This window comes from Hyperoodon ampullatus, assembly GCF_949752795.1.
Source record: "Hyperoodon ampullatus genome assembly, chromosome: 3".
Taxonomy (NCBI): domain Eukaryota; kingdom Metazoa; phylum Chordata; class Mammalia; order Artiodactyla; family Ziphiidae; genus Hyperoodon; species Hyperoodon ampullatus.
Window position 1 is genome coordinate 49,494,892 of NC_136916.1, and position 121,896 is coordinate 49,616,787.

Genomic DNA, 121,896 nt, shown 5'->3' on the forward strand with positions numbered 1-121,896 from the left:
GCTGTTACACCGTTTATAGATTCTTCCCCAGGAGGATAATAAAGGTAACAATATTAGGTTTTTTAAAAAATAAATTTATTTATTTATTTTTGGCTGCGTTGGGTCTTCTTTGCTGCACGCAGGCTTTCTTTAGTTTTGGCGAGTGGGGGGCTACTCTTCATTGTGGTGTGTGGGCTTCTCATTGCAGTGGCTTCTCTTGTTGCGGAGCATGGGCTCTAGGCGCGTGAGCTTCAGTAGTTGTGGCTCGCGGGGTTAGTTGCTCTGCAGCACGTGGGATCTGCCTGGACCAGGGATTGAACCCATGTCCCCTGCATTGGCAGGTGGATTCTTAACCATTGCACCACCAGGGAAGTCCCACAGTACTAGGTTTTACTAAGTAAAGATGGTTTAGTTAAGGAATTTCTAAAGTAATCACGAAGAGAGTAAAACAGTGTGACCACAATGAGATGCCACTTTACACCCACTAGGATGACTATAATAAAAAAGACAGACAATAACAAGTGTTGGCCAGGATATGGAGATATTGGAACCCTCATATTTTGCTAATAGGAATATAAAATTGTGCATCCACTATGGAAAACAGTTTGAGGAAAATGGTTCCTCAAAAAGCTAAGTGTGGGGCTTCCCTGGTGGTGCAGTGGTTGAGAGTCCACCTGCCGATGCAGGGGACACGGGTTCGTGCACCAGTCTGGGAGGATCCCACGTGCCGCGGAGCAGCTGGGCCCGTGAGCCATGGCCGCTAAGCCTGCGCATCCGGAGCCTGTGCTCCGCAACAGGAGAGACCACAAGAGTGAGAGGCCCGCGTACCGCAAAAAAAAAAAAAAAAAGCTAAGTGTGACGGTGTGACCCAACATTTCCACTCAGAAATCATACACACCAAAAAGAATAGAAAACAGGGACTCAGACAGAGACTTGTACATGAATGCTCATAACAGCGTTATTCACAGTAGCCAAAAGGTAGAAACAACCTGAGTGTCCCTCGAGAGATGAATGAATAAACAGTTTTAGAACTTCAGAAATCTTCTTCAGTTTGAGAGATTTCTTATTACTTCTTTCATAATTTCTTCTCTCCATATTCTTTGTTCTCACTTTCTGGAACTTCTACTGGATATTTTACCTCTAGGATTGGTCCTCTATAACTCTTACCTTTTCTCTCATATTCCTTTCCTTTTTTGTCTTACATCCTGGAAGATTTCTTGCTTTTGCCTTTCAAACTTTCTATTGAAGTTTAATTTCAGAAATCATCATTTTAATTTCCAAGCATTCTTTCTTGCTTTTTTCATAGTATCCTTTTTCTGTTATAAGGATGCAGTGTCACTTTTTAAAAATTTCTGAGGATATTAGTGGGGTTAAAATATTTTCCCCTTCCCTATGTTAAATTATCTCTATTCTCTGCAGTTTCTTTTAATGTTAGGTTGGTCCCTTTCACATTACAAGTTTTCCTCAAATACCTGGCATATCTTGGTTTTCAATAAATATTTTTAAATTATGTAGTATAAAAACTAAATGTTTTTAAATTGTGTAGTATAAGAACTAAATGTGTAAAAGGATGATGTCTACTGCCAGGCAGGTGTTGGCAAGTGGGACCTATTAGTATTCCAATTGAAGTATTTAGCGTGGGCTGTCACACCAGCTGTTCTAGATCTCCTCAGCTAGTTCAATCTGTTTGTTTTCTTTTCTTCTCCTTCTTCTTCTTCTTCTTTTTTTTTTCCAGAACTCCCTGCCCTTGTTTTTAGCCTAGAACTTCAAATCCTAGATGCTATACATTCTTTATATGGTGAAGAGAGGCGTGGAGAGGTTTGACCATGACACATACAGACTTACAATTAATCTCTTTTTAATTTCTAAATATTTTTCCTTGGCCTTCCTTGTCTTTGGCCTGAGTCTTTAGCCTCTGGTGTATTCTGCAAAGCGTATCAGCTTCCTAATTGGTACAGCCCCTCTGGTAGTATTTCATGGTGTAGCTTCTTCTTCACTCTGCCTCAGCAGTCACCTGTTCTCTATCTCATTTCTGTCTTCCAGATATTTGGTGGAATAACTTGCTTGCTTATGACCTGCTCCCACTTTCTTGTTGTTTTGGGTTTGTACCATTTTGATTCCTTTGTCGTTTGTCGGGTGATGTCGGGCATGATAAACACACGACCAGTCTGCTATTCTTCTACTAGAAGGAAATATTTAGTTGAATAATTTTTCAGAGGGTATTTTCTGTATGAAGATTCTCTAAAATGTACATCTTTGATGCTAGAACTTTAGATGTTCTGAAAATGAACTTAATGTTGAGGTGTTTAAATAATTTTGATTCAGTAGGTGGCACTCTTTCCTAGTTTAACTCAATCCTAAATTAGTGTTTGAAGGGTTCAGGGTAGAAACATTTTATTTATCCTTATAATCCAAATAAATACATTTTCAGAGTTTGGTTATCATCAACTTTGACCAATTTATATTTTCACAACTTAAAATTTTTGAGTTAAATTTCAAAGTAAAGATCTAAAACTAAAATCTCCAATCTTTCCAGATTTCTGCAACAGTAGTGTTGATAGTGACTTATGCTCTATCAAAAGTTAAAAATAATTAAAATCTTATCAGAAGTCCTGAGTACTAATGGCATTCAGATTCAAGTTGTTAAATATTTTTAAAATTTCCTCTTATTACATAGAGAGTTTCATTTCATTCTCTTTTCTTCTTCTATATCCTTCCTTTTGAATATTCCCCAAGTATATCAGTATTTTAAATGTACTGATATATTTGTACAATCTATAAACTAAACAAAGCTCAATCTCTGTTTACAATCCTATAATCCAAAATCATAGTCAAGATACATGTTAAGCAATTAAATAAATACTAATATAGTTTAGGGAAACATTTAGTGCTTTTGGAAAACTTTACATAATCTATAAATAACAAGCAAGTACATAGAAACATCTTAACTTCCTGTTCTGAATTTGCAAATAATTTACTGGTCTGTAAATCACGCTTGAAACGGTAATATTCACAGCGTTCACATAAATCTTATTAGGTCTGAAGCAAATCATGTAGAGCTTTAAGGGACTTTGGAGAGTATAAGACTAACTTTTTAATGATCTTAAACTTTTAAAGTTTTGTTTACTGCTTACAGAAGTGAACCCTTTAGAAATTATGATTTTTAAAAACATTAAAGGGGACTTCCCTGGTGGTCCAGTGGTAAAGAATCCACCTTCCAGTGCAGGGGACCCGGGTTTGATCCCTGGTGAGGGAACTAGGATCCCACATGCCGCGGGGCAACTAAGCCCATGCACCACAACTACGGAGCCTGAGTGCCTCAACTAGAGAGCCCGTGTGCTGCAAACTACAGGGCCCACACGCTCTGGAGCCCGTGCGCCACAACTGCAGAAGAGAAAACTGCATGCCACAACTAGAGAGAAGCCCTTATGCCGAAAGGAAAGATCCCGCGTGCCTCAGCAAATATCCTGCGTGCCGCAACGAAGACCCGATGCAGCCAAAAATAAAAATATAAATAAATCAATAAATAATAAATAAAAATTTTTTTAAAAATTGCAAAAACATTCTAAAAAGAGTTAAAACAACTTATTGTAAAAGTTAATTGGTAAGCCTGTGACCAATTTTGACAAAGTGTATGAAAATACTAGTAATTAACAGACTAAACTATTCTGAGAACAGTTGTCAATCAATCTGGAAACCTCAGTGTGATGCTAGGCTTACATAACCATAGGTGAATGGTGGCTGTCTCTTTTATTTTTCTACAGTTTTATTTTAAAAATATACTTTCACAGAACCACGTGGCCTCAAGCATGCCCAGAATTTGGCCAGATAGCCAGAAATATTTCAGGATACTGGAAGTTTCAAATGCTTGTCTACCAAATTTCAGGCATACTGTGTCTCCTTGTTAGTCCATAATTTGTTACTTCTGTTTTTCAAAAACTGAGCCACACGGATAGTATTAGTGCTTGACAATTCAAATATACCTTGAAGGTTACATCCCAAAGACAATCAGAGAAACTTTAAAAAATGATATATATTCATGAAAATTATCCTATCTTTTGATGTTATCATTCCACCAAAGAGCTCCTCAATTTTTCAAAATGATTTCATTGACTTCAAAGCAGTTTAGCAGTAGGAAATAAATGCTGTGCCTAATGACTCCTCACTTTCTGCTTCTGTTTTTCTGTCTCTGTCACTCTGTACGTATAATAAAGATTGTAATCTTCAAGCTAAACACAGTCTCTATTTGCAATCTTATAGTCTGAAATCAAATTATATATATAAAATTTTAATGAGGACCTACCTTGCCTCAACTAAATCAGCAGTGTTGTGGAATCTATAAAATTTTCCTTTTAGTTTCAAGTTCCAGTGATACCTTGGTACATCAATAAGAAAGTAAAATGTTGTGAATCACTAAGTGTTCTGACCAGTGCACTTCAGATCCTTTTAATTCTTCCCCAAACTTTTCATCTGAGGAAATATTTTAGTAAATATTTTCAACAAGTTCCCCAAATTCCCTCATTGCATCAAATCCCCAATCCTTGTTTCATTTTCTTCCAGAGCTCACAAAGCTGACCACATAAGCATACTCTCACTTGCAAAGGTTATAGAGTTACAGTATTTATGCAATGGTTGATGGGCATACAAGTCTTTCCCTATGACTTCGATAATTTGTAGAAAATTTCCTTTTTTCCCATTTATTGCAGGTGATCAATTAATACAGCTCAGTATTTCCATGTTTAGAACAAGCTCCTTAAATTCTTGTCTACCATATAGTTAGGCACTACTGGCCCACGTGTGCAGACTAATTTAGTAAACATTACTTTGCTGCAGTTCCCGGCAGGCAGAATTTGGTTTGGACTGTATGTTGAATAGCCCTGAGCTTTTCACAGTAAGTAAAATTAATTTTTGGAAGAGTTCAAATGATTTGATTAAGACTAAGAATTTCTGTTTTCTTAGTGCAGAATTAAGACTAGAACCCCAATCTTTTTTTCTTAATTTTTAAATTTTATTTATTTTTTTACATAGCAGGTTCTTATTAGTTATCCATTTTTTACATATTAGTTTTTATTGAAGTATAGTTGATTTGCAATATGTGTTAATTTCTGCTGTACAGAAAAGTGATTCAGTTATACATACATATATATATATACACACACTCTTTTTCATATTCTTTTCCTTTATGGTTTATCACAGGATATTGACTATAGTTCCCTGTGCTATACAGTAGGACCTTGTTATTTATCCATTCCATGTATAATAGTTTGCATCTGCTAATCCCAAACCCCCAAACCATCCCTCCCCCAACCCCGCACCCCCTTGGCAACCACAAGTCTATAGAACTGCAATCTTCTTATTCAGTAAGTTCAGTAAATATTTTTGAGTGATATTTTTCTACTAAAGAGAGAAGGACATTATATATATATATTTTTGATCTTAGATTTTGGAACAGACAGGTATGTATATAAATAATTATAATGCTTCTAATAGAAGTATATACAAAGATTGAAGAGAGTACAAAAGTCAGAGTAATTATTAGGCCTGTTGTGGGAGTGGGAGGAGAGAGGTATGGAAATGCTTCAAGGAGGAGGGCTTTGAGGAATAGATAAGCGTTTGCTAAGCAGATGAAGCAGGGGTGGCGGGGGGAAGGGGAGGGTATTTGCACAGAAGGAATAGCAGGTGCAAAGGCAGGAAGATTTTGGAAGTATACGTTTTCTAGAGAATTCAAGGAGTTTGAGAAGTCTGCTGAAGTCTAAGTGGGGGCAAGGAGTAGGATTGTACAAAGAGGTGGTGTGAAATGGCTCTGGAGAATCTCGATTTTGAAGAGCTTTATTTGCCAAGCTAAGGATTTTGGATTTTATCCTGAAGGTGATGGAGGATTACTGAAGAATTTTAACTTAGTGTCTCAGTTTCTGCCATACTCTGGTAGTGGTTGAAGGTGGATTTGGGAGTGGTAGGGTGATGCTCGTGGAGTAGAAACATAGACATCAGGAAACTATTGTGTGTAATTCAGATGAGAGATATCTCCTACCCCTATAATCTGCTATTATTCCCCTAAATACAGCCCGTGGCACCTGTCCTTTCAGTCTCACCCCTTTTCTGCTCTGGGCTTCCTGCCCTTGATTTGTTGCCCATCTACTGTCTGCCCTGCCATCATGTTAGTGACTATTCTGATTTTTTAAAATCTACCTCTTCTCATTACTCTCCACCAAGCCATTTCCAAACCTGATGTCTTAGTAGATGGCCTTACCTCACATTTCACAGAGATATCAAGGCCATTCAATGAGCAAGCCTGAGTTTGTTTGCCCCCTGAAGCTAACAAACTTAATTCATTTATACAATCACTTCCTCCTCCTCCCCACCTGCTTCAGTGAAAGGACTAGCCCTTCTCCTATCTAAGGCTAATTCTTCCATCTGACCTTTGAATCCCATTTCCTCTGCTTCCATTGAGCATTTCTTTATTTCCATGATCATTCACCTCTCTTTCTCAGCGGGCTCTGTTCCCGTCAATATACCAATAGGATTCAAGTCTCTGCCTTTTAAAAATTCCATATCCTGCTTGATATGTGTCTTTCTTTTTCCATTTACTACCAGTTTCATGACAAAGTACTGATCCTTGTATAACTACACTGTTCCGCCCTTTCTAAACCAGGACTTCTCAGTTGGAATATTATTGGCATTTTGAGTCGGATAATTCTTTGCTGGGGGGCGCTGTCCTGTGTAGGATATTTAGCAGCAGCCCTTGCTTCAAACTGCTAGATGCCAGTAGCATCTACCTAGTTGTAATAACCAGAAATATCTCCAGGCCCTGTCAAATAACCCCTGGGGGTCAAAATCAACCCCAATTGAGAACCTGTGTTCTAAAATGTAGACCAGTTGCCGAAACTGCTCCTACTTACAGATCTCCATACTGCCAAACATACCCTTCATTACTCACTTCATTAATGAAACTTTTTTCTCACTGGTCCTGTTTGTTACCTGTTTCTCCCTTTGTTCTGGCCCATCCATATCCTTCTGGGACTCCTTTTCATTCTTCAACTCTTAAAATACCAGACTTCCCCAGGTATCTGTCTCCTCTCATTTATGCTCTGTGTGACCTCATCAAAACTATTGTTTTGGCTATCACATATAAGTTAATGAGTCCAAATCTCTGTCTTCAGCCCAGACCTCTCTCCTAAGCTTCAGACACATATGTTGAACAGCTTAACTGGAATCTCCACTTTGGGTAAATGTTAGATATCTCAAACTCAACTTGCCCCAGAAAGAAGTAATACTTTCCTTTCTCTCAACCTGCTCCCTTATTCCATGCAATTGAAAGTCCCAAACCCTCAAAGTTGGGGTTTTCAAGCCTCTGTCTCTTTCCTGGATGGTGCCACCACCCAACCACTTACCATAAATCTGGAAGCCTCTGAGATTCTCCTCCTTCACCTCCTATAACCACTTATTTATTCAATCTTCTTATCGTCTGTATCTGTCCCTTGCTTCTTACTCCCACTTCTACTACCCTCATCACTTTTTACGTGCAATTGCAACTGATCTTTGCCCCTCTACTCTTGCCCTTCTCCAATCTATCCTCTACTCTGCTTATATAATGGTGTCTCTAACAGTCAAATCTGATTTTTATTCCTCTGATTGATTTCCTTTAATAGCTTCTCATAGTTTTAAATATAAAATAGTTCAAATTCCTTATCCTAGCAAAAACCTTACTTAATATATTTCTATCTACTTTGCTTCCCTCATCTTTTGATAGTTTCCTTGCATGACACATTCAGTCGATCCTAGTAAAGAATTTGCTTCATGCTGTTTCAACTAGAGGATTCTGTAGCTTAGCATGTGCTGATCTTTCTGCCTGCAATGCCCTCTCTATTTGCTTTATTTAATTGTCTTCATTCATGTTGCAAAATTTAAACATTAAATTTTGTTTTAATATTTGACTACATGTTTGACTACAGTGTTTCATCTTCTCTTGGTTTGACTACAGTGTTTCATCTTCGTGTTCTCAGAACATGAGTGTACCATCCTTTACTTTCCACATTACAGTCTAAATTGTGGGTTTGCTTTCTGGGTCTTGTAAAATACTTCAACTAAAGCAGTGGTTATGTACCTAGTACTCAAAATGTGCAGCACAATGTCTAGCACATAGTAAGTACTTGATAAATGAATAGTTCTAAATATACTAAAGACCTGGACTGGTGCAGGGTACAGAGAGGAGTGGGTCGATTTTTGTTATATGAGATATTTCATTGGCAGAATTGGAAGGACTTACTGACTAATTAGAGGTAGGGAGTGAGGAAGAGTCATCAAAGATGACCATTATGTTCCTAGTTAGATAACTTCGTCCTATTGATTGAGACAGGGAAGACTGAGATGGATGGGGTTTAAACACCGTATACATACATTCATTTATTTATTTTGGACACGATATGTTAGAAATGCCTGTGGCACATTAAAGTGGAAATGACATATACAGTAAACAGCCATATGGGTCTAGATCCCAGTCAATGCTGTCCAACAGAAGTATAATGTGAGTTGCAAATGTAATTTAAAATTTTCTGGTAGCCATATTTTAAAAAGTAAAAGAAATAGGTTAATTTAATTTTAATAGTATATTTTACTTAATCTTGGATTTGTTGACTGCACTATTAACATTTTGTGCCAGAGAATTCTTTGTTGTTTAGGGCTATCCTGTGAATTGTAGGATGTTTAGCAGCACCCCTGGCCTCTTGTTAGTAGTTGCCAATAGCTCCCTCCCCACACAAGTTGTGACAACCAAAAATGTCTCCAGATATTGTTAAATGTCTCAGGGGGAGAAGACAGTACCAAATCACCCCTGTTTGAGAACCATCGATTTAACCCAATATAGCCAAATTATTATTTCAACATGTAATCAATATTAAAAATTATTGAGATTTTAATAATTTTTTGTATTGTATCTTTGAAATTGGATGTATAGATTTCACGTACAGCACTTCTCAGTTTGTACTAGCCACATTTCAAGTGCTCAACAGCTACATGTGGCTAGTGTCTACCTTTCTGAGAGCATAGGTCAAGAGCTTTAGCGAAATGGTTCGGTCTGGAAATACATGGCTTTGAGAAGTCATAAGTTGATAACAGTTAAAACCATGGCAGTAGATAAGATAGTTGAGGAAGAATTTTTTATTTAGAGTGAGAAAATAGGAGGATTGAGGAAAAATCCTAGTCCAATGCTCTTCTGGTCTCCCCACACGATCTGCTACCCTTTCTTGTTTATTATCATTATCATTTAAAAATATTTTCTTCACTGAACAATATGGAGAACATGAACGAACAAAGGAAAGGGTATTGAGAAAGACAAGCTGATGACAAAGGGAGGGAATTAATGTTTATTGAACACGTAATTGGTAAGTAATGCTTGAAGCGTTATGTGAACTGTCTTAATCTCACAAGAACCCTTTGAGAGAAATGATGTTACCTCAGTTTATAGATGAGGAAACTGAGGTTTTTTTGTCTTTGTTTTAAATATGCTTTTATTTTTTTAAATTGAGGTATAATTGACATTTTCTTTCTTTCCTTTTCTCCCTCTCTCTCTCCCTTCCTCCTTCTCTCCCATCCTTCCTTCTGGAAACAGAGTTACAAAGCTCTAATCAATTAAACAGCTAGCTGTTAATTGGCATCACTGGGATTTTTTTTAATTTTTAGAATTCTTTTTCAAATTCTTTTCCCATTTAGATTACAGAATATTGGGCAAAGTTCCCTGTGCTATACAGTAGGTCCTTGTTGGTTATCTATTTTACACATAGCAGTGTGTACATGTCAATCCCAAACTCCCAGTCTATTCCCCCCCTTCCCCCGCTTAACCATAAATTCATTCTCTAAGTCTGGCATCACTGAGATTTGAAAGGAAGTTTGACTGATTCCAAAGCCTACATCCTTTCCCCCTACATCCTCCTAATGCACGTAATGAAGCATTTGCTATCTACTGATTTTTATAAAATAAGTAAGAAGGCGTATGTGATTGTACAGTTAGTTCCCAGGATACCTATCACCACTTTTGATCTGATTTCGGAAGCAAAGTCACCTTAACGGTGAGGTACCATGATCTCCATGTCATTGGCAAGTATGATTTCAGTATCATTTGCTGCGAAAGACACTAAACCACGATGTTTTTGTTACCTTAAGTACTGTCAATAATTCTGTGGTTAGTTGTAACTTTTAGTTATGAAAAAAATCAGCCAAGACGTAGTCAGCATTTTGTTTAAATACCGCATTTCACCAAGGAAAATAAAATAATGAGCTTTATGACATCGTTCGGTTACGCCAACAGACTGATCAAGCGAGTTCGAAGGGGAAGGCTCGGGGAAGAGGGGGCGGCACGGTGAGAAACGAGAATCTGAGCAAGCGCAGAAACAAACAGATGTTAATGGAGGCGAGAAGGCTACCGCTCTCTCACTTTGCGAACTGTCGTAAAGCCCCCAGTGTCGTGCTCGCTCGGTAGAGGAGGGATTGGTTAGGCGGCGGCGGCCGGAGAGCAGCAGCAGTGTCGGCGACGGTGGCGAGGTGATCGGTCTGCGCAGCATAGAAACTCCCGCAGCTTCGGGGAAGGAGTTCCCGTGGGACCAAATTAGGCATTCTGAACCCAAGCCGGGTCAGCTGGGCCGATCCAGGCGCTGCCGCTCGTACAGTTTTGGTGGCGGTGACAGACGCTGCTCTTGACTGTAGGGGCCTGTTAGGCCAACATTCGAGGCGCGGATCACTGGCTCTCGACGCATCCTGTTCCCCACTTACATCTCCTGTCTTCCTTCCTGGGCCAGTGATTCCCGGAGCCTGGGAAGAGGGTTGCTAATGATTAAGGTGAGGAGGGCGGGGGGAGGGGATCGATTGGAGGCCGCGCGTGCGCGCAACGGGGGAGGGGCCGGGCTGGAGGGGAGAAAGAGGAAGGGCTGCGGCCGCGGAAGGCTGGGGTCGGCGACCGGCCGGTTTTGCTGGCTCCGTAGTGACTTAGGGTTTGGGTCTCCGCAGAAGATTTAGTTGTGTTTGAGCAAAGCATTTGTCTACAGACACACCCACCCCCCTCAGTAAGGGTTGTGGGTGAAGGGATTTCTTTCCCTTTTTCGACTCTCCCTAGAGTCTTAGGATGGGGGCTGAGGACTGAGGCGTGGGAGTGCGATTTGACAATGGAGTGATGAAGGTAACCCGCACCCCGGGTGTTGGAGGGCGCTAAGTCAGCCCTCCCTGTTAGGGAGTTGCCTTCTTCTGTGATCAAGGAAACGTAGACCGCAGAACAGCTGAGATACAGACCCGTCAGATTTTGTATAGAGTTGGCTGGTTGGTCATTAAAAAAGAAGCTTGATATTTTTGTTACTGTTTTTAGAGAATTTATCAGAGTCAGTAACAATGTTGTAGTTGGAAATATTGTTTTGTGCTGCAGAAATAGAGGTTTGTCACCATAGTTCTTAAATAGGTTATAGTAGATCTCTACAGATAAGTTTTTAACGCACGTCTAAGTTTTAACGTTTAAAAAATACCAGGAAGTATAAGGTATTCATTTAATTTGTTCATGTTTGTAGTGTGGGGTGATTCCATTGTATTGCATGCTTTCCTGTTTCTTGGTTTATGTGCAGTATGAGTTTAGAACTCGCTGGGGTGGTAAAATGCCAGCTGACATAGACTTCATTTTATAGTTCATAAAGCTTTTTGAACCTGACTTAACCCAAACTTTATTTCATTTGGTGTTTTATGTTTAATTTTCTTGTTTTAGGGACCTCTTCAACCAAAAAGAACAAACTGGGGAAAAGATAAGCTAAGGTTCCATTTCCTTTCCCATTTTTGTTTTTTGTGTCATTGCTTTCAAATGTTAGTATGTGATTAAGGTATTACATAGAAGTTTTATAATACTGGTTTTACTTGGTTTTATTAGGGTGAAAAATCTACATTTTGATATTTCATTACTATATGTTTTTTAGTAAAAATTTTCATGTCAATGTGAACCAGGTTATTTTTTCATACAAAACAGTAGTGTTCGGTCGTGTTTGTGAGACAAAACAAGTAGGGTGAGAAAGAAACCCTTTCACTCTGAAAAGAATCTTAAATTGTTTCTTTTTTAAAGCCTTGAATTATTTTACTTTTGGCCATCTCTTGTCATTTAACCTTGGACAAATGACATCTCTCTCCTGTGCATTTGTTTGCCTCTACAATTCAGAGTAGTATTCTAAGAACTGGTGAAGGTATTTATGAATTGGTCTGAACAATATTGTAGGGAAACTAGGAAGATTAGAGTTTCTCCTTGTACATCAGGGAAGCTGTATCTTGTGTGTATGGATCCTTCTGTCACTTTTTCCCTTTTGTTTGGTGTCTCTTGGTCACTTGCATATTAGTTCTTTCACTAGAGTTGGTTTTTGATGAAAGATATAGTAAAAATAATTTCATTTTGGTGAAAAATGCATTGCAGTGGAGGTTATACCTTGACAGATTTCACTTCAGTACTCTATTTCTACAGATAATTGAAAAATAGCTATACTGATCTTTAAGATAAGAGGTCAGCAATTTACTCATCTAAAGCAAAGGAATAGTCAGCAGATATTCCTAAATAGTTATTTTCACTTTAAAATTTAAAATGTGGAATAAAAACCTCATTGAATCAAGCCAATTAAATTTTTAGATGCTTCTTGTATTATTTTGTCAAAGAGGGGTTTCTGTAACATGCTTTACTTAGAGCGTAATTATATGTGCCCTTGTTTTGACGTTTCCCCTGGTGGCTAGGATTTCAATAGGAAAAAAAAAAGTGACAGTACTAAAAATGATGGTAAAGTATGTTATAACTTGACATTAACATTCTATGGGTGACATTATTATACATAAAGAGTGTAGGGCTAGAGACAGGATATCTGGATTTTAAATCTAGCTTTGCTTGCTATTCATTAGATCTGTGACTTTGTGGATGACCATCCATCCGGGGCTTCAGATCTCTCTCAACTGTTAAATGAGAAGTGTGGGATAGGTAACTCTAGTTTTCTCTAGGTCCCAATTTTAATGGTTTGCATTTTTAGTTAGGTGTTTTTGGTATTAATCGTATTCATCATGATCCAGTCCCCAGAAAGAAATGCTATACTGAGAGTATTAATTCCTTCATGGTATGTATATATTAGAGACTGGGGGGAAAAACAAAACAAAACAAATGATTGAGCCATGTTTGTTGTTCTAGATAATGCTTCTGTCCCATTGTAGATATTACTCATGATTAGCTCTCATATGATACTAAAAAATGAAACTTTTACTCCTGGTAATGCTCTTTAAATCATCCTGAGTAATTTTTCTTTCAGAAACCCATAATCATTGTTCAGTGAATTTCCAGAAATGCATTTGAATGCCTTACACCTCTGTTCTTTCTTTGCTGCATCCCATAGTGTTTTGGTAACAGCTGGCCCAAGTTTCTGCAGGTACTCAATTTATACCATGACGTGAGCAGTGAGTGAGCTACAAATGTTTAAAAACAAATACTAAACTGACCTTACATTTTAGATAGAGGTACTGCATTACTGTTTAATCATTCTGTAAGTATTTATTGATTGTCTCATGTTCTTGGCATTATTCTTGGCCTTCAGTGAAGAAGGCACTCTGCCTTCATGCAGTGGATATTTTATTAGGGGAAACAATAAACAGAATAGCTTTATGTAAGTGCCATGAAGAAAATAGGGGCATGTAATGGAGAATGAATGAAAATGGGGCTCTACTGTGCATTGAGAGGTTAGAAAGGGCCTCTTTTTAGAGGTAATACTTGATTTGCGATCAGTGATTAAAAAGGGTCAGCCATAATGGCAATCTGGAGGAAGAGTGCTGCAGACAAAGCACAGTAAATACATTAGATTGGGTTTGATTCTGGAGAATCTACAATTGTGAATTAATTGTTTGGTTTGTCTGTTAGGCTTTTTCATAATTACTGATAGACAATTGTAAAAGGAAGGTTAAAAATATGTGTAGTAACCAAATGTAATGTGTTGACATTGTTTAAATCCTGACTCAAACCAACTGTAGAAAGTAATTTTTGAAGTACTTTGGAGGAAATTTGAATGTGGATAGGTATTAGATGATTTCAAGGAATTACTGTTAGTTCTGTGAGGGAAGCTAATGGCATTATGTTTATGTAAGAAAATGCCCATTTTTAGAGATGGAGACTGAAAAATGAGGAAGAGAAATTTGTTTGGTATTCGTTTAAAAATACTTCAGAGCAAAGAAAGGATAGGAGAGATGAGTTAGATGAAGCAAGTGTGGAATAATCCTGATAATTGTTGTGTTGGAGTGATAGGTATATGTGTAGTAATAATATTGTTCTCCTTTTGTGAGGTTTGAAAATGTTATTACTTTAAAATGCATTTAAAATAATTTATACCCTATTTAGATGTCTTCTCCTTTTTTTTCTCTTCCTCCCAGTTTTGATAAAATGTAGACTTTTGTTCCTCTTTCTAAACATTCATCGAGAGTCCCTCAGTGTGGACTGTGTTAACATGAAATCATAGATTTCTGTGTTTTCCTGAGGGTATACAGGATCAGCATCTTAGTGTTTATGTGGTTACTAAACAAATATTTTTCTTGGGACATCCCTGGCGGTCTGGTGGTTAAGACTCTGTGCTCCCAATGCAGGGGGCACAGGTTCAATCCCTGATTGGGGAACTAAGATCCTGCATGCTGCATGGTGTGGCCAAAAAAAAAATTGTTTTTTTCTTTTTCTAGAGAATTGAGAGTTTAGGAAGTTCTGTATGCAGCTGTGTGCCAGTCTGAGTCACTGTTGTATTCATTTCCCATATTCATATGTGCTATAGGGCATCAGAATAAATCACCTTTTTACTTTACCACCTTTTGACATCCCAGTTTGCCTTTATTTAAATTTTTTATTTTGAAATAATTTCAAACCTAAAGAATTTCAAACCTAAAGTTTAAAAAATGGTACTGAGAACTCTTCAATATCCTCTAGTCAGATTTACCAGTTTTTAAAATTTTGTTGCATTTGCTTTAATGCTCTTTTCTGAGTCACTTGAAAGTAAATTGAATGTATTATACCCAAGTCTCTAAATATTCACTGTGTATTGTATTCTTTTGCATTATCACAATACAGTTACCAGATTCAGGAAATCTAACATTGATAATACTATATTATCTAATCTATCTAATCTATAGCCCCTATTCCAGGTTTGTCAGTTTGTCCCAGTAATAGCATTTGTTCCTTTGTAGCATTTTCCCCATAGGACCCAGGCCAGGATTGCAAATTGCATTTAGTTGTCATATCTCTTCAGTCTCCTTTCATCGGGAACAGTGTCTTAGCCTTTCTCTTTCATTGTATTGACATTTTTGAAGAATACAGGCTATATATTTCATAGAGTATTCTCAATTTGGATTTGTCTGATGTTTCCTTGTAATTAGATTTAGGTTATGCATCCCCAGCGGGGGATTTTGTATCTTTCTCAGGGTATGATATTGAAGTACCTGTTATCAGTCTGCCCCTCATTGGTGATGTTAATTTTTAGTTACCTGGTCACGGTGTTGTCTGGTTTCTTCACAGGAATGTATAGTTATTATTTTTCCCCTCTCACCTAATAAGCAGTCTGTGGGGATAATTTTGAGATAGAGCATATATCCTGCTTCTAATCAGATCTGTATTTTCATCAAATTTCCCTCCTGGATTTAACATCCATTGATGATTCTTGCCTGTGCTGATGTTTATATTGATGGTTGCAAAATGGTTATTTTCTGACTCCGTTTCTTTGTGTCAATAGGCGTTCTGTTTTAAGGCAGAAGCATCCTTTTATCTATCTATTATCAATATGGACTTACATACTTCCTATCTTACTCAATGGGTTATACTCCATTACTGCCTTTATTTATTTTGATGATCAGATTGTCCCAGGTTTGTCCAGTGGGAGCCTTTCTACCCTGACTTCTATGTCTTTTTGACATACTCTCATAATTTTTTTGGAGTATTTCCTCTCTTTTTGCATGTCTCAGTCCTGGAATCAGCCATTCTCCAGGGAGCCCTGGGTCCTTACAGTGGGGAATCCAATTTGCTTTTGAGTTATCTATTTATATATAGAAATAATCTCTTCTTTTCTGGATAAGGACATCTTTTGAGAAACTAAATTTAAATTAGACTTTGATAGTGGGTTTGTATTTCTCTGAAGATTTTATTTATGAAGTAATTACATAAGATTTAGCAATTATATTTACCGTAAAGCAATTATTTTATTCTTTTCTTTTTCAAATACATGAGTTCTAATTTGATCTTAATCGTGATCAAATGAAATAGAAGAAAAAAGGGTTATTTTATTTTATGTTACCTTGTGTGTGTGTGTGTGTATGTATATGTGTGTGGGGAGGGTTTAACCACTTAACTGTTAAAAAATGACTTAAGGTTTATATACTTAACTGTTGTTGTTTTTTTAAATTTATTTTTTTATTTTTGGTTGCATTGGGTCTTCATTGTTGCGTGCGGGCTTTCTCTAGTTGCGGCGAACGGGGCGCTAATGTTCATTGCGGTGCGCGGGCTTCTCTTTGCGGTGGCTTCTCTTTGTTGTAGAGCACGGGCTCTAGGCGCACAGGCTCTAGGCGCGCGGGCTTCAGTACTTATGGCACTTGGGCTCCGTAGTTGTGGCTTGCGGGCTCTGGAGTGCAGGCTCAGTAGTTGTGGCTTGTGGGCTCTAGAGCGCAGGCTCAGTAGTTGTGGTGCACAGGCTTAGTTGCTCCTCAACTAAGTCCTCCCAGACCAGGGCTCAAACCCGTGTCCCCTGCATTGGCAGGCGATTCTTAACCACTGCGCCACCAGGGAAGTCCCTCCTTAACTGTTTTGTTTTTTTTTTGCGGTACTGTTTTGTTTTTTTTTTGCGGGCCTCTCACTGTTGTGGCCTTTCCCGTTGCAGAGCACAGGCTCCGGACGCGCAGGCTCAGCGGCCATGGCTCACGGGCCCAGCCGCTCCGCGGCATGTGGGATCTTCCCGGACCGGGGCATGAACCCGTGTTCCCTGCATCGGCAGGTGGACTCTCAACCACTGCGCCACCAGGGAAGCCCCCTTAACTGTTTTTAACTGAGTCATCAGACATTTTGCTTTGAGGAAATTGTTGCTTTTTAACTAGCTTTTTAAATGAAAATGTTTTTATTGTAATATAGAATGATATTTCATATAAGAGTGGGAACTCAAAGGCACATTATTCCAGGCAGTTATTGTAACATCTTGGTATATTTCACAGCCATTCTCTCACCTTTGCATTGGTATTTGCTTTATTTGTCTTTTAAACTTAACTTTTAAGTATTTTTCCTGGCAGTATTTTGAATGATTTTTATTTTTGAACCAATTGACATCTGTACATGGTTTAAAAGTTAGTTCCAAATGGCTTATAGTGAAAAAAACAGCAGTCCCCTCTGCTACCCCTCCTAATCTCCTAGTTCCACTTCCTAAGTGGGAACACTTTCAGCTCTTAAAAAATTTTTTTTCTTTTGGTATTTACCTTCATATTTCTAAATAATATGCTTATGTATCTACTTAGCCACTTTAGATGTCAGTTTACATTTTTTGTTTTTTAAATAATTATTTAATTTTTTAAGATAAAATACATATCAATACAAAGGATACTAAATTCACAGGGTACAAAGGGTATACAGGGAAAGATAAGTCTTCTTGCCATCCCTGTCTTCCTACCACCCAGTTCTTTTCCCTGGAGATATATTCCCTCTTCTTAGTTTATATGTATCTCCAGGGCAGTGGTTCTCTGTGGTCTGTGGAGTCTTGAGGGGGGGTCTTCAAATGTTTCAAGTTATCTGTTGGTTTGAAACTATTTCATAATAGTACTAACTTCGTCTTTGTTACATTTGCACTGTTGACATTTGCACTGATGGTGCAAACACAGTGATGGGTAAAACTACTGGCCCTGCAGTGCATATCAAGACAGTGGCAAAAATTGTACTAATAGTCATATTCTTCATCACTATACATTAACGGTTGGGGAAAAAATCCTGGTTTCATTTAAGAATATCCTCCATGAAGCAGTAAAACTTGTTAGTTTTATTAATCTTGATCCTTGAGTACATGTTTTTTTAATATTTCATGTGACAAAATGAGAAGAATGTTATACGACACTTCTGCTGCGTACCAAAGTATGATGTTTGTCTTGAAGAAAAATATTTGTGTGATTGAGTTGCGAGCCCAACTAGCAAACTAGTTGCTTTTTTCATGGAACACTATTTTTACTTGAAAGAATGACAAACTGTAGTTATTTAAACTTGGGTATTTGTACATATTTTCTCAAAAATAAATGAAGTGAGCCTGTCACTGCAGGGAAAACAACCAACAGAATTTATTGCCAGGATAAAATTAAGGCTTTCAAGCAGAAATTAGAATTTTGGAAAACATATCTGCCACTGTGATCTTGGCAACGTCTCAGGACCTTGCTGATGAAATTGTTGGTGATATTAACAAATGTGATTTTTTTATTTGCTGTGTTATAATGAAATGTGTCATTGTTTGGAAGATATTCATAACTCGGTGGACCAACTTTTTTCAAAAGATCAATGCATGATATTAACAGAATCATGCTGTGGGTATAAGGGCCTACTTAAGTGGAAGATAGATCAATAGTTTTTTTTTTTTTTTTTGATCAATAGATTTTAAATGAAATGGTCTGGAAAGTTTCATTGATATGGTTTCAGAGTCCTCCTTGCAACTAACCTTTACAGAATTACGCTTGTTAAGTTTTGGCTTAATATCAAAGAAGAATAATATCCACACTTAATCTGAAAAGGTTATTAAAAATATTCCTTCTTTTATCAACTACATATTGGTGTGAAGCTGGATTTTCATTTTAGATTGACTACAGAAGCAGATATAAGAAATCGGGTTTCTCTATTAAACAGATTTGCAAAAATGTACAGCAATGCCATTCTTACTAATTTTTTTGGAAAAATACATTCATAAATGTTACTTATTAGCATGGAGTGGATTTACCTTTGCTGATTTTAAATAAAAATTTTAAAACATTTACCAACTTTCCTTTATAATATTATTACCAGTACATACAACCCACATAATAAAAGCTCTTTGAGTTCCTCAATTATTTTTAAGAGTGAAAAGGGGTTCACAAGTCAAGAAGTTTAAAAACTGCTGCTACAGCTGGTTAATCCAGAGGGTTAAGCAGTTTTAAGCATTACCTTTTGACTGCTTATGGAAAAGGAGTTCACACTTCTGTCTTTACTGTTTCTCCCAATATAGTTGTATCACAATTTTAGATTATTTTATTTTATTTCTTTTGTTTTGCAAAAACATACTTCATATTTACTCTTTTATTATATAAATATCAGTTTAACCTTTTACTGTAAGAATATAAATGTTTTAAGAGAGGCTTTGTTATTCTTTATACAGATTCACAGTCAATTAATTGATAAAGGTCTCTGGGTTTCTTTAACTCCATGGTCTAGTATGTTGCATATTTTATTTATTTATTTATTTATTTTTTAAGGAAGTGAAAATATCTTTACTTGTAGGTAACGTGATTGTGTATGAGGAAAATCTGAAGGAATCTATAAACAAATCATTAGAATTAATTAGCAAATTTAGCAGGGTCGATACAATATATCCATATACTAGTAACCATTAAGCAATGAATTTTTTAAATGCCATTTATAATAGCATCAACAAATTGAATACTTAATGACAGATGTACATGACATCTGCACTGAAAACCACAAACCATGGCTGAGAGAAATTAAAGAGGGTCTAAATAAATGTGAAGATGAGTCACACTCATGGATTGAAGATTCAGTATTGCCAGTTCCCCTCACATTGATCTATAGATTCATTGCAAGTCCGTTTCAAACGCCACTGTAGTTTCTTGTCACAATGTCCGAACTGATGTTAAAATGGATAAAGCAGATCAAAGGATACAATGTTGCACATTTTAAATAACAATTCAGCATATATTTACTGAATGCCAACTATGTGTTCAACACAGTAGTGATGAAAATCAAAGTCTTGGCCTTAGTGGGAAAACAAGTAAATTTTACAGATGGTGATTATGGAAATAACTGGGCTGGAAAAAGAAGATGGGGGTAAGGTTAGCTTTTTAAGTATAAGGTGGTCAGGGATGGTCTCACGGATAAGGAAACATTTAAGCACAGACCCAAAAGAAGCAGGTAGGAGAGCCTTATGGATATCCTGGGGACAAGCATTCCGAGCAGATTGAATAGCAATAGTATGCTTGGCCGGCAGAGGAATAGCCAAGAAGCTGTTGCGGTTGGAGTGGAGTGGAGGAGAAAATGGTAGTCTCTTAGGACAAAGGTAGAAAGGGTTTATGTCCTTCATTTTTAGGAAATGTTCTTGTATTAGCTTTGATAACTACTTAGTCATTTTTTCCTCTGTTCTCTTTTTGGAATTGCTTGGAAGTCAGATGATTGGATTTTGTTGCTGTTTCATACTTGCTGTTAGTTCCTCTGTGTGTGTGTGTGTGCGCGTGCACATATTTTAAAAAAAATGCTTATTGTGTGCCATCTCCTTTTCTTCCCACTCCCCTTCTTTCTGTTCTTTGTACATGTTAGGCCTGTTCCTGCTACATGATCTTTCCTTACTGTTTCCCCCTGCTAGGAATGCTCTTCCTCCAGAACTTCGTGGCTTGGTTGATTGGTGGCTGGTTCCTTCTCGTGATCTGTGTCTTTAGTTTCTTAGTGAGGAGACTGTTGATGGTTAACCTTTACCATTTGTTTTATTTCCTTAAGAGCACATATTTCTAAAATTATCTTGATTGTTTATTTGTCTACTTGTGTCTTATTTGTTCTCATTTGCATGCAGTTTCCATGAGAGACTTTCTGTGTTCTGTTCACTGCTGATCCCAGTGTCTAGAATGGTGCCCAGCTTGTAATGGGCTCTCAATAAATATTTATTGAATGACCACAATACATAAATAAATGGTAGCTAATGTATTATCAGTGATATTGTATCTTCTAAAATGTTAATAAACTACTGTAAAATTCATTTCTGTTATCTGGGTGTTGTTTCCAGATCCTGATCTGATTTCAGATGCTTGGGATAGAAAAAGTTTGGATAACCTGACTTGTAATTATCCTGCTAGAACTGAATAGATCTTTTCTGAAACCTTCTTCCTAGACTTGCATTTACCCATTTTATTCCAGTGTGAGTGAATATTTTTCCTCATAGATAGCAGTTCTGGGTAGCAGTTCTAATGCCTCGACTTACTTTTCAGTCATCTTCCTTTATCTTGAACAAGTTTCAATTTAAAATATTTTCTTCTTTTCTCTCCTGTCATCCTCACTAACCCTCAGTTGCCTCTTTTTCAGTTGCCACTTTCTTCCCCAACAAGAAGTCACAGTTTACGTATATTGGAACCAAAATTCTGAAGATTGCCCAAAAAGTATATGAGTAAATGTTTGTAGGCTAGACATGTATAGGAATCCACATTAAGGTTAGGATTACTGTATTTATCTAGAATATGAAATTCTTGGAACAGGATAACATCTTAACTATCTTTTAAATTATCGCCTTGAGCAGTGACTGGTAGCAAAAAACTAAAAAAGGTTTATTGAGTAAAGTAGCTGACATTAGTATACTGGATAATAAGTCCTTGGTTTCCCCAAACCAGTACCCTGGGATTGTTTAATAGCTTGCTTTTTTGCTTTTTGCCACAAAGATTTTCACTTGCTGTCTGAATACACAGATTCAAGGAAGACAAAAATGTCATTTGGTCCAAATAACCTTGGAAATCCCTAAAGTTGCCCATAAAATATAAAATATAGATATACAGTCTCTGAAAGTCCAACACATCCTATTTTTCCTTCAGTGTTGGAACAAATCACGTTTCATTGTTAAACACTAGATGAAGTTGTAAGCTATGTTTGTGGTCCATGTTATGGGAAAAATAAATGGCTCTAAACATTAGAATCTGATAGCACAGCAAGATGCTCGTATCATGAGAGGCACATGGGAAGTAAGACCAACTAGAGAGTAGTAAAATATTACCTTTTTGTGTTCATTTTGGGCATACACTCATTGAGCAGAATAGCAGGCATAATCTATATGGTTTAAATTATTTTTTTCTTCATATAGTTGAATTTATATTAGTGTTCTCTCTATCTAGAGATGTTCCCCTATCCAGTTTTCAGCCTTTACCTTCAGTCATTAAAGTGTCAATAACTCTTCCTGGTTTTTCTCTTATGACTCTTTTTCTCATTCTTTAGAACATACTATTTAATTAATATTCTCCAGGTTACATATTTTGCCCTAGATCACATAGGTAGAGCAAAAACAACTTTTAGCTAAGTACACTTGGACTTCATTCAGGGAGAAATTGTTCCCTTGGACACTTTTGCTCAGCATATTAGCTCTTACATTCTCAAAGTAGCTGCCATCTTTTCTAATCTAGTTTTCTGTTTTATTTTTATTTTGTTACCCAAACCTTTGCTTTGGGGCTTTTAACAACTCAGGGTTTTGGTCTGATCTGCAAGAAGAATTTGAGGTTCTCTCGAATAAGACTAACTTGAGGTGGGTGTACCTACAGAACTGAAGGCCTGCCAAAAAAAAAAAAAAGAAAAATTCATTGGGGGCAGATTGTGGACTTTTTTGCCAAGGTGATTTCTAAAAGCTAGTTGACTATTTAGCTTTAAAAACAGTAATGAAAGCCAGTATGTGCATACATTATTTTGCTTAAAATTTATAACCTTTTGAGGTAAGTATTTCCATTTTTCAAATGAGGAAATTTAGGCACAGGTTGGTTAGTAACTTGATGAAGACCCACAGCAATGATGGAGTTGAAGGGATTTAAGTTCATTAGGTTTTGAGTCACATGAGAAAGGAATTCCAAAATTCAGGGGCTTAATCTGAATTTCTGTAATACCTTTAATGAAAACAGTAAGCTGTATTTTTATTTCCACTGGGCATGGCCTTTGTCAAAAGAGAGGGAAGGATGGTGTTATTTTATTTGGATGGTGTGATTAGGAGGGACTTAATTTTTCTGTGCTTTTTCTGTGTATTCTAGATTTTCTGTAGTGAAGATATTTTAAAAATCAATTGTATAATTTATAAAAAGTATAAGGCACACATTTTACTGTACAGTTCAGTGAGTTTTGGCAAATATATACATCCATGTAACCAACACCCCAATCAGGACATAAAACATTCCATCACCCTAGAAAGTTCTTTCTTCTTTGCAATAAGTCATCCCTATCTCCTGTCCCAGGCAACCACTGATCTGATTTTTGACATCATGGATTAGTTTTGTTTGTTCTAGAACCTCATATACATACAAATCATGTAATATTACTGTTTTGTGTCTGGCTTCTGCTCATCAAATATTTTCTGTCTAGCATTTTATTGTGAAAAATTTCAGACATATAAAAGTTGAAAGAATTGTACAGCAAGCACCCATTTCCCTATCACCTAGATTCTACAGTTACCAATTTGCTTTTTTGCTTTATCACACAACATTCCATCTATCCATTCCTCTAACCATTCATCAGTCAAGTTTATTGGTGTGTGTGGTGTTTTGTTTGGCTTTGTATTGCAAATTAAGTTGCAGACATCAGTGCATTTTACCCCTAAACAAATTCAGCTTCCATGTCATTAACTAGAGTTGAATACTTGTTTACAGTTCTTTGTTTTTGAAGTAAAATTACATACATACAATGAAATGCACAAATCTTATATAATGAATGCACAAATCTTCATATAAATGGAATCAGTATAGATAGATGTTTCATATCTGATTTCCTTCCCTTAGCAGGATGTTTTTGAGAGTCATCTGTAATGTTACTTGTATCAATAGTTCCTTCTTTGCTGTTGTTCTTGTTACTGTTTGGTATCCCATTGTACCTATATATCATAATTTGTTTATCTTTTCACTTGTTGGAGATTTGCTTTTCCCAGTTTTGGGTTCTTATGAGTAAAGCTCTGAACATTGACATACAAATCTTTTTGTATACCTGTATTTTCCAACCTAGGTGTGGAATTACTGGATCATAGGTTAGATGAATGTGTGACTTTACTAGCAGCTACTAAGAGTTGTATGTGGAGTTCCAGTTGTGCCACATCCTTAACATTTGGTGGTTTTGGTCTTTGTAGTCTTTTAGCCTTTTATTGGGTATACAGTTGTATCTCACTGTGGTTTTAGTTTGCATTTCCCTGATAACTGAAAATATTGAGCATTTTTTCATGTACTTACTGGCCATTTGTATAGGTTTAGAAAAATGTTAAAAATTATTTGCCTGTTTTTTGGGGGGTTGTCTTATTAAGATGTGAAAGTTTTACATATATTCTGGATTCAAATTGGGTGTGTATTTGTATATACATGTAAATTATATATATGTATATGTAATTTTCTCTGTCCTATGCTTGCTATCTTGCCTTTTTGTTTTCTTAATGGTATCTCTGAAGAATAGAAGGCTTTTATTTTTATAAAGTCTAGTTTATCAGTTAAAAAAAATGTTTATTCCTTTTTGTTTTCTATGAAATCTTTTCCCATGGTGTGGTCACATAAATTTTCTGTTCATTTCTTTTTGAAGCTTTTGGGTTTAAGTCTGTGATCTGTTTTGAGTTAATTTTTGTATCTGGTGTAAGGTAGGGGTTGAGATTTTTCCCAGACAGCTCACTAGTTGTTCCACCACCATTTGTTGAAAAGACTTACTCCTTCCCTATTATCTTGGCACTGTTGTTGAAAATCATTTGATGATATGTGTGAGGCTATTTCTGGACTTTCCAGTCTATCTGTATGCCAATAGTACCCTGTTTTGTTACAGTTGGGCTTTAATGTCATCTTGCTATTTGTTTTCTATTTGTCCCATTTATTCTCTGTTCCCTTTTCCCCCCTTCTCTTGTCCCCTTTAGTCTTGAGGTTTTTTTAGTTTTTGTGTTTTGTTTTTTTGCATTACATTTTACTTCCACTATGGACTTATTAGCTATACCTACTTGTTTTATTTTTTATCTTTGATGGTCTCTTTGGGTTTACACTATGCATATTTAACTTTTCACAGTCTGCCTTCTAGGAATAATAGACTATTTCATGTATAATGTAAGAAACACAACAGTCTATTCTTTGCTCCCCTTCTGTGCTTTGTGTTATTATTGTCATACATTTTACTTTTACATGTTAGTAGTTTTGGGAGGATTTCTTTGTTCAAATTTTGGGGTGGTGGCTAGAGAACAATCCTTGTGAAGGTGAGTGTCTTTATGAGGAAGATGCTGGTAGAACTCACTTTTTTCTATTCCACTTTCACAGAAGTGACCAGATGGTGATGATTTATGAAAATGTCTTTTAAATTTGATAAATTCAGACCAGAAAACTTAGATATTTGAGACTAAAAAAAAAGATGGTTATATCATATATTCTTTTTGTAGAACTAGACCAAAATTAGAACTTGGAGCATTTGTAACTGAATGTCTCTGAATATTACCCAGTTATTGACTTTAGGCAAATTATTCAGTGAAAAACATTAAAAAAATTCGTCCCCTATGTTTTTAATCTGTATATAAGGTAAACTTAGTTGTACTTTATATTAATTAAAGTTTTTGTTTTTAAATGATTTTGCTCATCTCATTCTAAGCTTTTATTTTCAGGTCTTGATTTTGTCATTCAGTTTATATGTAATCCTTTTTCAGCTTTGTGTCACTTGAGACTATGGTGAACATTCCATTTATGCCCTCATGTGAAATCATGGCTAAAAACAGATTTTGGAATGCACATTGTAGGCTAATTTTTAATTATACAGCTCATTTTATGTTGCTGATTATTTGTATATTCCAGACAAGTTTTGGGATTGCTCTTTATTCTGTTTTAACTTCTAAGTGTATTGTAGCTTACAATTCTTCTCTACCTATTGAAAAGTAATGAAGTTGAGACTGTGCTGCTTGATTAGAGTGGTAGGGAGCGAGCTTAGTGTTAAGGGTGGAAATGAAGGGAGAACGTAGGGCTTTAGTTCTTGTGAAGTAGATTCCTCTGTCTCATACTAAATTAAGACAAATTCTGGGGGAAGTCTTGTAATTCTTAGTCTATTCTTTCATATGCTGAAAAGTATCCCAAGAAGTCATCTTACTTTCTCTTTTTCTTCTTAACAGTAATTCTAGACAAATAGTTGTTTGAAGTGGAATGGCATATTTGAAGATTATATGTTGTCTCTCAGAAGATCATATGTTGTCTTTCAGATCACTGTTTTTTAAAATTTTGTAGGTGTACTTCATCATTAAATTTGTGGTTCATTCAGAGAACTTCTGCCATGGAAATAGGGTAATCAAGTCTCGTTTCTTCCCATTTCACTATTTTTCCTTTTATTCTTCCTGGAAAACCTTCCTTGGTACAGCTTCCCCTTCAGAATTGAATTAAGTTCTACTCCGGTTTGTTTCAGTGCATACCTCTTTCATGATACTGTATTTTAACTACCTACTGATAGGTTTCTCTACCTGCTGGTCTGTAACTTTTTAAGGACAGGTCTGTGTCTTATTCATCTTTGTATTTGCAATATTTGGGACAGTCTAGCACTTAGGAAATGTTCATTGCATGGTGTATTTGTTTGCTAGGGCTTCCATAACAAAATACCACATGCTGGGTGACTTAAACAACAAAAATCTATTTCGTCACAGTTCTGGAGACAAGAAGTCCAAGAACAAGTCGTGGGCAGGTTTGGTTTCTCCTGAGGCCTCTCTCGGTTTGCAGGTGGCTGCCTTCATGTTGCATCCTCACATGGTCTTTTCTCTGTGTCTCTCTGAGTGTCCACATTTCCTCTTTTTATAAAGGGCACCAGTCAGATTGGATTAGGGCCCACTCATATGACCTCATTTAACCTTAATTATTTCTTTGAAGGCCCTATATATAGTCACATTCTGAGGTACTGGGGGCTAAGGTTTCAACATACGAATTTTGAGGGGACACAGTTCAGTCCATAGCACATGAATTTTTTGATTTGGCATACATCCAGCTGAAGGGGATTTGTTATGGTCCAACACCAAACCAAGGTTGTCAAGGTTGGGACCAAAGATTTCCTAGTTTGTATAAGAACAAATGGCTTAATTCTAGTGTTTTGTCTTAATGTAGTTGTCGTACATAATTAATGATTAAGACGCTGTAGCCTTTAGTGCTTGGAAGTACTACTGCTACTAAGTTTTCTTTCCTTCACTCTTTATATCCAAAAAAGTGATAAAACACACTCACACATGCATTTGGGTACACGAATGCTTTGTGTACATATTGGCTGTTAATGCATGGTTGCTGAACATTTTAACCCAAGAAATACATTTTTTAAATTGAAGTACAGTTCATTTACAATGCTTTGTTAATTTCTGCTGTACAGCAAAGTGATTCAGTTGTACATATATATACATTCTTTTTTTAAATTCTTTTCCATTATGGTTTATCACAGGATATTGAATATAGTTCCCTATGCTATACAGTAGGACCTTGTTGTTTATCCATTCTATATATAATAGCTTACATCTGTTAACCCCAATCTCCCACTGCGTCCCGACCACACCCCCGCCCCTTGGTTACCACAAGTCTGTTCTCTATGCCTGTGAATCTGTTTCTGTTTCGTAGATACGTTCATTTGTTTCATATTTTAGATTCCACATATAAGTGATATCATATGGTGTTTGTCTTTCTCTTTCTGACTTACTTCACTTAGTATGATAATCTCTAGTTCTATCCATGTTGCTGCAAATGGCATGATTTCATTCTTTTTTTTTTTTTTTTTTTTTGTGTGGGCCTGTCACTGTTGTGGCCTCTCCCGCTGCGGAGCACAGGCTCCGGACGCACAGGCTCAGCGGCCATGGCTCACGGGCCCAGCCGCTCCACGGCATGTGGGATCCTCCCGGACCGGGGCGTGAACCCGTGTCCCCTGCATCGGCAGGCGGACTCTCAACCACTGTGCCACCAGGGAAGTCCCTCATTCTTTTTGATGACTGAGTAGTATTCCATTGCATATATGTACTACATCTTCTTTATCCATTCATCTATCAATGGACATTTAGGTTGTTTCCATGTCTTGGCAATTGTGAATAGTGCTTCTATTAACATAAGGGTGCATATATCTTTTTGAATTATAGTTTTGTCCAGATATTTGTGGGCGGGCTTCAGTAGTTGTGGCAGGTGGGCTTCAGTAGTTGTGGCTCACGGGCTCTAGGGCGCAGGCTCAGTAGTTGTGGCACACGGGCTTAGTTGCTCCGCGGCATGTGAGATCTTCCCGGACCAGGGGTTGAACCCTGAATTGGCAGGCGGATTCTTAACCACTGCGCCACCAGGGAAGCCCCAGCATTTGTTATTTGTAGACTTTTTAATGATGGCAGGTGTGAGGTGGTACCTCATTGTAATTTTGATTTGCATTTCTGCAATAATTAGTGATGTTGAGCCAAAGAAATACATTTTTATTTGCCAAATTCCCAGTGGTAATTTGGAAAGGTGACACCATTCAATAATTTCTCTGTAGAAATTCCATGAATTATACATAATTTCCCAGTGTATACAGATACATGCATTGCTATCCCAGTGGAGCTACCAGATAGTTTTAGGCCCTTTCTTTTCCCTTGGTAGTTCCAGCCTTAGAGTCCCACTCCCTCCTCCCTTAGTAGTTCAGTGTAAGATTTTGGGGGATATTGTTGGCAGTAGTGAGGTAATGGTGAGATTGGAGAGCAGGGTAAGCTCCGTTGTCTCTCATTTGTCTCCTCCCTTTCCTAGGAATGGGGGAAATTTGCAAATAATACCCTAGTGCCCCCCTTCCCCTTAAAAAAAAGTTTTTATTTTACAGTTTTTCATTTATAGAAAAGTTGCAAAGATAGTACAAAGAATTCCCATAAACCCCTCACCGTTTCTCCTATTGTTAACATCTTACCTATTGTACATCTATCACAACTAAGAAACCAACATTAGTACATTACTTGATTGTAGTCTCCTGTGCTCTCACAGTTTTTGTCTTTCCTTGTTTGTCATGACTTTAACAGTTTTGAGGAGTGCTTATCAGGTGTTTTGCAGAATGCCCCTCAGTTTGGGTTTGTCTCATATTTTTCTCATTGGTTTGACTCGGGTTGTGGATTCCGGGAAGAATACCACACAGGTGAAGTGCCCTTGTTAGCATCATGACTTATGATTGATGATATTAACTTTGATCACCTGGTCAAGGTGGGGTTTGCCAGGTTTCGCCACAGTAAAGTTACTGTCCTTTCCTGTTAGTTTTTTTTTTTTTTTTTGGAAGCAAGTCATTAAAGGGGGACAAATTGTTCAAAGTTCCACCTTCTGGAAGGGATGTATCTACAATAATCATTTGGAATTCTTCTGTCTTTTCACTCCCACTCATTTATTTAATCATTTGTTTATATCAGTGTGGACTAAATGGATATTTATTTCATACTTTGGGTTTGAATTCAGTACTATGTTATTTATTTTGTTGCCACAACTGTTCTAGCTTTGGCCATTGGGAGCTCTTGCAGGTTGGCTCCAGTGTCCCTTTGACATGCCCCTGTTCTTTTGTGTTTTGTGTCCTTTACTTTTTGGCACTGTAAGATGCTCCAGGCTCATCTGTTTTTCTTGCCACAGTTCTAGTATCAGCCATTCCTCCAAGGAGCCCTGATTCCTTTTGTTGAAGAATGATATTAAAAATCAGAATCTGGGTGCTGGGTCCTAGTGCCCTTTTCTTGACTCTTCAATTCCTGTGCACATTGTTGAAAGTCTGAATCTGGATATTTGGAGGAATGGTAGAGTGGTTATAGCATCACACATTTGTATCATAGTACTTGATAGTATCTGTGTGTGTTGACTTTGTCTTCTGCTGTGGAGTCATAAAATCAGATTTTTAAAAGTACTTCTAAGTGTTTAAAAAAAGAAAAGTTAAAGTCAGAAAGCTTTAAGGAATGTATGCTTGTTTTAGGGCAGGCAAATGGGGAAGAGTCATTAGGTTCTTCTGTTTTATTCTGAATTTCAGAAAAGATGAACTCTCTTTGGATGCAGAAAGGAAGGGTGTCATCAGGAAACCTTCCATGGACAAAGAAGTGTGTTTGAGAACTTCTGCTAACAGGAATTTCAGGCTTCCTTGAGCCTGTTCCTCTCCATTATTATCATCATCATTATTGCTGTCATCATCAATAATATTATTTTGCCATAACTGCTGTTATTTCCAGCCTTACCTTTCTTTTCCATAATGCTGAAATTTTTTGTTTTTAAACATACAAGTCATTTACAAATGATTTGTAGACTGTCAGGGCAGGTAAAAGATTAGGGAGGTTGGAGCCTCTTTCCAATTGCTTTTGCTGGAGTTTGGTTGCAAGTAATGGAAATTGGAGCTTTTAAATCTATTGCTGCCTTAAAACTTTACTAAGTATTTTAGAAAATGAATGGATCTGGATCAAGGAAAGAGTTTGTTGTTGAATTCTCTTGGAAAACCTGATTTGAAATAGCAACTGTAGCTCTAAGAAAAGGTTTTAGTCAAAGAATAGCAGAGTTCATCTTTGTCATAACAGTTGAAGAAAGAGCCAGTGATATTCACAAGGTTTTCTGAACTTAATTTCTAATTTTTAAAAAATTCTATAGTTCAGCCTTTGTCCTCCTACTTATATTTAGCAATTTAGATCTGACACCCACTAGGGACTAAAGTTTTTAAATAACAAATCTGAATCTCTCTCTCTTTTTTTCTTTTCCTATTTGGTTATTTCACTTTATAAATTTCTCAAAAAAAAAAAAGAATTAAAGTAAGTAAAACATTATAGGTAGAATTCACATATGTTTTCCTTCTTGTCAATTTGAAGAAACTTTGCATATTAGGAATATAGTTTCATATTTTGCAGGTATTTTGTATATTTTATTCTTTTACCATTTTTGTGAATTTATATGCGGTTTTTTGTACCATCGACATTGTCATCTTATTTGTACATTTTCAATAAAAATTGAGATAATATTGTTAGTCACAATTGACGTGTTACCATGTTAACCCATGGTAAGCAACTAAAAATTTTTAACCATATTATTATAAATATGTCTAAAACATGCAGTATGCTTGTTTATTTTACTGGGAACAGTCTGTCCTCTGGATGGCTCAGAATCGTGATTCTGAACATCAGCTTTTATTCTTTGCTTATTACAGTGTTGCCCTCAGAATCTGTTTACATAAATAATGTTATTTAATCTAGGCAAATGACTTTTTAGTCATTGGGACAAGTGGCTTCGTTCTTCTATCTTTTAATTATTAGGTGCTGCCACCAGTATTCCATCTGTTATACCTGTAATCAGACAACTAAGCTTATTAGTATTAAATATAAAATAATAGTCTCTGAGTATTGAATTGCATATGGCCTTTCTGACAATTATTTTGAACCTTCGTAGAATCATTTTCCTTTAGGCTCTGTTCCCAAGAGTTGAAGTTGTTGGAAATCTGACTTCCAAATAAATGGAGTATTTATTACTGCCTTACAGAAAGAGAAAAGGGGAGTTATTTCAACAACATGATAAAACCTGAAGAGTATTTTATGCAAGGGAATTATAAGTTACTTAATTATGAAAGATACCGTATTTTAACATGAGTATTTTTTTGGGTGGGAGTATGAAGGTTTTTTTTGTTTTTTTCATTTAGGGGGTATGAAGTTTAAGGCCAAGTGTGGTACCAGGAAGAAACAGCATTCATTCCAAAATGGCATAATTCTGTAGTGTTCTGCAGTTTGTGGTTCTAGCTCACTTGTTGAGCAGTGCTCTGAAAAAATGTAGACAGCTTCAGGGTCATATTTTGGTGTTTTGGCTCAAGTTTGATCGATTCTGGGGATGCAGCCCTTGATTTGGTAAACAAGTTCTCCTTCCTTCACACCACCCTCCAACCCTAAAACCACCTTTTGCCCCCACCGCTGCAAAACCTTCTCCCTCTCTCTCTGCTTTCTCTCCAGCCTCTTGCTGTTAGCACCACCTTCAATCTCAACTGTGTTAAGTAGAAACATTTCCCTCACTTTTTGATGATTTGACTCTAGCTTAGTCTCTCCCACTAAAAAACGAAACCAAAAAAAACCCACACCCCAAACATCAGAGTACTTTGATACTGTCATTCTTTGCCATGTCTCAGCATTGTTTGAAATTAAGGATTTTCTCTGCCTGCCATCACCTTCTACATACTTCATGGTTTGACTTAGATGTCACCTTCTATATGAATCCTTTACCAGAGACACCACATGCTTTCTCCTTTGTGTTCTATAGAGAGTGCTTTTATTTATATCATTATTCATAGCATTCTGTATTTTGAGTCTTTTATGTTCTTTTTGTCATACTAAATTATGAACTTCTTGAAAGATAAGACCCTATATCTTATTTATATCTCTGCCCACAGATCCATAAAGCCCTCATAGGTAGTGATTCTTGTGTGTCCACTTTAAGTTGGTTATTGCATTTGCCTTTGACATAGGCTTGTAGTTATTCTAGAACTAATTGAATAACTAGGCATATACTGTATCAGTCAGAAATTTTCATCTTGACTTTTTCAGCCCACCATCATTTGGTTCCACCCTACCTATTTCAAATAGTCTTTCCTGCTTCTCACAAGGATGTGCTCACTGCTTCATTGAGGTTGTGACTCTTTGTGACTTCAAAGAGTCTTGCATAAGCCACAATTTTTATTCTTGTATTTTTGATTTTGATTTCTCCGTACTACTTTAGCATCATTCAACATATGTGACTGTTTATTTGTAAGTAAAAGACCAAATCACTTACAATTATTAACAAAAATTAGTTCAAAATGTTAAATGTACTCTGGTAAAGATTTCAGATCTTACTTAGCAGTATGGTTTAATTCTACATTTAGCTCTTGCAGATTATTAAATTTTGATAAGAAATTAGGCAAGTTAAAGCAGATATCTTTCCACATATAAAATAAAAGTATTGTCTTTATGTTGGCCTCTATCACTTTAAAAAAGAAAGAACTCTCAATTCACTGAGTTCCAATCTCCAAGGAAAGCTGGATGCCACTTGAAGTTCAGTTTTGGAAACTGAAAGTTTAAATAATAATAATCTCTTAAGGGCTTCCCTGGTGGCGCAGTGGTTGAGAGTCCGCCTGCCGATGCAGGGGACCACGGGTTCGTGCCCCGGTCCGGGAAGATCCCACATGCCGAGGAGCGGCTGGGCCCGTGAGCCATGGCTGCTGAGCCTGCGCATCCGGAGCCTGTGCTCCGTAACGGGAGGGGCCACGGCAGTGAGAGGCCCGCGTACCGCAAAAAAAAAAAAAAATCTCTTAAGAGTAGTTTGTGAATTTGAAGCTTTTTTAAAGTTGGCAGATTGATTATTTGAAAAACTATCCAGAACGAAAGATTGTGGAGGTTTGTTTTCCTTGAACTTTTTTTTTTACTTTTTATGGACACTTCTCACTTAACTCAACTATAATAATTATTGTACTTTCATTGGTAAAGATTATTTGATGATAGATTATTACTTTCCAAGCATGAAAATTTCTTCATACAGATAAGTTCAGAAACAACGTGCCTAGGTAGACTAGTATCAGTAACTAAAAAGCATAATCAACTGTCAAATTTGACAACTTCATTCAGATTTGCTAACAATTAGATGCTATCAGTTTCTGCCCTATTCTCTCATTAAGCTGTCCAGGACTGGTGGTCATTTCTGGTCACTAAGGAGGAATTTTATGCTTAGCCAAGATTCTCATAAAAATCATACTATCGGGCTTCCCTGGTGGCGCAGTGGTTGAGAGTCCGCCTGCCGATGCAGGGGACACGGGTTCGTGCCCCGGTCTGGGAAGATCCCACATGCCGCGGAGCGGCTGGGCCCGTGAGCCATGGCCGTTGAGCCTGCGCATCCGGAGCCTGTGCTCCGCAACGGGAGAGGCCACAACAGTGAGAGGCCCACATACCGCAAAAAAAAAAAAAAAAAAAAAATCATACTATCATATATTTGATTTATATAGTAATCTGCTACTAACAAAGTTGTGTCCTAGTCCAGAGGAAAAATAAAATATATTCAGTCCTTTTTTTTTACTCCTTTAAAAAATTCTTGTACTTTGATTTCAGAAGTGGCAAATGATCGTTTTATAAAAAATTCAAACCATGCAGAAATTTGTAACACTAAAGATAAATGCTCCTAACCCAGTGCTCTAAGTCTCCACCTTACAGTTTCAGTCCCAAGCTAAGTGTATATTTTTCTGTATTTTCCCCATGCATGTATAAATATAAGTTGTTTTACAAAAAAGGATCACATTATAACACTTATTTGCAACCTGCTTTAAAAAAAATTATCGGTTTATACAGAGCCTACCTCATTTATTTATTTATTTTTTTTGCAGTACGTGGGCCTCTCACTGTTGTGGCCTCTCCCGTTGCGGAGCACAGGCTCCGGACGCGCAGGCTCAGCGGCCATGGCTCACGGGCCTAGCCGCTCCGCGGCATGTGGGATCTTCCCGGACCGGGGCACAAACCCGTGTCCCTTGCATCGGCAGGCGGACTCTCAACCACTGCGCCACCAGGGAAGCCCGCCTACCTCATTTTTAAAGGCTGCATAGCAGCTTATTTTATGCATATACCCTGAATTTTTCATTGAAGTATAGTTTATTTACCATATTTTATTGGTTTTAGGTGTATTGGTTTCATAGTGGTTCAATATTTTTATAGGTTATACTGCATTTAAAGTTATTATAAAATAATGGCTATATTTCCCTGTGTTGTACAATATATCCTTGTAGCTTGTTTATTTTATATGTAGTAGTTTGTGCCTCTTAATCCTGTACTCCTATCTTGCCCTCCCTCCTTCATTCTCCCCACTGGTAACCAGTAGTTTGTTCTCTATATCTGTAAGTCTATTTCTGTTTTGTTATATTCATTTATTTGTTTTATTTTTTAGATTCCACGTATAAGTGATAACAAGATGTACCTAATTTTATCTTTGTTGTAAAAATTAATGCTTGATTTTAAAAAAGGAAAAAAAAGAGTTTGAGTTCAAATTTTCCCTTTCACTTCTACCCTCCTCAGTTATACATATAACTGTATAGTTGTTATTATTTTTAATTAAATGTTGAAATGTTTCAAAATTAATTGTTTCAAAATTATTTGAAATTTTCAGTGAACAAAATGATGAGAAACTGAATGCAAACAGTATGAATTTGAATTAATCTTTACATTTATGTCTTTAAACTTTAAAAAAAAATGATGTTTTTAAAGGCCCAAGATGTCTATGGTGATGGTATTTATGTTTTATATTTTAAAAATTTGTATCTTCTAATTTGTAACAGAGCCAGTTTGGAGTGTTTGCTCATTCAGAAATGAGGTGTCTCTCCACTTATGAGGATTGTGTTGTACAGTTTTGTAGTTTTTCGCATATAAGCCGTTTTTGGTTGATTCATATTTTCTTGATAGAATATATTTTATATAATAGATAATTAGCAATATCTTTATATCTCATATTTCATGTTGTAATATAAATTCCAAAGTCCAGGCCAGAAATGTTAGATATTTGTGATATTTGTGCATTGTACCCTATAATTTGTAATACTGCCTTACTAACTAGTTGAAACTGACTGCCAGATACTCTTCAGGCTTGCCAGGATAGATACACCCTTCATTTTGTTACTGGCCATGATAATAACACAATCATGACTAGAGCAGTAGACTCTCTATAATATATTGAACTCCACCCAGTTTGTACTCATAGGAGACCTAAATAGATGCTAGCTGTGTTTTTCTTTGATGACTAATACTTAGGGATTTTAGAGTACTTTAAACAAGACAAACAAGAAAATCATTAAGTTCATTGAGTAATAGAAACCTATTATTTGACAGATATTTAATTTCTCTTTTTCCAAAAGTATAATATCTAGTATTAGAAATTGGACAGCTGAAGCATCCAGCTCCCCAAACTAATCCTCCATAGTAAAGGAGAGTCTGGAATTATTTGCTTTCATAGGTTTTGTGCGAAAGAATCTTAGGCCTTTATTTCTGTACTTTAAGGTTCTGCAGGAACAGTCGATTTTATGCCCTTCTTTGACTCTGAGGATTTCATTTATTTCTAGGTATAAGGGAAGGTCTTAAACATTGTATGCCTTACCTGTGTAACTGTAGAAAAGGAATTAGTAACAACCATTATGCCAGGCACTCTGATAGGTACTCTAGATACTGTTATTGTCCCAGTTTTATAGAGGGGAAACAGTGTTAGTTTAAGTAATATGCCCCTAGGTTACACAGATAGTCAGGGGTAGAGACTTGAACCCAGATCTTTTTAGTACACAAATGAATAACACTTACCTTTGCTTGACTATTTACTCCTTTTTGTCAGTGATCCCACTTAAATGTGGATAATCACCTTCCCTTTCACTCAGTATTCTTTAAGTGTTTTTTTTTCCGTAATATTTTCCCAAAGTCCTTAAATTCACTATAGCTTTTTTGATTATTATTGTACTGTCTTTATTTTCTAGCTTCCTAGAGTATTTTGGAGATAGAAGATTTCTTTTTTGAAGGCTTCCTCTTGGTGGTTTGGTTAATCAGCTAGTTCTCTACAAGTCATTTGAGGTCAAGTTTGTACTGGGATGGTGGGGCACAAAAATTCTACATTCACAGAGTAAGCCTTCGATGAAATAATCAACCCATGGGAACTCTAAATGTAAACTGGATGCTTTCTGTGCTTCTTGGTTCCTTTTTACCCTTTCAGGGGAGATAGTGATCCTGGGCAGACCTCTCATAAGGCAACTTCAAGAGTCTGATAGTTCTAAACTCCATTGTACTGTACCTTCATTCCTTTTAACACCATGAGTAATAACGTCCAGAGCAACATGGAATGGAGGCTGGATATCCCATGTCCACTTCCTCTCAAGTCATTTTCTCTATGGATATCTCTTTAGGTTAAGGAGTAGAGTAATCTCTGGATTTAGGTCTCAATCCTTTCACTCTCCATATAAGTCCCTCTTAGTTCACTTACTTTGAAATGCAACCCTAAGACTGACCTGTGACTCTAGCAAATAATAGGGTACTCCCTTTTATATCAACACGGAGCCATCCAGTGAGACTCCCTGTCCTTCCCTTTCTCTACTCAGAGGGTTTCAAGATTTTACTTGGAAAAGTAAGCAGAAATTCTGAGCTGCTTAACATAAAGCTATGAACTACAGTATGCTAGAGGACTATAGATAACAGAATTTTTGAAGGTGAAGAGAACTGGAATGCTAGTTTCCCTTGTTTTATAGTTGAAGAAAATTTCCCATTAATTTTTGCATAATTGACATGATAGTAGTTGTTTCTTACAGGTCCTGTGTGTCTCTTGTTAAATTTGATACTAGATATTAAATCTTTTCACCTCTATAGTGAGTGGTATATTTTTGTTATTCTGTAATATTTTCTAACTAGCTACTGTTTATTTAAAGGAAAGTCATTGATTTTGGAGTATTATTTTGGTAAACATACATGTACCTGTCCTGTCTTACTGTTTCCAGTGGTTTTCCTGTTCTCATCTGTTAATGTAATTTGCAAATAATGATAAAAAAATCACTTCCTTTTTAAAATTTATGTCCATTCTCCTGTTTGAATGACTTGACTAGCCTTTCCAGAACAATGTTATATAGTGATGAAAACCATTTTTTCTTCTTGATTTTAGTGAGAATGCCTATCGTGTTTCACCATTAACGATCAGTTGTTGTTTTTTTCTTTTTTTCCCCCCTGACTTGTGCAGGCCAAATAAAACATGTGTATGACTGAATCCAGCCAATTCTCTGGTTTGAAGATTTATTTATTTATTAAAAATTTATTATTTATTTATTTATTTGGCTGTGCTGGGCCTTAGTTGCAGCATGTGGGCTCTTTAGTTGCAGCATGCAGGGTCTTTAGTTGCAGCATGCAAGATCTTTTAGTTGCAGCATGCGGGATCTAGTTCCCTCACCAGGGATTGAACCTGGGCCCCCTGCGTTGGGAGTGTGGGGTCTTAACCACCGGACTGCCAGGGAAGTCCCTGAAAATTTATTTTTTAACCTTGGACGTTGATGCCCTCAGAGACATTAAAAGTGGTCTCTACAGACTTTCTGGAAGATGCAACCAGTATTTAATACTGTTTAACACTATATAATACTTACTATACATTGAGAAGCAGTAATGTAGATCAGGTTTGCCAATTTTATAGAGAAGAAAAATCTCTTATTTCCCTACTGTTCCCTTTTGAGATCAGTTTCTCTACTTTAAGGGCTTATTGGACTCCCAAATATAAGATAAATGTCTTCTGTCATTCTAGAGCTTCTGTAACTGAAAATTGGGCCATAGTAAATGTTCAAGAAGTTTTAGACATAATTATTACATAATTTTGTTATTACTATTATTCTCATTCTTCATATTCTCCTCTTTCCTATCTGATTGGTATCCTCATATTCTTAGTTACCCAAGCAAAAAATACAGCAGGCATTTTTTACTTTTATCCATGCATTCTTTTACTGATTAATCCAATTTAAAAATATTCATTGAGTGCCTACTATGTGCTAGTCACCTGTTTTTTTTTTTTTGCGGTAGGCGGGCCTCTCACTGTTGTGGCCTCTCCCGTTCTGGAGCACGGGCTCCGGATGCACAGGCTCAGCGGCCATGGCTCACAGGCCTAGCCGCTCTGCGGCATGTGGGGTCCTCCCGGACCGGGGCACGAACCCGTGTCCCTTGCATCGGCAGGCGGACTCTCAACCACTGCACCACCAGGGAAGCCCTGTTTTTTTTTTTTTTTTAACATCTTTATTGGAGTATAATTGCTTTACAATGTTGTGTTAGTTTCTGCTTTATAACAAAGTGAGTCAGCTATACATATACATATATGCCCATATGTCTTCCCTCTTGATCCTCCCTCCCACCCTCCCTATCCCACCCCTCTAGGTGGTCACAAAGCTCTGAGCAGATCTCCCTGTGTTATGCAGCTGCTTCCCACTCACCTGTTTTAATTAGTACAAGTCAGGCAGTGAATAGGACAGACAAGGTTTCTGCTTTCTTTGAACTTCCATTCTAGTGAGGGAACTTGTACAAAGTACAGTAAATAATGAGATAATTTCATTTAATTGGCAAGTCAATTACTTTACAGAAATCAGGATGTGATATAGAGTGGTGGGGAAAAGAGATTGGTTCTTTAAATGAAGTGTGTGTTAGTCCAGGTCCTCTGAGAAACAGATGCCACAACAGGATTAAATGTGTAGGGATTTTTTTTATTTTTGTGGTGGTAAATTACACATAATATAAAATTTACTATTTTAACCATTTTTAAGTATATGGTTTGGCATTAAATACATTCACATTGCTGTACAACCATCATCACCATCCATGTCCAGAACTTTTTTGTACTCCCCCACCAAAACTCTGTACCCATGTAACACTGACTCCCCTTCCCCCTCCCCCTAGTCCCTGGCAACCACCATTCTACTTTCTGTCTTTATGAATTTGACTACTCTATGTACCTTATATAAGTGGACTCATACTATTTGACCTTTTGTGACTGGCTTATTTCACTTAACGTAATGTCCTCAAGGTCCATTCATGTTGTAGCATGTGTCAGAATTTCCTTCTTTTTTTTTTAAACTTTTTTTTTTAGAGCAGTTTTAGGTTGACAACAAAATTGAAAGGGAGGTTTAGAGATTCCTCATATACTTTCTGCCCCCACGTATGCATAGCCTTCCCCGTTATCAGTATGTCATCAAAAGATACTTTTTTTTTTTAACCAAGGATGAACCTAAATTGACCCATCATAATCACTCAGAGGTTCATGGTTTACCTTAGGGTTCACTCTTGGTGTTGTACCTTCTGTGGGTTTAGACAAATGTATAATGGCATATAGTCATCATCATAATATCGGAGTATTTTCACTGCTCTAAAAATCCTCTGTAGTCTACCTATTCATTGTTCCCCCTCCCCCAGCCCCTGCCCTGCAACCAGTGATCTGCAACCACTGATTGTCTCCATAGTTTTACCTTTTCCAGAATGTTAAATAGTTGAAATCATACACAATGTAGCCTTTTCAGGTTGGCTTTCACTTAATAATAATGCATTTAAGGTTCTTCCATGTCTTTTCATCACTTGATAGCTTCTTTCTTTTTAGCACTGAATAGTATTCCATTGTCTGGATAAACCACAGTTTACCTCCTGAAGGACATCTTGGGTCCAAGTTTTGCCAATTATGAATAAAGCTGCTGTAAACATACGTGTGCAGGTTTTTCTGTGGATTCCTTCCTAAATTTCTAACGCTGAATATTCCGTTGTATGTGTACCACGTTTTGTTTATCCATTCATCTGTCATTGGACACATAGGTTGCTTCCACCTTTTGGCTATTGTGAATAATGCTGCTATGAACGTGTGTGTGCAAATATCTGTTCAAGTCCCTGCTTTCTTTTAGGTATATACCCAGAAATGGAACTGCTAGATCCTACACTAATTCTCTGTTAATTGTTTTAGGAATTGCCATACCCTTTTCCAGAGCTACTGCACCATTTTATGTTCTCACCATCAATGCATAAGGGTTCCAGTTTTTGTGCATCCTTACTGACACTTGCTATTTTGGGTTTTGTTTTGCTTTGTTTTGTTTTGGTTTTGTTTTTGTTTTTGTTTTGCGGTACGCGGGCCTCTCACTGCTGTGGCCTCTCCCATTGCAGAGCACAGGCTCCGGACGCGCAGGCTCAGCGGCCATGGCTCACGGGCCTAGCCGCTCCGCGGCATGTGGGATCTTCCCAGACCGGGGCACAAACCCATGTCCCCTGCATCGGCAGGCGGACTCTCAACCACTGCACCACCAGGGAAGCCCTATTTTGGGTTTTTTTGATAATAGCCTTCCTAATGGGTGTGAAGTGGTAGCTCATATTTTTGATTTACACTTCCGTAATGGTTAGTGAAGTCATTGAGCATATTTTCATGTGCTTATCGGCACATGTGCTTATTTCATGGGCTTATTGTATATCTTCTTTGGAAAAATGACTATTCAAATCCTTAGTTAATTTTTAATTGGGTCGTTTGTTTTTTTGTTGTTGTTGAGTTCCAGGAGTTCTTTATATATTCTTCATACCGATCCCTTATCTTATGTGTGACTTACAAACATTTTCTCCTATTCTGTAGATTATCTTTTCACTCTGTTGGTACTGTTCTTTCTTACTAATGAAATTTTCATTATTCGGAATATGTAAAGTATACTGTCTATATTATCTAGCTATAAGTAGTGGTTTTTATAAAGTATTTAAATAATAGGAAAGTATTCTGTCAGGCAATTGATTTAATATTCTTTTTTTTTTTTTTTTTGTGGTACGTGGGCCTCTCACTGTTGTGGCCTCTCCTGTTGCGGAGCACAGGCTCCGGACGCGCAGGCCCAGCGGTCATGGTTCACGGGCCCAGCCGCTCCGCGGCATGTGGGATCCTCCCAGACCGGGGCACGAACCTGCGTCCCCTGCATCGGCAGGTGGACTCCCAACCACTGCGCCACCAGGGAAGCCCTGATTTAATATTCTTAAACTGGCACAAAGTAAAATAAATATCAGTGAAAGAGAAAAGGTTTAAAACATGCCTGCGGCACAAATATTAATTTTTTCCATGTAATTATATGAAAGAAGATAAACAGCAAACATATTTGTAGTTCATTTTCTGAAAACCTCTAAAGCTTCTGTAGAAGATTCAAAATTATCTCATACATTTCTTTTAAAATCTTGTTCCTTTAGAGTTCTGTAAAATTAATTATTTAAAAAATTCAAAATTTAAACTATTGTGTTAATCATAAAAAAGTATATTTACCTTTGGTAGTGAAGGTTCATACTAATGATAGTGACTGTTTCTAAACTGTATTATAGTTTAGAAGTACAGTTCCTGAAAGTTGTATTGGTAATCTTAATGGGTTTTTACCCCCCTTACTAAGCTTATACCCTCATATAAGCTTAATTTATAATGTAAATTGCCAAATCCTAACCCTAATTTTTAGTTCTGAAAGTTAGCCTTTTTAGCTGTTGTGCTTTTTTCATGCAAGATTTACTAGTTGTGTATCCTAAACTATTGTCTGTCAGGAGTAATTGGTATGCTGCTGTTATAGCAATAAAATGATTGGATCAAACCAGTACGAAGAGGGACTAGTGTTATGGTTTCAGTATTGAAACACTGTATAATATCAAGCCATTCATAATGTGGCCAAGGAGATAGATATATCTAGTGCAAACTTGCCTCCTTTGTAAATTAGGTCGGCCAATAATTTTTACCGAAATAAAAGACTAGATCATGATTTTATCAAATAGCAAATAGTTCAGAACATTCTTTATTGATCCTTTGTGTTAATCTTGTTGCTTTTTTAGTTAAAAAAGTATAGTATTGGTATTTATTTCTTTACATGACCTTGGTTCTCTTCTTTTTCTTAGTTCAGAATAGAGCATACATTTGTACTCCCCTGGTGGGAACATCTCAAGGTAATATGGGATGTTAATATTGCATCTAAGGACTGCATGACAATGCAGAGAACAGTTACTGGTATACAAATGCACATACCACACGCCACACTATACACCACCATTCTCCCTTACTCCCTCCCCGCCTTGAATGGGGCAGACAGAATTTACCAAAAACCAGAGCAGAGTTAACCATAAAGAGTTCATTATTTTGGCTTTGGGGCATAAACTGATGGAAGAGAAATTGAGTTTAGTAAATTATGCTATGAATCACTTCTTTGTAAGTTCACTTATGTATTCCTGGTCTCATAATTTATCTGTTCTTTTGGCAAGTTTTTATTGCCTCTCAGGATCTCCATTACCAAGGCCCAGAGGGTGACTTAGTAATTAGGGATGAGGAGTCTAAGACACTTTTTTTCTTCAGCATATAAAGACTATTTCCTCAGAGATCCAACTCAGCACAGCTCCTGGGAGACATGACTTCTGGAAGAACCCCAGATTTTTTCAAATGACATGGTTTTTTTGATGTGAATCAAAAGAGGGGTCCATAATTATCTGATGCCCAGATAATTATGATACTTTACGTCTTGACTTTTTGGCAACAGCTTTATCGAGATATAATTCACATACCATGCAAGTCTCTCTTTAAGTGTACTGAACTCAGTGGTTTTCATAATATTCACTGAGTTGAACAACCATCAAAGGAATCTTAAAATATGTGGTTCTTTTGACCTTTTTTTAAACTTAGCATAGTGTTTTTGAGGTTCGTATCATGTTGTAACATGAATCAGTACTTCATTTCTTTTGATTACTGAGTATTAATCTATTTTGTGGATTTATTTATTCATCAGTTGATGGACATTTATGTTGTTTACACTTCTTGGCTCTTACTAGTGGCTCTAATGGTATTATGAATATTTGTGTATAAATTTTTGTGTGGATGTATGTTTTCATTTCTTTTGGGTGTATACCTTGGAGTGGAAGTGCTGGATCATATGATAACTCTGTGTTTAATCTTTTGAGGAACTGCCAAACTACTTTCCCAAAGTGTATACACCATTTTACATTCCCACCAGCAATGTATGAGGGTTCCAGTTTCTTTACTTCCTTGCCAGCACTTGCTGTTATCTGTATTTTTTATTATAGCTATCTTAGTGGGACCAGCTTAAATCTTGAATCACATATACCTGTGCCTTATCGTTTGGCCTGTTTTTATTGCATTTAATTATGGTGATCCTTGTGTGACTGGCCACCTCTTACAGTTGCTCATTGCTCTACCCATGTGTTCACCCATCTTTTTGTTCCTCCTTTACTGCGATCCAGACAGGGCTTGATGACTGATCTTGGGTACATCACCACCTGCCCTTGAAGAAGATAGAGGTTTTGATAGCTTCGTATGGAAATAGGTTGTTTCATTTTTTAATTACTGTCATCTGTTCATCTATTTGATAATAGTTATATACTAAAATATATACCTGTGAAGTTGTTTATTCCTGTAACTCTCATTTGTGGAGAAGAAAAAACTTGCTACTAAATATCTATCTTTTTTTCCTCTCTTTTTCGGAAGTGGTTTACAAAGTGCACGTTAAGTACAAAACTATGGTGTTAGAAGTTAAGTTAATGGTTACAACTCTTGGTGGGTGGAGTGACTGGAAGGGGATTTCTGGAGTGCTGGTTATCTTATGTTTCTTGATCTTGGAGCTAGTTACATAGATGTGTGGGAATTCACCGAGCTATAGACTTAGAGTACATGTGTCTTTGTTATATACTTCAATGAAAACTTAAGTTAAAATTGTTAACATTGTTTAAATCATTTTTAGCGCTAGTAAAGGTTTTCATTTGTCATATTAACTACCTTTTAAATAAGTATATTCCATTTTGAGTCATTATATTTACTACCTTAGATTATCACCATTCTTGTATGTACATTGAGTTGATGTAGATGCTATAATTTCAAGTCCCCTTGTTCAGCTGCTCATAATTTCAGAGATTTAATGATTTAGATTCTTAGATTAGCTGTAGAAAGTTTGATTTTATGTTCTGCTGTGTTGCTTTAACTGAATGATCTTCAGCAGTTCGGTTTTGGCTCTGGTCATTCTGTATGTATCTAAAACTTTATGAAATGCAGTAGTTGTGCCTACTGTGTATTGGTGAGTTCAGGTTCTCATTAGAGACTAGAGTGGTATGAAGGAAAGAACCATGAAAGAGAAGCCATATTTATATTAGTTCATTGTTTATAGTAATACATCTAACATAGTAACCATATAGATGTACAGAAAGTATTTGATGTAATTATCACTTTAAAATGTGATACCAGGAGAAAACCAGTATTGACTAATCAAAGTCTTTTGAATTCTAATCCTTTTATCTATTTTTACTATAATAGGTTTTGGAGAAATTGTTTGATTTTGACCAAATATGTTATGCTGCTGAAGTTAGGAAGATACACAGTAAGATCAGTTTTTTGATTAATAGAAGTTTTGAAGTAGGCTTATGTTCTGTAATCTTTATTTTTAAAAATTGGGTTTATGGGTAAGAGGTATCAGAGAAAAATGACTCATTACAGCCATTTTATATTCTGATGAGGAAAAGGCAGTTCTGCCCTATTACAGGGATATTTTCAGTGGAATCTGAGAACTGTTTAAACAGTATAATAAAACACATAACCATCTTCTTAATATCTTATTGTGTCTTCTAGGCCTTCCTTAAAGTTTCCCATGTCTCAATGGACTCCTGAATATAACAAGCTCTATACCTTAAAAGTGGATATGAAGAGTGAGATTCCTTCTGATGCACCAAAGACACAGGAGAGTCTGAAAGGGATCCTCTTGCATCCAGAGCCCATTGGGGCAGCCAGAAGTTTTCCTGCAGGAGTTGAGATGATTAATAGTAAAGTGGGGAATGAATTCTCACATTTGTGTGATGATTCTCAAAAACAAGAGAAGGACATGAATGGTAACCAACAAGAGCAAGAAAAAAGTGTTGTTGTGAGGAAAAAACGCAAAAGCCAGCAGGCTGGCCCTTCATACATGCAAAATTGTGCTAAAGAGAACCAGGGAATATTAGGATTGAGACAACACCTAGAAACACCAAGTGATGAAGATAACGATTCCTCTTTTAGTGATTGTCTTTCTTCTCCTTCATCTAGTCTACATTTTGGAGACTCTGATACTGTGACTTCAGATGAGGATAAAGAAGTCTCTGTAAGACATTCCCAGGCAATTTTGAGTGCTAAAAGTAGAACTCATAGTGCACGGTCCCATAAGTGGCCTCGGACTGAGACAGAATCTGTTTCAGGATTGTTAATGAAAAGACCCTGTTTTCATAGCAGTTCATTAAGGAGACTTCCATGCAGAAAGAGATTTGTGAAAAATAATTCCTCTCAGAGGACACAGAAACAAAAAGAGAGGATATTAATGCAGAGGAAAAAACGAGAAGTGTTAGCCCGAAGAAAATATGCATTGCTCCCCAGTTCTAGTAGTTCTAGTGAGAATGACCTCAGCAGTGAATCCTCTTCCAGCTCATCAACTGAAGGAGAAGAAGATTTGTTTGTTTCTACCAGTGAAAACCACCAAAACAATCCAACTGTTCCCTCAGGTAAAAATTTTGTTTCTTAAGTTTAGTATAGCATGGAAGCTATTGCATTGTGTTTGTGCTTATTTTCTTCTACATTTTAGTGATTTCATTGTATTTAGAAGGAATATGAGGCTCTATTAACTTTTATTTTTAAGCCATATAAATAAATTACCAACTGTAGTATTAAACCGTGACTCCAATTCTAAGATACAAATTTTAAAATTTTCTAAAATTTTAAATAGAAAATTTAAAATTTTTCTATTTTTCTGGTACAAATAAAGCAAGAGGTTTTATTGGGGTTTTTTTTTGAAAAAGTTTTTATTTTATACATAATCAGATTATATTTTGTGAGTTGTTGATTTATGGTACAGTTTTTTTCCCCATAGTGCTTCTTTAGTACGTTTAACTTTTATGAGTGCCTTTTCAGATAGCTCTGTGATGGATTTCTTTCACATTGAACTACAGTAAGAACAATTCTAGTCACTAAAAAAAGACGCTTATTTTTCCTTTAAGTACTCTATTCTTACTGTTTACTCTTCCTTTGTCATGTTCTTTATAATGGAAAAATAATTTCAAGCATTTGAGAGGTAGCTTTTATTCTAATACTGGAACACAAACTTTTAGTCCTGACGGTGCTCAGTTGAGCCTATGATTAATCAGTTAAAAATGAATCGATAGATGATTAGCTTGAGTGTGCCCCTCACCACAGTAAATGTTATATTTAACTAGAATAAGTTCATGTACAGTCTCTGAAGTGTATGTTCCATATAAACCATTCTTACAGTTTGTTGTAATTTAAGGTAATTTGATGAAGTGAGCATTGAGGAGTGAAGTCTGAACTGAGGTGAAAGATTAATTTCTTGTGAAAGTGTAAGGAAAGTGGGGTTGGGAGAGCTTTTTAAACGGCTAAGATAATGGTTTCCAATTACTGACACAGAGCTTTCCTAGTCTTTGCCTGATGTCCTGCCTGTTGAGGACAAAGCCTACTTACTAGTCTCCTGTGCAGATATGTCATTTCTCCCTCTTCTCTCCTTCTATATGGGTCCCTTCCTTTTCCAAGACACCCTTTCCTCTTCCACGTTTATTTTTCTATCCTTGCCAGAACCCTGAAATGAGCAACTTTGTTCTTAATTTTAGTCTCAACTATGGTTAGTTCATTTTTTTTAACCTACCCAAATATTTGTTTTAAAAAGAGTTAATTGAGATCACCTGCAGCTGAAATGAGGTTACAGCAACCATTCCCTGAGGTGTCTTGAGAAAGAGGGAGGTGAGAATAGGCATTGTCTTGCTTAATTGTCACATTTCACATTTTTCTCAGGTAATTAGAATGTGAAGACTCTAGTTCTGGCAGTAGGAGCAGCAGAGTCCAATTTCTGCTTGAAATTAGTGAGGCAGGATGGTTGGTGATGTAAAGCAGAAGTTCTAAGGAACTGGGCTTCCCTGGTGGCGCAGTGGTTGACAGTCCGCCTGCCGATGCAGGGGACACGGGTTCGTGCCCCGGTCCGGGAAGATCCCACATGCCGCGGAGTGGCTGGGCCCGTGAGCCATGGCCGCTGAGCCTGCGCATCCGGAGCCTGTGCTCCGCAACGGGAGAGGCCACAACAGTGAGAGGCCCGCGTACCACAAAAAAAAAAAAAAAAAAAAAAAGTCAGATGTCTTAAAACTAAATTACTAATTTATTTGCATATATAAAATGTTGAATAAATGTCAATTTAGAAATATTGCTTATTGGTACCCAGATTTTCTGATAACAGTTTTATTCACACAGGCAGCTTAGACTTTGGTGACTTGGTAATTGCTAGAACCACTTTTTAAGTCATTAGACAGTTTTTGTTTTGTTTTGTTTTGTTTTGTTTTTGCCGTATGCAGGCCTCTCACTGCTGTGGCCTCTCCCGTTGCGGAGCACAGACTCTGGACGCGCAGGCTCAGCGGCCATGGCTCACGGGCCCAGCCGCTCTGCGGCATGTGGGATCTTCCCGGACCGGGGCACGAACCCGTGTCCCCTGCACCAGCAGGTGGACTCTCAACCACTGTGCCACCAGGGAATCCCCATTAGACAGTTTTTAAGATCATATTATCCTCATCTTTGTGTGAGACGTAGCACTTGCTAACTCCCATGAGTTATGCTGTCACTGGAAATTTTATCCCAAACTACAGATACCATTTTCCCTTATATTATGACTGGGAAATCCCTATTTCACAGGGTTTTTTTTTGTTTTGTTTTATATCTAATAGCAGTGTGTTTTATTTACAGCTTTTAGAAAATGTATCCAACAGCTATATATTCATATTTTCTGACTGCACTCCATACCGTATTGACTTAAGAGTTTTACAAGTTTGCTTAAGATGTTCAGCCCTTGGAAGTGTGAAGTCCTAACACTAGGAATTATATGTAAATCCGTGAATAATTCTATTTTTCCTTTTCCAAAAATAACATTGATAGAGTTTTTGTTGTTTTATTATTTTTATATGGGAATTTTCACATATTTTTAATATAAAAATATATAAGTATACAATGAACTCCCACATAGTCATAATCTAACGTCAGTTTTCAACATTCTGCCATTATTATTTCATCTCTCATCCCTCACTTTTTTTTTTTAGTGGAGAATTTCAGAACAATTTCTGACATCATACCATTTAATTTGTTTTATATACTACATATTTCCTGCAAACTGGTGGGTCTAAAAGCTTGATTAGATTTAGCAACTCTTCCTTGGTGGTGCTGTGTACTGTCTGTTGCATCTCATGTTAAAATTGCTTAGAGGGCTTCCCTGGTGGCGCAGTGGTTGAGAGTCCGCCTGCCGATGCAGGGGACACGGGTTCGTGCCCCGGTCCGGGAAGATCCCACATGCCGCGGAGCGGCTGGGCCCGTGAGCCATGGCCACTGGGCCTGCGTGTCCGGAGCCTGTGCTCTGCAACGGGAGAGGCCACAACAGTGAGAGGCCCGCGTACTGCAAAAAAAAAAAAAAAAAAAAATTGATTAGAGGTTTCAGATGGTGTCATCCTGATCCTTCCACTATAAAGTTCCCCATCAACATTTCATGTAATACTTTCAGCAGCTTTGATGATCTTGCCTAGATCCATTATTTCATTAGGGTTGCAAAATGCTGACTTTCTATCATTCTGTTACATTTATTAACGGAGGTTATTTCATAAGGAAGAATTCTCCCTGCATCAGCTAATTGTTTACTCTGAAATGAAGGTCATACAGTAAATGTAAGATGAATGCTTGAGTCTTTACCTTCATTTGCCACTTTTCAGAATAAACTTTAGCAATATTCAGAGAGGTTTTTCATTTTCAATTATCATTTTGAACTCATGGATTTTAGCATAGTTGATGTGTTGCAGTCTTTTTCTTCTTTTTGATGTTCAAATAGTTTCATCTTTGGCCAGTGGGAGCATCTTCAAGTTGGTTTGTATCCTTTTTTTTTTTTAAATTTTATTTATTTTTGGCTGTGTTGGATCTTCGTTGCTGCGCGCGGGCCTTCTCTAGTTGCGGAGAGCGGGGGCTATTCTTTGTTGCTGTGCGTGGACTTCTCATTGTGGTGGCTTCTCTTTTTAAGGAGCATGGACTCTAAGTGCGCGGGCTTCAGTAGTTGCAGCACGTGGGCTCCGTAGCTGTGGCTCGCAGGCTCTAGAACGCAGGCTCAGTAGTTGTGGCACACAGTCTTCATTGCTTCACGGCATGTGGGATCTTCCCAGAACAGGGCTCGAACCCGTGTCCCCTGCATTGGCAGGCGGGTTCTTAACCACTGCGTCACAAGGGAAGTCCCTGGTTTGTGTCCTTTTGATGCCACTCCAGTAGTCTTTGATAACTTTCTTACTCTCTGATGTAACAAGATAGTCCAGATTCATCCTTTACATTTCCTGTTGCAAACCTGGAACCAGTCATTCCAAGCACTCCTGATTTCCTTTTATTGAGAAGTGATAGTTAGAAGCTATCCACTGGGAACGAAAGTGCTCATTGTTCTACTGGGTTATCATTGCTTTTTGTCTTTCTTAATGGACAGAGTTAGGAATGTAAAGATTTTAGAAAGATAAATCATTAATTCATGTGACTATTTCCATTGAAAATTTAGGATTAGGGTTTTTATGTAAGCTTGTGTTTTATTTTTGGATCTCTTTACTATTACATTGAAAATCTGGATTCTTAACACTATTAACAATTACTTTTTTATTCTATACAAACTATAAATACATAGACATAAGTGAACACTCATAAATGAATGTAAATGAAAATCTCTACAATTATTACTAACAGTAATTCTATTGAATATAATAAAAGATTTTTCTGTGTGGTTCCTTTTTTGCCCTTGGCTGGTTTTCTGTGTGGTTATGCCACCAATTTAATATGCATTTAGGATCATTTGTTTTGTGGTTGTTGCAAAGTATTTTGTTTTGTTTTTTAAGAGATTTGTAAAAATTTTTTAGTTTTGCTTTTTAATTATGTGAAATATTTACCTGGTTCTAAAGTCAAAACTTTTAAACAAGATATATTCATTGAGGTCTAGTGTTCCACCTCTGCCCTCTCTTCCTATCTTTTTCTCCCTAATAGATAATCATTTTTCACTAGTTTCTGTTTTAGTTTGTTGTTCCATTTTTTTCTCTTCAAAAATATTAGGGCTTCCCTGGTGGCACAGTGGTTAAGAATCCGCCTGCCAGTGCAGGGGACATGGGTTCAAGCCCTGGTCCGGGAAGATCCCACATGCTGCGGAGCAACTTAGCCCGTGCGCCACAACTACTGAGCCCGCATGCCACAACTACTGAGCCTGTGTGCCACAACTACTGGAGCCCGCGCACCAAGAGTCGAGCTCTGCAACAAGAGAAGCCAATGCAATGAGAAGCCTGTGCACCGCAACGAAGAGTAGCCCCCGCTTGCCGCAACTAGAGAAAGCCCGCGCCTAGCAACAAAGACCCAACACAGACAAAAATAAAATATATTAAAAAAAATTATAGGGCTTCCCTGGTGGCGCAGTGGTTGAGAGTCCGCCTGCCGATGCAGGGGATGCGGGTTCGTGCCCCGGTCTGGGAAGATCCCACATGCCGCGGAGCGGCTGGGTCCGTGCGCCATGGCCGCTGAGCCTGCGCATCCAGGAGCCTGTGCTCCGCAATGGGAGAGGCCACAGCAGTGAGAAGCCCGCGTAACGCAAAAAAAAAAAAAAAAAAAAAAAAAAAAAAAAAAATTATAAAATGTGTGTGTGTGTGTGTATATATATATATACACGTACACACACACATACATACATCCTCCCCTTATCTTACTCAAAACATATCTTTTTTTCACTTAACAATGTATACAGTTGTTAGAGTATAGAGATATAATAGAGGAATAAAAGTTTATATATGATGAGATATAAAGAATATATAGGCTTTCATTCCTCTATTCATTCTTTTTCACTCCTCTTTTATTTTTTCCACAGGTCCACAGTACTCCATTGTATAGTTATACCCTAATTTGTTCAACTAGTCCCCTATCGATGAACAGTTTGCAGACTTTTACTATTATGAATAGCATTGCAGTGAATAGCTTTTTGTATATGTCATTTAATAGTTTTTGCCATTGTGTCTTTGGGATAGAATTCTAGGAGGGGATTGTTGAGTCAAAGATAAAAGTGTATGTTATTTTAAAAATATGGCCAGATTTCTCTAAGAGGATTGTAACCATTTTGGGTCCATCAGCAGTGTGTGAAAGTGCCTATTTTCCCAAAGCCTTTCCAGCAGAATTAGTTGTCAGATTTTAATTTTTGGCCCATCTGAGAGGCAAGAAATAGTATGTCAATACATTTTTAATTTGTATTTTTTATGACTAATATTTGTGTGTCTTTTCATATTTTTAAAGGTTATTCACATTTCTTGTGATCAATCTATTCACTTAATTTGCCTGTTTTTCTGTCGGTATGTTGGTCTTCATTCTGGCATCCATTTTTAGAAGTTTTTTATATATTAGAGGTATACATCCTATATAACACATTTTCCTCAAATTGGTCATTAGTTTTTTGACTCTGCAATACTTCTTTACCTTGCCAAAATTTTTTTGAATTAGTCACATTTATTGACCTTTACTGTTTCTGGGTTTTTGAATCATAATTAGGAAAGTTTTTCCCTCTCCAAGTTTAAAAGGAAACTAACCCATTTCCCCCCTAGCCCTTGTATTGTTTACCTTTTTTTAAAAAAAAATGTATAAAGCACAGATCTATTTGATGTTTGTCCTCATGTACAGTGTGAAGAATGGATCCTTTTTGTCTTATGTGGCTATCCAAGTATCCCAAACAAATCATTAAAAACTTTCCTATTGACTTGAGTTGCCACCTTTGTCATATGTTAAATTTCCATAAGTATTTGGATCTATTTATGGAGCTTTCATACTGTTCCATTGGTTGGTCTGCCTGTCCATGCACTAGAAGCACACTGTTTTAATTATAGACTCTTTCATGTTTTCCTGGTTATTCTTGCCTGTTTATTCTTCCAAATGAACTAATAATCAACTTTTTATCTGAGGATGGTGGTAGTGGGGAGACACATGATGATATTTTTATTGGGATTGTATTTGTAGGCTAAATTAGGGTGAACTGACATCTTTAGGATTTTGGGTATTCCTCTTCCAGAGTATGGAATGTCTTTTCATTTACTCAAATCTAGTTTTGTATCTTTGTTTTTTTTAAAATAAATTTATTTATTTTATTTATTTTTGGCTGTATTGGGTCTTCATTGCTGTGCACAGGCTTTCTCTAGTTGCAGTGAGTGGGGGCCACTCTTTGTTGCAGTGTGTGGGCTTCTCATTGCAGTGGCTTCTCTTGTGGAGCATGGGCTCTAGGCGCACAGGCTTCAGTAGTTGTGACACGTGGGCTCAGTAGTTGTGGCTCATGGGCTCTAGAGCACAGGCTCAGTAGTTGTGGCACACGGGCTTAGTTGCTCCACAGCATGTGGGATCTTCCCGGACCAGGGATTGAACCCGTGTCCTCTGCATTGGCAGGCGGATTCTCAACCAGGGAAGCCCCCTAGTTTTGTATCTTGCAGGGAATGTTTTACAGGGTTTTTTTGTTTTGTTTTGTTTTGTTTTGTTTTTTTAACAGCTTCATTGAGGTATAATTTACCTACCATAAAATTCATCCACTTTAAGTATACAATTCAGTGATTTTTAGTAAATTTAGAACTGTGCAGCCATTACTGCAGTACAGTTTCAGAACATTTCCATTAATCCCCAAAGATCCCGGATCCCTGTTTGTTTATAGTTAATCCCTGTCCTACGCTTACTTCCGCAGACAGCCTCTAATCTGTTGCTGTCTGTATAGACTCGTTTTTTCTGGACATTTCATATAAATGAAATCATACAATATGTGGTCTTTTGTGTCTGGCTTCTTTCACTTAGCATAGTGTTTTTGAGGTTCATCCATGTCGTAGCAGATATCAGTACTTAGTTTCGTTTCATTTCATTTTATTTTATTTTTATTTTAATTTAATTCTATTCTGTTCTTATTTTATTACTTAGTTCCTTTATAGTATTCCATTGTATGGATTTGTTTACCATTAGTCAGGTGATGGACATTTAATTGTTTTTAGTATTTGACCATTGTGAATAATGCTGCTATGAACCTTTGGGTACAGATTCTTTGTGTATATATGTTTTCATTTCTGTTGGATAGATACCCAACAGAAGAGTCCCAAAGAAGAGTCAAAGCTGTTAAAACTTCTGTAACTTTTGTGACTGCAAAAGACAGGAGCAGTAGCGTAACAGGAAGATTCTTTTGATAGTAATTAGCACCAACTTGTTGAGTAGTTATGGCATGGTGATACACTTCATGTAAAGAGCCTGAGTTTAGAATTGAAATTAGGTGTTAATTCCAAGTGTTGCTCATGTTTGCTTGACAAGTCGTTTAAACTTTCTAAGTTTCAGTTTCTTCATGGAGCTAGACATGCAGAATATTATACATGGGACAAAGTATGTGCTCACAAATTGGAAGCTATTCTTGTTATTGGCATCATACCAGACTTAAGGCACAGGGGGACCAGAATAATCAATGATTTTGGGGGGTTCTTGAAGACCTCTGTCAGAGAAACCATTATTTTTGTTACCATTGTTACACTACCCAGGTTATTACATTTTATTTTTCTCATGATGTATTAATACATTATTGACAGGGGGATTTTTGCCGAAACTATGTCTCCAGTCAAAAATGTGTTAAAAAGTACAAGCAAAATAAGTACAAGCAAAATAAGTAATCTTAAAAGAAATAGCTAAATCACCTGCAGTCCCATCACTCTTAGCTGCACTCAAGTCTCTCGTCCTTTAATATTTCTACATGTAAATGACAGGAAAATGAAATTGGCCCAATAAGAAGTGACCTACTGTCTTGATTTTTTAAAAGCTGTATTAAGGTTAACTTCATAATTTTAGGAATATTTCCTTTAAATTGTGTTTTAAATAATAGTCATTCTAAAGATGCCCAAATCTTGCCTAATTGTGATTATTATTTAGTTACATGATTTTTATGTATTATGTTCAAATTATACTTATAAAGATTCTTTTTAGAAAAATGATGTTTAAGCAATAGAGTAACAGTGCCTAAATGAGTAATTTATATAACTTTTAGTTATACACTCTCTGTGTTCATAAAAAACTATATAAATTGAATTTTAATGCATTAGCAAAGCTAGCTTTGTATCATTTATCATTGGAACTTCAAAATGTTACATTTATATTGGACTTTGCATAACTATGTAAAAGGTGTTCAATAATGTTAGGTGATTGTTTTTTTACAGGCTTGTAAAGAAATTTCATGTATACATATATGGAGAAAAATCACTAATAAAGCTGATATATAGATGTAGCTTTTCTCCATGTAAAGTGGTAATGTCCAGTTGGTGGGTTAAAATAAGAGAGGTTTTTAAAAAAAAAAAATCCATGGTCTTTTATTTTTATATATAATGCTTTTAGTTTTAAATATATGATTGCCTGTGTACACTTACCTTAAGCTTCATCGTGTATGTGATTACGAAGAATTAGAAAAGTAATTTGGAAATTGAATTGATAATATTATTTTAAATAGCCACTGAGTGCTGCTATTTTGTTTTTCTCTGCCTATATTTATGCTGTTAAAAATACATTTGAGGGGCTTCCTTGGTGGCGCAGTGGTTGAGAGTCCACCTGCTGATGCAGGGGACTATGGGTTCGTGCCCCGGTCCGGGAAGATCCCACATGCCGCGGAGTGGCTGGGCCCGTGAGCCATGGCCGCTGGGCCTGTGCGTCCGGAGGCTGTGCTCCGCAGCGGGAAAGGCCACAACAGTGAGAGGTCCGTGTACCGAAAAAATACATTTGACCTGAACACGTGTATGTGTGTAATCTTTAGAACTTAGAAACTACTTTAAAAATTTGCACATAATTTTTAAATCTTAATTTTTTCTATTTAATGGATAGAACAATTTGTAAGTATTCCAAAATAGAAATATTATGGAATATTTTAAAAATAACTATTTCTCCAATCAGATCATCTTTTATTGCCTCTGTGATTTACCAGTGCCTTCCTTGTTATCCTCTTTGGAGTATCAGAGAGCATGTTATAGATCTTTGTCATGGGCTTGTAACCTCCTCCAGATACTGGCCAGCTTTTGAAGTAGTGCAGATATTTGATTATGTAGAGGTATATTAGAGATGAAATTCCAGGTTGTCTAGGAATGGTGCCTCGGGTGAAGGAATGTAGACTGCGTAAATTCCACAGTGAGAAGAAAGTTGAGCCATTTGTTGTCATTGTGCTAAGCAAGAGTTCTGTAAGAGTTGGATAAAAATGAATATATGGTATCAATGGAATACCACTGTACTAGTAGAAAATGTAATGAAGAAAGGGAGCATGTTTACAAGAGCAGCAAAGAGAATAAAGAGTGTAAGAATAATCTCAATAGGAGTATATTTAGCTTCTTTGAAGAAAATTATGTAGCTTTATAGAGAGTTACAATTATAATCAAACCAAACCCTCAGTTTTTCTACAGGTTTATAAATATGATATTGGAAAGATATGTTCTTAGATGAAAGTATGTATATTATAGAGATATCAGGGCTTTGTTAGTGATGCTTAATGCCAATCCAGTCCAAATCTCAAGAATTTTTCTCTCCCCTTGATTTTATAATCCTGAAGAATAATTAGGAAAACCTGAATCTACTAAGTATCAAAATAGAATTATTCCAGTCTTTTCAATAAAGTGTTGGGACAATTATGGATCTACATGTTAAAAAGGTGAATTTAGGCCTTTTATATCATGTCAGACACAGAAATTAACAAAATGGATCACAGACCTAAATGTAAGAGCTAAATTTTACAACTTCTAGAAGAAACATACAAATTCTTAGTCACCTTTGGTTATGCAGAGATTTCTTTAAAAGGTCACCAAAAACATGATCCATTAAAGAAATAGCTGATTTGGGCTTCATCAAAATGAAAGACTTTTATGTTTCATAAGACACCATTAAGAAAATGAGAAGAATATATACTACTATATATACTACTATACATGCAGTAGAACAGCTATAATAAAAAAGAGATGGTAACAATTAGTGGCGAAGATATAGAGAAAATGGAGCCCTCATTTTCCTGGTGGGAATGTAAAACAGAACAGTCACTTAGGAAAACAATTTGGCACTTCATTAAAATGCTAAACATAAATTTACCATAGTATTTAGAAATTACGTTCCTAAGTATTTACCCAAGAAAAATGAAAGTACATGTATGCCTGAAGTACATGTATTTATTTGTAATAGCCAAAAGTGAGAAAAATTCAGATGTCCATCAACAGAAGAATGGATAAACAAACTGTGATGTATTCATATGATAGGATACTGCCCAGCAGTAAAAAAGAATGAACTATTGGTACACACAACATGAATAAATCGCAAAATAAGTACACTCAGTGAAATAAGCCAGATATGAAAGTATATGTAATGAATTACTCCATTTATATTGAGCTCTTGAAAATACAGATCAATCCATAATGACAGAAAGCATGTTAGTTGTTGTAGGGATATAGGGATGGGGTTAGAGGGACAATGATTGACTGAAATAGGGCATGTGGGATCTTTTTAGGGTGTTGGAAGTGTTCTAAAACTGGATTGAGGTGATGTCTATGCTCCATAAACACACTAAAATCAGTGAAATGTACACTTAAAGTGGGTGAAATTTTAAGCTCTCAGTATTCTTATTATGGGAAAATTCTTATCACAAGATATTACTTGTAAACTGTTGTCTGATCTTTACATTGACAGGTGATAGTAATGAAGAGAGAAGAATGTTTTAAAAAAGAAGACATTTTAGCCCTAGATTTGTGGAAAATATAGCAAGAGAAGAAATGGAGCATAACTTTTCTTTTTTGTTGTTGTTTAACCATCTTGACCATTTTAAAGTATGCAGTTCAGTAGTTTTAAGAATATTCACGTTGTTGTGAAACAGATCTCCAGAACTTTTTCTTCTTGCAATCTGAAACTCCATACCCATTAAACAACTCCCTTTTCCTTCCACCCCCCAACTCTGGTAACCACCATTCCACTTTCTCTAGGAATTTGACTAACTTAGATACCTCACATAAGTGAAATCATACAGTGTTTTTTTGTGACTGGGTTATTTAACTGAGCAGGGCCAGATTCTATTTATAATCTTATCTAATGCCATAAGTAAAAATTAGTGCTAGGTGAAGTAAATATTAAGGAAACACATTGCACCAAGTATAGTATGTACCATCTTCTAGATGAGTAAGCACTTTCCAAACCTGGAATACTTTAGAAAAGAACACGTACAAAAAAATTACAGATTTTATAGCACAAAACTCAAAAGCTACTGTGTTTTTCTTAAAAGAATACCATATTACATAAATTAAAAAACCTTGAAGAAAACTTACAGAGAGTGTAGTATCTTCATTTTAGATATTAAAGGGTTGATATCTTATAGAATGTGAATATCTTACATAAGATCTTAAATCAGTACTTTTAGATATTACAGTATTAATATCTTTATATAAGATTATACAAATTCATATGGAAACTACTAAAAGTTTGTAAAGAACAGACAAAAATCATAAGAGGAAACAAACGTGCAAATTAAGAGAGTAAGTACTGTTTTCACTTTGCATAGTGAGCTCTGGTTTTAAAAACTTTGATTTGACAGATGAATTTTACTTTTGTAATGAATTTCAGTCTTCAAAGTCAAAATAAAAATTTTTGTCTTTAAGTTAGCTGACAGGCATATGCTCTTTATTTTTTTAATTGAAGTATAGTTGATTTACAATATTGTGTTAATTTCTGCAAAGTGATTCAGTTATACATATATATACATTCTTTTTTGTGTGTTCAGTTAAACATATATATACAAAGTGATTCAGTTATACATATATATACATCCTTTTTTTTTTTGTATTCTTTTCCATTGTGGTTTATCATAGGATACTGAATATAGTTCCTTGTGCTGTATAGTAGGACCTTGTTGTTTATCCCATATGCCCTTTAAATGTTTTTTCTTTTTGTTTCCAGGAAATATTGATGAAGATGTTGTGGTGATAGAAGCTTCCTCCACTCCCCAGATCACTGCCAATGAAGAAATTAACGTTACCTCAACTGACAGTGAAGTGGAGATAGTAACAGTTGGGGAAAGCTATCGGTAAGATTTTAATTCCTAGTTGTATATTTGAAGTTTTAAATGTAAATATTTAGACCCATTTGTGCTGCAGATATTTGCATTTTTTTTTCTTTACCTAGTTTTAGTGTGTGTATACCAACCAGATTAGTGGTTGTCAAACCAGACTGTGTTAGATTTATCTGGGAAGATGATAAAATATATATTGTTGCCTGGATCATAGTCCAGACCAGCTGAACCAGAATCTTAGGAATCAGTATTTTTTTAAGCACCCCAAGTATACAGTAAGTGTTGAGTCATTGCTCTAGATAAACATCAGTTTTACTTGGTGTTTTATAAAATTGAATTTGTTTTATGATTCAGAAAGTTCACAAACTCCTCTGAAATTTAGATGTGAATAGTACATAAGTACTGGGAATGATAATGGTATCTCATTAATACCAGTGGTGTTTATGCTATTATGTTAGGACAACTTAGTATAAAACATAGTTTTTGGATTTTTTTGTCCTTCACTCAGTAATTTTATATAAGCCCTGTAGTAAAAAATGAATGAGATATCCTCATTTGTTTTGATAAATAACTGGAAATGACATTGCCCTTTTGAGAATCACTTTGACAGAAAAAAGAGAGAGAGAGAGAGAGACCCTAACACAATTCATTTTGTGCTTTAGATGATTACAAATACTGGTAAAGGAAGCAGTGAAGTACTCCTCTCTTTCGTTTGATACACCAAACTGTGGATGAATCTTAATTTTTGTGTTGGAATGAATTTAGAAATGCATTTGCTTATTGTATTTTAATTTGTTATTGATTTTTTAAAAAAGCGTTCTTATTTTGGAAGCATGTTACAATCATACCTAGAATGTGCTTCTTTACTTGCTACTTTCCCGTTGGAGTACTACTTATAATGGCATGGAAGAGAGCACTCTATAATATATCCCTGTTTAAGTTTTTTTGTTTTTTTTTTTGTTTTTTTTTTTTGTGGTACGTGGGCCTCTCCCTGTTGTGGCCTCTCCCGTTGCGGAGCAAAGGCTCCGGACATGCAGGCTCAGTGGCCATGGCTCACGGGCCCAGCCGCTCTGCGGCATGTGGGATCTTCCTGGACTGGGGCACGAACCCGTGTCCCCTGCATCGGCAGGCGGACTCTCAACCACTGCGCCACCAGGGAAGCCCCCTGTTTAAGTTTTAAATGATTTTCCCAGACTCCGAGGAAAATTGATATTCCACAGTACGTGCCACTGTTATTCTGTGACTGTCCATAGTGGTTGGTACAACACTGACTCAGTTTTTATGAGCTATAACAATTGTTGAAACTAAGGATCTGTTTTTTCGTGGAACTGGAGAACTTTCTTTTCATGTAGACGCTTAAATGTTCAAGCAGATGCATTTACATAGTGATAGACAGTGCTCTTGAAAAAGACACACAGTGCTCATTAGCCATATTTATTTTTCCTTATGGTTACCTAGAATATTAACTTTGTCACTTTAGCTGGCTCTTGGCCCTTCCTGTTTAAGAGAGAATGTATCTGTGTTTCAGATCCCTTTGTGTCAGGATTTGACAGTTGCCACTAATTATAGGGGCGACTAAGGCCTCTGTGAAACTGTTCCTCATACATCAAGTTTTTTGCTGGTACTTTACTCAGCATTATATTTGGAGTTAGGACATCCTGTGAAGTTTTCACAGAAGTGCTGCATAGTGGACGTGAAAGTTTCTGCAGCTGTTAATAGCTTCTAAGAAATAATAGACTACTCAGTCTCTCATCAAAGACTCTTGGTTTCTCAAGAATTTTAAATGGTGATCATTCTTATCTAAAACCATTTCAGCTTGAAATATTTGTTTACCTTCATTCCTTAATCTATAAAGTTCTTGCTGGAATACACGGTCTTTTTTTTAAACTCCGTCTCAGGATTTAATCTCTGTACTCCTGTTACTTGAAAACTTAATTTTAGAATTTGAACTTCTTTCTAAACTTTTAGGCTCTATAATTGCTGAGGCCATTGTCAGCTCAGTTTGAACTTCGGAGTTCTCTTCTGAGTGGTCAAGCTTATACGATGACTGCATGTTAGTGGATCTGGCTCACTCTTTCCATACATAGTGACAATAAGCTTATAGGCAGTTTTACATTCAGTTTGGGCAGGGGAAAAAACCAACTTCGTAAGCCCCATCTTTCTAAAACATATTTATCTTTTTCTCCTTGAAGCCTGAGGACTGCATATTCTACATACTATCCCTCTGGTACCTTAGTCCAGATCATTACAGTGAATCCTTTAAGAATTTTTTAAAATAAAATATATGCTGTAAGTAATTTAGTACAATACACATAATTAAAAGATGATAAAAGCATTCGGTGTTGAGGGTTTGTGATTATATGCCTTTAAAGCCTAAAGCAGCTCAAACGGTGATGTTTCTTATAGTAAACTAGCTACAACTATCCGTACCTTTCCTGATGGCAAGAACTCTCTCCGGTGCTTTGAATCTCTTTTAGACAGTCCCAGAAACTTAGCTTGGTTTGGGACTCTCAAAGCCATGCTTTGCAGATCCAGTCTAAACTAAACATAGAAGATCATGTGAACGTTAAATGTTTAGGGTGTTGATATTTTTGTTACTATACCTATGGTGAATAATTTTAGGTATTAACATAAAATGTAAATAATTGATTATAACCCAGGTGAATATTCAAAGTAAACATTGAAAAGGGAGCAGCATTCTTGAAACAGAATCCTGTATTTTACACCAGTGATTGGTCTAACATATCATTTTTCATTTTCTGAGGTCAGTTGATTGCTGAACATTTGTTGAACATTTAATTCAGCAGATGTTTATTGAGTGCTAGGCATTATGCTAGTCAGAATTTTAAATTCTATTATGATTATTTCTCTGGAGAATTCTTTTTTTTTTTTAAATTTATTTTATTTATTTATTTTTGGCTGCGTTGGGTCTTCGTTGCTGTACACGGGCTTTCTCTAGTTGCGGCGAGCGGGGGCTACTCTTCATTGCGGTGCGCGGGCTTCTCTTGTGGAGCATAAGCTCTAGGCATGCGGGCTTCAGTAGTTGTGGTGCGTGGGCTTCAGTAGTTGTGGCTCGCGGACTCTAGAGCCGAGGCTCAGTAATTGTGGCGCACAGGCTTAGTTGCTCTTTGGCATGTGGGATCTTCCCAGACCAGGGCTTGAACCCTTGTCCCCTGCATTGGCAGGCAGATTCTTAACCACTGCGCCACCAGGGAAGCCCCTGTGGAGAATTCTTGAATGAAGAATTTCACAACTTAGTTTGTAAGAAAGGCTTATGATTTCTTAGGTAACTAAAAATTTTGTTATTTAAGGGCTCGTTCAACCCTTGGACACAATAGATCTCACTGGAGCCAAGGTTCAAGTTCTCATACAAGTCGGCCACAGGAGCCACGGAACCGCAGTAGGATTTCTACTGTTATACAGCCCTTGAGGCAGAATGCAGCAGAAGTTGTGGACCTTACTGTTGATGAAGATGGTAAGTTGGAGTACTAGCAGTGTAGAATTATGAAGAAGATTTGGTAAAATGAAGTATCTTAATATGCTAGAAACTTCTATTGCTGCTTAATGATAATATATATTAAATTACAGGGAAGTTGCCAGGTATCCTAATGTTATTTTTCAATTAATATAATAACCTCAGTTTGTAAGTTGTGTCTAAAAATTCTCTCTGATTATTACTTCATTGCTTGGTAGTTACTTTCTTATAAAAAAATTATTTTTACAAGAGGTGGTTTGATCTATCCTCAGACTTATGTGTTATTGATACTTTCATTTATAATATTGTTATCATACTTTAACTTTGCTATGAAAAATAGAAACAGCACTTTAAAAATACAAAACAGGAAAGCAATATAACTGAGTTTAAATGGTTAATACTGGTTATTTGAAATGTTCAATTTGCTTTTAAAAGTTGTGTTATCCTTCAGTATAATAGTATGGTTACCTTATGTGCTGCTCAGCTTTAGTGTTTTGTTTTGGCTTACAGCTGCACCCAAGTAACTGAGGAAATAAAGCTAGAGTTGGAAAACAGAGGTTAGGGAAAGTGGTAGCAAGTATGAATATGTGAATACATATGTGAACTTTCCTTCATATTGAGAATTGTCTTTAGATAGTAATAGTTACATCTTAGAAGGAAATGGTCAATCATTATTTCCTTAAGGAGACAGTAAGCCATATATGAATTTGTTAATTTTGGCAGTTAGCTATAAATTGGAAAAGATACATTCGCTAGGTAGGAAGAGTTAGGGGCCTTGTGCAATCAGCTCTTATATCGGCTGTTTGCAGTTTGGATGATCATAACTTTCAGAGTAGCAGTACTTTGGAATTAAGATGTTTATTAAGAGATCATTTATTCCCATTGTCTACATTTCATTTAACAATGTCTCGGTTTTTATTTTGAAGCACCATAAATTATCTGTAAGGCAGTGGTTAATACAGTAGGGATTAATTAAAGATTACTCAGTTAAATATTGATGGCTCTTTTGGAAACTTTTTGTGTGTTGTCCCATGTGACACCTGCCATCCAGTAAAGTAATAAAAGGTGACAGAGTAGCCTTTTAACCCACTAGAATTTAGTTCAAACAGAGTACTTTTACTTTTAGGTTAAAAGTATTCCAGTGATCAGCAGATGCCCCCTTCTCCCTACTGGTTTCTTTTAGTGGAAGGCTTCTATCTTATTAAAAATAAATCCAAAACTTAAATCAGTTAGACCAGTGGTTCTTAACCTACTGGCCATTTTGTGCCCCTAGAGACATTTGGCAATATCTACAGACACTTTTGGTTCTCACAGTTGGGAGAGAGTGCTATTAACATCTAATGGGTAGAGGCCGGGGATGCTGCTAAACATCCTACAGTGCAAAGGACAGTCCACCCCGACCCCCTCCCACCTCCAACAAAGAATTATTCAGCCACTGTCAATACCACTAAGATTGAGAAACTGAGATAAAACTATTTGCAAATCAACAGAGGTTCCTCCCTCCCCCTTTTATGTTTAGGCAAATATATTTCTTTAAGCATCTGAAGTACAGGGTCCCATATAGACTAACAGGTACTATTTGTGTTTCAGGAATCAGCATACCTCACTTCATTGTATAGAATAGTTGTCCTCTCATTGTATATCACATTTAAAGAGTGATAATTCAGGTCTAATTATTGTGACTATGCTTTGCACAGATTTATTCCCATTATTCTTAATTTTTAAACAGTCATTTAACAATTAGGGTCTAAAGTATAACTCATTCATAAGTTAAGGTCTGCCTGAAATTTCTTTTAATTTCTACTATAAAAACTTTAATTTTTATTAGAAAGCACTGATGAATATTAATATTGGCAAAAAAAATTTGGGGGAAAAACATACAAAAAGGCATGTAAGGAAGAAATTAAAATGGTTATTAAAAATCATAGCTAATGTTTATTGAGTGACTACTGCTTGTAAAGCATCATATAAAGTGCTTTATATGTGTGATCTCTGTTCATCCTAACAACAGTTCTATGAAGAAAATTCTGTACTTTCCTAGTTCTACAGGTGGGGAAATAGAGAGTGGTTAAGTAATTTATCCTAGATCATACTGTCAGTGATGAAATCAGAATTGCTATCCAAGCTGTGTGACTCTAGAATCCATGATGTAACCAGAGAAAGTACAATTTGTATACTGTTCTAACAGCCTGTGACAATGTGTATGGACATAGCAGAGGGACTTTTACTTTGCCTCTTTTCTTTGTGATCAGAAAACTTACATGGTCATTACCCAAAAAAACTATGTTAGTCCTTTGAATTATTGGAATATACATATATGTGCTGGGTTTTTAAAAATGCAGTAACATGCCATTTTAATGTTGCAGTTTAACTTTATGAAAACTTTTTTTTTTTTACTGTATATTGTACTTATTAGAGGGTTCATATTTTGTTTTAATAATTATCATAAAAATGTTAGCTTTTATTAAAATACAACCCATTGCCTAATTTGTTTTGAAATGCTAAATAAACATTTTGTATATTGTAGAACCTACTGTAGTACCAACCACTTCCACGAGAATGGAATCACAAACTACAAGCGCTTCCATTAACAATTCAGATCCATCTACCTCTGAGCAGCCCTCTGATACTGCTTCAGCTGTCACTAGTAGCCAACCCTCCGCAGTGTCAGAGACTTCACCTATGCTTGCAAGCAATAGTATGAGTGGTACTTCTACAGGAGGTATGTAAAAAAAGAAAAAGAAAAAAAAAGAAGAGCGAGGAGGGGACTCTTTGTTTGAAAAAGGATTGTTGTTTCTAAGATTTTAGCTGTGTTAGCAAGAGTGTATTCTTAGAATAAGCATCATATGTGAACAGAGTGGTCTCTATTAGAATTAGACTATGACTTCATATTTGAGTCTGTGTGCTATATGTTACTAAAGTATTATAGCTCAACTGAAAGAGATGGGGGAGAATTGAATGGCTGACACCAAAAATACAAGCAACAAAAGAAAAATGTAGATAAACAGGACTTCATCAAATTTAAAATTTTTGTACATCAAAGGAAATTATAAGAAAGTGAAAAGATAGCCTACAGAATGGGAGAAAAATATTTAAAAATCATATATTTGATAAGGGTCTAGTATCCAGAATATATGAAGAACTTGTACAACTGAACAATAAAAAGAAAAGCAACCCAGTGTTAAAATGGGCTAAGAATTTACATAGGCATTTTTCCAAAGAAGAAGGTCATTTGTACAAATGACCAAGAAGCACATGAAAACATTATTAGTTATTACGGAAAAGCAAATCAAAACCAGAATGAGGGGGCTTCCCTGGTGGCGCAGTGGTTGAGAGTCCGCCTGCCGATGCAGGGGACTCGGGTTTGTACCCCGGTCCGGAAGGATCCCACATGGCGGCTGGGCCCGTGAGCCATGGCCGCTGAGCCTGCGCGTCTGGAGTCTGTGCCCCGCAACGGGAGAGGCCACAACAGTGAGAGGCCCGCGTACCGCAAAAAAAAAAAAAAAAAACAGAATGAAATTCCACTTTACTCCCACCAGGATATCTATAATCAAACAAAACAAAGAACAGGAAATCAGAAAATAAGCAGGGTTAACAAGGATATAGATAAATTGGAACCTTTATTTTTCTTTTCATAAATTTATTTTATTTTATTTATTTTTGGCTGCGTTGAGTCTTCATTGCTGCAGGCGGGCTTTCTCTGGTTGTGGCAAGCAGGGGCTACTCTTCGTTGCGGTGCATGGGCTTCTCAGTGTGGTAGCTTCTCTCATTGCAGAGCATGGGCTGTAGGTGCACGGGCTTCAGTAGTTGTGGCACGTGGGCTCAGTAGTTGTGGCTTGCGGTCTCTAGAGCGCAGGCTCAGTAGTTGTGGTGCACGGGCTCATTTGCTCCACAGCATGTGGGATCTTCCTGGACCAGGGCTCAAACCCATGTCCCCCGCATTGGCAGGTGGATTCTTAACCGCTGAGCCACCAGGGAAGCCCCTGGAACCTTTATTAATATCTGGTGGGAATGTAAAATGGTGCAGCCACTGTAGAAAACACTTTGACAGTTCCTCAAAAAGTGAAACATAGAGTTAGCAGCATATGACCCACAAGTCCACTCCTAGATTCATATCCAAAAGAATTGAAAATAGGATTGGGAGTTTTAAAAAGTTTGATGATGTCATTTTCCCAATATTTTGTGTTGTTGTTTATTCTTTTGGTGTCATATCTAAGAAACCATTGCCTAACCAGAGGTCTCAAAGATTTACTCCTCTGTTTTCTTTTAAGAGTTTTATAGTTTTAACTCTTATCTCAGATTAACTGGGTCTTAAAGTAGTCTTTTCGCTCTTGAATGACGGCACAGAGATAGGAACTTGCTGTTTAGTAACAGAGACATCATAGACCCTATAGCATGTAGATTGACTATATCACCAATAATAATAATAATCACCATTAATAACGAAACCACCATATATTTTCTATCTTTTTTTTGGCTTTTTTTTTTTTTTTTTCGGTATGCGGGCCTCTCACTGTTGTGGCCTCTCCCGTTGCGGAGCACAGGCTCCGGATGCGCAGGCTCAGCGGCCCTGGCTCACGGGCCTAGCTGCTCCGCGGCATGTGGGATCTTCCCGGACCAGGGCACGAACCCGTGTCCCCTGCATTGGCAGGCAGACTCTCAACCACTGCGCCTCCAGGGAAGCCCATTGGCTTTTAATAATATATTTAATTCTTATAATATCCCTGTAACTTACCTCGAGCAGATTGGAAAACTGCTTGTGTCTGGTTTAGATCTCTGTTCCCTGGAAACTTGAGTCAAAGCTTGAGGAAACAAGGAGATTTCTCAGGGCTGTCTTTGAAAAAAAAATGTAGGCAGAAGTGAAACGGGCTTTTATTTTGTTTATTGAGTGCACTGTCTTTCCTGGTAGCTTTATGTACCCTATGCTCTAGATGTTATGTGAAACAGTCCCAAGTTTTTTTGTTTTGTTTTGTTTTTTTGCGGTACACGGGCCTCTCACTGTTGTGGCCTCTCCCGTTGCAGAGCACAGGCTCCGGATGCGCAGGCTCCGGATGCGCAGGCTCAGCGGCCATGGCTCACGGGCCCAGCCGCTCTGCGGCATGTGGGATCTTCCCGGACCGGGGCACGAACCCGAGTCCCCTTCATCGGCAGGCGGACTCTCAACCGCTGCGCCACCAGGGAAGCCCAAACAGTCCCAACTTTATTTCAAGACAGTCTCAAAGCTTTTATCTACGTACTTATTTTTTAACACCCTTGTTTAGTTAGGATTCACATTTAATCTATTAGGTAGTAACTTCATTGCCTGAATGGCCTTCTCATGATATTACTCTATCTTTTAATGGCCACCCTTGGGATAGACTTGCTCATGTTGTATTTCTCTAGACTAGGAGAACCTTGTTCCAGGCCAAACTGTTCCTCTGTATGAATCTGATAGAAGCACATACAGACATTCAGATTACATTAGGGGCGTTCAATTCTGCTGGCTTTATTTCCTTCCAAGACTGTAGAAGGTCATTCACCTGTTTTCTTCACATCCTGTCATTACTTTGCACCTTCTTGTATATTTCCAACCTTGAATCACTTGAGCCATGTAGCTTCTCTCTTATCCAGGTTCCCAAATGGGACTGGTAAAAATCATAGAACCATGCAGATTGATGCCTCATGAATTTATGGTATCTAATCTTGGGCTTTTGGTAATAAGTTGTCATAGTGTGATAAATCCCAATCGGTTCCCTTTCCTGCCCCTCAGTGTCTATTCCAAAATTCTCTTATTCTTCTTAAGACTCTCATTTCCGGAGGTAGGGGGGATAAAAAAAAATAAATGAAGGTTCTCAAGCATGAATACTTGTAACTTCCAGCCCCTTTAATAAAAACTTTTGTGTATTTATACCTATCCATATCTCCTAACTCCTGGTCTCTTAACTCCTTCTTATAGTTTCCAGTCTCTTTATCTATGCTCCACCTCCTGTCCTTTCTTGTGTCCTTGACCTTGCTTTATCAGTTATCTTCCCTGTGTCTTCAGCATCTTTGTTGGTTCCATCCCCTTCGTACACACATATGTACATTTGTGTTAAGTCTATGTATACCTAAGTGGATCTTCTTCACCTTAAACTCCTTCATTTAACTTTAACTCTGACTCCTTTCAGAACAAACAAACATGATGTTTAAAAATCTGGCAGTAATTTTCTTCTCATCTTATTTTCTCCCAGGACTCTATTTTCATCCCTTCTTTCACTCGTCCATCTCATAACTGTAGGTGTTTTCACATACCACCAGTATGCCGATGACTCATCGTATTGTGCTTCCAGAACACTCTCCTTGTTTTAAACTTTCATATCCAACCGCCTCTCCTCTGGACCATTCTGCAGTCACCTCGAACTCAACACGCCCCAATCAGCTTATCATCTGTCTGACTTCTCAATGTTCTTAGCTTTATGCATATATGATATCTTATATATTCATTTATTCAGCAAGTATTTATTGATTGCATACTATGTATCAGGCACTGTTCTAGACACCGGGAACACAACATAAACAGAGCTAACAATTGTAGTGGATAATAATAGCTAACATAGCTAACATCTGTTGAACTCATAATATTGGTCAATAATTTACTTATATTAACTCTGATTTTTGTAATAAGCTATGAGGCAGATTCTATTGTTCTTTTCATTTTACAGGTAAAGTAACTTGTCTAAGGTTATATGATAGTGGAGCAAGAATTCAAACCTACAAAGTCTGACTCGGATCCTGTACTCTTCCTTTATGCCAGGATTTCTCAACCTTGGCACTGTTGTCTTTGGGCTGGACAGTTCTTGTGTGTGTGTGTGGCGGGGGGTGCTTGTCCTGTGCATTGTAGGATATTAGCAGCATTATTATTATATTTTTAATTAATCTTTATTAGAGTATAGTTGCTTTAATGTTGTGTTAGTTTCTGCTGTACAGCAAAGTGAATCAGCTATATGTATACATATATCCCCTCTTTTTTTGGATTTCCTTCCCATTTAGGTCATCACAGAGCATTGAGTAGAATTCCCTGTGCTGTACAGTAGGTTCTCATTAGTTATCTATTTTATACATAGTAGCGTATATATATGTCAATCCCAATCTCCCAATTCATCCTCCCCTTCCCCCTGCCCCCCGTAGCCATAGAAGCATTCTTGGCTTCTCCCTACTAAATAACCAGTAGCACTACATCCCCTCCAGCTGTGACACCAAAAGTATTCCCAGGTGTTGCCAGATATTCCCTGGGGGGCAGTGTTGCGCTATACTGTACCTAGAACCTAGTGCTTCTGTTATAATACTGGTTGATTTCTGTTCTAAATTTTCTCCGTACTTGATGATGAGCTCCTTGAGGACCAAAGATCAAGTCTTTCTCTTTTTCAGCACTAAGCTGCAACCATGCAGGCATGCCTCTTTTCCCTTGTGAGGTTAGCTTAAATTTAGCAAGTGCTTATTGAACCACCTACATTGTGCAGGCATGTTTCTAGTTTCTAGAGATAAAACAACAAAGGCAGACAATATCCATTAGTTATTTTAAAGGCCAGGACTTTCATTTTTCAGTACCTTTGTAGATCCTTAACCATGTCATTATTATGTATAAGACTTGCCAAAAAAATGAATAAATGCATGAGTACATCTCAGTAATCCTCCTAGAATTACAATAAAAGTATTTTAACCAGCTTGGTGTCACTGGACTGTGGAGTTAATTCTTCTGGTGTAGATTTGCGATTATCTATTTTTAGTGGCCACTCAGCGGCCTAATTTTAATAAAAAAGGCAGTGTTTTACTTACTCAATCAGATGTCTTTGTATTTCACCTCTACTCTGTGGCAATTTTCTTTGGTCAGTAACTCTTGAAAAAGAGGAGATTCAGTTGTCTTTACTTTGGATTGCTACCTTGTTTGAGCAACAAAGAGCTTCTGGACTGTAGGAAAATAGATATTAATTTAATTGGAAGCCAAAACTGTACCATAAGAAATAGAGCTATAAGGTCAGTCCTCTTTTAGGGGCCATACTGTTAATCATATAACCCCTTAAATACGTGTTCAGCCTTAAGGATATTAAAGTCATTGTGCTTCCTCTTCACTCACTCTGAGTTTTGTATGTGAAATAATTGAAGACCAAGAGGGCAAATTGTTTCCAAACAGGTTAAGTGTCATATCTGTTACTTTAGTCATGGCCCTAGCAGTCCCTAGATCTCTTGCTCTGGTTACAGACTCATCTCCTGAGTCTTAGAGTTACACATAATCCTCAAATAACTCGGTTTGTAAAATTAATGTGTCATAGTTGGAAGGAATCATGAAGGTCATTTAGTCCATCCACTGAATGGATTTAGTGTCCCAAAGGTTTTCGATTTTCTTTTCTGAAGTAACACACAATAAATGACATTTACTTGTGTAACACTTTGACGTGGGGGCTGAAAATGTAGGAAGTAAAGTTCCTATAATAATGATATTGCTGTAAATCTTACAGCCTTTGGGAAATAGCTACTTAATGTTTGATTCAGCGTAGCGAAGATAGGCTGTTGATCATGGTCAGTTCCAGGTATGCCAGTTGTGACTCTGTCCAGGTTACTAAAGAAATTTAGAATGCAAATGAATGAAAGTGATTTAATTATAGAACTGACTTTGAATCTGCTGTCACTTATGTTTTAAAAGTGAACAGCTTGTTGACTTTCATTGTTTTTTGATACAAATTATTTGTAATATTTAACCTCTCAACTGATGATAACAAGGTAGTACTAATTCCAGGAGGCTATTAGAGATTAGTAAGAATTTGTAGTTTTTTTCCATCCAGGTTTACAGACTCCTGAATTCTAGTTCTGAGGTTAAGAACCTTTACAAAAGGGTTCAGGAAATTAGCCCAAGTAGGCCAGAGTAGGAACTTGGGGTGGTGGGAACCAATATACATAGATTTAGAATAGAGATACTGCCTAACAGGGTTTAGATCACAGACTTTGCCCAGAAGAGAATCAGCAAAAGCAGGATAGGACGTGTATGGGAGGGCAGACCCAGGAGAATTACAGGGAGGTGTACTGCAGTCAAACCCATCAATCAGAGCCTGAAGCATCCCCACCCAGATTCATTTATGTGAGTCTATAAATTCCCTTTATTGTTTAAGCCAGTTTTGGTTGGATTTTTGTATTATTTTTAAAGAACCAGAAAATTCCTAATTTTGGTACATTGGCCCAGAAGAGAATAGCTAGGTACTGTGAGCCAAATAGGAGCAGGGTATCCCTGGTATTGGTTACTCTAGAAAAAAGTCTACAACAGTGGTACTCCAGAATCCTAAGGATTCTGAGGAGATGCCTCATGAGTCACGTGGGGGTGGGGGAAGGGAAGGACAGGGATTTGGGTTTTCCACTCTTCTAATTTTTATTTTTAGGTAAAAAAATTGATCTCCATTTTTATCTGTTTTACCTGATTTCCACATAACATGTAGTTTGAGGAAAGGGTGCTTTTTTTTAGAGGAGTTTGAAACACTAGGATAAACCTTCCGGGGACACTTGCTGCTGTTCTTTTGGCATGAAGAACATACCTTCACAATAACTCTGGGCATGTGACAGAGCATAATCAGGACTCAGATATTTCATACCTAGAAGATTAGTATCTTTTCTAACAACAGCCATGCAAGGCAATTATTGCTACATTTAATAGGTGAGAAAGAGGTTAAATAACTTTCTTAAGGTCACATTGCTCCAGATTAAACAGGCTCAGGATTAGAACTCAGGCCCATCTGACTCCATGTTTTTTCCCACTGTTCAACCTTGAGTCACTAGATCATTATAAGAGACCTTTAATTTTCGACATAGTAGAGTCTTATTTCTTATGTTCTGTTGGGTCTGAGTTTAAAGACCAGAGGAAGGGAAAAGACATTGGAAGTTAGTGAGACTTAGCCAGATATGCTCTGAGTTGGGTGGTTATGTCTTTTTTAAAAAAATAAATTTATTTATTTATTTTTGGCTGCGTTGGGTCTTCATTGCTGCGCGTGGGCTTTCTCTAGTTGCGGCGAGCGGGGGCTACTCTTCGTTGCGGTGCGCGGGCTTCTCATTGTGGTGGCTTCTCTTGCTGTGGAGCATGGGCTCTAGGCACACGGGCTTCAGTAGTTGTGGCATGTGGGCTCAGTAGTTGTGGCTCACGGGCTTTAGAGCACAGGCTCAGTAGTTGTGGCTCATGGGCTTAGTTGCTCTGCGGCATGTGGGATCTTCCTGGACCAGGGCTCAAACCCATGTCCCCTGCATTGGCAGTCAGATTCTCAACCACTGCGCCATCAGGGAAGCCCGTGTAGTTATGTCTTAAGAAGATAAGATTTTAAGAAGTACATAGTAGTCTTCATTATATAGGAATGATTTATAATATTAGAGGCTCATGGAGCTCAGGAGAACCTTAGCTTTGTTGCATATAATGGAAAGACTCCCATGATATTTTAGAGTTTTTAAAATACAATTTAAAACTAATAATTTATAATGACCTAGGAAAAGGTGATCTATTGCCATATTTAAACATCATGGTAAATATAAGCCTCCTAAAGCTTGCCTGAAAATCCCAGTGAAGATCACTGCCTGAAATTACAGGATATGCGTGTTAAGAATGTGACTGTATCACATTATTATTTACAGATATTTGAATTCAGTAATCACTTAATTATTTACTTATTTATACACATTTATACACATATATGAAGTATACACTTTCTTTTACACAGTGATATTTGATCATTTGGTTCTATGTATTTTTTCGTTTCAAGATGACTCAAGGAGAACTGCATCTAGTGCTATAACGGAAACTGGCCCTCCTGCAATGCCAAGGTTACCTTCCTGCTGTCCCCAGCACTCGCCATGTGGAGGGTCGTCTCAGAGTCACCATGCATTAGGACATCCACACACAAGTTGCTTTCAGCAGCATGGCCACCATTTTCAGCATCATCACCACCACCATCATACCCCCCACCCAGCTGTCCCAGTGTCTCCCTCCTTTGGTGATCCTACTTGCCCTGTGGAAAGACCTCCACAAGTACAGGCACCTTGTGGAGCAAATAGTAGTTCTGGTACCAGCTACCATGACCAGGTATGTGGAATTTGATGAGTTCATCTTGATTTTTTAAAATTGTGGTTCCTTCAGGAGAAAAAAAAAAAAACCTAATGATAAAGTTTATATGCTAAATAAGTCATTCTTGTTGCCCCTGCAAGAGTGGCCTAGTTTAATGATGTGTGATTTTTTTAAATTAAGTATTTAGGATTTTCTCATGTAAATTATTGCAACTAATTGAGGGGGCCAGGGATGTAGAAAATTGGACGTGATACTAATTTTTATTCTGGAATGTTTTTAGGTGTTTTTAGTTAAATGTAGGTGGATCTAAACCTTTGGGATTTTATTTCAAACAAAGTGTTGAAACTGCAGTGTCAACCTAATTCATGAGAAATTTGGGAATTCTCCCAGTTTTTTCCTCCTCTACCCTACCTCCTATTCTGGAGCCTCCTTATAATCTCCACTCATCTAGAAATAAACAGCCGTCTCAGATGCAGACCTGTGACATAGTTTCTCGGGAGCAGATGAGGTTTTTAGTTTGTGGGAAATTGAAATGTCAGCAAAAATTATAAGAAATTTTTTGCTAATTAAGTAAATTAGTTGATATTATTAGTGAGTGCTTGATATGTCAAATAATATTAAATTAATATTGGTGACCACATGGAGTAAATAAAGTGAGGTGTTATGTGCTATTTTAACTTTTGCTCCGTCGTCTCTGTGTATAATTGTGACGTAAACCTTGGTGGTGCATACTTTAAAAAGCAAAACATGTAATTTAAAACTGTAAGTGACACGTGCTAAAAAATGTGCTAGAAAAAAGTCAAAAAGAAATTCAGAGCAGCTGCTTTACTGTACCCTCTGACCTTTCCTAAAGTACTTGCTTCATCTTTTAAATTTTTGCTGGTTATCTCTTCTGGTTCTGACAAATTAAAAGTAATTAAGAAAGTGGGGTGTTCCCTTAAGAAGAAAAAACTAGCTGCTGATACCAAAAGGAAATTTGAAAGGGTTTAGTAGGAAATATTATTAAAGAGATTTTAGATGATGTTTTGGTTCTGATAACAGTTCTAAGTATTAACATCTATGGATTGTCTAGACCTGTTCTACCTCTTGGGAATGAGGAAGGAACCTGAGTGAGTTAATTAGAGGAAGAATCTCTTTTGTGTAAAATATAGATGTAACCTACTCACCTATATCTAAGTAGAGGTATTGGACTGTACACAAAACTTGAGAAGAATCAGCAGGATCAGGCATTCAGTGGTTATAATGGGTACGAAGGTAAACAAAGAATGAGGTTTTGGAAATATGAACGGCTTGTGATTGATGTAGCTATTTGTAGGACTCTGAAATTAGCCACATGCTCATGAGGTAGCCTCGTATAGTCTCCGTTTGAGACCTGTGTGGACACAGCAGGAAGTTGAGGAGAGGCAGACTGATCTGAGGATTTATAATTGTGTGGATGTCTTATGATTGAGTGTCAGACTGTAGATAGGCAGAGAAAGATTGGGGAGGATTAGGCTTGACGAGAGGAGTTGCAGTAATCACTTGACTCTGTACTCTACTACTCCTTTTGATGTAGCTTTCTCTTTTGAGAGAATAGTTTAATTAGTGCTGTGCACTACTTATGAGCTGTGTAAAGTAATATTTGCCATTTCTGTGCCATTTTGCTTACCCTCCCTTTTCCTTCTATAATAATAATTGAATAAACTGTTGGAATTGTGAGGAAGAGGGTTCTCTGTGTTGATTTTTCCCCTTTTCTTTTTATTCTCTACTTTTAACTTTACCCTCGGTTCCTTCTAGGAGGACCTTCACCCTACTTAACTCACTCTCTGAGAGTGTTCTTAATCACTGACTGGAGAAGAGGATAGGAAATTTGCTCACCTTCATAGTATGTTGATATTCCAGTCCATTTGCCAAATTTTAGCCTAAATAGGAAAATACGGAAAGGATTTGAACCATAAGTAATAATTCACAATCTTAAAATATTACTCTTAAACTTTATTTATTCAAATTGGGAGCATATATTGTATTTGCCAACTCAAAAGAAAGAGCCGGGACATTTACTTAATTGATTATAGACACATAATATAGAAGAGGAAAGTAGCTCTTTCTTTTCACCTTCCTACAGCTTCTCCTGTACCATCATCCTCCTTCCCTTTTAGTATCCAGAGTTTCTCATGTTTCTGTTATCCTCTGAGCTGGGAGGCCATTGAAAGTACAAAGACAACTCTGTCTCTAAAAAACTAATAATAATAAAATAAAATAAATTTTAAAAAAGTACAAAGACCACTATGGTTCCTCACTGGACTGGGTGACCTGGGCCTCTAATAAATGCATTACCCTAGCTTTCCTCACCGCTAGCCCCTCAGCTTTCAGTATTGAACAATTCCTGCATGTGATTCCATATATAACATCTTTATTTTCTTTAATCACATTTTAAAACTTACAGCTGTACTGAACACTAAGCAAAGACTTGTATTTAAAATACTTAAGAATATAAAGAAGCAATTCTGTTTTTGTAATCTGCTCTAGAGTAGAAGGTAAAGTGTTTTACTAAGCACTTTTCAAAGTGCTTAGGGGAAAAAACTTAATTACTTTTGAGTAGAGATGGAATCTAGACTCTTTGATTTTCCAACTTGGTAAATGGGCCTTCCCTAAAATTATATTCCTAATAAAAGTAATCATGGTGTAACCTTTCTTTTTTTTGAGCAAAAAAAGTTATGAGGAAAAGCTAGCTAATGGTTTAGCTTGAATAATCTTAGGCCCTTTGTTATCTTGGATAATGTTTGCACTATTAGAGTTTCAGTTGAATGCTTGCTGTGTACAGTTTAAAAACAGAACAGATTTTTACCTGGAGCCTTAAATGTTTTCAGTGGTATGATTATATGTTTTGTAAAGGAGTCCTAAATTACCAGTCAGAATTTTGGGGTAAAGGAGGATATGGAAGTATAATTTAAAAGTTTCTTTCTCTCTTAAAAATCTAGATAATGGAAGAGAAACAGATCTTAGAATAATATATTAATTAACTTTTGTTCATCTTACAGCATGATCTCATGCTTGATTATTTAAAATTGATTATAGATTTTAAGTGTATAAGCACTACAATTTTTACAGTCCAAGATGCACACAGTATCTTCTTGGTGCTCAGTAGGTCTTCACACTCAAAATTTTTACCAGTTTTAAATTCATAGATTCTATTTTTCTAGATTGCATTAGGAGTACTTTCATAATATAACATGAAACAATGTTTTGACCAAATTTTAGAAAGATAAAACATAGTTCCTCTTTATACAGCAGGCATTGCCAGTAGACCTGAGCAGCAGTGGTATCAGAAGTCATGGAAGTGGTGGTTTTCATGGAGCATCTGCCTTTGACCCCTGCTGTCCTGTTTCCTCTTCCCGAGCTGCAATCTTTAGCCACCAGGCTGCCGCTGCTGCTGCCCCGAGCCAGCCATTATCAGTAGATGGTTACGGATCCAGCGTGGTTGCACAGCCCCAGCCCCAGCCCCCTCCACAAGCCTCGCTGTCATCTTGCCGACATTACATGCCGCCTCCTTGTAAGTATGAATTTAACAGGCAGAGGGCTTAGAGGCACATAGATGAAGCATCGTCCTCTCCTCATGAAATAACCTTTCAGTAATACTAGTTTATAAATGTTTAGTACCTCCTTGGCCTAAGAGTGGAGTGTATTTTCCCTATTTCATCCTCCCTTTACCTCACGTACCCAGAACAGTCTTCTAAGGCAAAAAGGGCAGATGTTGTTGTAAAAGGTCTGGGAAAATAATAAAAAGTATATTTTGTCTGTTTGACATACTAACATTTACATTTTAATTAATATCTATGAACTCGTACATTGAATGGCACCTTAGATTCCTATAAAAGGAAATTTTAAGGAATTAGATTTATCCTTTAGGAGTAAAAGGAAATTTGAAAGTTTAGTAATCATTTCTACACATAGGAAAGTAAACTTTGATTAATAATTCTGAAGCTTAACTGAGGCACAAGAGAAAATTCCTTGACAGAAAGCTCTGCCAATTGCAGAAAGGTTTCTGTACTCATTTGATGCAAGCAATTAAAATAGAATCAGACATGGCTTGTCTAAAGAAATTGAAATCTATGAGATACCATAAGAAATGAGAAATACCCTTAGGCTGTGTAACATATATTTATTGCTCTGTTAAATCATAGGTTAATAATCAGATGGAAGCTTATTAAGTACTTTGATTTAAAAGAAACACTGAAAATTCATGCCAGGGGTAAACCAGAAAGTTGGCAAGGAAATTTGCTTTTGTTTTGATTACATACAAGGGATAATTTTCAGTTATATATCTTCTTAGATCTCTTCTTCCAGTCCTATAATTTTTAAAATCTGGGTCCTGCAGGCACAGCTGGAGTCAACCCAGAATTTGTACAATGAAATCTGGTGATATATCACTTTTCAAGAATGCAACTTTAGGGCCTCCCTGGTGGCGCAGTGGTTGAGAGTCCGCCTGCCGATGCAGGGGATACGGGTTCGTGCCCCGGTCTGGGAGGATCCCATGTGCCGCGGAGCGGCTGGGCCCGTGAGCCATGGCTGCTGAGCCTGCGCGTCCGGAGCCTGTGCTCCGCAACGGGAGAGGCCACAACAGTGAGAGGCCCGCGTACCACAAAAAAAAAAAAAAAAAAGAATGCAACTTTAAAGTATAAGGTAGAAAAAAGCTTTTGAAACGAGTTAGTTTTTGCAAAGCATTGACCAGTGGGCAAATTCTGTGTGTGAACACTGGTATGATGTACAGGCTATTCTGTAATACTTGTTGATATTTATATTTAATTGATTATCTTTTATTGAGAACTCAAAATGTGTGGTTTTCTCCCCCTCCCCTTTAAAAATAATATACTGAAGCAATTTATAACTGTATCCATTCATCTTTTATGTCCTAATAAAAAAATGTTTTAGACTTAAACTTGTTTTACTTTTATCATAAAAGTAACTGGTGTACACCCTAAGAAATTCAAACTGCAGAATGATATAAAATGAGAAGTTAAAAGCCCTTCTCCTTTCTTCCCACTAATGCTAATACCTCAGAGGTACCAACTGTTTATAGTTTATTATAAAACCTTTTGGAAATTTTCTTTCTCCACACGTTATTATGACATCTCTTATTATGACATATCTCTCCTTTTAAAAAAAATGGGATTATATCAAACATAGTATTTGCCTCTTGCTTTTTCATTTTTGTTTTTTTTTAAATTCAACAATACATCTTAGATTTTTTTCATATTAGCATATAAAAATCTAGCTCATTGTTTTTAATACCCTCATAATTTTCCATTGTATATTAAATTAGTCCTCTGTTGATGGACATTTAAATTGTTTGTAGTTTTTTAGTCTGTCTGTAGGGTAACTTCCTGGGAGTGAGATTGCTGGGTTAAAGTGACATGCTGAACTTTTAAGAAGCAAGATCAAGAACTTTTTTTGTTTGTTTTTACTTGCAAGAACACGTAAAATAGAGAAGAAGGGAAATGGTCTGTGGGAAGGCAGAATATGTCATCTTTATACAGTGGTTAGTAATTGTTTTATTTAGATAAACAGTGTATTATAATGATGGCTGAATTTTTCATCACACACAAAAACTGGCAACTATGTGAGGTGATGGATATGTTAATTAAACTGATTGTGGTAATCATTTCATGTGGTATACATGTGTCAAATTATCGTATTATACACTTTGAATATATTGTTGTATTTGTTAATTATACGTCAGTAAGGTTGAAAAAAATAAAATGATTAATGAAGAGTTAAAAAACTGATTCATTCCAAAACAAGACTTTAAAATTTTGTTATATTTGTGAATATTTTTTCTTGTATAATGATTATAGAAGTAGAAAACCTTGACATGAAACTGGGAAAAATGCTCTAAATTTGAGGAAGGATAGTTAACAATCATAAAACTTAGTGACTTCCTTTTTGATGACCAAGGAGTACTGAGCTTTGTGACTTCTTAGCCTAAAGCATTGATTTGAAAATATAACTTTTAGAAAATCAGTTTAAAAATATGTCACAACTTACATTGAGCTTAGTGAAAGTTTCCTTTAAATATTGTGAATATTTAGTGACTATTTCCTTTAAATATTTCCTTTAAATAACAATACGTACTAGCAAGGTTTCCTCTGAAGTATGGCTGAATGAGTCCATGGTTACCTAACTTTCACCACTGATACATGAATCAAAGCAATTAAAAATTGAAGGCAGTCTTTCTGTAATGAAACTAGAGAATGGCTGTAGCTCCATACCAGGCTACCAAGAAAAATCTTACAAATAAGATGAAATTAGAACTAAAATCCAAAGAGGAGACAAACTTATTTTTAGACCTCAAACAGATGCAATACCTTAGAGTAAGAGAGATACATATTCCTCTGTGGGACCTTTCAACAGTCACTTTGCAACATAAAGATTCAGGATGAAGAAATGGACGAAACCATCTTTATAAAGGCTGATTTCCGTGGCAAGTTCCTGGCAGATATACCCCCTTCTTCTTAACGTAGCACCGGAAAAGTGGCATGGGGCAGGAGGAGAAGTGCACTAATGAAAGTATATGTTTGCAGTTGTGCCTAGGACTCGCAAGTTGCTTTCCTCTTTCTAGTGCTCTATAACCAGTAAATGACAAAGGAAAACAAGATTTATGTATTTATAAATATATAATTTATACATTTGATTATACAAAAGCAAAATACTTGAGTATGGCAGAGTAAAACTGACAGGAGACAATTTGGAAAAATGTTTATACTACCTTTTTATGACAAAGCTTGCATGTATGCATGTATACAAGGAATACTTATAAATCAACAAGAAAAAGGTGAACAATAGGCTAAGAATATGAATAGATAATTCTGGGAAGAAATGTAAGTGATAAATAAATACATAATTTTTTCTGGTTAGCATTTGAAAAATTTAGTGATAGTGTAATTAGGCAGGAGCTCTCATGTACTGCTGATGGTAATTAATTATGTAAACTTTGGGAAGGGTGTTTTGTCAACCAGTATCTGAATTTAAATTATTCTCTCAGACGCAGAACTGCTTATAGGAATTTATGCTACAGAAACGCTCTGTGAGCAGTGTGTGTGTGTGTGCGTGCATGCACGTGCATGCGTGTACACACGCTTGTACATGCATGTATGAAAGAGCACAAGGGAAATCATACAGATGTTTATTGCAGCTTTGGATTACTTCCAGTTTTTATCAGTGGCAATTTCTTCAATAAATTTTGGTGCATTCCTATAGTGGAATGCTGTGAAGCTGTGAATGAAGTAAAGCTATATATATTGACATGAGAAGATACCTATGATTACTCAAAGAAGAAAGCAAGATGCCAAACAGGACTAAGCAGACTCAAGCATTGATAAAGTATTCATAAAAATTAAATATGTGCTAATATGTCTGTAAAATATAATAGGAATGTATTATGCCAATATGTGCTCAACTCTATGGTGCCTGTGCTTTTCTTACAGATGCTTCTTTGACAAGACCACTTCATCATCAAACCTCTGCCTGCCCCCACTCTCACGGAAACCCTCCTCCTCAGACTCAGCCTCCGCCTCAAGTGGATTATGTTATTCCTCATCCTGTACATGCTTTCCATTCTCAAATATCTTCTCATGCAACATCTCACCCTGTGGCACCTCCACCTCCAACGCATTTAGCCAGTACTGCTGCACCAGTCCCTCAGCATCTTCCTCCCACACACCAGCCAATTTCACACCATATTCCAGCCACAGCACCTACAGCACAGAGACTGCATCCTCATGAAGTGATGCAGAGGATGGAAGTTCAGAGAAGGAGAATGATGCAGCATCCAACGTATGTTTTATGTTTTTAAAAAAATAATCACACTTTATTCTTTCGCCTTCTATTTCCATTAGTCTTTAAACCTGTAAAGTCTTTAGAAGTGATGTAGCTATCCTCAATTAATAGTGATGTAACTTAATCCTCAGTTCACTGGGAAATTAATTCTTTACTAACCAGAATGTTCCTCCATCTCATCCTGAGTTGTAGGTGCTGACAAAAAAAATCTATATCAGGTTATTTAATAAAATCAAAGCCCTTTCAGGATATAACCCAAGGTCATTTATTCTTGCAAACTAATCTCTTGTTTGTTTCTTCAGTAGTCCATACTAAAGATTAATGTTAAAATTGGTGATCCTGAGTAATAAGATGTAAAGTTATTAAAGATTGAATTTGAGTTATTTTATTTACCAACCAGAGGGAAGAAGGGTGTTAGTAGAAGTTTTCAACAGCTGATATTGAAAAACTAGTCTTTTTTTTTTTTTTTTTTGTGGTACGCGGGCCTCTCACCGTTGCGGCCTCTCCCGCTGCGGAGCACAGGCTCCGGACGCGCAGGCTCAGCAGCCATGGCTCACGGGCCCAGCCGCTCCGCGGCATATGGGATCCTCCCAGACCGGGGCACGAACCCGTATCCCCTGCATCGGCAGGCGGACTTCTCAACCACTGCGCCACCAGGGAGGCCCGAAAAACTAGTCTTATTAACTTAGTTTATTTATAAATTTAAATATTAAGATATTCCCCAAACATTATGAAAAGACTATAATTGAACTTTTTGTTTTCTTTTGAAAATTCAGGATCTGATATTCTAATTTAGGGCAGCGTACTTTGTTGGTCTTATTCTGCCTGCCTGTTTTGGTAAATAAAGGTTTGCAGGAAAACAGCTACACTTGTTCATCTATGTATTGTCTGTAGCTTCTTTCACACTACAGAAACTAAGTTGAGTGGTTGCAACAAAGACCATGTGGCCTATAGAGCGAACAATATTAACTATTTGGCCCTTCCAGAATGTTTGCAAAACTCTTGATTTAATCAATAATCTGGCACTTGTGTAACTTCTTTCTTTAGTTATATAATTTAAGGTTATATTCAGAATCTCTGGCTGTTTCTGCCATTCTAATATAGTGACCCTTTATATAGAAAGTTGCCAATTTCATATTCATATCTTCCAGTATCTAGAAAATTAAGATTAAACATGCAAAATCTGTAAATGTGTTCGAAGCTAATAGTAAGAATTAGACTATAAAAAATGAATCCCTGGAACTTTTTTTCTTAAGTGCCATTTGTTTAGTACTTTATGACCATTTGCATTTGTAAATTTGACAGACTTTAGACTAGAAAGAGAAAATATAATTAGCTGGGATGACAAAGTGTGAATGGAGGTAATGTCAGTTCCCTGGATGTGTTGACGTGTGTTTGAAAAAAATGCACAAGGTTAAAATTTTTTTCTTAGAAGTTTTATCCATTAAAATGGATGAATATTATTACAGTATAAAGGTGAAGCAAAATAAAAGTTTCCATTTTTCTGCTTTATATGTTTATATAGAATAACTTCTTTGTGCCTGTAGCATATGCTGGAGTATTAATTTTTAAAATTTTATTTTCATTTAGTTCCTATTATTCTATTTAAAATACTTGCTGTAAAGCAGGTATGCAAGATAATGTTAAAACTGCCTTTTTCCTTGGGTGATATTCGGATTGGAGGCATTGTAATAAATGAGCAGTGAGAATTTGTGGGATTATGATTATTGATTTATTATTAATCATTAAATTATTTTATATTACATTTTTATAATTTATGGAATTAATTTCAAGACTAATCTGTAGATGTTTGTAATAGTAATACTATATTATTTTTTCTACACTAAGAAATAACCAATTATTCAATTATTTCCAGTGGTCTTTTTGTGTTCTGTGTTTCCAGGCGGGCACATGAACGCCCCCCACCCCATCCACATAGGATGCACCCAAACTATGGTCATGGGCATCATATTCATGTGCCTCAGACTATGTCCTCACATCCTCGACAGGCTCCAGAAAGATCTGCCTGGTCAGTATCTTGTTTATTTCAAAGCTATGTTCAGTTTCTTGTGGTGGAAACCTGGAAGAGATACTTTGTAGTGGAATGCCTAGAGAAGGGTAGTGTGGAGAAACTGAATTCCAGCTTATCTGTGAAGCACTGTCTCTGGGTGAGTCCTAAGAGACCTGGAGAGGAGAGAGTAGCAGCTTGAGTTCTGGGGCAGGGAGCGTGTCAAACAGGAGTAGAGCTTTTTGTTGTTGTTGTTTTTCAGGGATCTACGGTCAAAAGTTAACTCCCTAAACATTTCATAACTTCTTTATCCACCGCCCCCAACCTTTATACTCACATTTGCTGTACCACCCTTAACCCCTGCTGTTGACAGGGGAAATCCAGCCAGCATCCTCTAGGCTTGTGTTCTTTCCTAGAGAAATGGAAGCAGATTTTTTTTTTTTTTTTTTTTTTTTTTTTTTTTTTTTTTGCGGTACGCGGGCCTCTCACTGTTGTGGCCTCTCCCATTGCGGAGCACAGGCTCCGGACGCGCAGGCCCAGCGGCCATGGCTCACGGGCCCAGCCGCTCCGCGACACGTGGGATCCTCCCGGACCGGGGCACGAACCCGTGTCCCCCGCATCGGCAGGCAGACTCTCAACCACTGCGCCACCAGGGAAGCCCTGGAAGCAGATTTCCATTAATTTTCTTTCTGGATCTGTTGTCTGTAGGCAGTCACTGAGATCTTGATCCACAATGACTTTTGAGACAAAACATAAAATGAGAATAAATAAATGAAGATTTGGCATTTACCAAATTTTACTCTTTCTAAAATTTTGTTTACCCTTGCTTTATAAGGTAATTGTCCTTGATGCCAACAATCCAGAGGCATTATCCAACAAACGGAAGACCTGGGAGCACATTCATATAAACCAAAAAAGTAAACTCTAGTCTATATGCTCCTCAAGAAGAATCAGACTTTTAGATTGGAAGGAGCCTTAGGGGCCATCCATTGTATTCCCTTCCTTTGTGAGATGTGAAGCTGAATGCAAATGCTTTGCTCCTCACGCTCACAGAATTGGATCTTTGAATTTTAATTCCTAAAGTGAATTTGAAATTATTAGTTACATCCTTTGGGCTAAATTATCTTTTTTCTCAGCTAAGATAAGAATCTTCAGATTACTTTTAAAAATGTAAACATCATCCCCCATTTCTGTTGATAATAAAGACACTGTAAGGATGTCTAAAATTTAAACTGTTCTCTTTTGTCAGGGAACTGGGAATTGAAGCCGGAGTCACTGCAGCTACTTATACACCTGGAGCATTGCATCCTCACTTGGCTCATTACCATGCACCACCTCGACTTCATCACTTGCAATTAGGAGCTCTTCCTTTAATGGTAAAATAGGAACATTTCAAAATTCTGACATAGTTGCCTTCGAAAACTATTCTTCCTTTTCTAAATTAAATATTTTATTGGAAATATTTTTAATGTATTAGTTGTTAATAGGTGTTTCAGTAGAAGTTGAGAATTATTATTATTAGATTGAAACTGTGCTATAAGAAGGTATTAGATATATTAAAATATGTGCTTGTATTTGCATTGTAAAAAAAACTTCTTAATGTAAAAAATGACAAATTTTTTTCTTTTTATGTGAAGATGACAATCTTGATCCACTCTCCCTAGGACATGTGCTTTATTTTGTTGTAAGTGGTAATGGGTCAGTTCTAATGCATTCATACTTTATTTTCTGATCAGCAGAAGGACTGTATTAATTCTCTGTATCTGATTTGAACAGATTCAGATTTTGTTGATCCATTTTGAGTTCTAAAGAACAAATTCCGCAAAAATTGAGTTTGCTCTTCACATAATACATATTGTGTGGTACAGAGAAGTGAGTAGTTTTGTCTTGTAGGGGTAGAGGCACTGCAGAGAAGGTTGCCAAGACACTTTATTATACATGCAGCTTCTAAGCAGGCTTTGGAAGAATTGAGAATGGTACTCTTACAGTGGCTACAGCATGTAAAGAGCTTTCAAATAGCATAAGCACAAGGAAATCCAAGTAAGTTGGTATTTCTAGATCTTAGGGGTGAGGGTCATTCAGCAATGAAATATCTGCCCTGCTAGGAAACTAGGACTCAGGAACCATTGAAAGGGGAATGTCTTGATCATATTTATGTTGTTAGAGTGATTTAATCAGATTGTAGTTAAATAGACCCCCTCTTTAGTTGTGTGTAAAATAGATTTCATGGTAGGAGAAGGATACTGGTTAGGACATTATAGTAGAAGAGATAAAAGTTAGTGAATGCCTGAACAAGGGCAGTGGCAGTTGACATAAAAATGATGGGATACATTTGAGTAATATTTGGAATGACTCCCACATTTCTGGCTTTGGTTATTAGGTATATGGTGTTGCCATTCACTAAGTTGGAGAATATTAGATGAGGGTTTAGGGAAGGGGTTAGGTGAGTTAGGTTTTGGACATATTGAATCTGAGATAATATGTGTATCAAGGTGGGATGTCCAGTAGGAAGTTAGGTTTATGGTCTGGATCTCCAAACAATAAACTGGTATCTGAGTTAAAGATGGGTTGTGATCTGTCAATGTACAATATATATGTGTTACATATCTGTCATATTACATGAATCCATGGAAGAGGATTAGATTTCCAGGAAAATCTAATCTAATCTAATTTGTCAGACTGACAAGAGATTGAAAAAAACCTTGGAGAATAATAATACTATATTTAAATGATAATACTGTACTTCAAACAAAGAATTCCAAGAATTGGCTAGAGAAGTTGAGGAGAAATAAAGTTAGAATTATGTCAAAATAATATGGTCAGTAGCGTTTCATCACAAAAAAGTAAAGTTTTGAAAAATGTTGAATGCATTTGGCATGGGAGTGGTTATTGGCGGCTTTTGTCAGAGTGATTTCAGTAGTGGTGAGGGATGGAGATGGGGTGCCTCTTAGATTACAGTAAGGAAGGTTAAAAAATGTGGAGACTGTGAATATAAACCACTTGCTTTATAAACTTGGCTGTGAAGGGAAAGTGGGAAATAGGGTTGGCGTTTGTTCCGGGATTAGAGAGGTCGTTTAGGTTTGGAGAAACTTGAAGGTAATTTTAGGTTTAGGACAGAACAACATTAACATTAGGGAGGGCTTGTTTGAAGATGTTGCAGAAAGGGGTGGGTAGCAGTTAATTAAGGGGGGCCCAGGGTCGGGGAATAGGAGAAGAGGGGAGCAGCTTCCCTAAAAGCCAGAGAAAGGAGGCTAGGGAGGGTTATAGGAGAGGTGCAGGTTTAAGTAATTTGGAAGGCAGGAGTTCCTTTCTGATGTTTTTCATTTTCCTTGGAGATGTGTAGGAAGTTAGATTATCTGCTTAAAGCTGGATACTATTGATCTTGATTATGAGGAAAATTGCAGATATTTAAATACTAGGCTATTTGAAGGGTAAAAGTTATGCTTATTTTAAATTCTTTTCCATGCGTGAATTGTCTTTTTTTTATTTTTATTTTTTTTATTAGTGAATTGTCTTTTAAAGCTGTAAAACCTGCTAGAAGTATGTTACAATTCAGCGGAAGCTGATTAAAAAATAATTTTGGAGATTTATTTATAAAAATGGAAGGATGGTGCTCTGTCTCAGAATCTCCCTTTCCTAACACTACGGTCAACTCTTGTTATTCATGGTAGTTATGTTGTGTAGATTTGCTGTGAACGCTGACTAAGCAGATATTGAACTATTGGGCTGGCCAAAAAGTTCGTTCGGGGTTTTCTGTAACATTGTGTGGAAAAACCCGAACGAATTTTTTGGCCAACCCAATATTATTCCTAAGGGTAAATACAGCCCTAGGTTATTGCAAGCTTCTAGTCACAACAACCAATCAATGCATCACCTTGTTGTAATGTGTTTTTCTGTTTAGAGATACCTTATTTGACATATACTGTTGATTCATTAACATTGATCTCATGGCCAACAACACCATGACTCATGCCTGAATGAAGCTTATCTACACATATTTTCTGCATAAATCAAATCACAACCTTCTTGCACTTAGGAACACTAGCCAGCAATTAAGCATTTTGTCTGGGAGCCATTTTAAACAATAAAATGATCTATAAATAGCACAAAAATGTGAAAAACATTGCACTAAGTAGATTGCAAAAAAGACACTTGTATACAGTGTAAGAGCTGAAACAACTAGGCAGGGTCTTCTTCCTCTAGGCTGGGCACACGTATTGGGCAAGTCAAATTTTTTGCTGCTCTGTGCAGGTCCATGAATGACTGTGAGAGCACAACTATTGATTTTGGAGTTACAAATAAATTCAAATAAATTCTCTCAAGTAGGTGAGTTCACAACAAAGACATCCATGAATAATGAGGATTGACTATGCCTAACAAAAAAATTAGAAAACACTGTTAAAACTTTCACTAACAGAGCCAAACCAAAAAAGGAGCCAAGGGTACCTTTGACTATTTGGGAGTTAGAGGAAGGGAGGTAAAACTTTTATGTTGAAGTTAAGTTTTGTGGATTTCTGTTTCTTAATACTGTTCAATAAAGCTCTGAAATTGATCAGATCTTATAAAATTTTAGCCTTTATACATTTAGGCTACTAAGAACATCGTTCTTAGGTTTGAGTATTTTCTACTTAGGATTCTTTGTGCAAAATAAATCAAGTAGAAGAGAATTGTTATCTTGTGGAACTGCTGTTCCCTTTTTTTTTTCCCTTCTGATGATGGTTTGAGTTATTATAAAAGAGATCATTTTTGAAGAGGAACCTGTTAACAGAATGCTTTTTTGGAGCTATATATACTTATTGAAGTTGATTTTTGTGAGAAGCTGGATGGAGAGAATTGAGTGTCTGAATTATTCAATGGTAGCAGCAAAACTTGAGCCTATTCTTAATTGATTTAGCCTATCTCTTCTACTAAAATAGGTTCCTGACATGGCAGGCTATCCTCACATTCGTTACATTTCATCAGGCTTGGATGGAACATCATTCAGAGGTCCTTTCAGGGGCAATTTTGAGGTATGTAATAAAATTAATGAAGATATTTGCCACAGTATCCATAATGCAGAGAGAGAATATATGTAATATTAATATTTACAACTGTATAGGATTGCTGCAGTGGCTGGGGATCAGAAAGCAGTAAAATACCTGAATTTCTGGTATTGCTTCTAGGGATTATTATAGAAAGGTTTATAAGTGATATTAATTTTAGTGTCAGAAATTACCCAAGTATTTGAAGAAGAGTAAATGAAAATATCTAATACAGAAGAATGTAGAAATTTATTGAATTAATATAAATATCAGATAAAGAACCATACTATTAAATGTGGGAGAAAAACCTTAATGCTTTTTTAAAAAAATAAATGCAGTAGACTTATGTGCTTTATTGAACCCACGTGATGTTTGTAATACATTAGAATTGAGCAGTAACATTTTCTATATAAATCTACCTTTTGCAATATATCTTGGAAATCAGTACTATCATTTTTTTGGACCAGTTCATTGTTTTCGATAGCTCTCATATTCTACTGTGTGGATGAATATAATTTAACCATTCTCCTAGAAAATCATTTAGGTTTTTCTAATATTTTCCTACTAAAATAGATGCCTAATGCTTTTTTTTTTTTGCGGTACGTGGGCCTCTCACTGTTGTGGCTTCTCCCTTGGTGGAGCACAGGCTCCAGACACGCAGGCTCAGCGGCCATGGCTCATGGGCCCAGCTGCTCCGCGGCATGTGGGATCTTCCCGGACTGGGGCACGAACCCGTGTCCCCTGCATTGGCAGGCGGGCTCTCAACCACTGCGCCACCAGGGAAGCCCGCCTAATGCTTTTTGACTAAGCTTAATTTTTAGAGAAGTATTGCTGTAGAAAAATAAACCTAAGTAATTCATTTTTTCACTAAATATCTTCTTGTTTGAATTTTCAGGAAGAACAAGTCATTTGAATTTGATGTAAAGTTTTTTGGGTTTTGTTTTAATTTATTTATTTTTGGCTGCGTTGGGTCTTTGTTGCGGCGCGCGGGCTTTCTTTAGTTACGGCGAGTGGGGGCTACTCTTCATGGCGGAGCACGGGCTCTAGGGCACACAGGCTTCAGTAGTTGCGGCACACGGGCTTAGTTGCTCTGCGGCATGTGGGATCTTCCCAGACCAGGGCTCGAACCCCTGTCCCCTGCATTGGAAGGCGGATTCTTAACCACTGCACCACCAGGGAAGTCCCTGATGTAAAGTTTTGTTTCTTCATGTCAGTTTGGAAGTTGGAGTCATTGGGACTTAGAACTATTGTTTGACTTGTTTCCCTATTTTACTACAATGATTTCATCTTCTACATGCATGCATACATGCTTACTGATGTACATAGTACCATGTGGTAATATGCTTCCCTAGTCTGCAAGGATAACTTTGCCATACCACTTCAGTTGGCTGAGAAAAGAACTATAAACAGTCATTTACCCTACTGTATGTATGGCTTTTTGAATACTCTATTTACATTGCAGGTTTATAAATATGGAACTTTATTGCTTTTACAGTATTGACAGTGCTGTTCAAGGAATAATCATCCTGACTTTTAATACTAGTTATTCTTCACCTTCAGGAACTTATTCATTTGGAAGAAAGACTAGGAAATGTCAATCGTGGAGCATCCCAGGGGACAATTGAAAGATGTACATATCCACATAAATACAAAAAAGTAAGAATTTATTTTATGAAACATCTACATTATTATTGAAATGCATAACATTTAATATTATGGACTTCCTTTGAGTTTGTGGAGTCTAGCAGCTACATTTTTTATTATTAAAACAATACATGCATGTGGTTAAAAAAATTGAAAGTATAAAATTATATACTGCAAAGTCTCTTACCCTACTGACCCTAGTTTTCCTTCCCAGAAGAAAAATTCTGCTTAAAGATTTCTTAGGTATTCTTCCACATATTTTTAATAATATGCATATGTATATATTTTTCTTTCACTTTTAAAAATAAAGGGGATAATATATACACATTTTTGTACATTTTCTTTTCATTCTATATCAGCACCTACAGATGATCCATATTCTTTTTAATCGCTTATATACAGAATTCTATCATACAGTAGTACCATAATTTAACTAGTCAGTTATTTTGATGGACATTTAATTGACCTACATTTCTTATATTCTACCCTTATATTCCTTATGTAGTATTACAACTAGAAGTTATGGACTAGGCATGTTAAATAAATTTCTTTCAACAGACAACAGTGTTCTATGCTATAGAGACTAATAAAGTGTGAAATTTCTGTTCATTGTATTTTTCATCCTTTTTCTAAGAGTATTAATGAGGTATTACCATTAAAGTCCTTTCAACTGTTTAAGCTAAATACTATAATTAGCATTAATTTTTTGAATGTTATTTGAAATATTCATTAGTAAAATAAAGTTTATTTGGCTGTGCTCATGATAGGACAAAAATAGTATATAGTATTCTAATTGTGGATTAAAAATGATAAATTTCAAACTAATGAATTTCTGTTACTTTTAATTTTGCTTTTGATGCTGATTACTTAAGGGTCTTACAAGAACACTTAGTTGATAATAGTCACTTAATTCATCCTTTAATTCATGACAGTTTTACCTGGGAAATAAGTTGTGGGTGAATGTGTGGTTTTGTTTTGTTTTGTTTTGTTTTTCAAATAAACACAGACTTTACTCAGTTGTTCAATAATGTCATCTCTACTAACAAGGTAACAACTGATTGGTTCTCACAGAGGAAACTGCACTGCAAACAAGATGGGGAAGAAGGGACTGAAGAAGACACAGAGGAAAAATGTACCATCTGTTTGTCTATTTTAGAGGAAGGTGAAGATGTGAGGTAACTAGACACTAATTATCTAAAATCCATTGTCAAAACTGTACAAGGTTTTATTTGAAAGTAGACCAGAACCCAAATAAAGATTACTCCTGGCATACCCTGTTACCAGTCTCTGACATGTAGAATTGCCTTCTTATAGTGAGTGAAATAAAAAAGATTAAAGTCTCTGTATTAACAGCAAAGGGGTGTGGATGGGAAATATACTACCTGTTTTGGGGCCACACCAAGACTTGGCCAGGGAAATTTTGTGGTCAAAATTGTCTTCTTTAAATCTTGCAGGAAGGAGAATTTGAGAGGTGAGAAGTTTTGGAGGCCAAGACAGATATATTAATGTATTCTCCAGAGCTTAAAGAGGGGGATCCAGATTAGCTCCATGCAGTTTGTTTTATAGCATCTTTTATAAAGTAATCTTGTTCTAAAATTTCCTCTCAGTTTGTAGACTGTTTACCTCTTGCAACTTTGTGATTTAGGAAATGTTATTATGCTAACCAAATATTAATTTTAGATTTCTCTTTTTATAATCTCGAGTTAATTGTTTTGTTCCTATTCTGGTTTTTTCTAATGTAACATAATCCCATATGAAACAAGTCCTATAACATATATAAAAAGTATATAGTAGTTTTGTTGCCCTAGTTTATAAGGAAAACTTTATCGTATTTCTTCAGTTGGCTAAGAGAGAAAAAATGTTATAAAAAGTTGTCTACTATACCACATATAAGGTTATTTGAACAGTGTATTTCCAGTGAAGATTTATAAATATGGATGATAATTGTTTTTACAATATTGACAATACTGTGCAAGGAATAATTGGAACACCTCTTTTTAGCTATTTTTACAAAATATTAGGAAGTCTGAAATGTATGACAACTCTTAACGGGGGTGGAAGTTGAAATGGACACTTAAGTCAGTAACTTTTATCCTACTGTTACACTTAGATTTAACATTACCCTGTTATTGCATGGAAGCTTTCTTTATTTCTCAATTTCCAATTGGTAGTGTAGTGTACTAAAGTAAACGTCTCTTTTTAACCTAATTTTAAAAGAGTAGCGTAGAATTAAGTGGATATAACATGAAAACAATATTATTAACCTTTAATCAATCAGGTACTTAAATTTAATGTGTAAAGATCCTGTAGACAGAAAATAATATTGCATATTAAGACATTCCTTAATCAGTATGATATGGCTGCTGTATATTTACAACATAAGTTCTAAAGTTTTTGGGAGAGAATTAAATGAGATTTTTTTGAAAGTGCTTCACAAATACAATGATTTGATATTTAAAAACGTACTTACAGTATTATGTTACAGGAAACGTACTGCCAACTCCAGTGCATTGGCAGCTCATGTAGAGAAGCAAAGCTGGAATAATTGCTAATGTAATTGTTGTTCTTAAAATTCTTGAGATTTTACATAATTTGATTCCATACCTGTGACAGTTAATTATCTTGGTCATTTATACATTATATTGCCCAGAGTATTAATTTAATGTAGGTGTAACTCTTGAGTACGGAGGGGTGTTTTTTTTGGGTTTTTTTTTAGCAGAAGAGAAAAATGTTTAGTAACTTCCGAACATTACTGAATTATTACATGTATCATTTGTTTAAAAATAAATGCCACTACACTTGTCATAAAATTAATTTTTGCTTTTTGTTTTGTTTGCCTATAATAGACGCCTTCCCTGTATGCACCTTTTCCACCAAGTGTGTGTTGACCAGTGGTTGATTACCAATAAGAAGTGCCCCATATGCAGAGTGGACATTGAGGCCCAGCTGCCAAGTGAAAGTTGACACCATGTTTCAGAACTCTTACCCTCCCTCTCATTCCCACCCTCCTGGTACTGCAGTCTACCAAAGATGGCATGACTTACCTGCGCAGATTTGGAAGCCGTGAACTTAGAGTGCTGGCTCTGCTATATGGTACAACTAATGCTAGACCTACAGTTTATGTATACACTTGATTTTGATGTATTTATAAAAGCTTTTTTTTTTCTAGATTTGACATTTTTCCTGTATCATTTTACTGTATTTTTGCATGGTTCCTTGTATTGCATTTCTTTGCACATATTATGGGCTTGTGACCCTAAACTTGCAGGCAAGATTAGCTGCTTTAGTAAGTAGAATTTCGTGGTCTTTTTGTTTTTTACATAGTACCAGGTCTTGAGAATTATGAATTTTTTTTTATCCATTACTAACGTTTAATTTAATCAATCATGTACTTTAGTTTAATGTATAAAGATCCTCTAGAAAATGATAATATTGTGTATTAAGACATTCCTTAATTAGGACAAAATGGCTGCTGTATATTTACAATATGGAGTTCTGAGTTAAATACCATTCTTGATACTGGGAACAGAATACAAACCATTTTCAATCAGATGCAGGTGGTATTCACTTCACCAGAGTGATCAATAGAAATTTTCTTGGTGTATCCTTTTCCTTTCAGCACAATGCAGATAGAGTTGAATATTGATATCATACATTTAGACTGCTGTTCTGATTGTATTTATCTTTTTCCTACATCGTTTAGAACTTTATTTCCCAGATTCAATTTTTGCTGCTGTGAAACAGCTCTGATGAACACTAAATAGTAATTTCAATTAGCTGGATTGTACATACTTGCAGATTTAACAAAATTTTAGGGAAATTGGAGAAGACATGTAGAATTTTGTTCAGTCTTCTGCTAAGCACGTATATTAAAGATATCTGCTTACATTGATTTTTGTAAACACATTTAGTCAGGATTTAGAATTGCAGTCATCGGCAGGTATCTGTGCATTCATAGAACTTCTAAAGGTCCCAGGATCACTTTTAAAGGGATTTTTATTAGTTTAAAGATAAATAAAGTCAGCTGAATCTACATGTCTCTTGTTTTATTTCTCTTTAAACTTGAAAACAGTAAATCTGCAGATACTGTGAGGCACAAATTATACTGTCAACCTACTGTTGCTCTGGTTTTAGACTCCCACTTCATACATTACCAAGAGTCGATCACTGATTTAAAAATTTTAATTTCTATAGTTAAGATTTACTGCATAATATAGAATATTAAAGTTAAGTTAATGTACTAACATTTCTCCTTTGGAGAAAGTTTTAATCCACTTAAGGATGTGTATTATCAAGATACTTTCATATACAGGATAGCCTAATTTTATTTGTCTAAATATGCTTAATATGCCCCAGATTGCAAATGCATCAGTCAGTAACATCACTGTCTGTATGTGGAAGACATGTTCCCATGGATCATATGTGAAGATGTCGATAAGCTTGCATTAAGCCACCTGCTTTGTAAGTGGATTGATTAATAAATAACTTATATTTCTATTGTCTTTGTGTTTCATAATTCATTTTTATAAAACTGTTTACACTGAACATCTTGGAATTCAAAACAGTGATCTCACTCAAGTTGACATTTGCATAATTTGATGTTTGTCTTCATTCAATTATGGCTACTTGCCCTTGTTTTGTATTAGTAAATGTTACACTGTAGTAATTGGCAGTATCAGCGTGCTTCAACATAGTATGTGTAGAGATGGAGGATGGACTATGGTTTAGAAATTTGGATATAAAATAATATATTTAAAAAGAATACTAGGGACTTCCCTGGTGGTGCAGTGGTTAAGAATCAGCCTGCCAATGCAGGGGACACGGGTTCGACCCCTGGGAAGATCCCACATGCCGACGGGCAACTAAGCCCATGTGCCACAACTACTGAGTCTGCGCTCTAGAGCCCACTAGCCACAACACTGAGCCCGCGTTCTACAATTACTGAAGCCCGTGCGCCTACAGCCCGTGCTCCGCAACGAGAGAAGCCACCTCAGTGAGAATCCCGTGCACTGCAATGAAGACCCAATGCAGCCAAAAAAAATATATATATATAATAATAATTTAAAAATTAAAAATAAAGAATACTAGATGATTAAGCTGCAGTTGTAGAAGGGTTGTGGGAGGAGTGGCAAGACAGAATGAGAGAGAGAAAAAGAGAGAGACTTTGTTTGCCATCTTACTGGGGACAAGAGCTAGTAGCCTGTCTTCAGGTAGCCTGTGATGGATGTAGGACTTTACCACTGGAAAACCCAGGGTCTGTGCCAAGGGGTAAGATGGGGAGAATTCTATACAATGGAGTCCTCTTGATGCTCCCCAAAACACAAATACAGATAGATTTCTCTCTTTTTTTAATATTAAATCAGATTTAGATGCACAACTACCTATTGACCTGTTTAATGATTGCTACTGATTTTTTTAAGATCTAAAGTATCATTACTTTAAACTTTATTTTATGCAAGTATTTGTAGCATATACCTGAATTGTTAATGCAGGAGCTTCTTAAGCTACTGCAATTAATGACAGAAAAATGTGATTAGTAATGAACCAAGTGAGAAAGAAAATAATTTTTAGTATTTTAACTTTCTGTGCTTTGGTGTCTTCCATATCCTGCTACATCTTATGTCAAAACGAAAATTTCAGTGATAGCTATCCAAATACTTTAAAACTCTTGTCAGCAAATCCTTACGTTCATCGTTGTTAATATGCAAGTGATAAACTGATATTTGAAACATTTTTTTAATCTGGTGACTTTGTTTAAGCTGCTAGCACATTTCATCATTTGAACCATAACTATTTGACAGACAGAAAACTAGCTCTGTTTTAAAAATGCTATTTGTAATACAAATTAAAATGTAAACTCCGTAGACATTTTATTATTAGTTTTTCAGAAATGGGAATAGCTTAATTTTGTAGAAAATGCATCCTGAATTTTTTTTAAACATCTTTATTGGAGTATAATTGCCTTACAATGGTGTGTTAGTTTCTGCTTTATAACAAAGTGAATCAGTTATACATATACATATGTCCCCATATCTCTGATTTTTAAAAAAATTTTATTTTATATTGGAGTATAGTTGATTTACAATGTTGTTAGTTTCAGGTGTACAGCAGAGTGATTCAGTTATACATAAACATGGATCTATTCTTTTTCAAATTCTTTTCCCATTTTGGTTATTACTGCATCCTGATTTTTAAAAAATTAATTATTTTTGGCTGCCTTGGGTCTTCGTTGCTATAAGCGCGGTCTTTCTTTAGTTGCTGCGAGCGGGGGCTACTCTTCGCTGCGGTGCGCAGGCTTCTCATTGCGGTGGCTTCTCTTGTTGCAGAACATGAGCTCCAGGTGCGTGGGCTTCAGAAGTTGTGGCACTCAGGCTTCAGTAGTTGTGGCTCGCGGGCTCTAGAGTGCAGGCTTAGTTGTGGCGCACGGGCTTAGCTGCTCCGTGGCATGTGGGACCTTCCCGGACCAGGGTTCGAACCCGTGTCCCCTGCATTGGCAGGTGGGTTCTTAACCACTGAGCCACCGGGGAAGCCCTGCATCCTGATTTCTAATTTAACTTCCAAAACCTCTGGGAACAGTACATTTTCTTGCTTATTCAAAACTTGACATGTCACAATATTGGATATAGCGAAAAAAAAAAAAAATATATATATATATATATATATTTTTTTGCGGTACGCGGGCCTCTCAATGTTGTGGCCCCTCCCGCCGCGGAGCACAGGCTCCGGATGCGCAGGCCCAGCGGCCACGGCTCACGGGCCTAGCCATTCTGAGGCACGCGGGATCCTCCCAGACTGGGGCACGAACCCACGTCCCCTGCATCGGCAGGTGGACTCTCAACCACTGCGCCACCAGGGAAGCCCAGTACTTCTATTTTAAATGAAAACATAATATGTCTAATATGGATTAAATTATTCATCTTTAACCATGTCAAATCAGTTAATAAAAGCACTTTACCATTCTTAACATTTCTGTTTACAAAGACCTGAGAGGTGGTAAGGATTGTTTTATAGTTGTAGCTTTTGATAACACCACAATATTACAATAATAAAGCAAAAATATAATTATACTCACAACCCCAGTGCACAAAACATCTATTGGGTTGGCCAAAAGGTTCGTTCGGTTTTTTCTGTAAGATGGCTGTAGTAGCACTTAGTTGTCTTTAACTTCATTCCTAATAATTTTGTTAGATTGTATGTGACATCTGTCATATCCACCTGCATTTGAAAAAAGACATCAAATTTGGTGTATTTTTGTGTAGCCATTTTAATATTGAAGACAGAAAGAAAAAAGCAACATTTTCACCATATTATGCTTTATTATTTCAAGAAAGATAAAAATGCAACCGAAATGCAAAAAAAGATTTGTGTAGTGTATGGAGAAGTGCTGTGACTGATTGAACGTGTCAAAAGTGGTTTGTGAAGTTTGGTGCTGGAGATTTCTTGCTGGATTATGCTCTTTGGTCGGGTGGACCAGTTAAAGTCAATAGCAATCAAATCGAGACATTAATTGAGAACAATCAACTTTATACTATGTGGGAGATAGCCGACATACTCAAAATATACAAATCAAGCGTTGAAAATCATTTGCATATGTTCATCGATTTGATGTTTGGGTTAAGTGAAAAAAACCTTCTTGACCGCCTTTCCACATGTGATTCTCTACTTAAATGTAATGAAAACGTTCCGTTTTTAAAACAAAATGTGACGGGTGATGGAGCTTCCCTGGTGGCGCAGCGGTTGAGAGTCTGCCTGCCGATGCAGGGCACACGGGTTCGTGCCCCGGTCCGGGAGGATCCCACGTGCTGCGGAGTGGCTGGGCTCGTGAGCCGTGGCCGCTGGGCCTGCGCATCCAGAGCCTGTGATCCGCAATGGGAGAAGCCACAACAGAGAGAGGCCCGCGTACCGCAAAAAAAAATTAAAAAAATAAAAAATAAAATGTGACGGGTGATGAAAAGTGGCTACCATACAGGGACTTCCCTGGTGGCGCAGTGGTTAAGAATCTGCCTGCCAATGCAGGGGACAGGGGTTCGGGCCCTGATCTGGGAAGATCCCACATGCTGCGGAGCAACTAAGCCTGTGAGCCTCAACTACTGAGTCCACGTGCCGCAACTACTGAAGCCCACGCACCTAAAGCCCGAGCTCTGCAACAAGAGAAGCCACTGCAATGAGAAGCCTGTGCACCACAACGAAGAGTAGCCCCCGCTCGCCGCAACTAGAGAGCCCACGCGCAGCAACGAAGACACAATGCAGCCATAAATAAATAAATTTTAAAAAAAGTGGATACCGTACAATAATGTGGAACGGAAGAGATTATGGGCAAGTGAAATGAACCACCACCAACCACACCAAAGGCCGGTGTTCATCCAAAGAAGGCGATGGTATGTATATGGTCGGATTGGAAGGGAGTCCTCTATCATGAGCTCCTTCCGGAAAACCAAACGATTAATTCCAACAAGTACTGCTTCCAGTTAGACCAATTGAAAGCAGCACTCGATGAAAAGCGTCCAGAATTAGTCAACAGAAAACGCAGAATCTTCCATCAGGATAATGCAAGACTGCATGTTTCTTTGATGACCAGGCAAAAACTGTTAACAGATTGGCTGGGAAGTTCTGATTCATCCACTGTATTCACCAGAATTGCACTTTCGGATTTCCATTTATTTGGTCTTTACAAAATTTTCTTAATGGAAAAAATTTCAACTCCCTGTAAAAGGCACCTGGAACAGTTCTTTGCTCAAAAAGATAACACGTTTTGGGAAGATGGAATTACGAAGTTGCCTGAAAAATGGCAGAAGGTAGTGGAACAAAAGGGTGAATACGTTCAATAAAGTTCTTGGTGAAAATGAAAAAAGTGTCTTTTATTTTTACTTAAAAACCAAAGGCACTTTTTGGCCAACCCAATACTTTCCCTTCCCAATACTTCACTGAATATCTAATTTTTAGTTATAGGACGATGGATACACTAACATCTTCCCATGCCACGTAGTAGCTGCAATTATTTCTGTTTTACTAAAGAGTAGGTTTAGAAATGTTAGATGCAAGGGAAGGAATTTAATTCAGATCACTTCATTTTAGTACCCCAGTAACAGAGAGAGAAACCATTTTTTAAAGAGTAGAGCAGGAATGATGGGAAAACTTGCTCAAATTGTTAGATGGAGCCTATCATCAGAAGTCATTTCACGGGGCTTCCCTGGTGGCGCAGTGGTTAAGAGTCAGCCTGCCAATGCAGGGGACACGGGTTCGTGCCCCGGTCCGGGAGGATCCCGCATGCTGCGGAGCGGCTAGGTCCGTGAGCCACAACTACTGAGCCTGCGTGTCTGGAGCCTGTGCTCCGCAACGGGAGAGGCCGTGACAGTGAGAGGCCCGCGCACCGCGACGAAGAGTGGCCCCCGCTCGCCGCAACTGGAGAAAGCCCTTGCACAGAAACGAAGACCCAACACAGCCAAAAATGAATATATATATTAAAAAAAAAGAAGTCATTTCACTACCTTTACTGTGGGCCTTGGACCCTTTCCTTTCCTCTCTCCTTTCCCATTCCTCTCACTTTTTCTTTCCTCTTTTCTGGTCTTGACGTGAGCCTCTCACCCTGCTGCCCAAGGCTGGATCACACTTGTCTTTCTCATTTTAAAATCTTTTGCTCATCATAATAATTTATTCGGCGAATATTTATTGAGCACCGATCACAACCCACACGAAACAATGTGCTAGGTGCCGGCAACACAATGGAGAGCTTACATGAATCACGAGTCACACAAATCGCATTTATCATTTTTCCCCCCTCTCCTAGGAATCTTAGCTTTTGAGTAAACGCCACAACTTCCATTCCTTAAGCACACGTTTGAGTCTCAACCACCTAACACAGCGCAGCCCTAAACCAACCAGAGGCGCCTGTTTCCCGACCCAGGCAGGCCAACCCTACCTAAACTTGAACGCAAATTTTCCGGAAGAGAAATAAAGGTCAAAACGGCATTTACAGGGTGTTCCTTAGTACCAACTTCCGCTCACCCAGTACAAACGTAGACATCCGTAATCCGTAGACATCCGTTGACATCCTCGTCAAAATTCAGACAAGGCGTCCTACGTCTGCTTTCCCAGCAAGGCATTTCATTTTTATTTATTTTAGGGCCGAGATTTTTAAAAAGACAGTAGGCAGGAAAAAACCCGGTTGTTATGACAACCAAACGGGTCTGGAAAATTCAGCCAATCAGCCTACGGGAATGTCTCCTACTTAGCCAATGGGAAGAGGGCGCCGTACGTAGGGCCGCCCAATGGGGGCGCGAGCGGTGCGGTATTTGAATCCTGGAACTAGGCGACTTCACGAAGATTCCCAGCGGTGCGGGCTCGGAGGGTAGTCCTAACGGCGCTAGGGAAGCTAGTGCTCTCCGTTTCCAGTCCGCGTCCCTCCCTGGGCCGGGCTGCCACTCTTGCCTGTCCCGTTCCTCATGGCGCTGTTCCGACGCCCGACGGTGAGTGGGCCGGCGACCCCCAGCGCAGGCCTGGGCCCCGGCCGCGCAGCGCCCTCAGCCGCCTCTCGCTTCTCTCTCTCCTCCGCTCCGAGCTTCTTCGTCCCAACCTGCGCCGCTTTCCCCTTCTTGCGGGAGGCCCGGGCCCTGCGGCCTGTCCTCTCCGCTCCGGGCGGCTTCTCCCCGCCTCGCTTCCGCTCCTCCGGGTCCCGGCTCCTGGCCTGGCCGTCCCTGCGCTGGGGTGGGGGAAGTGTGGGAAAGGGCCTCGGGGGTGGCAGTTGTCAAGTGAGCCCCCGGAGCACTGGGCCTAGGACGCGGCGAGCGATCCCCGAGGGCGCTTTGTTGTTAGAGTTACAGCTTCTTGGGGTTTCCTTCCTCTCTTCTCAAACTCCTTGCCAGCTAAGGGATCTGTGGTGAGGATGGGGAGAAAGACTGAAGAAATTCCGCAGTCTGTGAAGTGTTCTAATGTTTGATCAAGCAACAGCTGTGGCTGTTTTTCAGATGTTTTTACATTTCTCTTTTAATAGTTTCCTATTTATTTCTGCACACGAAGTGTTACAAGGCTAAGTTCACTAATGTATGGGTTTGTCCCTTTAAAAAAGTAATTTCTTTACTCAAGTGCAATAGAGATTTTGCATATAATTTGCAGTGATATGGCAGACTGAGAGAAGGGTCCAAATTCATTTATTTCGTCTTTGCGAAAAATAAAGTGTTAATGGTATTTTGGATTTTTTTCTGTGGGTTTGAATTGTACCTGGATCTACTTTTTTCTTTGCTGAAAAATAGAGGGCACTGACACACCTGAGCTCCATTCTCCTGGCTGTAGGTTTGTTAAAAGCTGGGGATTTCCCCTTCCAGATGGCTTAATTTAGATTACCAGGCTTCAACCCATAAGAATTGAACTTTGAAACACTTTTTAAAAATCTCAGGAACTGCTGGAAAAATTGAACAGTGTGGCTTTTGAGAATCCTAATAATAATACGTTGAATACACTCGGTATTTAACTATAACCCTTTATGAATCTGAGTCAAATTGATAAGTAATTTTTGTCTAATCTATCCCATCAGGTGCTTTCATAGTCAAATTCTGTCTATTCAGGTAAGGCTTGAGTTTTTCCCTCACCCTCTGTCTATCCTGGTAGGTCCATTCAAACCCCCTGTTGGGAAATTTTTTAAGATTAAGACCCCCCAATTCTCAGGGATAGTACAGGCTGTTTTTTCTCATGAAATGTTTATCACATATAATAAAATAAACTTTTTTGTGTGAATTGTTTTTACTAACAAGTTTTGTTTCTAAGGACATTCTGTCTAAAGCAGGTTAAGGTCAACTAACAATTTTTATTTCATACAATTCAAACTTTCAATTTGAGATAAAACTATTTTACCCACGAAAACTATTTTCTTTCTAAATATCCCTAATAAAATAGAGAGTACATGCTACAGCACCCTCATGACTAAAAAGCTGTATCTCTAAAGATCTTGTCTACCTGAGTACTTCTTATTTCTAGCATGGCATAAGAATCAAAGCTAGTTTAGGTTTTAAACATCTGGGGGTTTTTTTGTTTTTTTTGCGGCACGCGGGCCTCTCACTGTTGTGGCCCCTCCCGTTGCGGAGCACAGGCTCCGGACGTGCAGGCTCAGCGGCCATGGCTCACGGACCCAGACGCTCCTAGGCATGTGGGATCTTCCCGGACCGGGGCACGAACCCGCGTCCGGGCTCTAGGTGCGCAGGCTTTTGTAGTTGTGGCTCGCGGGCTCTAGGCGCGCAGGCTTTTGTAGTTGTGGCTCGCGGGCTCTAGAGCGCAGGCTCGGTAGTTGTGGCGCATGGGCTTAGTTGCTCCGCGGCATGTGGGATCTTCCCGGACCAGGGCTCGGACCCGTGTCCCCTGCATTGGCAGGTGGATTCTTAACCACTGTGCCACCCGGGAAGCCCCAAACAGCTTTTTAGTATTGTGTCTTAATTGCACTTGTTACTCTTCTCTGTCAAGGAAGTTTTTTAAATAGATGCCATTAATATCCAGGGATCTCTGACAAATGATGTGGGTACCATATGAGAAATGATCACTTATCTGGGAAGCTCTTAGTGGGATTTTTAAAAAAATAGATAAGGTGGATGAGTGATTTGCCTAATTTAGAGTGATGTTATAAATCACAAATAGCATTTTTAGACTTCCTAAAATGTACCTTTCCCTCTTGCAGATAGATGAGAGCATATTCACCTTTCCTGAATCAATTCTGACACTAGCGAAGTATTGTCAATGATCTCAACTCTTCAGTAATTTTTTTCCTTTTTTTTTTTTTAGGTGTCCACCAGTCTGGAGAATATTGACAGAGAAGTTAATCCTAAACCTAAAAGCCATGTGACTATCAGGCGGGCAGTTTTAGAAGAAATTGGAAATCGAGTTACAATCAGAGCCACACAAGTAACTAAGGTAACAACTGTGAGAACTGTACCTGCACACCCTAGGCTGATTCTGTAGAGCATTGAGGGGCAACACTGGCCATCTTGCCCTGTTCACGTTTCTTTTCCCTTTTAGAAAGCTCAGAACACTAAAGTACCTGTTCCACCCACCAAAACAACAAATGTCAACAAGCACCTGAAACCTACTGCTTCTGTGAAACCAGTGCAGATGGAAGTGTTGACTCCAAAGGTAGGAAGTTCTGAATTTACAAACATACTTAATGAAGTAGGCTGTTTGGGGCTAGGATATAAGGGTACCTTTACTGTCAGTGCAACTTTTGAAGAACAGTGATAGCTAGAGCTCTACTTTAAAACAACAGTGTAGAAAATGAACATACACATCTTTTCAGTGATGGTACCTTAATATAGTATTATGACCTTGAATAACAAAGTTAAATACCTTAATACCCAAATAAATTTAGTGATCTCAGAGGAAAATTTGGTAGGTTTTATTAAAATAACTCACTATAAGAATGAACTTGCCCATGAAGATGATGGAAGCTTACAATTCTGAGACCTTCACTCATGGAAGAACAAAGTAATGCCAAAATTCTGTGTTGATAGATTGTAGTCTCTGTGACTGGTTAGCTCAACTGAAGTTAGAACGCTAATGGACCCACTGGCCTGTTCATCTTCCACCATGTTCTAGTTCATGTGTGCTCTCATTCATAGATTATACACATTCATATAATTACAATGAAGCAAGCACTGTTGTAGGAGCTGAGAATACAACAGTGACCACTTCACACTTTCTAGCTCAAAATATTTATATATTATTGTATGTTTGAAATTAAAAAAAAAACCATTGAATATATTTGAGAAACAGGTGAGTACTTACTATACACATCCAATTGTGTTAAGGCTGATAAAGAGACATCTTGCCTTGAGGAGACTTATCCAGAAGGGGCATCTGTACCTGAAAATTAAATATATAATCCGAGGGCATGCTGCTAGGTGCCCATGGGCAATGGATGACTGAATGCAAGGTGCATCTAAAGGAGGGAGAGAATCTTGAGGGATGGAGTGGTCTGGGGAAACTTCCTGGAAGAAGTGGAATTTTTAAGGATAGGAAGAAGCTGATAGGAAGGGGCACCTTTTGGGGGAACAAAGCAGCAATAGGAATCAAGGCACCAAAAAGGGGATAGGCCTATAAATTATGTCCTTTGGGGCAAAGAGTCAGCAAGTCTAAATTGGGTCAGATGGTTTGTGTGAGGAAACAGGAAAAAAGTTGGGAAGAAGGTTGCAGCTGAATTTGAAGGCCTTGGAATTTGGATTTTATCCCATTAGGCAGTGAGGAAGCTGTGGAATGTTTTGAGGAGGAGAGACCTGATGAAAGCAGTGTAGGGTGGCCATGGAAGGGACGTTAATTAGGAGGTACTGCAGTTTTCTAAGCAAGGGCTGATGGGTGTCTTGAATGAGCCCATATCTCCCCTAAGTGGACATCCACATACCAGTATCTATACGGGTGCTAAGAAACAACCTCAGATGTGTTGGGATGTACCAGAACTCCTTTCAGGGACATCATCCTGTATTCAGAAGGAATTCTTTGGCTATGTTGCTTGGAGTGGAGGAGTGAGAAGCTTAAGCACTTGAGTATTTAATGAACCATTTATGGAATAAATTAATAAAATATAGGAAATTCTGGAGATTGAGGTAGCTTTGGGGAGGGTATCTCATTTGGCTTTAGATTTGTTGAGGTAACAGAGAGACAGCCATTGGGAAATGCATTTGGAAATGGGCCAGCAATATCTGAAGGAGAGGGCTCCAGCCATTCACAGGTATTTGCAGAAGCTTATTATGCAATTTTTGGAGAAAACTGTTTTTTGCTGACTCATGAGGCTTTGGCAAACTGAGTAGTTTGAAGGAAGGAAGAAGGCTTTTTACTACCCTCTTGTTTGGTGGGTACTGGGGAAACAAGGTGAGTGAACCACTGACTCTGTCCCCAGGAAGCTCCCAGTCAAGTCGAGAATGTCAGAGTGAAAGCATGCACTATAATACCCTGTAGCAGAGGTAGATGCCAGCTTGGGAGATGTACTGCGGAGTGGCAGCTAGAAATTCTGATGAGGTTTTAGATTTACAGATTTGATTGAAACACTAAATTTGGTGATAGTCATTATTCAACTCTAAGAATCTTTTATGGCCTAACTTTCCCTAAAACATAAACTATATATAAAAGAAAATGAGCACAATTATTCATATTTAAAAAAAAAATAGAGTGCCTTTTATTTTTAATTATACAAGAAACATATGCATAAATAAGCAAGACAGTACAGAAATAGTAGAGTACATAGAATAAAGGGTCAGTTCATTTTAACTATTCTCCCTACCCCCAAAATTCCACTCCACTGCATTCCCTAAAGCTAATCATGGTAACTGATTTTGCCTTTCCACAACTGAGTATGCTTTTGTACACAGGTGTACACAGTCATTGCTATAAATCATGAACTGTGTGATTGGAATCAACAGTTTTTCTTGGAGTCCTTCCTTATTGCACTTAATTGACATTGTTTATCTATTATAAATTTAGTAAATAAAGGAATTTTGTGTTTTACCAAAACTTGTGTAAATACCTATATATATTTGCATATTCATATTAATCCGTTCTCTTAACAGACCCGACTCATTAAATGTTGATGCTAGGAGAACTTCCGTAGCCTTTACTCACAGTCCACCCATCCTTTACCAAAGAGCAGCTTCTCAAGTTCAGCAAAATCTCACAGCTTTATTGTTTCTATTACTACTTTTCAGTTGTCTCTGACAACCCACAGGACTCATTCATTAATCTAATTTGAAGGTTTTTGTTCTAGAACCACTTTTGTGATGGGTAACTAGCTGATGCATTTTTTTACCTTTGCATGCAGCAGACTCTGGACAGGGTTGCACAGTTGGCCCACAGGGCTTAGGCTATAATCTGTACAGGGAAGCGGGATCTTAGAAAGGATTTTAGAATAATTAGATTATGTTGGAGTCCAAAAGGAATGCTTTCAAGAAATTCTAAATTAAGGCCCAGAGCAATTATCCTTGTCTCATCCTGGTGGCCTTGGATATGGCTAAACTCAGATATACTTCTGAGTAGACACAGGTAAACATTTCAAGCTGCTAAGGCAGTCTGAAGCACATGAAGATAACCTCTGCCTTCTTAGGCTTCCTCGTACTGATTGCCCTCCCTGGGGAGAGTGATGATGCTTATCCTTAAAAAAGGTAACCTTAAACTGAAGCTACATCTGATTCTAATCACTCTTGCTCAGTTTCTTCAGTGGGTTCACTTATTCAAATAAAATCTAAACTCCTTAGCTAAGTTTTGCTTACCTTCCCAACCCATTTCTGTCACCTCATGTACTACCTTCTGCCGTCCCAAATCAACATGCAGTTCCCAGACTTGCCTTTTTTTTTTAAAGATGTCACTTTTTTTTTTGTTGGGGGTAGGAGTTTATTAATTAATTTATTTATTTTTGCTGTGTTGGGTCTTCGTTTCTGTGCAAGGGCTTTCTCTAGTTGTGGCAAGCGGGGGCCACTCTTCATTGCGGTGCGCGGGCCTCCCACTATCGCGGCCTCTCTTGTTGCGGAGCACAGGCTCCAGATGCGCAGGCTCAGTAGTTGTGGCTCACGGGCCCAGTTGCTCCGCGGCATGTGGGATCTTCCCAGACTAGGGCTCGAACCCGTGTCCCCTGCATTAGCAGGCAGATTCTCAACCACTGCACCACCAGGGAAGCCCCCAGGCTTGCCTTTATTTCTTGGCTTCCCCTGGGATTTTGTGCTTGTGTACCTTTGCCTACTCATTTTCCTTGAGGTCCTACCGTCTCTGGTAACCTCACTAGGTTTCTCCCTGGTACCCTGAGTAGCTCTTCTTATTCCTTCTAACAGTTCTTAAATTCTTGAATAGATGAGGTATACCTGTACACCTCTCGCTCACCTAGCCCTTCCTCAGTTTAAGACCTTTGGTTTAAGAGGGAAGGGCACGTTTTGAATTGCTATCAATATATATATATAGATATATATATTGTTACTGTTTTCTTCTCTAAGACTGGAAACTATAATCATTGAGCTTTAATGTAAATTAAAATTGTTTATTATACTGCCTTCTCTTTCCTTCTGTATTTTATTACTTTAATACATATTCTTATAGCCTTGCAGTCCTAGGCTATACTTTGAGAAGTACCTCTTATTCTTTAAAAAAGTAATTGTTTATGCTTCATTACTAAATGCTTGTTTTAACTTCATAAAATTTTAATTTGTGTGATTTTTATAAATAATCACCCAGTCAGCATAAGAAAATAAAATACTGGGTGTATACTTGCTCAGTCTTTGCTTCCTCCTTCTGTTTTATTCATAGGCTGGAATGTGCTTTCCTGCTTTTTCGTTGCCAATTTCTCAATTTAGAATAAATTGGTTCATGAGAAGAAAACATTACACTTGCACAAGAGGCTACTGCTAAAGTGAACTATCAGCTCTAGGAATCTCTGAACCCAGGTGTCTAACTTTCTTTCACTCAATAAATATTTACTGTGTCAGGGATGACATAGGTATTTGAGATACCTTAGTGGACAAAATCAGTTTGAATAAATGTAAGGTTATAAAGCTTACATTCTGGTAGAGGTAGACAGAAAATAATACACATCGTATATAAATAAACTCTATAGTATATTAGGAGGTTATCGATTCTTTGGGGAAAAACACAGTAAAAGAGTTGAAACATATGTGTGGGGGGAATAGAAGGCAGATGGTAATTTTAAATAGGACAGACCTAATTGAGAAGATAACACTTAAGCAAAACTTGAAGAAGGTGAGGGAATTATCCATGTGGATACAGGGACAAGAGGCTTCTGGGAAGAGGGAGACTGCTTGAGGTGAGGGAGACCTGGCCAGGAGGCTGGAGAGAAGCAAACCCGGGCCCCCTGCACTGGGAGCGTGGAGTCTTAACCACTGCGCCACCAGGGAAGTCCCCTAGAGTGTTTCTTTTTTTTTTTTTTTTTAACATTTTTATTGGAGTATAATTGCTTTACAATGGTGTGTTCGTTTCTGCTTTATAACAAAGTGAATCAGTTATACATATACATATATCCCCATATCTCCTCCCTCTTGCATCTCCCTCCCTCCCACCCCCTAGAGTGTTTTTAAACAGAGTATATCTCCAAAAACTTCATCCCCTACATCTTGAATTATTCACCTCTTACTCTGAAATGTATTTGTTTTGTCTTTATCATTTATAAAAATGCATATGATACTTTTAAACCAGTTGGCCCTGCTTGTATTTGTTATCAAGGCTACTCCTAAGGTAGTGATACATGCACTTTCATTTGTGGGTGTAGGGTCCCTCTCCCACACCTGTGGATATCTCCATGAAGGAAGAGAACCTCTGCCAAGCTTTCTCTGATGCCTTGCTCTGCAAAATTGAGGATATTGATACTGAAGACTGGGAGAACCCTCAGCTCTGCAGCGACTATGTTAAGGATATCTACCAGTATCTAAGGCAGCTTGAGGTGAGTGGGCCTTTGTGTTTTGGTTGTACAGCAGTGTGGAATTTACCACATAGCTGGGAAGGAAATGAGTTCAGCTTTTTTTTTTTTTAACTTATTTTTTTAAATTTATTTAATTAAATTAATTTATTTATTTTTGGCTGCATTGGGCCTGCTGTGCACGGGCTTTCTCTAGTTGCAGCAAGCGGGGGCTACTCTTCCTTGTGGTGCGCGGGCTTCTCATTGCGGTGGCTTCTCTTGTTGCGCTGCACGGGCTCTAGGTATGCGGGCTTCAGTAGTTGTCGCATGCGGGCTCAGTAGTTGTGGCTCACGGGCTCTAGAGCACAGGCTCAGTAGTTGTGGCGCACGGGCTTAGTTGCTCCGCAGCATGTGGGATCTTCCTGGACCAGGGCTCAAACCTGTGTCCCATGCATTGGGAGGTGGATTCTTAGCCACTGTGCCGCCAGGGAAGTCCCTAAAATTTATTTTTCATTGAAGTATAGTTGAATTACAATGTTGTGTTAATTACTGCTGTATAGCAAAGTGACTCAGTTATAGATATATGTATTCTTTTTGATATTCTTTTACACTATGGCTTATCACAGGATATTGAATATAGTTCCTTGTGCTATACACTAGGACCTTGTTGTTTATCAAGGTCAGCTTTTTAAACTTTTAATTCCACCAACAGGTTCTACAATCCATAAATCCACATTTTTTAGATGGAAGAGATATAAACGGACGCATGCGTGCCATCCTGGTGGATTGGCTAGTGCAAGTCCACTCCAAGTTTAGGCTGCTGCAGGAAACTCTGTACATGTGCGTCGCCATCATGGACCGATTTTTACAGGTAAGGGACTTCGTGCAGCTCAGTGAACTTTGCATTTATGCACTGCCAAGGTGTGGTGCCTCTGAAGAAAAAACCAAAAGCCAATTTATGAGATGCCAGAGAACTTCAAGTGCTAGAAAAGGAAGTAGTCCAAATGTGTCAAACCTCTGGTGATGCTGACCAATGCTGGGCATTTCTGTTAGGTCAGCCTGCTGAAAAGTGCTTAGGGGAGATGCTGCCTTGCTGCAATCATTCATCGGAGGAGATAAACCATCAGATGGTCTGAAAGTCCATCTGAAGCCTGTGGTGCCTTTGGAGGCTGGTTCTCCAGGCCCACTCGCACAGTTTCCATAGTTCAGTACTCTTTGGTGTTAAGCTTCCTCATCTGAAAAATGAGGAGTTTGGCTAGAGGACTTAACAGTTTCCAGCCGGCTGTGGCATTGAATCAGTGTAGAAGAGGCAGGAGGCAGACTTTTTACAAGGGGTTGGAGGTATGTGTGGGGAGTGTACTCAGTGTGAGGTCTAAAGTAAAGAGGGAGGTAAGAAATTAAGCCGAGAAGTGTAGTGATCATCAAAATATTCCTCAACTGGTAATGTAAGAACACTGAGCAGTTAGAAGAAATGCCAGACATTAACCACTGGTGCGTTGTCTACCAAATGGGTAGCCCTTCAGATAAGGCTTTATTTATTTAAAGTCAACATTTATAATATAGGTGTAGGTCAGGCCCAAACCATACAGTAATAATTGTGTTGATAAGACTGACCCTGAGATACTGCAAAATGCTAAATAATCATAGAGTCATTGGTTTTCTTGTTTTTTTTTTTTTTTTTTTGTGGTATGTGGGCCTCTCACTGTTGTGGCCTCTCCCGTTGCGGAGCACAGGCTCCGGACGCGCAGGCTCAGCGGCCACGGCTCACGGGCCTAGCCGCTCCGTGGCATGTGGGATCTTCCCGGACCGGGGCACGAACCTGCATCCCCTGCATCGGCAGGCGGACCCTCAACCACTGCACCACCAGGGAAGCCCGAGTCAGTGGTTTTTATTATACAGTCCTCACTGGATAGGAAAGCACTGTCATATTTTTGGTAGATTTTCAATATTGAGAGTTGAAGCAAAAAACACAGATTCCTAGTTTAAAAAGAAAAGAAAGTTAAGGGAAACACTTATTCTCTAGGCTGAGATTTTCTCTGACCCTGAAGCATCTTTGGAAGGTTCTTCAGGCTAAATAATGAGTATACTTTTGGTGAGCATTAAGGAGACACTTAAGGCACTTTCTCAGCCCTAGTCATCCATTAAATTCCTGCTTTTTTGCTTGACCTCATCCTGATTCAGACCATGCTGAGTGCCATATTGGGGCTTCCACAGACACTCAAGCCAGGATGATGGGGATGGAGCAGTGCCTGGGAGCTTGGTTGTCAGTCAGCAATTGACTGATCTTGGGCTGATGTCTGCATCTTTTCTCAGTCCATCTATTTCTAAGTGGGGTAAAAAATATGTACTTCCTAGGTTTTTTGTGAGGATTCGATGAGATGATTGTTTGAATCTTAGCACTGTGCCTGGCGCATAGCAAGCACTCCATGATAGACAGCTCCTGCGAGCCATGGTGGTGCCTGTGATCAACACTCAGCTTCCTGTGCCCTTAAGAGGGGTGTGAGCAGAGACAAAGTGCACTTCTTCAGGACTTGGTTTCCTCTTACTTTCTTCCACCCAGAGCCCCCATCCTCTTGTTAGTTAAGACTTTTGACACACTCTTCTTCAATTAGGTTCAGCCAGTCTCTCGTAAGAAGCTTCAACTGGTTGGGATTACAGCTCTGCTCTTGGCTTCCAAGTATGAGGAGATGTTTTCTCCAAATATTGAAGACTTTGTTTACATCACAGACAATGCTTACACCAGTTCTCAAATTCGAGAAATGGAAACTCTAATTTTGAAAGAACTGAAATTTGAGTTGGGTCGACCTTTACCACTACATTTCTTAAGGCGGGCATCAAAAGCCGGAGAGGTAAGTGCCTCCAATTCTGTAGGAGACTTTATTTTGCTGTTTGTTGTCTCATCCCAGAAACACTGACCCAATTAAAGGAAAACTTATGAATTTATAGGATGCATCTTTTAGATAAGTCCTAACACTTATCAGTTCTTCTTTTGTTTGTTTGTTTTTTTTTAATTTATTTTTTTATTGAAGTAAAGTTGAGTTACAATGTTGTGTTAAATACTGCTATACAGCAAAGTGACTTTTTTTCTTGAGCTCTATTTCTTTTTTTTAAATTATTTTTAAAAATTGAAGTATAGTTTATTTACAGTGTGTTAATTTCTGGTGTACAGCAAAGTGACTCAGTTATACATACATATATTTTCTTTCTCATATTCTTTTTTTTTTTTTTTTTTTTTGTGGTACGCGGGCCTCTCACTGTTGTGGCCTCTCCCGTTGCGGAGCACAGGCTCCGGATGCGCAGGCTCAGCAGCCATGGCTCACGGGCCCAGCCGCTCCGCGGCATATGGGATCCTCCCAGACCGGGGCACGAACCCGTATCCCCTGCATCGGCAGGCGGACTCTCAACCACTGCGCCACCAGGGAGGCCCTCTCATATTCTTTTCCATGATGATTTATTACAGGATATTGAATATAGTTCCCTGTGCTATACAGTAGGACCTTGTTGTTTATCCTTCTACGTGTAATAATTTGCGTCTGCTAGTCTCAAACTCCCAATACTTTCCTCCCCTCTCCCCCTCCCCTTTGGCAACCGCAAGTCTCTACTCTATGTCTGTGAGTCTGTTTCTGTTTCATAGATAAGTTCATTTGTGTCACATTTTAGATTCCACATATAAGTGGTATCATATGGTATTTGTCTTTCTCTTTCTGACTTACTTGGTTTAGTGTGATAATCTCTAGGTCCATCCATGTAGCTGCAAATCGCATCATTTCATTCTTTTTTATGGCCGAGTAATATTCCATTGTATATATGTACCACATCTTCTTTATCCATTCATCTGTTGATGGACATTTAGGTTGTTTCCATGTCTTGGTAATTGTAAATAGTTGAGCTCTATTTCTTAAGGGAAAAGAGTTAAGGGGCTGAACATTGACATATGAATTCGTTTCCTAGGGCTGCCATAACACAGTACCCCAAACTGGGTGGCTTACAATAGAAGTGTATTGTTTCTCAGTTCTGGAGGCTAAAATCTGAAATCAAGGTCTTGGCAGGGCTGGTTCCTTTTGAGGGCTGTGAAAGAAGGATCTGTTCTAGGCCTCTTTCTTTGGCTTGTAGCTTGCCCTGGGCCTTTTCACATGGTCTTCTCCTCATGTGTCTCTTTCTCTTCACCTGGTATTGTTTTTTTTTTTGTTTTTTGGGGTTTTTTTTACATCTTTATTGGAGCATAATTGCTTTACAATGGTGTGTTAGTTTCTGCTTTATAACAAAGTGAATCAGTTATACCTATACATATGTTCCCATATCTCTAGATGCAAGAGGGAAGAGATATGGGAACTTAGCAGTTCTTAAAAGACTTCATGTTCTGTGTTTGTAACATACTGTGGAATAGAGCAGTGCCTGGGAAGGAAAAATTAGTTAAGTGGATTTGAGTTCCTAGATCTTCACCCAGAATTTTGCAAGAGAGTCATAACAGCCATGCTTCTTACCATCTGTTCATTCATAGGTCGATGTTGAACAGCACACTTTAGCCAAATACTTGATGGAACTGACTCTCATTGACTACGACATGGTGCATTATCACCCTTCTAAAGTGGCAGCAGCCGCTTCCTGCCTGTCCCAGAAGGTTCTAGGCCACGGAAAATGGGTAAGTATTGAATTTAAGAAGAAATTAATTAGCTGTATTTTAGGGCCTCTAGACATGAAAGGCGTTAGCATTTGTCACACACTATCCTTGAAGCAGTTGCTAAAAGGCCACAGGCTTAAAAGAGCTGCTTGGAATGATGCAGGCGTAACCTAGGTGACAACACAATGGTACGCAAACATATTACAGAGTCGTAAAGAATGAGGAAGGCCACTAAGAACTGATACGCTAAGATTTCTGGGATATTTTGTTAAGTGAAACAAGCAAGTTGTCAAGCCCATAAGACAAAACAGGGCCAAGGCCTGACCTGGTTTACCCAGTAAAGATGAAATGAGCCACTTTGAGGTTCATACAATTAGCCAAGGATGTCAGCTCCTGCCTGGGTTCTTGTTTCACACACCAAAAAGGATAACAGTGAAACAAAAGGGGCCACTGGCTGCAATGTGAGTCAGAGGATCGCTTCTGTGGATGGGCCCATTCTGCACTGCCACTAAGCAGTTTTAGAGTCTGTATCTGTAGCCCGCAAGCAGCAGAGCAAACACCCCAGCAGAGCCCAGGAGGTGATAAGGAGTGGTCTCATTACAGCCTCCTACCCAGAAGAGATAGGGAAGTGAGTGGGAGACGGCTTGGAGGCGACCCCCTCGCCTGCTACCCCATCATGTTCCAGGAGGATCACAAAGCACTTTGCCAAGACAGATCAATGTGGTTCAGGCCTTTGTCTGCGTGGCCTATGTGGTGGATATGTGTAAGAATGCCAGGGCATCGTGGTGGACCTTTTCCTCTACACAGTATGTAGAGTTTATATTTTATGTAAGAAAGAATGGGAGTAAGAGAGAGAGGATATGTATCTGTGCTTATGTATTTGCTAATTTTTCAAAAAATACAAGAAGAATAGACCAGAAACTAATGAAGATGGATACCTCGGGGTGGGTATCAGGGTAGAAGGTTGAGGATAGGAGCAGAACTTCTGGTTGTAATTTTTTATTAACTTGTATGCAGTGTAATGTAACTTTTTTGACTTTTGAGCAATATGAATGTTCTATGCAAACCCGAAACTGGAATTAAGCAAAAACAATGTCACTGTATATTCAAAGTGGTAACAAACCAGAGGGAAGAATTAATTCACATAACTTTTGAATACAGCACTCCGACTGTGCATTTTTAGTGGGATGTGAAATTAAATAAAACAAAGGACCAAAAAAGGAAACATACTTAATAGTTTACTTAGGAGGTTTACTAATCTGTTTCTAGGTTAATAGTAGTCTGTTATTATAATTCTGGAACTATTTTTATTGTAGGATAAAGCAAAGATTCATGTTATTAAGGACTAAAATTTCACTGTAAGAAGATAAAATATTGTTAACAATTAAAAACAAAGGAAAACCCTATAATATTAAGTCTGTTTTAGAAATATCAATAAATTCATAATGAAAGGCCCAGAAACAATGACAACCCAGTAGCAATGAAGATACCTAGTGCTCACATCTTTCATACTCAGTGCCATGACACACTCGGAACTAGGGCTCCTTCAAGAAATAGCTGATTTCAGGGCTGTGGCAGGGGAAGTACAAGATGAGCCTAGATCAATTTGTAACAGGTAGCAAGCAACTTCTCAAAGATCAATGGGGTCACATCAAAAGGACATAGAAACTGGCTTGAAAGGGCTCCTTCTGACTAAAGTTGAGCATTAAAAAGAATTGTGACAGTAATAGATTATAATGCATTAAAAAAATGCATGAGCCCATAATGATAAAAAAGGAAGGAAGGGAGGGAGGGAGGGAGGGAGGGACGTAAAAAAAAATCAGTAGAGGGCTTCCCCGGTGGCGCAGTGGTTGAGAGTCCGCCTGCCAATGCAGGGGACACGGGTTCGTGCCCCAGTCCGGGAAGATCCCACATGCCGCGGAGCGGGCCCATGAGCCATGGCTGCTGAGCCTGCGCGTCCGGAGCCTGTGCTCCGCAACGGGAGAGGCCACAACAGTGAGAGGCCCGCATACCGCAAAAAGAAAAAAAAAAAAAAAAAATTCAGTAGAATAAATCAGTAGTAAATAAAATCAGTAGTAAAGTAGAAACAGTGGTAGAGATAGAAATCCGCCATTTTTAAACCCCTAGTGTAATAATTGATTCAAGCAAGGATCATCAATTGATGCTTATAGCATTAAGTAAAATAACTTGGGCAAACAAGATTCACATTGTTCTCAAAATATCACCCCACAGGGCTTCCCTGGTGGCGCAGTGGTTGAGAGTCCGCCTGCCGATGCAGGGGACACGGGTTCGTGCCCTGGTCCGGGAAGATCCCACATGCTGGGCCCATGAGCCATGGCCGCTGAGCCTGCGCATCTGGAGCCCATGCTCTGCAACGGGAAAGGCCACAGCAGTAAGAGGCCCACGTACCGCAAAAAAAAAAAAAAAAAAAAAAAAAAAAAAAAAAATATATATATATATATATATATATATATATATATATATCACCCCACAGATGTGTAGTATTTCTGAAGAAAAACTGTACCTTTGTGATGGAGATGTCTGCCAGTTACTACCTTAACCCAGTGATTGAGCTTGGTATCACCAGTGGTGAGACTACTTGACTTTACCTACCTTCTGGTGTAATAGGAAGTATGCATTATCGCCTAAATAGAATTCATGTCCAAAATGTTGGACATGAATCCAGTCATCATGAAACACAGACAAATCCAGAATGGGACGTTCTCAAAGTAACTGACCTGGATGCTTCAAAAAAATCAGTGTCATTTAAAGCCAAAAAAATGGGAGTTTTAAAGACTAAAGACAACAACAACCAAATGTACTGTCTGTACCTTGATTGGACCCTGGATATAAAAAGAAAAATCTATAAAAGATATTTTTGCAACAATTGGAGAAATTTGAATATTGACTATATTTTAGATGATATTATGGAACTGTTGATGTTTCTTATGCGATAAAGGTATTGTGGCTAGGGAGGAAAATACTTTTTAGGAGATGCTTCTGAAACATTTAGAAGTGATGTGTCATGGCGTCTGCAACTCACTTTCAAATGGTCCAGATGTTTGATGGCTTCAAAAATCACACACAACTTTTGGTGAACCATTTGAAAGCGAGTTGCAGACACCATGAGTGAGAGAGAGAAAGAGAAAGAGGAGGAGAGAAAAAGTGGCAAAATATTAAGAATTGATGAATCTGCACAAAGAATATACAGATGTTCATTATCTTATTCTTTCAGTTTTTCTATAGATTTGAAAATTTTTGATATAAAAATTGAAGGCAAAAAAGCCACTGGTAACATCTATGGCACATGCTCTTGGTACCAATGGCTTATTTTAGCCAAATTACTCTAAGAAGTGCTTCCTTGGCCCTAAACCTATTAACTATAGGCCTCCCTGTTTCCTGGCAATTGATTTCAAAATACCAGTAGTTGTGCATTCCATCAGGATTCACTCCTGCTTAGTTCTTTTTTCCTTTAAACTATTTTAGGATTAAGGTTATATCGTGGTTTATTATCCCAATTATATTATGCATATGAAAGGGGTGTGTTTTAGCTTTTAGGATTTTATCACAAATCTGAAATAAAGTCAGGTTACATATCTTCATACAAAGTAAGTCATGTTATCAATCAACAGCTGTCCTTTTGCTTGAATTTCGGTCTCTGGGAGGCTGGGCCACGAGGCCGGGTGTAGATGCTTCTCTGAGTGCTCTGTGTTCTCTAGTGCTTCACTACACAGGGCCCAACAGGAGAGTGCTGCTGGGAGGTCTTCGTTCTTCCGGGCTTGGTAGCTTAGATTGCTGCTTATGGGCCAGTTTACTTCTTAATCCTGAACCCCTTTCCCTGACCGACAATACAGATATCTGTGCTCTCGAGCTTCCTACCAGCCACTGCCAGGCAGGGCTTTAACGAGGGGACTGAGATGTGTTAGACCCAGATCTCTGTAAACCCTTTGTTGGGTTTGTTTATACTCTGTCCCACTTTCCTTCCCCTTTCAGTGTGGTGACAGAGGCAAGCATGAAAGCTTTGTTACTTGAAGTACCCTACTTACATGTACAACCTTCTTTAAAACATCATTATTTGGGACCCTCGCCATTTGATTTAGCTGAGAGCTATGTAACGTCTTAATTTAGTCCTGCTCCGAGCCAGAGTCATCCTGCATTTACTGGCTGCTTTGCTGGTACCATGGTAGTGGTTGGGGCTGAGACTGACTTTCCAGCAGGTAAGAATATTTTTTATAGCTTTTACATAAGTAATGTCAGCATGTGTAAGATGTGCTCTCCTAAAGAAATGGAGGCTTTATCTTGCTTCTTCTCTTTGCGTTGTGTTCCAGAACTTAAAGCAGCAGTATTACACTGGATACACAGAGAATGAAGTATTGGAAGTCATGCAGCACATGGCCAAAAATGTAGTGAAAGTAAATGAAAAGTTAACGAAATTCATTGTAAGTACTCTTTCCTAAGCTGTTCAAAGCACTGGATTATGGGTTTGGGGTATGAGAGGATGTATGTGTGTTTGCATTTTCATGTAAATATTTTGGCATGCGTGAGAGTCTGTTTTAGCACAAACTCTTTATATTTTTCTAGTACAGCAGGGGATGGAGCATACTCACAAACCCCAAGAACTGACTTTCTTTAAAATAAAGTAGACAGGCTCGCTATGTCCAGGCCCAAGCAGCTGTTCAATGTATTATCCATGCTTGACCCGGCATCCTGGGTAGGGCGCACGGCAAGCAGGGAAGGCTGGCCGGCATGCAGGAGTCCAACTAAGTGGCCCTGTGGAAGGCTTGGGTATTCAGGTGACATCATTCAGGGCCTTTGTCCAGCATCTTTTAGGACAATGACTGAGAGGCACCTGAACAGCCAGCATGGTGAAGCAGTTCATTCAGGAAGCATCCTGGGAGCTTGGAGTCTGTCTCTGTGTGGCCTACCTGAGAGGAGAAACCAGAGGAGAGGGGGTGCTATCCTGTGCTTGTGTGATGCCACATATCAGAGCTCACCACGGGCGACAGAGAGCAAGGCATTTGTACCAAGTGTCCTCACGGCCTAATTTGCTTCCTTACTTGTAGTGTTAGCATGATTTAGCACACCGTGGAAGTGTCATGTTTTCAGTCCTGAGAGTATCAGCTGGGATCCAAGCACTAGTTGCCACTCACTTTTATGGCCAGTTACTGCTGCCAGTGCTGACAAATCCGTTATGTCCTGATGGCACTTGGGTATGATAAACACAGCTCCCACTTCCCACCCCTCTGGGAGCTCATGAGAGAAAGCCTGCTCTTTGGACCTTGAAACCATTACCTGTGCTACCAGCTGGGTTTTATCCATCACTAGGCATGGTAGGAAATTGTCAAGCACAACACATCATGCCCTAGAGCACTTGCTGGCTTCAGTGATTTGGCATCATCATACCCTTTGAAGCCTGTGGGTCTGGCCCTTTGATACTTGTAAATTAGACTAGGAATAAGGTGTAAGTTTGGGGGTGGCGGGGTGGTGGTGCTCCTGATGTGTGCTTAATCACAGATGACTTCTGCAGGCCATCAAGAATAAGTATGCCAGCAGCAAACTCCTGAAGATCAGCACGACTCCCCAGCTGAACTCAAAAACCATCCAAGAGCTTGCCTCACCTCTGCTGGGACGGTCCTAGGCTGCCGAGGCCCTCATGGAAGAGTGCTTCGTCTGTGCACTTTGTCTTGCTGATTTGGAACTCCTGACTTTATATATAGTCCTCTGGTCTATTTCATGAAACCTTTTCTCAGACTGATTTTCTAAATGTATATTGAGGAAAAATAAAGCTATTGATTTTCTTAAGGTATCCTACGTGTGTGTCTTTGGGTATTCTATACTGAAGAAATCAATAGAAGCTTGTTTGACTAATTTCTTTTGGAGCTATTATGATTGTAATATGTAAATTATTGCCCTGATGGCTTGGGGAAAGACCTTACCACTCTCGGAGAAAACTACAACTTGGCTTCAATGAACGCTCACCCATTCCTAAAGATTGGTTCATTATATAAAATTTAAAATGGGAAGATAACCATGATATTCCCTTTCTAGAACCTGCATTAACTATTTTCTAATCCCTATACAGGAACACCTGGCCCACAAGGTTGATGGCTTCCAGAAGTAACCCTCCTAATGTGTTTCACTCCAAGACATGGTTGAGACCAGGAATAGCAGTGCTAAGGGGCCACAGCTGGAAAAAGGAAGCAGGCCTGTGACATCCTGTTAAAGGTGAAACTTGGAATGCTTTTTCCTGTTGTTCTAATTACATTATGGTTTATTTTATTTTATTTTTGAATTTTATTTATTTTTTTATACAGCAGGTTCTTATTAGTTATCCATTTTATACATATTAGTGTATATATGTCAATCCCAATCTCCCAATTCATCACACCAACATTATGGTTTATTTTATTTTTTTTGGTGGGCATTAGAAAACAATGTTAAGTGTAATCAAAGAGGGAATGCATTCTCAGTCTCCAACCACTAACCTAAAAAAAAAAAAAAACCACAAAAAAACCATGAAATAAATGAGTCTCTTAGAGCAACGACTGCCCAAACTACTAGTTCAACAAGAAGTTAACTGGTTTTTCGAGGGAAAGGAGTCAGTCAGATACATTTGGGAAACACTGCAAACTCATGCAAGATTTATAAAGGCTGAGAAGCTTTGCAGTAAACTCATTTAATGCAGTGTTTCCCCAACCTAGAGTGTGGTAAAAGCTGCCTTCTACGTGACTGACGTCCCCAGGTGCCTGGCTCTCTGACTCGGCTGTGACGTGTGACTGCCCCATCCCGGGAGGAGAGCCTGGCTCCAGCGAGGCCTGCCTGACTAGTAAAACTTTAAGTTTCGAGCATGGAGAGGAACTGGGTGTCTTTATATGTTAAATCCTAGTATAAAGTCTTATAAATATCCCTTGGTGAGTTAGTGAAGCTTGTTCCCATGGCAGCCTTAGACCAACTTAGTCACAAGTGTGAATGGTAACGAAGTGAGAGCATGAGAGGGAGCTTTCCTGGCTCTGAAAAGCAGTTATTTCCCAGGGACACTTGAGCTCCAACTTCTCATCAAGAAAGGATGGGTTTTGCAGGCATATTCCAAAGACATTTTATAGCTTCTTTATTACATGTTTTGCTTAGTTAAATATTAAATACCCTAACTCAGGAAATTCATACTTCGAGGATGTCATTAAAAAAAAAAAAAAGACCTTTAAGATACTTATCTGCCAAGCAGGCACCTAAACTAACGTGTTATAAATGTGAAATAAGCTGTGAAAGTAGAAATCATAGTATCATAAAAACACTGAAATTAGAAAATGAGATGACGTAACCCCAGTATTTGAAGAGCACAAACTCTAAAGCTGGGTTGCTTGGGTTTAAGTCTACTTAGCAGCTGTGTGACCTCTGTGCTTGTTTCTGTGTCTGTAAAATGGGGCTAAGAGCGTCTACCTCAGAGTGTTGTACTCAAGTATGTTAAGCAGAGTATCTGGAGGTGCTTGAATGCTAGTGGCTATTATTTTAAGGAGGTTGATCGTCTTGGGAAGAGATGGACTCTGGGCATTCAAAGATGCATCAGAATTCTTTTTTGTTTTTTTAAATTTTATTGAAGTATAGTTGATTTACAATGTTGTGTTAATTTCTGCTGTATGGCAGTGATTCAGTTATACATATATACATTCTTTTTTTAAATATTCTTTTCCATTATGGTTTATCATAAGATACTGAATATAGTTCTCTGTGCTATACAGTAGGACCTTGTTTATCCATTCCATATATAATAGCTTACATCTGCTTAATCCCAACCTCCCACTCCATCCCTTCCCCAACCCCCTCCGCCTTGGCAACCACAAGTCTGTTCTCTATGTCTGTGAGTCTGTTTCTGTTTCATAGATAGGTTCATTTGTGTCATATTTTAGATTCCACATATAAGTGATATCATATGGTATTTGTCTTTCTGACTTCACTTAGTATGATAATCTCTAGTTGCATCCATGTTGCTGCAAATGGCAGTATTTCGTTCTTTTTTATGGCCGAGTAGTATTCCATTGTATATATGTACCACATCTTCTTTATCCACTCATCTGTCTATGAACATTTAGGTTGTTTCCACAGTGCTGCTATGAACATATGGGTGCATGTATCTTTTTGAATTACGGTTTTCTCTGGATATATGCACAGGAGTGGGATTGCTGGATCATATGGCAACTCTCGTTTTCTAAGGAACCTCCATACTGTTTTCCATAGTGGCTGCACCAATTTACATTCCCACCAACAGTGTAGAAGGGTTCCCTTTTCTCCACACCCTCTCCAGCATTTGTTATTTGTAGAGTTTTTAATGATGGCCATTCTGACTGGTGTGAGGTGGTACTTCATTATAGTTTTGATTTGCATTTCTCTAATAACTAGCAGTGTTGAGCATCTTTTCATGTGCCTATTGGCCATCTGTATATCTTCTTTGGAGGAATGTCTATTAAGGTCTTCTGCCCATTTTTTGATTGGGCTGTTTTTTTGTTGAGTTGTAGGAGGTGTTTGTATATTTTGGAAATTAAGCCCTTGTTGGTCACATCATTTGCAAATATTTTCTCCCATTCTGTAGGTTGTCTTTTTTTTTTTTTAATGGTTTCTGTTGCTGTCCAAAAGCTCGTAAGTTTGATTAGGTCCCATTTGTTTATTTTTGCTTTTAGTTCTATTGCCTTGGGAGACTGACCTAAGAAAACATTGGTACGATTTATGTCAGAGAATGTTTTGCTTATGTTCTCTTCTAGGAGTTCTACAGTGTCATGTCTTATGTTTAAGTCTTTAAGCCACTTAGAGTTTATTTTTATATATGGTGAGAGGGTGTGTTATAACTTACTTGATTTGCATGTGGCTGTCCAACTTTCCCAACACCACTTGCTGAAGAGACTGTCTTTTTCCCATTGTATATTCTTGCCTCCTTTGTCGAAGATTAATTGACTGTAGATGTGTGGGTTTATTTCTGGGCTCTTTATTCTGTTCCATTGATCCATATATCTGTTTTTGTGCCAATCCATGCTGGGTTTTTTTGTTTTTGTTTTTTGCGGTGTGTGGGCCTCTCACTGTTGTGGCCTCTCCCGTTGTGGAGCACAGGCTCCGGATGCGCAGGCTCAGTGGCCATGGCTCATGGGCCCAGCCGCTCCACGGCATGTGGGATCCTCCCGGACCAGGGCACGAACCTGTGTTCCCTGCATCGGCAGGCGGACTCTCAACCACTGCGCCACCAGGGAAGCCCCATGCTGTTTTGATTACTGTAGCTTTGTGGTGTTTTCTGAAGTGTTAGACATAGCTCTTGCCCATCAAAAGAGTTTACCAATTTATAGCTATTGAGTCATATTTGTGAGGTTTTTCTTCTGTTTTTAGGTTTTTGCTTTTTGAGAGAAAGATATTGGAAGTTTAAAGGTTGACA

At 37.9% G+C, this 121,896-nt stretch overlaps 2 protein-coding genes across 6 annotated transcripts; both read left to right on the top strand.

The window, feature by feature from the left end:
• Window positions 1-45,010: 45,010 nt before the first annotated feature.
• RNF111 (ring finger protein 111) lies at window positions 45,011-92,675 on the top strand (the record flags this gene model as incomplete). 5 transcript variants are annotated; one of them, XM_079700379.1, is made up of 13 exons in its annotated part: window positions 45,011-45,890; window positions 58,381-58,507; window positions 61,804-61,967; window positions 64,495-64,689; window positions 72,716-73,035; window positions 76,288-76,549; window positions 80,481-80,829; window positions 82,709-82,861; window positions 84,090-84,216; window positions 87,757-87,849; window positions 89,422-89,517; window positions 90,553-90,680; window positions 92,352-92,675. In XM_079700379.1, the coding sequence occupies 13 exons, from the start codon at window positions 45,011-45,013 to the stop codon at window positions 92,467-92,469; spliced, it is 3,012 nt and encodes a 1,003-aa protein (XP_079556505.1). In that variant the 3' UTR covers window positions 92,470-92,675. The 5 variants fall into 5 exon arrangements, with proteins under 5 accessions (XP_079556505.1, XP_079556506.1, XP_079556507.1 ...); XM_079700380.1 differs by having other exon boundaries at window positions 90,577-90,680; XM_079700381.1 differs by having other exon boundaries at window positions 82,736-82,861.
• Window positions 92,676-99,947: 7,272 nt separating this feature from the next.
• CCNB2 (cyclin B2) lies at window positions 99,948-118,286 on the top strand (the record flags this gene model as incomplete). The annotated part of the gene is made up of 9 exons (XM_079700384.1): window positions 99,948-99,971; window positions 102,271-102,399; window positions 102,505-102,618; window positions 107,738-107,908; window positions 108,576-108,734; window positions 110,476-110,712; window positions 112,365-112,505; window positions 116,813-116,923; window positions 118,012-118,286. The coding sequence occupies 9 exons, from the start codon at window positions 99,948-99,950 to the stop codon at window positions 118,120-118,122; spliced, it is 1,197 nt and encodes a 398-aa protein (XP_079556510.1). The 3' UTR covers window positions 118,123-118,286.
• Between the last annotated feature and the right edge of the window lie 3,610 nt (window positions 118,287-121,896).